Source organism: Lipophrys pholis (assembly GCF_963383615.2).
Source record: "Lipophrys pholis genome assembly, chromosome: 14".
Lineage (NCBI taxonomy): Eukaryota > Metazoa > Chordata > Actinopteri > Blenniiformes > Blenniidae > Lipophrys > Lipophrys pholis.
Genome location: NC_137633.1, coordinates 7,300,707 through 7,413,956, shown reverse-complemented (window position 1 = coordinate 7,413,956; position 113,250 = coordinate 7,300,707). Strand labels below are relative to the sequence as shown.

Below are 113,250 nucleotides of genomic sequence, written 5' to 3'. Positions count from 1 at the left end.
AAGACAAAAAACTACAACAAAGACGACTCCGGATTCCAGCAGCAAACAAGAAGGAGACAATATTTCTCTCCTAAAACTACAACTGGTCTCCGTGCTAAAATCAAAAGTGCCATGAAATTCAAATTGAGCTCATATTTATCATGAAATAGTAAAATGTTTCAATCTTAACATCTGAAATGTTGTCCATGGCCACTTGTGAATAAAAGCCAGGTTCATGAGATTCCCTCATCGTTCTTATTTACACATTAACCCAACCTATTAGGAACTATGGTCGCAGCACTGGCGGCGGGGGGGGGGGGTTAACAAAAAGTCAATGGAAGGAGGGAAGGAAAGTAGTCAGGAAATAAGGTAAGATGATATGAAAGAAGGCAATATGGTTATCGTCAGACGAGTGGTGAAATTCAAACAAAAGATGAGAGGAAGTGTGACGTTTTCTCTTAAAGATCACATAGATACATATTTAAGAAGGCTTTCAATCAAATCTTACACACATGATGAGGTGGAAACGTTAAAAGTATGTGTAAAAGTGGGCCGATGTGATAAAAGAAAACATGGGCACCGTGGAGACCCTCGAATAAAAAGGGGCAACACTGAGAAAACAAAAACAAGTCTTCTTTATCGTTCTAACACAACTCCATGTTTGTAAAACCCTTGTGCGTCTTTTGAGAGCAGCAGACAGTCGCTGAGGTCACTTAGTAAAACGCCTCTCAGAGTCCGGCCGTCGAGTTCCCCCGTTAGTCCTGCCTGTGTGCGTTCAGCCTGAACTCTCCGTGAACTGCTTGGCTTCTGAGAACGAGTGTCCCGCCACGCCGTGAGGCAGCGTCACGGCAAGCCGTCGCCCTCAGCGCGGCCTGCCGACTGATGCTTCTGCTGGACCTCTCTGACCACCAGGATGCGCGTGAGCATGCTCTGGAGGGTGCTGTCGTCCAGCGGCTGACAAGTGTACCAGTAGGAGCTGTGGAGGGGAGGGAAGAGAAATTCAAAAGATAAAATCTAATATGCCAAGGGACTGGTGGAGACGAAGACTCAGCAGAGCCGAGGACGCCTGCACGCGGGTGTGGGTGTAATGATGCACACATAAAGACGCTGACCTTTGAGTGTGGACATTCCGTTCAGGCTGGAGGTAAAACATGTCGCTTCTTTTCTTCACAGACTCTGGGCTGTTTGGAGAGAACGAGAACAGAGGTCATATGTCTCCACTGGAGGACTGAAGAAGTCGACACTAAATGAGCTCCATTATGCGGCGACCCAAAACAGGCAAAATTAAAAATTTCTGGGGTTTTTCTTTTCCAGCCTCACCTGTGTGTGTGTGTGTGTGTGTGTGTGTGTGTGTGTGTGTGTGTGTGTGTGTGTGTGTGTGTGTGTGCGTGCGTCTCACCATCTGGAGAGGTAGAACTCGTAAAGTCGGAGAGGACAGTGCAGAGGGTTGGTGACGTTTTCCACCATCTCCAGGCCTCCATCGTTCTCCCCGGGCTTTTTTCTCGGTCGCTCTAAAAACAGGAGCAACACACTTCCGCAAAACAGCCGGAGCAAAAAGGAAAAGGTGTGGATGCTGGCGAGTCTTGTAACACAAACCGGTCTCTCCGGAGCCGGCAGGGGCCTCGTTGCTCCTCTGGTAGCGGAGGTAGTGGATTTTGCCTCGTCGGCTGCAAGGCTTGGAGCAGCGAGCCAGGTCGGAGAAGAAGAGGCGCTGGTGCTCCGCCAGGGTGGTCAGGTTGAAGCTTTTGGCGCAGAAGAAGAGCACCGTGTTGAGCAACACTATGGGCGAGTAGGCGCCGAGCTGCTTGCACTCCCACAGGTAGGACTCCTCGATACGAGAGGGAACGGCACAGCCTGCATACGGGGAGACGGAACCATCAGGGGGATAGACGGAGGTAAAGAGACGCAAAGTGAACAACCTGCTGTCAGACACAGGATGAGCCCGGTACGATGAACCGACCCTGCTTCATGCAGTCATAAAGAGTGTGTCCTCACAAAAATAACACTGAAGAAATACAACATGAAGTCGGTAACTTTACCGCCAGGTAGCAGCTTCGGTTTCCAAAGTCGGAGCATCCCAGTGATTTCGGAAGCAAACTGACTGTACAGCTCGTCAGTGAAGATGTTCTCTATGCGGCCCTCCGTGAAAAGATACTGCCAAAGAAGTGAGAGAGGATGAGTCACTACGACGGGAAAACACAAAAAGAGGCAAGATAGAAACCAGTGTGTGTGTGTGTGCGTGTGTGCGTGTGTGTGTGTACCTGCTGTATCCCCAGACAGAGGTAGAAGATGCTGTCGGGGCTGTAGGCCTCGCCATTAGGCCGCCGGACTTCTCTGATGAAGTGAGACAGGGCAAAGCTCAGCTCAGCAGAGCTGCACTGAAAGACATCCTCGCTGATGTCCACTGGACAGGCTGTGAGGGACGAACGGCGCAAAACGAAAGTGGGTTTATCATCGAGCCGATTTTAGTGGGTGACCGAGAGCAGGGACAACGGCGCACAACGGCGGCAAAGTCTTACAATCGTGTGGCTGCTTGTTGCGTAGCTGGGCCCAGCTCTTCCAGGCTTTGACCCCGTACATGTGGTCCAGTTTGGAGACGGGCGGCGTCGCCACTGTGCTGCGATCCGAAGAAGCGGTCCGCCTCCGACCCTGCAAAGGAGGTTAATGAATGAGAGGCAGAAGTGGCGGAGACGCTCTTTTTCAGACTGGAATGCTGTGTGGGACGAGCCGGTTCATATAAACTAGAGCTGCGAAGGCTAAACATCTATACATGAACTGTGTATATAATTGTGTTTACATGTAGATGATGTAAAAGTTTATGATGGAGATACGCGGCGACTTGGCCGGTTTCACACAGAATTAAAGAATTACAGAGTAATCAGGGAAGTCGCACCCGTTTCCTGCCAGAGGAGCCCTCTCGGGGTCTCTTCACTCCTCGCTTTGGAGGACAAACCTTCTGGACAAACGACTCTGTAAAGACACACATACAAACAATTACAATCGCATTAATGATTTCTTCATTGATCTGGCTTCAGCTGATATCACCTGCTGGGAAGTCCGTCTCTAAGTCCATCATGGGGGAGGAGGGGGGCTGATCAGGGGAGGAGGCGGCGGCAGCGGGGGCGCTTGTTGCTTGACTCGTGTCTGGATCGGCTGGCTCGGAGCTCTTCAATGAACTTCCAGGGACGGGCAGGTCAGCCTGTACTGCTTTTTGAGTTTCCTCGTCTGCACTGACTGTCGGAGCGGCATCCTGGGACTGCAGGCCTGCTGTGTCAGTACCGCTCTGGGCTGCAGTGGCTAGAGAACAACGGGCAGAGAGATGAAGCTCGCTGATCTATAAAGGAGGAGGAAAGACAATGCAGAAACTCGGCCCGACGCTCCTCACCTGGACATGGAACAGCCTCGTCTTTCTGCTCGTCTCTGATCACGTCAACTGTCTCCGATTGGACAGCCGCATCCTTCATTTCTTTCTGTGGTGTCATTACAACTGGCACTGGAATCTTAACAACAACAAAAAAAATGGTATAATTTTTTTTGCAGCACTTCAAATTTGAGGTTGTGATGCAGTGGGACGTACAGGCACGGGCACCGGCATGGCAACAGGAGCGTTTTGGGAGTACATGTTCATAGGCACTGGAATGTAGACGGGCACCGGCACTGGCACTGGAACCATCACCAATTTCACCTTCTGCTCTTCTGTGGAGAATGAGGGAGACGAGAAGTGTTTTTCAAAAAGAGGAAATGCTGAAGGTCGAATTAATCGGAGGTATTTTTGTTTACCGTCTTGTATTTCACCACAATCAATCATTGGCAACTCATAGTAATAGAGGAACGTCAGTGACAAGAATAAAAACATTACAGTATAATACTGTGGTGATTACAGGTTAACTTTAAAATCGAGGTCCCTGAGCTTTTCTGTGTGGAGTTTGCATGTTCTCCCTGTGCGACTTTTTCTTTCTCTCTCTGTTACCCTGGTTTCCTCACACAGTCCAAGTATATATATTTGCTGCCTCCTGATGTCTCTAAATTGCCCCCTGGGCCCTAAGTTGGATAAATCGCTATAGCAGATGGAAACCGGTTTTCACAGTGTCGCTTGAATTCAACAATGAAAGACATCTGTTGGGGTTTGGGAGTCTAATCTGGAATTTATATACACAGAAAGAGGAGTGATTGATTCAGTTTACAGAACGCCATCAAAAACACGAATATCAAACAAAGAGGGAGAGCTTCATGTTGGAAATGGAGGGGTGGGGGGCACTTTGATGCACATGTTGTGAGACTCATTCCTTTTTTGTTTAAGGATATCCCTCAGTTCTTAAGAGATATTTGCCCCTCAAAGACTGGATCCAAACAGCATTTACGTTGGGACAGAAATTAATTTTATGAGTGGAAAAACTCTGGTCGCCTCCTGGTTCATTCAACCTGGCGGCACCGGAAAAGCTCATGAATAAAATAAACCTTTTCACATCTAAATGAAACATATTTGAAACCCACAATATGGCCGTGGGAGGAAACTGAATTATGGATAAATCATATAGTCGTATATTTCTTGATTAAAGTGCTTACCGTTATTTTATCGTATTTTCTTTACAGTTTATTCTTTTGCATTTGTCAGTTTTTTTGTTTGTAGAAATCGTTATGTTGCTAAAAGGAAGTTACTTTGTATGGCTGGAATATTGAATTATATTATACTTTTCTATTGTACTGACAACTCCAAAAGTTAAAAAACAGACCTAAATTCTGACGGTGAATATAATACATTTCTCACTTGATAGAACTTAAAGCGTATCAGAGGAAAATGATAGTATTTACTGATTGGGCTTGTTTCTACATTTATACTCCCAATAATAAAACATTGAGTGTGTTTTGAATCGTCTGACTGGTGAGGAAACACTCAAAGTGCAGTAACAGTGATTTGACCAGCAGATGGAGCCAGTTTACCTTCACAAGGCGCTTCAAGAAACAAATTATTGCTGTGGAGGATTTAAAGGTGCCATTTTATGCAAAATTCACTTTGTAATTGTAATATGTGTTCTTGTAGCCTGTGCATGAGGCCCCACAAGTGAAGAAAGTCTGCCACCCCCCCTCACTTTCTCTACTTTTTAGCAAATGTGTGCTCATATGGGCGGTTTTCCTTTCATGACTTCATGTGTGGAAATAACCACTCCCACAGGGAGATAAAAACTTAAAGATTACTGATATACTGAATAACTTAATTAACATATTCAGAGACAGAACTTCTTCAGGAGCTCTTCCCTCTGGGTCAGATTCTGGTTTGAACTGGTTGAATGACAAGCACTTCTACGAGCCATAGCGATAAATCCACCGTGAACATTAGTGAACGGTACTGGAAAAGCTGCGCTCTCCAGGGTTGCCAGGTCTGACTCACTATTTCGAGCTCAAACACAACGTAAAAACCCATCGACCCAATCTGGCAACACTAATTTTCTCCCCAAGACTGGCGTGGACAGACACAGCTCATTCACTCACTTGTTGAAAAGGTAAATATGACAAATTACTGCAATTTTTTTCCTCAAGTATATTTTATTGAATATTTAATTTTTTAAGTAAACAATATTTCTCATACATATCTGAAACCAAAGGGGGGGGGGGGGGGGAGACGACAAGAAGAAATGAACATGTGCATCAATCAGCCTTATCCATACAATGGGGGGGTGTCAGAAAAGTAAACTTCACAGACATGGGACAGCGGCAGCTTCAAGTCCAAGTCGACTCGCTCTGGCAGCAGATTGTTACCTTCAACTCCACCTTCACGACTACACCCACAGTGAGGCGAGCACAGCATTGGAATAATTATTTCACTGGAATAATGCCACGCACTCGTATTAAAACACTAAGCATTAGAGTAACAAATTAACTTCAACATCCAAATGAATGGCGTTCCGAATCAAAACAGAAGATATGCAAATGCCAGGTTAATGGTGGACTGGGAACTTTGCAAGTTCATCAACCCTACAATGTCCAAGAAACCTGTGTCTCCCCTAAATATTACTTTGGTGAACATTAAAAACAGTATCTTTTGAGTTATTTTGTTAAAAACATGAAAAACCATAAAGAACACTTTTTTTTTAACTTAATCAGGTGGTGGTGGTGGGGGAGGGTAATTTAATTGAACATATAAATAAAAATAAAATAACTTCAACTTGACTCAACCAAATGAGTAGAGAACATTCGAGGGTTACAAACGGTGCATTCGCTCAGCAGGACAACGCGTGAATGAGCATCACCTCCAAGCAAAAATTAATTAAAAATAGTCTTGCCCTTTCAAAAGGAAAGCAGATCATTCAAGTAACAAGATAGCTCAAGTGTCCGTTCAAGTCTGCATATTTGAGTGAGCAGCTTTAACTCCACGTGGCCTCGGATTTACCCACAATGAGTTGATAGTCACTTGAAATGAGAAAAGAGGACGCAATGCGGCCATGAACACATTCAGTGAGCACTGATAACAGAATCTGCATGTAGCGTTCAACACATTTCAACCTGGATCAAATTGTCCGATCGATAACTGTTGAAAAAATTACTTGGTCAACGAGTTCCATTTTTTTTTTTCCAATACATTTACGACTCCAATGAAAACAAGAATGAAAACAAAACATGGAAGTAAAGTCATTCAAATCAAGTCAATAAATCAAGAAACTCAACATCAAATCTATCAAGTTTGAAGACAGTTGATGCACCAAGAAGGGGATCAGCTTTCGTGACATGTTGATGCAGTTTCACACACTTTCTGTGACGAGGTAAAAAGGTGTTTGCGTTAACAGTACTGTCCGAAGGTGAGTGAAGCACTTAAGTATTTCAAGTTCGTCTGATAAAACCCACGCGTGACAAACTTGTTATTCTCAATGGACAGAAGATGGAGAGCCGTTGCTGACCTGTCGCCACAGATCGTAAATACCTCCAACCTTTTGTTTTATTAGAAAAATACAGAAAAAGACGCTCAACATAAACCATTTCTTTGCACAGTTGGTTTGTAAATATAAATTTGGGAGAATATAAAAAGCAGTTGGATGTTCTGCCTTGGCTCACGGTGCGGGTTAATGTTTACATCAAAAGAGATGACTGCGACAAGACCGATACAAAAGATGGGAGTGTAGGAGTGAACACAGCGGGTAAACCCTGCAGTAGTGTTTATCTGTGTCCAGTCAGGGCAGAGAGGGTAACTTCTGTCAGCGGATCAGGAGGCTGTGGAGAGAAAAACTTGGGTGACACACTCGACCCTCAGCTGGAACATGTAACACAGTTTCTTAAGTCATGCTGGCACAGTGTTATTTTGAGTGGGGCTAAAATAAAGGCACTCTCTATTTTAATATGTTTGGTGGTTAAAGCTTGTGTTACTGCCGGTGCTCACCTTGGGCTTCCAGTTCCAGAACGCCTTTGTAGATGAGCTGGGTGTGGTAGAGTTCGAAGCAGGGCACAGGACAGAGGCTGGGCTCTCCCGAACACGTCTTGCAGTAATACGCAGTCGGCTTCCCCTTGTGCCCGCAGTTTTTCTCTTCAGTGTACTCCTTGTTCTTTTTCTCCTCCTCACCGGAGGGCGCTTCTTCCTCCCCCTCTATTTTTATTTTGACCTCCGTTTTGACTGTTTTCTCCGGCTCCTCTTCCTTCTTTGGCTTCTTCCGATGCTCCTCTTCCTCCTCGGCCCTCTTCCTCTTGTGGTGCGAGCACACCTTGCAGTCGGAGTCGGCCTCCCTCTTCCCCAAGAAGTGGCGTCCGGTCAGGCGCGCCGGCACGCCGTTGCACGGTGGAGGATCTCCCTGAGGTTTCGGCGACTGTGCTGGTGATGCGGGTGGTTGAGTTGGCGGTGGGTCGGACTGTGTGGCGCTATCTACCAGAGCTGGTGCAATCATTGAAAGAGCTATTGTAGCATCAGAAGTTTAAACCATCCCCCACCGACCCAAAAATCTAGAATTTACATATTTATGAATGGACATGATTGGCTAGGCAAAACTGAAGCCAGAGTATCTTGGATGCCCACTAGTGGCCAAGAGCAGATAGCAGATCTCATGTCCAAGATATTCTCGCTTCACATTCATACATGTTTATCCATCATCTTTATATATATATATAAAGTTAAGGTAGCTGCAAAGACAAGCAGCACCACAACAACATAAAAATCTGCCTGCAGGAGCATGACTACTGTATTGTAGTGAAAAACACTCAATTCATATCAGTTTATATGGACAGACTAAACATTGTTTCACACTTCTCACCAATATTACAACTTAATTAAAAAAGGAATATTACTGTATAAACAGTAAAAGAGGATACAAGCCTATTAAAATTAAAATAAGATGGAAAAACTTGAAATGTTTGTCATTAGGAAGTGAAAAATGTATGTTTCCAACAAATACCTCTTTGTATTTTTTTTTTTACAGTTATCTATCAATAATAATAATAATAATAATGACTTACAGCTTTAAAAAACGAAAGAAGCATCAAACTATCAGCGTATTTTATGTAAAGTTTAAATATATCAGGATTACTGCAGTATTAATCGGCGGATCAGGTTCAGTCTGAAATACCGGAAGGAGGGGAAGCCATGAATGGTGAGTGGAGAAAGAGCTGCTGATCAGAATGCTGAATCACAGCCGATTTGTGAAAACTTGAATGGGCGTATGACAGACAGAAAAGTGCACAAGCAGCAAGGAAGACCTGCAGACTGGAGAACATTTGTCATTTAACAAGCTTCACGAAAAGTGGACTGAGGCTGAAGCCCACTAAAGTTTGAGCTGCCATCTTGTAAATGTTTCAGTTTCTTTGGAATTAATCTCAAATCTTCATTCAGCGACTGTTTGATTTATCTTCTGGAACAAGATCAAATATTACTTTTTAACACTCCTACCTGAAAGATTAGATTTAATTTGATGAAACTTCACCTTTGTTACTGTTATTCATTTGTTACTTTAAAGATTTAAAACTACTCAAACTCAGACATTAACCTCCACTAAAACTTGTTGATTAGTACGATTACCGTAAAACCCAGACTATTGAGCGCATCTAAATATAAGCAGCACCCACCAAATAGCTATATAAAAAAAGGTCAGAGTTACGTGATGCACCTGAACGCATGAAGCTCGTCATCTCTCATTGTTTAAGCCATGGTTCATTGCGTGTGAAAAAAGTAGCGGCTTATAGTCCATAATTTACGGTAACTGACATTAACGGAAATATCCTGATTTGTGAGTACTGTGTATGAGCTGCTGGATGAGGTGCAGAAGCTCCTGAACCCTGCCGTGTGTGAAGACTGAATCTAGCCAGACTTGGCGAGTCGAATCCTGCAATTACCTCCTGATTCGGTGGAAAGTGTGGGGAGCTGGCACATGCTTTCTTGGTCCATGGTGAACGGTCGGCAAAGGACCGACTTGTTCTTCATCTGACGACGTCGGGGGAGGGGCACACGCATGGCGTCCGTCTGAGTGCTGGCCTGCACATTAAATACAAATCAAAGTGTTATTCCTTGACTTAACGTTAACGAGGCATCAGTTGTCATTTAAAGGACTTTTGCTTTGTGATGAAATGCTAAACACAGAAGTGATACAATTAACAATTTAAAGGGGGCGGAAAGGCGACCATATGTACAACAAACAAGCAAGTGAAGTCGGTGTTCAAACAAAGTCTGATGGTTCAGCTGGAATTTGATTGGGGCATTTGGAGCCACGATTCTGTGGTGCATTCTGACTTCAAATACAGAAGGTGAAGGGCTTCAGGACGGACGTGTCCTCATGGTTTCTTATTGACAAGCTGCCTTCTGATTTGATAATAACAAAACGACTTTCTGTTGCTCTTACACTCTGTACTTGCTTGTTTGTGAGTTTTTTGTTTTTGTTGGTGAACGTCCCACAATAGTCCAACATGCATGGTTGGACTTTATGTGGGAGAATGTATCAAAAGAGCAGCTGTGCCTGCATCTTGTTTACAGAATCGAGTCTCACGTTAAAAACGTCTATTTGAGATCAAACTCAAACTAACTTGAAATCTGCCTGCAACAGTTTTCTTGTGGTTTTGTTAACTTTGGCGATTTCAGTGCAACAAACTTAATGCTGCCTGCACCCCATCTCTCACCTCCTTGAATGCAACTTTCCTCACCTGGAGCACAAGTCAAAAACGCTTTGGACAGTTTTCCCGAGAACCACTGGGGGAAAGTAAATGCTAACAAACAACCTGGCTTTTAAACTCTTGCCTGATGTATTTCTACATGCAGACGTCTGTGCAATAGCCATTTGTTGGTATACTACACTGGTTTGCACGTGAATAGCTTAAAAAAAAGTATCGGTAGTATGGTAGAATGTATCTATAGAAACATGACGCATAGAGTACATACGTGATCAAGGTTCTTGCCATCAACACCGGATGTTGGAAGAGCTCCTGCAAGACAAGATGAAGACTGATCATTTGTTCAAGGTGCACGTTTTCCAGAGCAGCATTCACAATTTTATTATTTACTAAACACATCAAGAGTCACTTGATTGGAGAGTTACTACAGATTCTTCTTCCGGTCTGCGCAATTCACCTCAATCAAAGTTGCGTCCTGCCAACTAAACCACTTCACTCCTGGTTCCACTACATGGCTGGTTTGACTAAGCTGGATAGGACACCTCTGAATGAGCTGAACCAGCGGCTGAGCAGCTTCATGATGAGCAGTCACCACAGTGTGGGGCCCAGTAAAGTTCAATCTAAACCTGCTTCCTGACAAAAGCCTCTGAAAGAAACCGCTCTTGGTCACGCGTATGAACTGACCAGTGAGAGCAGTATCTGCTGACACACAGGGCTGAGTGGCAGAGCCATTGGCCAATGAGACGACATCGGCTATGACAGGATTCATCTTTGAGGAGTGGTGGGGCTGGGTGGGAGCTGGAAGAAGAGGAAAACAAGCCATCATACCCAAGATGGAGAGATTACTTACCAACCCAGAGCTGGAAATAAGATATAAATTCTTCAATACTCAGTGAAAGAGATGTGTATAGAGACAACAAGGCCCAAAGGAAACCTCAAAATAGCCTCAACTACTTTTCTGTTGACTGAGAGAACATTTCAGACATTTATGCTTTGACTAAAACTAAATTTACCGAACGGTGCTTGTGGGGCCGCTCCAGTGCCGTTACTGCTGCCGTTTGCGCTCGTCTCAAAATGAAAGTAGCAGTACTGCATCAGGCAGGACATGTTGCAGAAGTTCCGCACTGAACCCAAACACTGGAGCTTCTCCATCAAATGGCCTTGTTTCCTGCAGCTGTCACATCGACCCATCTGCACCAGAGGGAAGAAGATCGAGGCAAGGAACGACATTAACGAGGAGGCGAGTAAAGAAATTTAAAGGCTTATATAGACTTCTTACCCCATAGAAAAGCACAGTGTACTGGGACATGCAGTGAGGCCTACAGAACTCCTTCATCTTGCCGCCATAGTGACTCTGCAACATTTTCTGGCTGATGCCTCCACAATACTTGCAGGGACGCCATGATTGATCTTTTTGAATAGAAGTGTGCCCGTGTTTGAAGACCATTTTACAGCCTGAGACAAAAGTCATTGGATTAGTCAGTATTACAGATTAAGGTGAAAAGTGAATTTATGAAATACAATGACTTTGTGTAAGTGAGATTCTGGTGAATCCTGACTCACCGTCACTGCAGAACGACTTGTCCTGTTGTTCGTAGCTGATGGTCTCAAAGTGCACCTTCTCCTGCTTGCAGCTCTCGCACACCGCAAGGATATTCTTCTGAGTTTTAAAATGTTCGCAGCACCGCTTACTGCAGAACATCGAAATACGTCCCTGCAGGCAAAACACAACACGATTGGTGGATTCACTGCCAGAGTGACGCTGACCTACGGGCCTGTGATAATAAATGAGCTGTGGCATTTACTTGGTGACTGAACAAAAGCGGCTTGGTGCTAAACTGTTTGCTGCACTGATGGCAGGTCACTCTGGAGGCATCGTCCGGCGCGTCCGTTGCTGGTTTTACGGGCTGGTTGGGGGATGTCTGGGCCTGGGCGTGTCCTGGAGAAAAGGTGGCGGGAGGCACTAGTGGGGGCACTGAGGTATGACTCGGATGATGGTATGGGGCTGAAGATGAGATGTCCTGAGGGACAGAGCTGGCTCCCACAGAGGACCCCACTTTGGAAGAGTCTCTGGCGGAGGGGTCCCTGAGAGAGGAGGTGCCATTGGCCAAGTCTGGCTGAGCGTTGTGACCACATTTCTGCAAGGGGGCACAGACCAGCACACAGTCAGACAAACCTGGAACTGCTAACGCCAGACAAAAAATAAACTGAAAAAATGTTTTTGATGTTTACCCTGTATATAGTCACACAGGCCAAAGAGCAGAAGTTACGTATGGTGCCATCCACCATGGCCAGATGATACTGAGGAACGGCTGAAACTTTACATAGGCAGCATGGGAATGCAGTATCTGCAGGAAAAGGAGTACCAGTAATCAGTAAGTGTGCTTTAAATCATTTCCTTTGGCTTCGGTATAATGGAAAATGGCAATCAATCAGAGAAATGTCAACTCCTATTAGAGGTTTGCTTTGTTAAGGCACCATTATCAGCAGTGCATCCCCTTCAAATATGATAAGATGTATGCAAGTGTATGCATACAGCAGTTTATACTATTGTATTGCAAATAAATGTTACATTACTCTAACATTCCCAATGTTATATTTTAATGAAATTTACAGATAGCAAACAGTGCAAATACATGACGGTCAAAAGTAGCATCTAACTGAGCAGTGGCTGTACTGGCCTTTCAATTTCGAATTTTAATTGACAAAACAAATATAGGAAGTTTTAGATTGGAGGATTCAAGCTTGGAGGGTGGAGAACCATGGGGAGGATAGTAGTTCCCTCCACTTTAGGCTGCATGCAATTATATAAATGTAGTAAAACTCGCCAATCTTCCCACATAGTACATCTCAATGTAGAAGCAGTGAGTGTGTCATACCAGTGAGGACGTGTCGGGGTGGTCGACTTTGTCCCACACAAGCAGACGAACAATAAAGCTGAATTTTCCCCTTGTTGTCACGCTCAATGATGGTGGCGGACACAACTACCATCTTGCGACAGTTGGCACACTCGACCATCTTTTTGCAAGTCTGTAGAAAAACAAGTTTGTCAGCAGTTTGTAAACATGCAAACTACCATCTCAAAATTGTCATCAACATGACTCATCACAGACATGGGCTAAATCGATACAAAACGTGGTTGTTTTCTTTATTCACACACACACACCAGTCTGTAGGTGGAGATGCAGGTGGGGCCACAGAAGTTAAGCTGGGATTTGTCAATTGTGAGCGTCTGACAGGAACCTGAGTTGCTGTTACAGTACAGTCCGCAGCCTTCGCAGCAGTTCATGGCTAACTGACGCATCATGCGCCAGGTTGCGAAACAGGCATTACTGCAGAGTCTGTGCAGGCGGCCCTGATGGGTGACCTCGTGCTCAATCTGTAAGGGAGAAGATCCCAGTTAACGCACCAAAATTAAGAAGTGCTCCCAATGCTTGGTGTGGGTGTTCATTATTCACTCACCCTTTTGGTGGATCTACAGACCGCGCAGAAGGGTTTTTCAGGCGGCCGCTCCACCGGCTTCTCGGGCGGTTTCTCTGGCTTCTTCTCGGGCCGCTTTTCAACCCATTTGTCGGGGGGCTTATCTGGAGTTTTCTTCTTGTGTCTATAGACCTGTAGACAGAACTGGCCGCAAAAGTGCATTGGATTGTTGTCGTCTCCTGGAACTGTGACCATGTCTCTGGGCTGAAGGATCTCCCTGTAAAGAAAGTGCCACAAATACAAGCGAGGGGAAACAAATATGTTTGGGAAATGCAGTATACATGTGCCTCCGTGTTTGAGTGTCAGAGTTATCCTTGCACGAGGGTCAGACCAGAATGACTTGCTGAAACTGAAAGACATTTATCATCACCTATATATATATATATCCCGCATTTAGATCATGTTGTTTCCCCAAACCTTCTGAAAGCCACGAACCAACAAGCGGCACGTAAACAGGCCTCTAAAATGTTTGGTCACGTTGATGTTGAAAGAAACTAAGTAGTACCTGTTGCATTGGATGCAGGTGCGGTTCTTGGGGGGTGGAGGAAGATGACCCGTCAGGCAGACAGTGGAGCAGAAGAGCTGCGTCGAGCCTTTTCTTTGGAATGCTGTTTGGCCTTTCAGTAGAACCTGTCAGAGATTACATGAAACACGAGTGATTCTATTAAACAGGCCTTGAAAACAGATCATTTAAAAATGAATGATCAATTCTGTTTTTATTATTAATAGGGAGAAAAGTCACTAAAGGCTGAAAAGCAAAAAAAGAAAAAGAAAAAAACTATTTCATCAGATGGAAGATAACTTGTCATCCTGACAATCAAGGAAAAGGGAAAAAAAGCTGTTTTTTGCAACGTCAAAGGTCGTCGGGTATTTTCACGGCTGAAACGCACAGCTATGACGTTGGCAGTCTCCCTCATGTAACAAGGGAATTATTACAGCAGGTGTTTGTTATAAAGAATCTTCTCCTGCCTGACCTTGCTGAAGTTATTATTTTATGTTAATAATCTCAATAGTCCCAATAAGGATTGGACAAATTTCTGTGCTGGGATCAGAGAGCTAAGTGTTTAGAAATCTTGGACAGGAGTGAACTGAAGTGAAAAGCAGTATTTCAGTGTTACCTTGGAGCAGCCACTGCAGCGAACACTGCCGGGGACGGGGGGAGGCGGTGGTCGTTGAGGCGCTGGTGTCAGAGTTGGCAGTGACGCGGTGAGTGGAGCGTTCTGTCGGACAGCAAGGGGGGCCATCGCTTGTAAGATGGTTCCTCTACCGGGGATGAAGATAGCTGTTGGACCGACTGGTGTGGGAACTGGAAAAATAGGGGAAGATGGAGATCGACAAATGAAAACCAACAAAACTCAACTCTGAATCACAAATCAGCCGAGCAGGAGCTTGAGCCACATTGCGGCCGTCACGCCACTGAGACTTTGTCTCAACCGAATTCACAATTTTTTTACTGAATCCTGGATGTCCTCATCTTTATATGAGAAAGCGTAACCTTTCCTGTGCTGACTAGAAGTGACACAGGGTGTACACTAAACTTATTTTAGAAATTAATTCCTCAGTTAAAATAAATGTTTGACTTTTTGTTTTGATGAAACAGTAGTTTTATTTATGATTCCATCACAACAGATGTGTCAAATTGTATAACTATTTCTAAGAGATGGAAAATTTTACTTTCCTGAAAGAAAGAGACACAGCTCAACTCAGACTGGTCCTCCAGTCATTGAAGAAAAGTGATGAGGTGAAGTTTGTGTGGTCTGTTATTCCCCCCCTCCCCATCTATACATGGCTAAGTTGTTTTCAGGAGGACCGGACGTTGTGAAAGACCCTCACGGGTCAGGCCTGTAATGTGTGTGCCATGAATTTAGAGCATTATCAGTGGAAAAACAGTTGTGACATCTTCAATAAAACTGCTCTTGCACTCACTCGTCCTCTGCATCAGTAAGAAGTTGTGCCATATTTCATTCAACAGAACTTCATATGTACTGGCAACCTGAGCAGACCCGAAGGTACAAGTCATTTAACAGTTTTCTTTGTTTTGTTAATTAATGGACACTTTAAAGATTTTACCATGACTGTGGCAGGAATTACTACTTTGTTACAGTATTACCTATAGACAGCATGTTATTCTGTTCTTGTGAATAACTTAAACGTTTTTATTTTCCCAGGGACTGCAAAGAGAAAAGATCAATGGCTCAATCTGGTACGAAGCATCTTTTCTTTGAGATTGTTTTTTTTGTACATGGTCACTGAAAAATAAACTAAACCATTTATATTCAGAGCGAGTCAGGGCAGAAATAGCTTTCCTGGATACATTGTTTCTAATTTAAAAATTGTTCTGATTGACTGGAAAGGTAAAACATTATTTTTCAGAGGAATGGACACAATTCGGAGTTGGGAATTCCAAGTTCCGAGACAACTGGAATGTATCAATAGTAGTTTTGTGAATTCAAAAAACTCCAAAAGCATTGCAAATACTCGTGCCTGTATCAAAATGAGAAGAAAACACTAAATAAACTCACTTGTTGGGGGTCCAAATGTGCTCCCTCCACCCACAGAATAGACCGAGCTGATCTTCAGCTCCTCCTGAAATAAATGTTGAAATGGTTCAGGAATGTAATTTGGGCTTCTCACTTTTGAGACAAATCCAAAGAAAATATCTATTATTCCCTTGTTAGGCAACACATCTACAACAACAATAACTTTCAGAGTCAAACTTCCGATAATATGAAGATCACTTCCTGCTCACCTCCTGCTCCAGCTCCTCCTTGATTTGTTTAGTGGAGGTCTGAGGCAGCAAAGCAGCGTCGTAACCCTCGTCTATGGGTTCCTCTTTAATGTTGGCAATGGGAGACGCTGGAGGGTTACTGTCTTCCATTGGAGCTGCCTCAGATGTCTGAAACAATAAATATATTCATAATTATCCAGAGTTGGCGGGTAACAGCAGTAAACTGAAGCAGCAATCTTTTCAAATCTCCACCTCTCCTTGTTGACTATCTTCTGTCTCCTCGGTCTGGTTCAAGGGACCACCATCTGATTTAAAAGAAGAAAGGAAATGTTTTTGAATTACAAACACACATGTTTTTTCAAGCAGCCTGGGATCATTCTGTCACGGTGGCCCACATTTTGTGTTGGAAAATGACAAACAATACGGCAGCTTTTCATGCAGATTCAAGGCAAAATTCCACAACATATCTAGATATTAATGGAACACCAAGTTGATGGTGGGGTACTTTAAACAGCTGAATTTATACAAAGCCAGTGTAAAACACATTTGAGAATAAATTGGCACTAGCCGAAGATTATGGCACAATTCCATTAGTATAGAATCTATATGTACGTGTACTGACGGTGAGAGAGGGATAAAAGGTGTAACAGTTTTGTGATCCTGGTTGTTGTGGCAATTCAAGAAAATATATAGTCTCCTTTAACTCTCCTTAGAGTCACAGAAGACCCCGATCAGACCTTTGTATGGCTTAATTTGTGCCCCATTGAAAAATATAGAGCCTCAGTAAAAGTAGCTTCTTGATCCTTAAGTGAAATCCAGGTCTCCGGTCCTTAAAATGTTATTATCCCCTAAATTGTTATTTGTTTCTCAATTTGTCTTAATCTGTGCCAAGTGTCAAAAAAACTAATGGTGAGATGATTTTACTGAAGGTTACAAGATGCAATGCAGTGGAGTGATAGCTGCACTGTGGGACTTTTGATGAATCTTTTTAGACCACCTCTTAACATATTCTGCAGCTTCACCTTGGCTGTTATCAGGTGTATGGTCCCGTGATGAATGGGAGGTATTGGCTGAGCCGCTGCTTTCTTCCTTGTCTTGCTCCTCCCCCTCTTCCTCGGTCCCCTTTGCCTCAAGAACACAAGATTTACCCGGTGTGCTGCTCATCTGCGGTTCAGTTGCACCTTTTTTCTGGTTTGCCTTGCTCATGTCAACATCTTCCAGCGAGCCCAACGGCAAGGCAAAGTGCCAGTCTTCCTCCTCTTCTTCTTGCCCGAATCGTGGAAGTCCATCCTGAGCATCGTCAAAAGCGGCTGACCCACTTCCTCCCCCTCCTCCCTCTGTGCTCGCCACATTAAAAGAGGAACGCTTGGAGGAGGGAGGAGAGGCACTGCGAGGGAAGTTCGACTGTTCCGTCGTCTCATCTTGCTTTTCTTCCTGCTTACTGCCACTACTGTCATCCTCTTCCGCCAGCTGCTTCTCTCCCTCTTCTGAAGTTTTGTCCGCTCCCTTCGCTTCGTCTTGACCGCCACTCTTACAGGAGGTGGCAGAGCCTCTGGACGAGTCGGCAAAGTCTCCGAGGCCCATCACTTCATCAAACACTCTGGACATGCGTTCCTCATGCTGTTTGAGAGAAAAGTCATTTAAGGTCAGGACATTTCAGGTAGAAATATTGATGTAGTCTGTCTTGATACACACTTTTCTGTGGACTTACGGGTCACATTGTGAGCCACTCCTTCCTGATTGTATCAATAGACTAAATATGAATAATGCAGGCATGACAATCTTATCTGAAAAGTTCGTACCTTTGCAGAATTTCCTCCTTGTGTTTCATTTTTCAACGGGCTCTGTAAGGTTTTTGCACACCATCAATTTCACAGGTTTTAATATGAAAAAATGACGACAGCTTCTTCAAAGATGTTGTATTAATGACCAAATTACTGCACACACTTCCTCCGATACCACAACTTCATTAAATAGTGAATTAAAGCCACAGACTATAACACCCCATATATAAAACTTTCACCAATAGTTACATTCACTTTTCACAATAGATAAACCAAAGAACCAGATGCTAAATATACAGACAGATATGTACAAAACTTTGTCAGGAACCAGTACATGTGTATTTTGGTACGTATACAGGGAGCATGCCGACACATAGCAAAGCAAGTAATATCACTGATCACCTGTGGGGGCAGTGTTGCTCAGCGGAAACAACGAACCTCTTCGAAGAAAGACAAATGCAAATGTGCGTGCGGATACAAGCAATTCTACATTACATTACCTAGCCCGGGCATCGGGACTGTTGGAACCCGGCTTTAGGCCCGCTGGTTCCTCCCGGTCCTTTGATCCTGAACTTGGTTGTCTAAAAAAGTCTCAAGACAGCAACATACGTTCAACCATTTATTTAAGTAAAGATAGCCAAATGCGATGAAAAGCGCTGGACAGCAGGTGGACTCATGCAGGAGCACACCCAAAAGTGTATTGAACTTTCCGAGATCACAGTTTTACTTCCTGGGTGTAGGCCTGCCTCATCAATGGGTTGGTCTTAACGCAATTGGTCAATTTGAAAAATGATGCCTTTTTGCCAACTAGAAAAGACGTCCCATCATGTTCATGTGTGAAAATATTATGTGAAGAATTGTTGTTTGTCCAGAGTTATCTTGTGGCCTTGACTGCATCATATTGACCGTCCCTACGCTATTCGTTTTTTAGGCCTTGAATTGCATAGAAGTTTAATAGTATAAGATTATGCTAATTAGCTAAGTAATATATTCTTCAGGACAAAGCTACATGAGCTATACATTTTTTTTTGGGTAGGACCGTTAAACAACCACACCAAGCCTAACGGACGCATGGGAGTATAAAGTATGTGAGGCACGACGCATATAAAAAACAAAAGACGCCCTGGCACAGCCTGAAAAGGTTGCCTGTCCTAAACAGGGCAAATACAGACACAAACAACCAACGCACAGACAGACACGCCTCAGGAATGAATAACAGAAATGGCAGGAATTTATGAATAGCAGCTAAGGGACGCCTTGAGGTGTTTAGTAGCCTCACAAACACAGCTGACTGCATCTGTGCCTCCTTTTTAATATGAGCATTAGTGCTGCATCCTGCTGACGCCATGTTCAAATGCAAATGTTAAAGAAAAAAGTCAAAGTCACATGGGTGTAAAACAAAACAAGTCAGACAACAGCAATGTTGGTCTGTCTGCTGGACTTCAACCATGTATTGCTAATTGTTATTGAGTGACTTTGTTTTCCTCCCAACAGAGAATTTGGGAGGGTGTCATCCTGACCAAGTTGCTCAATATTTCCTAAATGTGGGTCTGGGACCACATTGGGTGGTTGTCACAGATCAAATGGGTGCTTTTGTCTGCTTTTAGTTTGTACAATTAGCACCTGTCAAAGAAAGCCACGATAAGAACTACAAGCTTTCTTGAATTTAGCTGGATATTTTTCAATTGCTGTTCTTCAAGGCAGATTTTTTATTTATTTTTTTGGCAATTTGATGAGTCCACCATGTTTTTGAGGGTCCAAAGTCTTCCTTTGAAGCCATTGTGGAGGTTTGGATGCAAGGTTAAAAAAAAACAAAAAACTGTAGGGAACAAATGGGTGAGATTACAAGAGAGACATTTGGCTGTGACTGTCAATTGAAAACAGATTTCCTGACCGACTCTGGAGAGTTCAAAAATGTACTGAGGGTTATGATGTTGAATTGGTGCTTTGACACCTCAGGCTGAAAGCTGTGTCAGTTCAGCTAAGATTAATTCAATGATGAAGTAGAGGTTACATCCAGTCCATAATGGCAGACATTTTAAAATTATATAAAAGATGTGGGGGGAAAAAAATGCAAGTATAATGAAGCATTTCAAAATAATTAAAATGAGGTGCATAGTTCAACTTCACAGAACATTGTAGGCCCGCTGCAGCTTATTGGGCCTTCATGTTTTGAAATGCATTATTTTTAATGACTCTGGGTAATTGAATGCTCTTTGATGAGACATGTCCATAGGAAATCTCAGTGGACTTGATTTATAAATGACCCCGGGTGCCCTTTCCGCTCTGAAACCACACACACACTTCGCATCCATCTATTACGCCCCCGTAGTAGCTGCTGGTGTGATCAAGTCAAAGCCACATCACGATGGCATCACACAACTGGAGGAAACCCTGTTTGTATTGTTCTCATCAGTGTGGGCACATAAGGACAACCACGACGCGAAACTTTGTCCTTACGTTAATGCAGGCACTGGGTGTTCACATCGAGTCCCGCGACGTGCTATCTTCAACTCAACTGGCTCATTGTTCCACTAACAGGGTGTATAGTGAGGCTCGGCGTAGCGGCGTGCATCCACACTCACAACAAGCTCGGAAGCTAGCGAGCTAACGTTAGCCTCATTACGCTCAAACGAGGCGGAAGCGGACTTAAACTCACTAAACGGTGCAGCTGCGTGAACTGAAATGTTTAAGCCGCGTCTGGCCACTGGCTCCATCCACAGCTATTGTGTGTTTTTTTTTCCTTACCTTTAGTCGTTTGAGTCTAAATTCCTCAGAGTCCGCCATGTTTTAATTATGCTGCAGACGCCGCGCTGCCGAAAGCCCGCCCCTTCTGAGGGTCAAAGGTCACCGCAGCAAAAATCACAAACCACTTCTCTCTCCATCATGAAAATAGAGGTCAAACATATACAAAAACAATTGTCAACTATGAAAGCCATTAAAACTTTTGATTTATGTGCTCGTTTCAGTGTATTTGTATATAATATTCTGAAGCTTTTCCGCTGTATGTTTAACGCCTCCTTGCGGTTGTCATTACACATCACATTCTACTGCTGCATTGTAGCATTGTAGTTCCATACACTGCTGGGATGTTGTTGCTTTAACTATGGGAAAAAAAATGTCCTGGGTTCAAATACTGGCTGGGCCTTTCTGTGTGGAGTTTGCATGTTCCTGGGTATCAGTCTTGCTCCCACAGTCCAAAAATATGCATCTGACGTTAATTGGTGACACTAAATTGTCCCTCGATGTGAATGTGTGTTTGTCTGTCTCTCTATGTGTTTGCCCGGAAAGACATATAAACACAGTCACGTACACTGTCACAGGAAAATAAAACAACCACTGGCACATTTATCTGACTTTAACTATTCTAAGTCAACCAGAATGGAAAGTACATTTTTTAACTCAGGATTCAATTTATTTTCTATCCAACAGGGGGCGCTTTGACTGCTGCATGGCTTTATCGTAAACTATAGTGTGAATGCGCAATACACAATCAATCAGGGTCAAGAGAAGGATACATCATGTACAATAAATACATTATCAAATAAAGAAGCCCTAGTTTTTGGAATAAACGACCTGAATTTAACCTAAATTGATTTTCCAGTTGATGTAACGGTTGATAAAAACTGGCCATGTGCACATATTGAACATTACCACATTTTTGACTTTCGCTCAAGTGGGTCATCATCGTGAGAGAAGTTTCACTTGAAAAAGGGATGGATTTCTCTATATATCTCCCCCCCCCACCCCCCTCTTGTTAATCAGTGCAATGTGATCTGGGTGACAGTGCTCAGACTCGGAAATGGATAATCAGGAGAGGATGGATGTATGGATGGATGGATGAATGTCTGTGATTTGTGTCATTGTGCATGAACAACATATATTGACAAAACATATAGTCGAATCATCCTCAAATTTGTTCATTAGTTTCATTTAGTTCACAAAAATTGTTAATATAATTTGAAAAAAAAACCCAAACTAACATTTATCTACAGCGTTTCATAAAATGTCTGCGCATTTGCTTTTTGTATTACGGTGTGCTTGCCTATAGAACTAGTGGAAATAGAGCGAGATTTGCTCGTCTCTCACACGGTCTCATGTATTATATGTGCTACACCCATAGCTCTATGTGTGAAGGTGGAGCCTTTCGGCGGGGGTCAGACGGGCATCCGGACGGCACCAGGAAGCAGCTCAGGGGCGGAGTGCGACCGTCGTTTGTTGTGATTGTCACCTGCCTCCCACCTTCACTCCTCCAGCCGTCTGATCGTCCCGGTCAGCGGACCAGCAGACTCGTTTCTCCCCGCAGGTTTGAATGGCAGTGACCGCGGCCAGAGCGGCTGCAGCGGCGGGGGCCCCGGCGTCTTTGTCCCGGTTCAGGGGAGCGCTGGTGGCCGCCGTGCTCGGGGACTGCGTCGGCGGGGAGTTTGAAGGAGCGGAGGAGGTTCCCATGGAGAGTGTGCTGCAGCATCTCAACAGCCTGGACGACGAAAACAAAGGGAACGGTGAGAGGAGCCATGTAGTCAAAATCTGCACAGCCTGTACTCAGCTCCCCATCAAGGGCGTTTAAATACTGAGGTTTGATTGTTTTCCTGCAAGTTTATGTAATACTGAAGTATCTGACTGCACCATCTTTCCTGGTTCAGCAGGAAAATATTGCACTAGTGCATTGATTCCACTTGGCAGCGAATAACTGCTGTACTAGAGCATCACTGAACAGTAGAACATGATAAAAAAAAAAAAAACAATGAATATCCACTGTCATTTGATACAGAACAGACAGCTGATTTCTAACTGGTTAAGTTCAATGTAATAAGCTATTCATGCTTGATTAACCCCCTTGAGGAAATTTTAGGCATCTACCCATCCTGATTCTAGGATGTGGTGGGCAGCTCCAGGGAGCTGATGGGGGTCTCAATCAGGGAACCACAGTGGTGACCTGTCCGCTGTGGGATTCAAACTTGCAAACTTTAGCCACTAGGCCACCAATGACACAAATATTTATTAAAAAAAAAGAGAAGAATAAGATAGATTAAGGTATGTTAAAATATTCGACTGTTTGCTGTTCACGGAGTGCAGATTCATGGAAAGTTGCCTGGAAGGACAAAGGGTTTGATTAGAAGGTCTTGCAAGCTGGAGAGGAGTGTCAGGCAAAGTCCACTCTCGCTTAACGAGAGGAGCTTCACAAGGAGTGGACTGACGGCAGAGTCACATCATCATGAGCGCAGCTGCACGCACTTTTGCTCCACTTCCAACCAAGAGTGAAGTGTCAACTGTGAGTGAGGATCTGTGCTGCCATGTCATCTGCAGCTGCTGCTCCACTGTGTTTCATTGAGCTCAAAGTCAGTTCAGCATCCATAAGGAGATGTGTACTTCATTCACAATCCAGAATAGCAGTTTCCGTTACTAAATCAACCTGAGCTTCATTAGACCTCAGCAGGGCCACAGGCTGATTGTCTCCATGTCACACTACACTGATGTGGGAAGTCATGCAGAAGGAAGAAACCCCAAGTACTGAGATAGAAAATGATGTAAAACAGTGTAATTAAACAGTGTTAATGTTACTCTGACAGGTGTTCTTTTACTTTGGGTCCTTCTCTGAGTCTATATGCACAAAGCAAACTTCCTCTGCCAAAGTCTCACAAACACTTGAAGGAAACGTGATACCAGGTGTTTGAACTAAAGCGCACTCTGTGTCTGTTAGCTGTCCTTGATTACAGTGATGATACAGCGATGGCACGATGTGTGGTTCAGTCTCTCCTCACCCGGGCCGGCTTTGATGAGCAGGACATGGCTCGCAGGTAGAACCCAAGTGACACTCGACCTCCTACTTTTTTTTGACCTCCTCTAGTTTTTCAAATGCATCAACGAATGTCCAAACCCACGTGTCTTTCCTGTCCAGGTTTGCCAAAGAGTACAGTGCGTCACCAGGTCGTGGTTATGGCTCTGGAGTGATCCAGGTGTTGAAAAAGCTCTCGTCCCCTCAGCTGAGTGACGTCTTTAAGCCAGCCAGGGACCAGTTTAATGGACGAGGCTCCTTTGGGAATGGAGGGGCCATGAGGGCGTCCCCCTTCTCTCTGGCTTTTCCTGATGCGAGTGACGTCAAAAAGGTGAGTTGTTTGGGTTCGGGCTGAGCATGACGTACATGTTTGATCAACCTTTGTTTGCTGTTTTTGCTTTTATGTCTTTTCAAAATAAAATTTACAGTAATCATATTGCGATCTAAGTTTAAATGTGCCACCTTTATCCTTTCATTACAAAGACTTGTTTCAGCATGCTCATATGTCCTCAAACTAACATACATTGTGATAAATACACAAGATATTGTGGTCTGGTCCATCTGCTGGACCTTCCTTACCTAATATGACAGGTTTGTGGTTTAGGTGAGATCAGCTGAGATGTGGCGTGAAGGAATTTGAAATTCCCCACTCTCGAGATTCGTTTTCGTGCTCTTTGTGTTGTTTATATCCAGGTTACTGTCAGAAATCTCATACGTTCCCACTCTTTTCTTGTCCAGTTTGCCCGTCTGGGAGCCATGCTGACGCACTCCTGCTCTCTGGGATACAACGGGGCAATTTTGCAGGCACTTGCTGTGCACCTCTCTCTGCAAGGGGCGTTGGATCGACCCGAGAAGTTCATCAGCAGACTCATCGCAGAGATGGAGGAGGTGGAGGCCGATGAGGAGTCCCTCAGCGATGCCAGGAGGTGAGCAGTGCATCACTGATGGGTCACTTTTAGCATCCGAGAAAGTAAAAGATAGGATCCGAATTTCTTTTTTTTCTTTCTTTTGCAGCCTAAAAGAAGCAGATAAGCCATTCTGTGAGCGTCTTCACAGAGTCAGGGACCTGATGGACAGGAGCAAAGTCAGCATTGAGGAGGTCATCTCTGAACTGGGTCAGTATTGCTTTTTCTTTTTTTTTTTTGTTTCTTAGAGGTTGATATAAATCTTTCCATCTTCCATTTGACTTATTTTGTCATACAGGGAAAATCCTAACTATACAAATCCCAGAGTTTTGTTTGTACTCTGCAGAAAGAGGAACTAGATTCACTTATACCTCACTTTTCATTCCTGCACATATATTTGTCCTGTCACCATGTCATGTGTGCACCACTGTAACCCTGGAATCTGTTATGCATGTACAAACCATATAAACCCCACTGATGTGAGATGATTTTTTTTTGATAAGTGTTTTAATATGTTCTGATGAAACGGCATTCTGCATTCTCAGTAAAACATATCTCATTGTTTTAGAGTCGAATCGTAAAGTAAAGACATGTTAAGGTAGTTTTGCTGAGCCCTGTGCTGATCTATAATCTAAATGCAATCACTTCTTGATGTGAACGGATTAACGAACTATTGACAAAAAGAAGAAACAGCAACAGAAATGTCGTGCATGTTATGTCGTGTGTCTCATATACACCTTGCCCCATCTCATATTCCAATCTGTCCTACTCACTTTTCTCATCATTCAACACGCCTCGTCTTTTCCTCCAGGTAACGGCATTGCTGCGCTCCACTCTGTCCCCACTGCCATCTTCTGCGTCCTCCACTGCCTGCAGCCGCGGGAATGCCTACCGAAGAACTACGATGGCCTGAAGAGGACAATAGCATACTGTCTGGCTCTGGGAGGAGACACGGACACCATAGCCTGCATGGCCGGGGCCATCGCCGGCGCCCACTATGGCATCGAGGCCGTCCCTCAGTCCTGGATCAGGTGTTGTGAGGGGGCGGAGGATGCATACGTGAACGCAGAGTGGCTCCATAAGCTGTACCAGCCGTCGTTACAGGGGGGCAGGGGCGAGACGGGAGAGCAAAGCTGTGAGGACGGATCAGGAAACCAGTCAAATGCTTCAAATGGCACAGAGAAAAAGACTGGATCAGAGTGACACCCCAACTGGATTTTGACAGAAGGACTCTTCTTTCACTCACTCTCACTCACACACACACACACACACACACACACACACACACACACACACACACACACACACACACACACACACACACACACACACACACACACACACACACACACACACACACACACACTATTTTGGATCCATTTTATATTAAGGCCATTAATCGTACAGTGAATACATTTTCAAATGAAATATAAACAACACGTCGCATTCCTGTTGAGAACAGGAGTCTTATACATGATACAAGCACCTCTGAGCGCCAGTCAAGGAGCAATTTTAACATGAATATGCATAAAACAGTGGGGTTATATATTCTCTCCCTCCTTCCTCCTTGCCCTGTTTTGTCTTCAGCAATCATTTGTCTTGTGAAACTTGCACTATGAAACAGCCATGTCTTCTCATATTCTCATTTGTCCCGGTAGGAGGCATCTTAAAGCAATTGCTATGAAAAGCCCTGTATTGTTTGACCTATTCGTTGGGTAAAAGCTATTTAATAAACTCTTTTTTTTTTTTTTTTTTAAATAAGTCACTCATTTGTTTTGATTAAATAGAAGATCCAACGGAGTGTTTTCATGTGGTTTTATTCCTGATGGATCCCTTGTGTGGTACGGTGCGCTGCTGGCTCACAAAAACTTTTTTTGTGCACTGAAATCTCTATTTGCATTTTGGAACCTCGGGAAGTGTTTCATATGGCCTTTGGGTGAAGTAACAATACCACAAGGATGGGGATTTTGTTCCAACTGGCAGCGGGGACACAGACAAGAGGGAAAATCCTCCCCCAGCAAATGTATCCAAGCACCTTCCCTATTTTTCTTATTCCAGGATTTGGTTTATATTGCTTTTCGAGTTAAACTTGTTAAGAGTAAGCTTAGCCCTAGTTGATGGTACATTTTTCTTTACTGACAAGTGGTGGCTGCCCTATCGGAAATGGTTGATTTTCATGGTGACAAAGAAATAAAATCCAAGCCATGAGGTAGAAAACTACCAAAACAGTACAAACATAAGTTTCTACAGTTTTGAGAACAATTTCAGAAAAATATTCAAAAACACTATTCACTGCACAATCTACACGTGTAAGCTGAAAATGTGCATAGAACAAGCTCATTATGAACACAATCCAAAATTACAGCCATCTTTTATGCACCAACCCCCATTTGAAGGTGTAACAGAAAACTCTTCAAATTGCAAATGGAAAAAATTACCAGAAAGTCATACGTTTTTTTCTGCTGGGGCGACCTCCAATAATAGCTGGAGAAACATTGTCACCTTGTTTAACAGTCCTGGGCAGACCTTGTAATGTATGAAGGGGATGTAGATAATCCCCCCGCTTAAGATGAATAAAGTCACATACAGGTATTCAATCTGAGGACTGTCGATGATAGGCGTCACCACAAGGAAGACTGCAGCAATCAGGACCAAAATGGGGATTAGAATGGGAACCTGTGGAGAGAGGAATAGGTAGAAATGATAATGAGGTGAAGACAGAATTAAAAAAAAGCTTGACACTAATCTTGTAGGGCCTGGGAAGCTCCGGCTTCTTGATTTTGAGGTAGATCAGTCCAGACAAGGTGATGCCATAGAAAAACCAGGCGGTGAAACTGACAACAGAAAAAGAAAAAGTGAGAAAAACACAGACGACTGCACTCCGCAGAGCAGGACCACACCTTCAAGTGTTACCTGAAGTAGTTGATGATGCTCTGAAAGTCTCCGGGGATCAGCACAATCAAAGACACCATGGTGGTGAAAATCAGTGCAGGGGACGGCGTCAGTCTGTGGACGTGAGCCATGGCCAGAATATCTGGCTACAAAACAAACAGGGATGAGAGACAGCACTGCAGCATAATTTCAAATGATGTTCAACATTTTTAGAAAGGTGAAAGACTGTTACCATGTGTCCTTCCCTGGCAGCAACAAAGCACACACGGCTCGCGCTGAAGAACGTTCCATTCAGTGAACCGAACGCTGACAAGGCCACGGCCAGGGACATGATCCAGCCCCAACTGCCTAACACCTTATTCCTATTAAAAAATATAAAATAAAAAAATGTCTTCAGAGGCAGAAATGTTTTTTTTATTGATTAAAAACGTTGTTTCATATGGGTGGAAAGGTGGAGAAAAGTTGGAGTAAAGCATTTAATTTCTACCATGCTGGGGGTGTTGTGTTAACTGTGACATTATTTTTTATTTTAGAACAAGGAAGGGTTTTGATGATTTTATCTATGAGGGGGACCTCTTAGTGTTGTAGTTCTTTTACTGTTATTTTTTTTCTGTTTCCAGTCATGGTATATTATTGTTGTGGGCCAAGTGATGGAAATACTGCGTAATAGGGAGAAGAAATAAGGGTAAAATTTTGGGACTTCCAAGTCCTCCGCTTTGCTTATTATTTTGTCAGAGTTGCAAGTTTGATTGTTGGTTGTGACCGTGATGCTGTAGCATTGTCTTATGGAAGCTGCAAGCGGTTCAATAAAAAGTGGAAATGGTAGTGGGGATAGTGGACATCTTTACAGAGGGCCTATTTGTAACTTGAATGATTGTGACGTCTCCATTACTAAGAACCCATACAGTCTTTTCTGTATCCACGGTTGCTAAAGGGTAGGTTTTCTTGATGATGTATTGTTTTTGTAATCATTTATAAAGTTAAACTATCTTCTTGTATTTTCTGAGAAGCATCTCCTCTTAATCCAGTGTCTCTATATGCACAATAATTGCAGATTCAAGTCTGATTGACCAAGTTTTGCTTCTAATTTTGAGATCTGCATTGATTAATGAGCAAGATCCTGTCATTCTCCGCAAGATGGATAGAAAAGCCAATTCATTCATCCGAAAGTGGTTGGAGCTGCCATGGTGTCTCTCCGAAACGGGCCTATGCAGGAGAAGACTAGGCCGTTCATTGAGCTAAGAGAATTAACTGATCAGGCAGTAAGGAATGCCAACATCAAGGTCCCTACAGACCGAAAGTGGAATCCCCTAAATGAAGTCGGATACGACGTTGAAAGACTGCAGCATCAGGAGATTGTTGGCAGAGTCCAGGTAGGAAGTGCAGGAGTAGGTTGGGAAGACTCCCCTGTCCTGGCAACCTCAAGCAGTGGTCCGGGAACAAGGAATGCTCACAATGCAAGCCTGGAGTGGTTCCTGGCTGATGCGACAGGCAGAAATGCCAAGCAGGAAATTACAGCTACCTGTATGTTTACTACAGATTAATGATATGGGTCAATAGAGCAATCATGTGTTTGCTATTAAATGTAACTTTAAGTTCTAATAACTGGGCAGGCCCAAAATATATGTGTATGGTCTGCCATGTCGTTACCACATTCTCTCCAGCAGTTAGATTGTGCATTTGGCAGTCTAGATTTTTGTTTTGGAGTTATGAAAAACCTGATCAAGTTTTTCCATAAGAAATCTCTCCACCATTGTGAAGCTGAGGTTGAGATTTGAGTCCTGATCATATTCGTCCAATCCTCCTGACTGATGGAAATTCCCGATTCCTTCTCCCATTTTTCCCTCACATAATTTGTTGAGTGGCCTCTTAGTTCATTTACATATCCGTACAGTTCTCCAATAATCTTTTTGAACAATTTGGTTTTATAGGCCCTAATGAACATTTGTGTGATACCCGTCATATTTGTAGGTAAAGATCCCTTAATATTTTTGTTAAAATAATGTCTGAGTTGAAGGTACCTATAGAAATCCTGTCGGCTAAGGTCATATTTCTCTGACATAGATTTAAAATCTGGGAATTCCAAATCATTGAGCAGAAGACATAATGTAGTAACTCCCTGTTGCTCCCACTGTTTGAATCCTCCGTCTTGAGTGGCCAGTCTAAATTCTGGGTCGTAAATAGGCCATATTAATACCCGGATTTCGTTCTGCATATTAAGTTGTTTTACTAAGCTGGCCCAGGTGTCAAGTGAAAATCTCGTCCATTGGCTCTGTGTATCATGCTGCTTAGCAACCCATGGGCATCCTAGGAGACTCTGTAACGGTGTATCTAACAGAGACAGTTCCATGGTTTTCCATTTTGCCACATATTCTTGGTTGCACCAAAGCATCAGTGGTTTTATCTGTGCCGCTAGATAGTAGTCTTTAAGGGTTGGTAAGGCCATCCCCCCTTTGTTTTTTGGCAGCTGCAGAGTTTTATATCTCACACGAGGATGTTTTCCATTCCAGATGAATCGGGATATCACCTTATCCCATTCTCTAAATTGTTTATCAGGAATGTGCACGGGGAGAGACTGAAACAGATAGAGCAGTCTGGGCAAGATGTTCATTTTTACTGTCATTATTCTGCTACCAATATCTAGGGGTAGAGGAGTCCACCTGTCAAAATCATCTCTGATTTGTGTAGAGATCAGGTTGTAGTTTTCATTGTACAATTGAGATATGTCTTTTGTTAATTTAATCCCCAAATAATTGATAGATGTTGATTCCCAGTTAAATTTATATTCATTTTTTAGTTCCAATGGTGGTGTGAAATTGAACACTAAGGCCTGTGTTTTGTTAATATTTAGAGTGTAGCCAGACATTGCTCCATACATCTGCAAAAGATCCATTAATTTAGGGATTCCCAACACAGGATTCTTTAGACTAACAAGAACATCGTCTGCGTACAGACATATCTTATATTCTGTGTCTTTTATAACTATTCCTTCTAATATTGGATCCTGTCTTATGGCTTGTGCAAGCGGTTCAATAAACAAGTTAAAGAGTCCAGGGCTAGCTGGACAACCCTGGCGGCAACCTCGATGCAGGCTTATTTTATCGGAAAGGTCCCCATTAACTTTTACCCTGGCTATTGGGTGTGTGTATAATGTTTTAATGTTATTTATGAATTTCTCATGAAAGCCAAATTTTTCCATAACTTTATAAAGAAAATCCCATCCCACAGAGTCAAATGCTTTTTCTGCATCTAAGCTGAGCAGGATAGCCCCAAATTTCCTTTTTTCGATATGTTCAATGATGTGGAGGGTTCTTCTGACATTGTCCTGGGTCTGCCTGCCTTGGATAAAGCCTGTTTGGTCCTCATCTATCAATAAGGGCATCATTTCCTCCATCCTTTTAGTTAAAATAGCAGCATATAATTTATAATCCTGGTTCAGGACACTGATCGGTCTGTATGCCCCACAGTCTTGTAGGTCTTTTCCCTCTTTTGTTATAATTGAAATATTCGCCTCCCTCCATGACGGGGGAAGGATTCCCTCCTTCAAAGTATGGTTGAAGCTCTTATGCAGTATTGGCAATAAATCCTCTTTTAGTGATTTATACCATTCCCCTGGACATCCGTCCGTCCCTGGAGATTTATATGGTTTAAGTGCAGAAATAGCTTTGCTAATTTCTTCAACTGATATTTCTTTAATTAACTTATCATTATGAATTTTACCGAGACAGGGCAGGTCTAACTGATCCAGAAAATTTTCAACTTTGTATACATCAAATAGTGTTGGTTGAGTGTAGAGATTTTCATAAAACTTCTCAAATGCCTTTTTAATTCCTTGTAGTTTATATGTGGTCTTTTTGGATATGGGGTCCCTAATTTTGTAAACTGTACTTTCTGAACGTTGTTTTCGCAGCCTCCAAGCAAGTATCCTTGTGGCTTTAGAGCCTGCCTCGTAGTGTCGTTGTTTTGTAAATCTGAGCTTTTTCTCTATTTCCTCACAATATATCTTGTCAATTTCTTGTTTTATAGGTCTAATTTGTAACAGTAGTTGTGGGTCCTTGTTTTTACTATGTAGTTGTTCAAGATCCAAAAGGTTTTTTTGCAGGTCCACGAGTTTTCTGGCTTTTACTTTTTTAAGAAAAGTGGATTCTGATATAATTTTACCCCTTAAGACAGCTTTTGCTGCATCCCACAATATCACTGGATTCACATTTCCATTATCGTTATCTGCTAAGTATGTTTTTATCTCGCTCTTCATTTTTTCCTTGAATTCAGGGTTGTTTAGCATACTTAAGTTCAGTCTCCAAGTTGTTGTTTTAAGCCTGCTGTCAAGATGTAATTTTAAGTAAACAGAGGAGTGATCTGATAGATCCCTTTGACTAATATTACATTCCTTTATTCTGTGTCTCTCAGAGGCATGCATAAATAAATAATCAATCCTTGAATAAGCATTATGTCTGCTTGAATAGTATGTGTATTCTCTATCTTGATTATGAAAGTCTCTCCAGACATCCATGAGACCTATATTCTGGACTCTTTTTTTAATCCATCTTTCAGTACAGGTGATTCTCCTTTTCGTACTAGACGTATCAAGTTTTTGATTTAAAATTACATTAAAGTCTCCTGCACAGATCATGACTCCTGCGGTTTGAAATTCAATAAAATCCAGTATTTTTTTATAGAATGACCTTTTACTGTCTGGGGGGGCATATACATTTAACAAGGTCACCTCCTTGTCTTCTAATCTTCCTTTCACTATAACAAATCTGCCTTCTCTGTCTTTAGTTTCTGACAAAAGCTCAAATTGAACAGAGTTGGGCAATAGAATAGCCACACCCCTTTTTCGTCCAGTTTTAAATGATGAATAATAGGTATGTCTAAAACCCATATTCTTTATTTTTTCATGTTCATGATTAGTTAGATGAGTTTCTTGCAGAAATATAATTTGTGCCTTTTCCTTTTTAACTTTGGATATAATTTTACTTCTCTTAATAGGACTCGTCAGGCCGTTCACATTAAGGGTGACAACTTTAAACTCTTTGTTATGCATTTATGAATGGAAGTTCTCTTACGCATGCATTCATGATCCCCAGAAACGAGGGAAAATAACTATGTACAACAAACAAAGCACAGAAAGAACAAAATAAACCATGATAGAACATTGTTTGGTCTTCCAACATTGAGGTGCTCCCTGCACCTCTTGTGTGGGGGATTAATCCCGCCGCTGTGTGGCGGGGCCCCCTAGGGTAACTTGGCTGCGTGACTGTCACTTAGGCTGTGCACTGACCTCCACGTCTTCATATTATTAAATTAAATCGTATTGGGCCAAATAAAATAAAACTAGGCTTTATACACTGTACCACTGCAGTGAGTGGCTTAGCACAGCTTTATTTTCGGGACATTTAAGTGGTTAGAAAAAAAAATAAAGTAATATAAAAAAACAACAACAACAACCGGTACTTATTACTAAAATAGAAGTCCGCTTCAATGAGTTCAGCTTACCGTTGGCGTCCCGGCATACATAGCGCTACACTCAGGGGTATGTCACCCCGAAATATCTACTTTAATAGAAGTGGAATGAGGTTATTTAGACGCCAGTTGGGTCCGTTTCAGCGGGGCAGGTAAATCCACGGAGTCACTCCTTGGTCCGGTGTCGGTCCTCTCCTCCGTCTCTGCGCCGCCCGTCCTTCACCTTCTCCCACCGGGGGTTCGGCCTCGTCGTTCCTCTCGGGTTGCCCTCATTTCCCGGCGGTATCGTGAAGCCTTTGGATTTTAAATCCTGAGCGGCCTGGTCTGCGCTCTCGTAAGTGACCGTCCCCGACTCCAGGAATACACGCATCCGGGTCATCGGTGTGTGAAATCTGATGCCCGCCGCCTTCAAAGCCTTCTTGATCGGCAGGTATGCTTTACGTTTATCCATCACTCCGGTCGCATAGTCATGGTCAAAGAATATTCGCTTCCCTTCCACCGTAATGGGCTTTTTCCACGCTGCACTGATGATCTTTTCTTTTGTTAAATATTTCAGAAATCTTACAATAGTGGATCTGGGAGGGGCTGTGTCTGCAGGTTTAGGTCCAAGCGCACGGTGTGCACGCTCAATACCCAGGTCATTTATTACGGCGCTCTCATTCAGTTCCGTTTTTATAAGGTTTTCAATGAAATGGGCCATAGAGGTCCCCTCGGCGCCTTCTTTAATACCGTAAATTCGGATGTTGTTGCGGCGGGAGTGTCCTTCGAGCTCTGTTATCTTTGATTTCAATTCGAGCTGAGTCAGGCGCAGCTCGTTTAGAGTCTCATCAACCTCCGTGCCGAGTGATTCCACCTCTTCAATGCGCCCCTCGGCCTCGTCCATTCGGCGTGACACGGTCTCTATTTTCCCCGCGGCCTCCTCCATCCTCCGGTTAATGTCTGCTCTCATCTCACCAAGCTGGTTCTTTACATCCAGTTGAAACTTAAACTGGAACTCCGATAGCTGTTTCGAGATCTTGTTTTCCAGTTCTGTCATTGCTTTGGTCATCGTCTCGCTTATGGTGTCCCGAACAAGAGCTAGCGGGGCCGTTTCTGCTAGCGTAGCCGCGCCAGCGCTAGCTACATCCTCCACATCTGTGTCTCTCCTCTTGCTCCTCAACGCCATGTTGCGGCCCTTTTCGTCTCCCCCTGACATTGGAACGTGCCGAGGGACACTTAAACACAAAATCTCCTGATTTAAAGAGGGATAAGTGGAAGTCCAGTCTGGAGCCGAGCTCTCACGCAGCCATCTTCACCCTCACGTGACCGGAAGTCCAACATTTCATATTTTGAGGGAAATACACATGTTACTGGCAAAATGATTCAACTTACAAACTTACTAAATTCAGAAGATTAAACCCCGGCATCGCATTTCTCCGAGAGCTACGAAATTCGGTACACATATGTAACACCTCAAGACGCACAAAAAAGTCTGATGTACACATCCGAAAACCCAACAGGAAGTCGGCTATTTTGAAAAATGCAATGGATTTTGGCCAATCTTTTGCCCAAATTTACAAAGTTTCTGGAACGTACTTGTCCTAGGGGGTAATTCCAATTTACCTCAAATTTGTTTCTTTGGATGGAAAAGGTATTGATGAGCCATAAAGTTTGATGTTTGAGAAGGAAAACTTTGGCTGTTGGTGTGTTGCTAGTAGGTGTTCACTGGTCAATGATTTTCTTTTGTTCCAGGGATCCTTTCCACATTGAATCATCAGCTTCCAGTCAGATAATCCTTCTGCTGGGTAAGCTTGTAAGTAAACTTATAACTGGACATCAGCTGGTTCCAGATATTAGAGCAATGCCGCCAATCAAACTGATTTCCTGCTTCAGGTTCAAGGCTTCAGGTTCCTTTTTATCCATGGTCACAAAACTTAGAGAGACAATGATGAAGGCACAAGAGTTTTATCAAGCCGACTGCAAAGGACCCAAACAAATACTGAGACTATAAGCTATACGAGCTGTGCTTATCAAAGATAAGCAACAATAACGCCCAAACAGATAAAAAGATAGATTAATGTGTTACCTGAATGAAACATCGACTCTACTAAACTGCCTTTACAGAGAGAGACAGGCACATCCCTGTGACGGTGTACCCCCAACAGACACCACCTAGTCACTGACCACTTCTGTCCTGGAAGGCCTGATACAAATCACGAAGGGGGTCCAGACAAATTTGAGTTATTAATTTCTTCAAAACACAAAAATATTATGTAAACTTGTTGCCTTAGAAAAATTAAGTGAAGTCAACTTGTTATATGGGTTGACAGTGCCCAAGCCTGTAGGTGAAGCAACAAAAGGACAGAGATTTTGTTTCCACTGGCTGAGGAATAAAATCCAACCTTGTAGTCAAAAATCAAAAAAGGAAATGTGCAAAAATGTCAACAAAACACAAGGTACTCATTTGCAATTCTCTAAAAAAATGCATTTTATTCAGAATAAATATAAAATATCAGAAGTTGGAATTCAAATTTCAGTGAAGAAAATTGCAATCGACTGTGCGATATACAGCACTCCACCAACCCGAGTTGGATAAAGTGGTACAGAAGATATAAACATTCAACAAAGACTCATAAGCACATGAGAGCAGGGCAAAAGTCACAAGGCAGAGAGTTTTAGGGAAATGAATTATAACTAATTATAAGTTCATGTTTGACAATGTGACAGGAAATCAAACGGTGCAAAACATATTGCAAACAGTGAAAAAAAACTAAAAACTTCTCCCTGCTTTGTGGAACTTATTTCACTGGCTGTTTACGATTAGATGCATGCACATGCGCATTGCAGATGAAAAATTTATTTCACACGAGTTGGAATTCACAAGTTTTTTTCTGCTGGGGCGACCTCCAAAAATAACTGGAGAAACATTGTCACCTTGTTTAACAGTCCTGGGCAGACCTTGTAATGTATGAAGGGGATGTAGATAATCCCCCCGCTTAAGATGAATAAAGTCACATACAGGTATTCAATCTGAGGACTGTCGACAATAGGCGCCAGCACAAGGAAGATTGCAGCTATCAGGACCAAAATGGGGATTAGAATGGGAACCTGTGGAGAGAGGAATAGGTAGAAATGATAATGAGGTAAAGACAAGATAAAATCTGGAGAAAAAAAAAAGCTTGACACTAACCTTGTAGGGCCTGGGAAGCTCCGGCTTCTTGATTTTGAGGTAGATCAGTCCAGACAAGGTGATGCCATAGAAAAACCAGGCGGTGAAACTGACAACAACGGAAAAAGAAAAAGTGAGAAAAACACAGACGACTGCACTCCGCAGAGTAGGACCACACCTTCAAGTGTTACCTGAAGTAGTTGACGATGCTCTGAAAGTCTCCGGGGATCAGCACAATCAAAGACACCATGGTGGTGAAGATCAGTGCAGGGGACGGCGTCAGTCTGTGGACGTGAGCCATGGCCAGAATATCTGGCTACAAAACAAACAGGGATGAGAGACAGCACTGCAACCTAATTGTCAACATTTTTAGAAAGGTGAAAGACTGTTACCATGTGTCCTTCCCTGGCAGCAACAAAGCACACACGGCCCCCGCTGAAGAACGTTCCATTCAGTGAACCGAACGCTGACAAGGCCGCGGCCAGGGACATGATCCAGCCCCAACTGCCTAACACCTTATTCCTATTAAAAAAAAACAAAGTAAACACTGAATGTCTTCAGAGGCAGCAGCAACTTGTTCGTAGCCTAGTGGAATCTAAGCTGATGATTTACAATCAGCAGACTTTTTTTTTTTTTTAAAGGAAGAGATCACTAAACTGTGTGGCAGGTTGGTAACAGGAGGTCAGATGTGAGAGGGTACTGCCAAGAAGTCTGCAGAAAAGCGGCTGAGTCTATAAAAAAAACACACCTGAGTGAGAGCATCTGAAGCCAGCATTTGCTTGGTGTCTTAATCGATAAGTTCACTTCTAAGACATTTCAAAAATGTGTCATCTTAAAGTGAATCTTAAGTATTTACTTTAGCTCAGTTTTAGATTTGCTAAATAATATCTGAAATGTATGGTTTTTTTTAGACTCTTGATTTATATGCCAAGCACCTGCACGTCTCCAACTGGGGAAGGAGACGGTTCTAGTCTGGCAAGGTATATTATCTTTGGTACATTGCTTTATATGCTTTTGGGGAAGTTCTGTTTTGTATATGCAAGTAACTTTTACTATAAGGCAGAGTTACAAAGCAATTACTGGTCCTTCTGTATTCAAACTGTTGAGTTTCAAAGAAATATATTGATTATTTGTAAGACCATAAATGCTACAGGCCTAATTCTGCTATTTCCCCTAAGATGATGGAGGAGCTTGATTAAATGTCTAAGAATAAACATTTGATTGCAGCATCACAAATAGTAACAAATGCACGTGGGCATCAAGGTGAGACATTTTCTTACCCCCAGGTAACTGCTACTGCCGTGGAGGACATGAGCTCTCTGGGTGTCATCACGGTCAAATAGCTCACATTCACCAGCAGATACAGGCCAGTCACCAGAGAAATGGCGATCACAACTGCACGGGGAAGGTTCACCTGTGCCAAGTTAAACAAACAAAAACACATATTGTTTCATGATCTGGGCAAACAATTTGCTGGAGGGATATTTGTACTGTTGATGCTGGTTTAACTTTTAGCCCTGTAAACAAATGAGTATCACTCGGAGGTGGAAAAACATCATCAGGACTAAAAGTGGAGCGCTCCACTGGTTTCAATCTTATTTATCAGACAGGATCCACTTTGTTCATGCTAATGATAACCCTTCAATTTAGACTAAAGTTAAACGTGGAGTTCCACAGGGTTCCTGCTGAGATATACTCTTTACATTGTACATGATTGCTCGATTGAATCCCATTGTTATGCAGATGACAAGAAATCTATATATCAAATTGGATAATACTAATCAAATTAAAGCTTTTCTATTTAATAAAGCTTTAAGTCAGGGCTGGTTCAGGACACCCCGGACCATTTTAGAGTCAAACTGCTAAAGCTTGGGTTAAGACTGTTGAGAGACCTACAGTGTTTCACTATTACATATCACTAACATCCTGTAGTCGGTGCTCTTGCTCTCTTGGTCTCTCTCTCTCTACCTCCCTGCAGGAACTCTGACAGTGGAACTGGAAGCTGGTAGTCTGACCCTCCAGACTCCATCAAGTCTGCAGCGAGTGGATTTATGTGTGTTTGCTTGTTGTTCTCTGTCTCTGTCCTATCTATTTTCTTCCCCTAACCGCAACTGGTACAGCAAAAAGCCGTCACCTGTGAACCTGCTTCTGCAAAGGTAGCTTCCTGTTTAATAGTGAAGTTTTCCTTCACTGGTTTATTCTATAGCAGAGTATTGCATTGAAGAGTTCTTTATATAACCCTGTCTTTTGAAGACTATTATTAAAAAAATTTGTCAAAGCTATCAAACAGATTTTTAGAGTGTACAATATATCCTTGATGTGGAACGTTTTCATTCTTTTTCCAAACTTTGAAATTTATCCACCATGCAGTCACTTGACCTCTGACAGCGATCTGAACATTCAAGACGAGCACATTATTAAGATAGGACCTCAAGCATACTTTACAATTTAAATCGCTATCATTGCAGGGCGTCTGCCTTAAGGGTGAGATGTAAGAGGCATGAACGTGTTCAGCATGCTAATGTAAAATCCACCAGTTTAAAGAATAAGAGTATTAACGTGGAAATAGGTGGCAAACATTGTCCAAACCAGCAGACTGACTTGGGGACTTTCACATGTAACTGGGGAAACACAAATCCCAGGTCCAATGGTACTTTAAAAATTAATTTTTGTACCATTTTATCCAAACTTTATCCAAGACTGTAGGGCGCTCGAGTTAATCCTAGTCAACAATGGGTGAAAATAAAGTCACATCAGTAACCGAATTCTTAGACTTCATGGGCTTCAGGTTAACTACCGTATTTTCACGACTATAAGGCGCACATAAAAGTCTTAGATTTTCTTCAAAATGTGCGGCGCGCCCTATGGTGCAGTGCGCTCTATGTGTGTGTTGTTGTTGTAAAGCGGACGTAGTAGTGAACACCATGAGAACGTTAAAGGGGGAAGTGTGGGCGTGGATTGTATATAAATGAACGGGTATGTGCGTTATGCAGAACATCGTTGTTTTAACAACCCTGAAAATGGCGAAGAGACACGCTTATGAAGCACAGTTTAAACTGAAGGCCATCAGCTACGCGGAGGAACATGGAAATCGTGCAGCCGCTAGAGAATTTAAGATTAATGAATCGATGGTTCGCAAGTGGAGGAAGCTGGAAAACGAGCTCCGACAGGTGAAGAAGACGCAGCTGAGTTTCCGCGGACATAAGGCGAGGTGGCCCGAGTTGGAGGAAAGACTCGAGCAGTGGATCATCGCACAAAGAACGAGTGGGAGAAGCGTTTCGACGGTCACCATTCGACTAAAAGCAGTAACGCTAGCAGAAGAAATGAAAATTGAACATTTCCGCTGGACATCGGTGTGAACCGGCCATTCAAAGTAAGGCTGCGAGCGGCGTGGGAGCGATGGATGACCGATGGAGACCACAGTTTCACTAAGAGTGGAAGGCAGCGCCGGGCGAGTTATGCCACAATTTGCAAATGGATTGTAGATGCTTGGGCTAGCGTGTCTGCTGGCACTGTTGTTCGAGCTTTCGCAAAAGCCGGCATCATTTCCAAGGAGCCGCACGGCACGGAAAGTGACTCTGACAGTGAAGAAAATGAACCTGGTATGTTTGATGGAGATTTAGCGCAGCTGTTCAATTCAGAAACAGAGGACGAGGAGTTCGATGGGTTTGATTGATGACGATTACAGGTAAAAAAAATGTTAGTACTTTGTAATCAATACTTAAATAAAGCACAACCAAACTCAGTTTTGCTCCCGCTCTATTTTTAAATACGCACACTTGTATGCTTGTGTGCGTGTGTTGTTGTAATGCGGACACCATGAGAACGTTAAAGGGGGAAGTGTGGGCATGGAACCCGCGCCCTATGAGCAGGTGCGCCTTATGTGTGTGTTAAATGCAGTAATGGCACACATAACTGAGACTGCGCCTTTTAGTACGGTGCGCCTTTTGGTCGTGAAAATACGAAAAAACAATTTCTTTCACATTTTTGCTCGACCAAATCACCACATCAAAAATGCATTTAATGCAAAACCTTTTCAGTGGAAAACTGGTATATGATCAGTTTGCTGCTGCAGTGCAGCGACCAGGGAACTGTTGGAGGTCAAGCACCTTTCTCAGGGACTAAGAGTGATATGTCAGAAGTGGGTTAACAACCAGCAAAATGCTTCTCTAATCTACCACAGCTTATGGCAGTGAAGATAACACTCAAGGTACTGATCCAAAAGTCTATTTTGAGTTCTTTTTGTTGTGATATATTGAATCAGTTGAACCTTTTTTTTTTTTTTTTTTTAATGGAGCCATGTGACTAACTAAGAGGTAAAAATATACAATACTGGAAGTGTTCGTATCTCTGTGACACCTGAAGACAATCTCGGAACACAATCCACTGCTGATTACCCGGGGTCAATAGGCAAACTTTGGTTGTTGCAGTGTTGCTTTTAAGTGTCCACTGGTCAATGATTTTCTTTTGTTCCAGGGATCCTTTCTACATTGAATCACTTATGAAATATTTGACTTAGTCAGATAATTTGTTTTGCCGGGCACGCTTGTAAGAAGGATTACAACTGGAGATTGGCTGGCTCGAATCCCACCGTAGGTGCTTAACCCCATAACTAATCAGCTTGGGTAAGGAAGGGCATGAACAGAAATAATCTCTTCATAAATGATCTAAAACACTACAAGATCAAATTTGTTTATTTGTTTCTTTGGATGGAAAACATATTGATGAGCCATAAAGTTTGATGTTTCAGAAGGAAAACTTTGGCTGTTGGTGTGTTGCTAGTAGGTGTTCACTGGTCAATGATTTTCTTTTGTTCCAGGGGTCCTTTCCACATTGAATCATCAGCTTCCAGTCAGATAATCCTTCTGCTGGGTAAGCATGTAAGTAAACTTATAACTGAACATCAGCTGGTTCGAATCCCACTGTAGGTGTTTAACCCCATAACTACTCAGCTTGGGTAAGGAAGGGCATGAGCAGAAATAATGTCTTCATAAATGATCTAAGATACTACAAAATCTCAGAAGCCAAGACATTGGAATCCACCAGAACTTAAGTATTGACTAAAGCTTCCAAACAAGTCGAGTGGAAGTATACAGTATTATTCATTAAAATGTGAGCCTGAATACAAGATGATTGGTGTATTTGAAAACTATATTACCTAGAGCTTCTTATCATGTGTAATTCCGATCCTTACCTCAGGTCTTTGTAGTTCCTCAATCACGTTGTTCAAGTTGTACCAGCCACTATAGGACCAGAGTCCTTGAAAGAAAGCCATTCCAAATGTGCTCAAAGAGAATTGAGTGCCAGTAAAAGCATTCTCAACTTTCAAGTTCTCCACTATCATAGCTGTGCTCTGTGTCATCTTCACCAATCCTCCAACGACAATGAGTATCAATGCCAACACTTTGGCCACCAAGAAGATGACCTGAATTCTGATTGCAAGTCGCACATTCAAGACATTAATGATGGAGACAAGCAGGATGGTGAAGGCTGCAGCACATTTAACTACCAGCGGAGGAGGCGAGCATTCGGAGTAAAACGGTGCTGCAACATACTCTGCAATGCTCATGGCCATCCCTGCAGCACCGAGAGGCTTTACAACCAGCACGAACGTGAACGCCGCAAAGAAAGCAGGGCACGGACCGTAGATTCTCAGTATGTAGACGAAGTCCCCACCAGATTCGGGGATGACTGTGCCAAGCTCGGCATAAGAGAGAGCGGCCAACATGGACATGACTCCTGAGAAAGTCCAAATCAGAAGACTGGCTCCAGGACTTCCCACGTAGGACAGAACAAACTGTGGCGACATGAAAATACCAGATCCAATCATTGTTCCAGATATTAGAGCAATGCCGCCAATCAAACTGATTTCCCGCTTCAGGTTCAAGGCTTCAGGTTCCTTTTTATCCATGGTCACAAAACTTAGAGAGACAATGATGAAGGCACAAGAGTTTTATCAAGCCGACTGCAAAGGACCCAAACAAATACTGAGACTATAAGCTGTACGAGCTGTGCTTATCAAAGATAAGCAACAATAACGCCCAAACTGACATAAAGATAGATTAATGTGTTACCTGAATGAAACATCGACTTTACTAAACTGCCTTTATAGGTTCAGAGGAGAGAATCAAAGAATTCAAGAAACCCCTTTTATAGAAAAATAAAATCCTTCCTTGAAAATGAATATAAAAAGTCACACTTGCTTTTACTCAAACCGAGTATTATTTTTTAGATGAGAGCTTAGTAAAAGGGGATCTCCCCTGTTGGCTCGCGTCTCCCCTCCGAGACGCAGCCTCACGGTCCCCCCGGTGTGTGCGTGTAAGTGTGTATTGATACCTAAACGTGATAACAAACTGCTGCTGCAATATTGTGAGATGTTGTGCATTCAATTACTCCTTCAATAGTCTGTTATTTTCTTCACATTAGAAGGTCTTCTTGTTAGCAGCTGTTATCTATAGACAGTTAACAAGCTTATTTTCACACCACCTGATTAAATGTCAAGTAGACTTACAGTATATGGTGCATTTTCACATCTTCAGCAGTGTCAACATGCTCTCAGTGGTATTTCGTAAGTAGTTTGATCATAGACCTCATGACCTTTGATTTGCCTCTATGTGTGGAGATATTCTTAATTTTGAACCTCAACCTGAATAGTGTAAATCACTCCAAAAGCCACCGTTTACACCATCATGATTGGGGATGGGAGTTAAAATAGTTGACTCTCAATCATAAATATCAATCACATTGGTATAATCTATGTATAGTTGCAATGAAAAATCTTACTTCTGGATGCTTCAGCTCTTCAGTTAAAAAATTCAGTGTTCCAGCCATCATAGGACCACAGTCCTTGATAGAAAGCAATTCCAACTGAGCTGACATCAGAATTAGATCCCTCAAATGCGTTTTGAAAGTTTGCTGTGCTGCCCTGAACAAGCATCACGATGCCTCCCAGTATGATCACTCCCATGGTGAGCAGTTTGACTACCATGGTAATGACCTGGATGGCAGTTGCCATGCGAACGCTCAGGGAGTTGACCAAGGCCAGCACTAAGATGCTTCCTGCAGCAATGCATTTCAGTACCAGCGGTGGGACTGCACAGCCGTCATAAAAGGGGGCCACGACATACTCTGCGAAACTCAGAGCGATTCCCGTCGCACTGGCAGGCCTCATGACCATGACGAAGCTGAAGACATACATGAATGCCATCACTGTCTTTGTTGTCCGCAGCATGTAAATGTACTCGGCCCCGGACTCTGGGATAACAGTGCCAAGCTCGACGTAGCAGAGTCCTCCAAGCATGGCCAGCAACCCACAGCTGGCCCATATCAGAAGGCTGGACCCAGGGCTGCCGCTGGCGGATAGGACATACTGAGGAGAAATGAAGATGCCAGATCCCATCATGGTTCCGCCGATGAATGAGATAGCTGCTATGAGGCCCACTTCCCTCTTCAGGTTGACTCTCTGTAACTTTCCATGGCCATAGAGCTGCGGCCGCTGGATTCAACCTGGGCGCTGATCATGCTGAGATCTCAGTGGATATCAAGTGCCAAGTGTTGAGTAACATTGTCAAAAGCCAGGAGGTCAAATGGCTATTTATACAACCACGGAGGGGAGTGGCAAGACCATGTTGTGACCATGAGATGTTAAATGCCATCCTTTTATGGCTGTAGGCCAAATTATCAGTGTCCTTTAAGGGGCCGATGCCAGTAAAGCCGCAGTTGGGCTTCAGTGGCTTGGTGATGCACCTTTCTGGATAATCTGTTAAGCATGCAAGGTGAAGTAGTCATTATGTTTAGCTGACATTTAGCTTTTTAAACAGTGTTTAGAATGACATAATCATAGTGCATTAACTACAAAACAAAAAAACTCCCACTTACCTCTGGGCGCTTCAACTCTTCAGTCACATAATTGAGATTGTTCCAGCCATCATATGACCAAAGTCCCTGGTAAAAAGCAATGCCAATTGCACCGATACCCACGTTTGTGTTTTCGAAAGAGTCTTCGAAGCTTTCAGTGTGGCCTCTGATAAGCATGACCACGCCTCCTGTTATGATGACTATCAGGGCCAGAACCTTGGCCACCATAAAAAACACCTGGACTGACATGGCGAAGCGAACATTCAGACAATTTACGACGGCGAGTGTTAGGATTGCAGCTGCAGCCACACACTTCACCAGCACCACTGGAGGCGGGCAGTCTTGATAGAAGGGAGCTACGACGTACTGGGCAAAGCTAAGAGAAATGCCCACAATTCCAGCAGGTCGAACGAACAGCACAGAACTGAAGATCAGCATGAAGGCAGGGATTGGACCGAAAGTTCTGAAGATGTAGACGTACTCTCCACCCGATTCTCGGATCACCGTGCCCAGCTCGACATAGCAGAAAGACGCAAGGATCACCAGAAGCCCGGCACAGGCCCACACGACCAGGCTGGCTCCGGGGCTGCCAATAGTGCTGAGCACGGTCTGTGGGGACATGAAGATTCCCGAGCCGATCATTGTTCCACCGATGAGGGACACGGCTCCCACCAGCCCCACTTCCCGCTTCAAGTTGAGTTTCTGTGCCATGTCGTCCACCATCACCAGTGCAGTTACAGACCGACTGTCTGACACATAAACCAGAGAAAGGACAGTAATTCTGTGGCTAACGTCACTGTTGCATCAACTGAGAGAGGAGTTAATAATTACATAGGTGTTTCAGTCGTCATGTGCAGAACCAGTTTGCCTTGGTACCTTATCTTTTTTTGAAGGGTAGAAGGCGATCGCCCAATAAAATTTTAGTCTGTAAAATTAACTGCACCAGATAAACAGAGTGCGGGAATATCCTGTGTCCAGCAGGGCTTCTAAACACACTTCATACTCCACACAAGAAATTGTCAGATATTCTGTAGAGACTCATAAAGCATTTTTCAATGAAACTAATGATCATCATGCATATACAGAAGGTCCAAATTAAAGTTGAGATTACTATTCTCACAGTATGAGTCCTAATGGGTTGCCCGCTGTGTAGTGGATGGCTCTCTCGCCTCAGTGAGAAATTTGAGTTTTCTTCTGGGCTATTGGGCCTTTCTCTGTAAGTTTGCATGTTCTTGGTAAGCAGTCTTGGCTTGTTCTGTTTGCATTTGTGACTCTAAAATGAGAGAGAGAGGGAGAGAGAGAGACACGGTGATGGGCAGGACTTGGTCACTCCTGCTGCACTGAGCCAAGGACAAAAATTAGCAGTCTTTGTATTTCTTTTATTCCGACTGTGTCTAATCATTCTTAAGCGTTTTTGTAGATAGGGATAGGATTTTGTAATTGTCTGTATTTGCCCTGTAATGGATTAGTGACCCTGTGCAAGGTTGTATGCTGGTGATCAGGTGGAATCACTTTAAGTTGGATAATGTGGAATAGAGGATGGAATGGATGAAATTCTGTAACTGTAGATTAAAGGTTCTGTTCAGACTACTAAAATCACTACTGTCTGACCGTATCATTATCTTTGTACTCTAAGCTGTATAAACATGAGAGCCTATTGGATTTGAGAATATCAAGTGACGCATATTTGTGTAATGGAAGGGTTTGTCCAAAGGACATTAACACACTAGATAAAGATCTGGATAATTATTAGGCAGATTCTTATCCTCAAATTGACCGAAAGAGATGTGACTAACTCCGAACAGGTCACAAAGTGTAAGAAAACAAAAACCTTCCAGAGACGCAGTATGTTTAAAATTGCAAAGATATTGGGTCTTTTTGATGATCCATTATTCAAATACTGCATTTTTGGCTTGTATGAGCGATAAGCCGGAATTAAAACTGAAATCCTGATGATCCGGTTGTGTAGAATAAGCCTTGAAAATGTATGAAAGGTTTGTGTGTTTTCCAAGATATCAAAATAGTTTGAAATACTTAATAAGCTAAAATAAAGTAAAAAAAACTTTATTACTCTTTCAGCACATCATGAACATGTTTTGTGTTGCAGTATGAGCAAACCTAGCAACGACACATTAGGTTACAGATTTGTTTACAACATCTTATCAGAACTCTTATCTGCAGCCTTCATGATGAGCGTTTGATGGTCTGTTGTATTTTCTGAATGACATGACACAGTAAGTTTATCAGTTTCAAACGGGCAGTTATCCACTCCGCCGTCATCTACTCCAATGTATCCACAGTAAACGCGGTCTCAGTCCAATGGCCTGTCTTGTTTATAGGAGCTCATCAGGAGGTATTGTCCTCCCCTCCTGTAATAAAAAGGTGCACTGCCTTGCTGGAGTGCAGCATCTGCCCGGCTCGCTGCGCTCCGCTGACGGCGGCCAGTTTGTGAGCATCGTAGCGGGAGTAGAGGGCAGTGCAGGTCCAGCTGGCCTCTTCCCCCCGACCGCCCGAGGCCAGCATATTGCACATCTCGCTGTAGAAGTGAGGATAGGAGGGTAATCCGTAAAAGATCAGGTTCTGGATCCCTTTGATAGTGTACCTAAGAGAAACAAAGTCAGCGATCAGGATGAAACAAGGCTAGGAGGTTTGCATTAATGCACACGACAATACAAAAAAAGTGAATCAACGCCTGCATCATATAAAATTGTATATCCTCTGACAAGCTGCAGTTACGTTCAAAATCAGACTCACTTCCAACACATTATGACGCCGCGAGTAACAAGTACAACTTAGATTTCAGGTTTTTCCGTATCAAATATGATCAATATGTTGATTATTTTGTTTAACTTTACCACTCAGACTCCTGTGCTGTTCCTAATCCCAACCCTTTACAAGGACACCTGTACGTCTTTTATCTGTTTATGCTCATCCCCCTATCACAGCTGCTGATTTGTTAACAATTAGACTGGCAATAAAGCTCAAGTGTCTTTAAATCCCACACAATCATTACCACGAAAAGGCTCATCTTCAGCCTTTACTCAAGCGTGACCTTGTGGTTGGTCTTTACACCATCCGATTGCCAAACGTGCAGTAAAAATACTGAACCTCCCTCAGAAGTCAACGCGTCGTAAAGAACTGACCTCTTGTAGAAGTGGAAACGCTCCGTGAAGAGCAGGAAGGGTTTCTCTCCTTTCTGGAAGAAGTGCCTGGCTCGCGACACCTCAGACTTGCTGGAGTACTCGCAGATGCTGGCAAAGTTCATCTCCTCTCTCTTCATGTAGTTGCGTAGGCGCACGTAGTCGAAGTAGGACGGGATGTAGACGAGAGTGTGGGACATGACCGAGTCCCTGTACTGAGGCAACACTTTCTCTACGAAGAACTGAAACCTGCGGGCAGAACGGAGAGGAGCATGACAACTTAAACAAGGACAAAGTGTATGGATTGCTTCAAAATAAATACATAAGTAGTTTTAAAATGATTATAAAAGCAAAACATGGCTACGTCTACACATTGGCCATATGAAGCTACTTTTGTCCTCACATTCTCAAGTAAATCCTTCTCAAGCACATTCTGTATGTTCAGTACTTTCCTCATCTCGTCCAACCCAACTTTCAGCGGAAATGTTGCGAGCTCGTTTATTACTTTACTTACAATTTAGCGGTGGATAAAAAAAACATCAAGAGACGACAGTGTTGAATTTAAAACAATCACAGTGACTGAAGTTTGCACTGTTTTTTTTCTACAGATAAGGGATAAGATAAACCTTTGTTAGTCCCACAAGTGAGAAATTGCAGAGGATCAGAAATGAGGGTTTGGCTGGAGTAACTGTGCGAGCGACGTGACAGTATAGAGAGTGGCCACGGTGAGCACAGACTAAAACGTGCTGCAAGAGATGGAAAATGGCATTAAATGTATTTGAAGTTGCAGTTCCTGGTAAATAAAAGAACCAGTGCCAAATGCCCTTGACACACGCATGGGATTTTTGGCTGTTCCAGACAAAAGGTAACGATCGTGAGAAAATCGTGGCGATATCGTTGCTCTTGTCTCTAAATCGGTGGCCCTACGTCGCACTGTCAGACAGGTTCAAGGACGGCCGTTGTCATGGTCTTGCGACCGTTCATGTCTCGCTAGTTTCTTTTTTGTCGATGCATGGCGCACACTTATGATGATTTATCCGTGCGCAGTCACGTCGACCCGTGCAATCTGCACACACCCAACTTCATGTCGTGGGTTCATGTTGTACAGTCTGCCCAGCTGTGAACTGATATGATGGTTAAAATTGCTGGTTGGATGATAACCTGTAACAACACTTTTAAATGATGATGATTGAAAGGTGTAAAAATCAGGTCTTCCATTTGCAACTTGAATTTTCTCTTTTGATTTTTTCTTGCATATGAAAATACACAGCACACCCTGACATTTAAGTCAAACTCTGTCTATCACAGCGTGTGCGGACAAGGCTGCAGTTATCATTCATTTTTCCCACCAGTTAGCTTTAATGCGAATGCTACATAAGGAGTCGGTGTTGTGGTGTCTGTTTATTTTTACTAAAGCAGTGTGATTCCAGGTAAATAAATTACAAACAGTAAGTTTTATTGACAACTTAAGCTGATGTTTTCATGATGGACTAGACTGGACTTGACTGTTCGGGGGGCCAGTTCTGGCCGCTGGGCTGTAAATCTGTCCTGGGTTTAGCTTCTTGACTACTGAATGAGGAAGATGAAATAGTTGGAACTACACAAGTGCATCAATTGTGTTCTGGGAAGCCACCTACAGATTATGAGAATCTTACCGAGCATCTTGGTCCATGAAGCTGTCGGATGAGATCATCTGGAACACATGAGGCAGCTGAACCAGCACCTGACAGATGGAGCCTGTTTTCGGCACGTTCTTTGTGGTAACCTAATAAAAAAAAGTCAAATCACAGAGAAACACACATGCCTGAATCAATAAATGACAGTGAACTTATGTTTAATGTAGTGAGACACACAGCTGTTGGTTTGCAAAGTGGAGGTGAAGACATTTGATCACACTGAACACTCCCTCCCTCTGGTTCTCCAATTTAAATGTCACGAGATCCAGAGAGATATCAAACAGGTATCACCTAATCATCTCCTAACCTCCTGTGAACTCAAGAGGTCATGAAGCCGTCCTTATCTCACAACACTCAAGTTCCTCTGAATGGTCTTTCCTCAATCACAGCGCCACCTGCTGACGGGATAATACTGTCATTCTGTTATTTTAAAATGTCAATTCTCTATGTTAAGATCTTAGGTGTGTTAAACACACACGTGTTTGATAGTATATACACTGGCATCAAATCCGTGCGGAATAACAATGTAATTAAACAGATATCAAAGCTCACTATTACTTTGTGTGATATAAAATTATTCTTTTTTTTTCTGATCATCAAAGTCAAATTTATCTGTTGATTTCACAATGCATCTTTGCTTTAAGTCCATCAACCTTGCGTAGAATACTTGTTCCTTTATATTTCCATCCACAGTTTTGAAAATGATGTGAAAACAGTACCATTCCACTGTAGATGTGTGATTCAAAATAAACCTGTCATGCACGTTTCCTTTGTATTGATTGAATGTACTGGAATGATGGAACCAGAAGGGATATTAACAGAGACCTCCCAGGCCCACTGCACGACAGCAAAGACAAGCACATGCGTGGTAACTCTCGTTCAGGGATAAGAAGATAATCTGGCCTTTTCTCAGGTTCTTTGCAGTTTTTACTGCTTCCTTTATGTTCGTCTCCTTGTTTTGTTCTTGAGGCTGTTTTTCGTCGTTTTCTTTTTGTCCATTTCACTTGAAAATTATTTTCACTTGAAAACCTTGTTGTGTCAACAGGGAGGCCACATCTCTCTCGAAGCAGAAAGGAAACTATTGCTATTTAGCTCTTAATCCAAACATTGTGCCACGTAAGCTACATGCAGCTGAAGAAGCTGACCTGTCCTCGGTAGTTGGCGCAGTGCTTGGTCAGGATGTTGTTGATCTGGGGGTCCGGGATGGAGCTGAACACCAGCGTCTGCCTGTAGTGTTTGGCCCAGTTGTTCAGGTTCCACATCCGGACCCTGGAGAAGTCCACTCCGTGCGAGTCCAGAGGCTGCAGGTTCATGTGTGCCATCACATGCTGGTGGAGGATGAGATTTATGTATTGATCATTTTATTCAACTATTTAAAAGCTTATTTTCTATACAGTGCTGATGTAGAAAATAACTCACTTTAATTGAAAATATATATATTAAAAAAAAGGTGTATGAGAAGCTCTTCCTCCAAATGACAGATTGGATTAAATTTGTGCTTCCGTGTGTGTGTGTGTGTGTGTGTGTGTGTGTGTGTGTTCTTACCAGGACGTGCTCCCAGTTCTGCATGAGGAAGACGTCGGCCTGATCCACCACCAGCAGCTCGATAGAGGACAGGAAGTCATAGTCTCTGTTGTTCTCTCCTTCTGCTCCCAGCACGGTGCGAAGGCCCAGCGGAGACGCGATGATGATGTCCGAGGAGTAGAAGGGGGCGTAGAGGCGCATGCTGCTCCTCACAATGGAGACACCTGGCGAGGAGAGAGAGAATTATGAAGCACTTCATGTTCCAGCTGATTGTATTCGGGCGTACTTGAGTTTTATTTAGTTCTATTTCAATCATCAGCCCTTTGCTTATCTTTACCATCACCTTGTTCTCGCTTGATTGCTTTGACATGACACTCAACACTCAAAGTTTATATGATGGCGCCCCACTGTACCTATTCTGAAGTGATCGTCCACGTTGCCCGAGAAGATGGCGTGGTAATCGTCGGGTCTCTGCAGGTTGGTGGGCTTGTCGTCCGTCTCCTCTCCAAACTCTTCCTTGAACTTCTTCTTGTTGCCGACCATCATCTTCTTGCCTTTGGTCTCCAGCAGACTGATGAGAGTGTGGACGACATGCAGCGCGGCGCCCCGGAACGGAACGAGGATCAAGACCTGGTGCATCGATCACAATCATTAGAGCGGCTCGGCAGGCTCCTGGAAAAATTCAGCTGAAGCACTTAAGTAGTGACGCATGATGACATCAGATCACATTTAGAATCCTGCGGTGGACGATATAAAGGGATTCCTGCTACCGAGCATCAATCAGTATAACTGAAGATTGAATGAGACTAAATGCAGTTACGGCATCACTCACTGATCCTTTATGTCTTTCAGACAGTCAACTGCTGGACTGCTCAGTTCAAGGGGAATTGTGTTTTATTCAATCTGTCAGTGGTGCAAGAGAAAAGTCCACCTAAGGTTTGGAGGGACGTGCAGACATCTGAACATAAACAGAGAATCTGTGTCGAACAGAGCTGCTCAGTGTCTTCACAAAGTGTCCTATTAAAACTGACAATTTAGCTGACTGAGCATTATTCGGCTGGACGTTGCTCTGCTTTAAATTCAGGTGTTGGAGCCGAACGCTCAATTTGTTAGAAATTAAGGCCACAACCAAAAACAGATTATACAAACTGGGGCCTTTTCCCTTCGTTTCTTTGCTCTATTACAGGGAATTTGTATTTGAAAAATCCGACGTGTTTTATCTCACTTTGAGGACCAGAAAATTATTTCCTAAGTGAAGAGGAATTGCTACATATTACTGTAAAACGAGGTTTATTTTCAGACGAAAAGATGCACGTTGATTAATATTACAGACATGCAATTAGTCATTTTCATTCTATGAGCTTTAATAATTCTTATAAATCAATGTAGATGTGCTCAGTCAGAATTTGGCCCACTAGTGCCGAATAAGATTTATGGTAGGTTTACTGTAGAAACTCTTCTTTTGTGGTTTTCGTTGACCTGTGAAAATGTAATTATGACAACCTCAAAACACAGACTGGGCCAGCCTTGTTATCTCTGGCACCACCTAAATCAGCATAAAGAAAAAAGTGCAACAACAACAATGCACAAAAAAAAAAAAAAAGACATGTTAGGGGGTTACCTTGGGTCTGGTCAGTCCTTGGTCCCTGGGTTCGTCCTGCGGCTCAGCTCCAGCTTTAGCCTGTGTCTTCCGTTGTCTCAGCTGGGCATTGTGAGCCAGGACCTGGGAATTGGCCTTCAGCACATGGTTGAGAACATGAAGGCAGTATGTGCTGCGCACTTGCGGGCCCCGAGTAAGAGGACAAGTGTCAGTACAGTATAAGTCCTTGTATGAACCCATGAGGGCCAGCAGCTCCGTCTGGAGAGGGCTGATGTCTTTGGCTGCCCCGTTGGGACTGGCGGTCTGGTTCAGGTCCTTCCACCTGGTTTCCAGAAGTTTGTGAAAATGTGGGAGCTTTGCATCTTTGTGAGCACCAATGGGGCCAAACTTCTCCAGAGGACTGGTACAGAGAAGACTCCCCACTTTTGGCCACTGAATAAGGAAAAGAAGACAAACATTCATCGAGGATTTTTTTGATCAAACTATTTGGTAGGTAGGTATATGAATTTTTGTAAGTAATACCGAAATCTGGGTTTTGGATTTGCTGCCAGATGTTATCCTCTCCACGTCCTTGTCATCAAGCTCTGTGTTTAAGTGCTGTAAAAACGGGTCTGGGAGCAAAAGAGTGAAACATTCAAACCAACACATTTAGGAAAATCCTTTTAGTCGTTAGAGAAATGCTTTTTATTTTACTAACCTGAACAGTCTTTGTGTTCTGTTGGGTTTTCTGCTTCCTCATTGTCTCCATCACCCATGAAGTTGGTTTCCAGACAGAAGTCAGATTCATGCTCTTTATCAACAAATTCTTCATTTCCTGCTTCAGTCGGGCCCTCCTCCCCCTCCTTCTCTTCGCCTGCTTCCATCACAGCTTCATCTGCAGGTTTTTCATCCCCACCTCCACCGTCATCCTTGTTTTCAGCCTCAGCTCCATCGCTGGATTCGAGGGCTAAGAAAATGGCAAAACTACTCAGTCAAATGCAAAATACAAAATACAGCGACAGGAACACATGGCAGACCTTCATCAAAAAGCTCCTCTTCCTCCTCACTGCTTTCCTCCTCCTCCTCCTCCTCACTGTTGATGTTCTCAGTGGTTTGGCCGAGAGTTGACAGAAGTTTCTCATAGGCCGTTTTTTGCTGTGGTTCTTCCAATTCCTCATCTTCCTCTCCCAGCTCATAGGGAACTTTATCAGATCGTTCAGGGCTTGGTGGCTACAGAGTTTGAAGACACAACACCAACATCAAATGCCAGATGTACATGAACAAGTAGATCAATCCATCGGGGTGAAACTACACCCCTCACCTAAGATTACTACTTTTAGTGCCTTACTCACCAGTTCCACTATTTCAGTTCTTTGACGTTTTTCATTTACTCTGGAGAAACAAAACAAAGAGAAACAGAGTCAGACTGCATTTTTGTGTTGACATGCTTAAAGACACTTTATTAGTTACACCTATTCAACTGTTCATGAAAACAAATAGCGTTTCAACCAATCACAAGGCAGGTCAATGTAATTAGGCATGTAGACATGGTCAAGATGACCTGCTGAGATTAAAACCGAGGATCACAATGGGGAAGAAAGGTAAATTAAGGTCTGAATTTTTCAGAAGCAACTCATCAACAAGGATTTTTTCACACAACCATTTCAAGGGTTTAAAGAGAATAGTCTAAAAGCAGAAATATCCGGTGAGTCGTGGTTCTCTGGGAGATAATATCAAAGGTCAGAGAAGAATAGCCAGACTGGTTCCAGATGATAGAAAGGTTAAATAAAATAAAAATATACTGAAAGGTGACAGCAGCAGGGGACCACAAGAGAATGAAGCTAAAGTTTGCAGTCAATATGCAGAAAACTCTCCGAAGAACATGTCCAGCACTTTGTTGAATCTATGCCACTGCGAATGAAGACAGTTGTAAAAACAACATACCTGCTAATAACCCAATAAAGTGCTCAGTATATTCGCATTGTGCCTTTTTATGCTATTAGTCCATATGCCATTGATCATTATGGAGTTTAAATTACTGTCCATACGCTGACTCTTCAAACACGTTGTAAAATTAGTTCTACGCCACCTCAAAACAATGCACCGAACTCCGTAAGTAGATCATAATAAGCTTAAGCCAACAACACACTTTAAATCAGATGAATGGTCCACGTTTTATTTAGTTTAACGGACTGTCAAGCTAGCTGGCTAACATCAAAGTCGCCTATTTAATCTTTTTTAAAAAGCGCCGAGCTTGATGTAGCACTTACACATCGTGGAATGGATGCTCCTCTCCGAACTCCCTGAGGTGTTTCTTCTGTTTTTTGGATAATTTGGTGAAAAGCTGCTTGTTCTGTCTTCTTTTGCCCATGTTGACACTGTGATGCGGCTACACGTGTGGTAACTGAGCTTCTTCTTCGGTCCGTGCGTGCTGCATTCCGGGCAGCTCAGGCGGCTCAGTGCCCCCACCTGCCGGGGCGGCGGGGAATTGCTAATCAGCGCATATAACACAACGTAGATTAGAGGTCCGCAGCCTTTATATGTGGAGTGACAGCTTGGAACAACGACTAAAACGTCATTAAATCACAGTATGACACACAAGACAAAAATGTTTCCAACACACCTGAAATGTAATTCCAGTTATAAAAGCCTCAGGGCCACAGCAAGAAGCTCTTGGGTTCAAATACAGACCACTCTGAATAGGATATAAGTGGTATAGAACATGGATGGATAAAAGTCTCAACCAAGCACATTCTGAAGATAGTTTTCTCGTTGTTCACAAAAGGAGCTCACACAGTTTGCATGGATCCCATTTAAAAACACTGTTTTCATTCATTCATCCAAATCGTATTGTGAAAAAATAGGCACCTATAAACAGGCATATATTACCACACTACTACCATTACCACAACCAAGTGCAGGCTGAGACTATAACAAACAGAAATGTTTACTGTATTTCCACAATGAATCATTTGACATTTTAGAGAATATGCATGAATTCCATTTCGAAGCATTGCTTTCAGTAACTTCTTGAGAATCAGCACATCCAAAACTCAGTATTACATACAAAACATCCACATTACCATTTGAAAGATATGAGTGAAAAGTGTTAGATAATCTCCGTTCATTCACACCAAGGTTTTAAGGTGAAACCAGATTTTAGAGTGACTGTAAAAAGCTGCTTACGTCAATGAAGGGTAATTGTAATCCTCTGACAATGTGCACAAGAATAGAACAACAACACCAAATCAGCTGTTCCAATTCTAACCAGTTGAGCAACACCAAGGTGGCACTAAAGGTCACCTGAGGTCACCTGGTGGTTTCTGAGTAATTCATCTTTGGTGATGGCCCAGGGAGACCTCGAAGGTTTAGACACCAGGCCTGTATTCTAGCTGCTGTGTTACGACTAACCTTGATCAATTATTGAAGATGGCAATATCAATTTACTGTTTGCCTGTTTTAGCCGTTACCATGGCAATGGCTCATCTATTATTAACCATTTGGGTGTCTGGTTTTTGTACTGTGGGTATTTTCAGCTCATTTTGACACATCAGAGTCAGGATATTAATGATAACTGCACGCCACCATGGCTGAGGCTGAAAGAGTCCGTCTGGCCTGTCCGACTGGGATGTGAAACATGTGAGGCACTCTCGCATTTCCATGGAGGGGCCAAGAGTGAAACAGGAGAGAGAAAGGGTCGGGAAAACAGTCAGGTTCCGAGTAGCATCTGCCAACAGTGGCCGGGTCCTGGCGGAGGTGTTCAAGGATGAGAGGCTGGCTTGGTGCGGATCCGTTGCCGACTCGGTGGACTCTGACCGCACCAGCAGCCCGGAGGAGGAGAAGGGAAGCGGCTCGTTCCCCCCCAGCGAGGCCAACAGGCACCTGAACGGACTGGCCGTGGAGACGGCCGCAGACGGGAGCGGCTGCGAGCCAGATGACCTGCTTCTGTACGCCAGTGCCAAGAGAGAGGTGGTGTTCAGCAACAAGCGCGTCAACATCTGCAGCAAGAACGGGACCATCCGAGGAGTGAGGAACAAAGTGAGCGCGGGCCAAGTGCTTTTCAATAACCTCTCCAACATGTACTCAGTAAGTAAGAGTGTCGCTGATCCTTGTTATCTGCACTGTATCTTACTGTTTAACATAACGCATGTGTTTGAGATAGATTCATCAAAAATAGATTCAATTATGTATCAGCAAGGGCTTATGGGATCATAAAGACTATTAGAATGATTGAAAGAAATACAAACAGTAAATATATGTTAAAGGATTATGCAGAATTTCCCAACAGTATAAAACAGCTTTACTGTAGCATAGACGGTAAATTTAGCAGACGGCAAAAGATTAAAGGAGAAATTAGGCCTTGCAGAGAACAGCTCTACTGTAGTGTCTATAGTAAATAACTATAAATAACTGGATGGTGAGAAATGTTGTGGCTCCGACAGTAGAAAATGGTTTTAGTCATATCATATTTACTTATATAGTTATCATATCCTGTATAGATAACTGGGAATGTTAAATGATAATGGAAAATGTAGGGTAGCTACAGTAGAAAGCAGCTTTATCAAAGTGTACACAATAAACATAGTATACAAGCTAGATCATAGTTGAGTTCATATAAAACAGCTTAACTGGTGTATACAGACATAATTGCATATATCAGAGGGTTTGGGAAAGTTACTAGAGTAGGAAACAACTTTGCAATAGTACATAAAGAAAATAACAGGATAATGGGAAAACAGTGGCTCCGGTAAAAAAAACAAAAAACAGTATTCAGTAAATTACTGACGGGAACATTAAAACACAGGTTTATTGTATAATTTAAAACAAATGGCTGAATAATAAAGAAACAGAACAGTGGAAGCAACCAAACTATCAAATGAACCTACTGTGAGATTATTTAGATTATGTACCTGATGTATAACCTCATACTGCAAAAATAATGAAGCAGAGACTGTAGTGAGATTTCAATGCCGTCATAAAAATGTATCCTGCTCTTCTTTCAGGGATCCCATCGTCATCAGAAGAGGAGACCCTGGGAAAAGGAGTAAACTGTGAAAATTCACACGTTGCGATCAACGGGAAGAAATGAAGAAGACGACCCCGCGGTTTTATCTGCACCCACCGTCCTCACTTAATTTGCACGTTCTACTTATGGAGACAGGTTTATTCGTGGCACTGACACTCCTGTGATTTCACACACGCTGCAATAAAAAGACGGCTCCAGTCTGTTACAGTTTTTCAGACTCCAGCTCCTGATGCAGAAAAAACAACTAAAGCCTGGGCCAGCGATGAAGTGAAACGTGGCGGCAATGTGTCAAGACGGTTTGCAGATGTGCCTCACAGCAAGAAGTTGCTGGTTCGATTCTGGACTAGGACCATTCTGTGCAAGGTCTGCATGTTCTGCCTGTGTTGTTTTTCTTGACGCTTCCTTGGCATAATATGCATCCATAATATAAACATGGTTATTTGCTGACTGTAAGTTTGAATGTGTGTTGAGGTGATCGTGTGGACTGGTGATACGTAAATGGTTTCAGTGTCTCCGAGGACTCACTTCAGGCTTTAATATGGCGAAAGCACAGACAGAAGACTGATAGATGAAATAGCTGGTTAAATTTCATCATAGGCAAGTAGCTCGGGCAGATCAACCAAACCAAAGCATCAAGTAGCTTCTCCGGGTGCTGTCGGACTTTTATTGGGTTTCTCAAACAAGTTTTGTATTTATTTATTTATTTTTTAAATGTTGCAAGTTTAATTGTGTTGCAGAATTTCATATTATTTTGATATTTGACAGAGCCTGTTTCATAGTGGGGAACTATGTACATATGTATGTTTTTGTAAGAACTTTGTAATAATCACCACGCGTAGACTAGCTCTGCCGAGAAGAGGTTTTTCACAAATAACACAACCAATGACGTGAATTCCTTTCAGCTGGGATTAACTTGTCTTAATGTTGTAGAATTGATGTCTTACATCTTGTTGTTGTTTTTTTCACAACTTTTAATAAACTGTTTTGTGTAATAGGGTTGCTATAGTGGTTAATTGGTAGCCCTGAATCGATGAATGAATACGAGTGTTGCAAGGATTTCACTTATAGAGCACTTTTTCCACCCATTTAACAGCCCCCAAAATCGCTTCACAACGTTAGTCGCATTCATCCATACACGCTCACATTCACTCACTGATGAAGGCAGCTGACAGGCAAGGCACTCAGTCCATTCATTGGGAGCTGTTTTGGGGCTCAGCATCTTGGACATATGGACGGATGGGGGATTGAACAGCAACATATCAATCTTACCTGCCTGTAAAGATAAAACCGACACCAGCAATAACAATGAGTACGAGACAAACCTATTACATGGATGCTAAAGTTGTACTCAGTGCGTATCTAATTAGTTTGTGCGTTAATTGTAGCCTCAGTTTACAGGAGCAACACCGACGAGACTCTCCTGCTGCTGTAGCCCATCAGCTTGAAGTGGATATTCGAGTCCCTGTTGGTTTTCTGTTTCCAACCAGTGTGACCACTCACCTCTGACCTCTGACCTCTGACCTCTGATATCAATAAGGCCTGTGATGAAGGTGGGGGAGGATAATGGGAGTAATCAGGGGGTGGAAGTCATGGATGGAATAGAAAATTCAAGATATCGAGCAACTTACATAGAATCACATGGAATAAAATCTAAATCGAGGTTTGAACAGACTTATTAAATTGTACGTATTGTTTTTTTGTTTTTTTTACTATAATAATAATAATAAGAGCAGCAGTTGTTGAAGCTGATTTCATGAAACAAACTGGGTTCAGGTTGGGACTTCCCCTTTAAGTGTCAGGTTCGTGCATCTCTCCGCTCGCCCGCCCGGATCAGCACCACGGACAGCTCCACGCTCTGCGCTCTGCGCGCGCTGACCGACGCCCGGCGGCGCCCTGGGGAGGGTTAGAAGAACCAGCCGCGCTCCGTAAACGATCCACCGGCCAACGCAGCGTGTCATCTTCCGTCATGTCACTGCGGGGTTTTTTCTTCTTTTCTTTTTTTTGCTCCTGTCACACACGTCTCGCCCCTGAACGTCGCACGCTGACAGCAGACGTGATGCGCGCCTGACAGGTAGCTCGTGGCTCGTCGGTGCATCCTCTTCCTCTGCCTCTTCTTCCCCTCCACGCCCTGCCACTGTGTTATTATCGACAACATGTCTCCCCCTGCTTCGGCTGCGACGGCGAGTGAAAGCAGCACCGCCACCACCGCCGCCGCCGCCACCACCACCACCGCCGCCGCCGCCACCACCACCACCACCACCGCCACCACCACCGTCTTCGAGGAGGACACCAGAGAGGAGGTACACATTTTCCTGCCGCCTTGTTTTTCTCTCTCCCCTCTCGGTCTGTTGCTCGGAGCTTGTCGCAGAGCCTCAGCAAAAAATTAAATAACAGAAAATAGATGATAATCCATGTGCAGGTTGTTACACACCTCAGGTGTTCCCTTCAACACCTCTGCGTGTATAATCTTGCGTCCTGTGCGATTCAATCTATTGGAAAATATAAGTGAAGCTCTGATTGATGATCATTAAACTTGCCGTTCACCTCCCATGTGCTGCTGGGAAAAGGCCTGTTTATCTATTCAGCTCGTAAAGAAACACCAACAGAGCTGTAAAATGACCTGGTATTTTAAAAGCTGTTTTGACATCTTTTTTTGTTTTTGTTTTTCCTTGGCAGGCTGGTTTCATTCACAGTGCTTTCTCTAATACACGCCAGGTGTTTTAACGACACTGTCAAACAGAGAGGGGTGTGAGGTTTGATTTCATCTGTCAGATGGTATTTGAACATTAGTTGAGCTCAAAAGCTTGGATTTCTTGAAATATCAAGAAAATAAATCCTTATTACAAGTGTAATTATTAGGCAGGCAAATGTGAAGCTGAGCTTAAGCTTGCTGAGTTGCAATATTTATGCAGGAGGCATTTTGTGACTTTCTTTCACAACGAATCAGTAGGGAAAGATTTGCTTTTACCTTGCCGACCACCTTTCCCTACTAATTTGTCGCATAAAAAAAAAAAAAAGATGATAAAATGACAAAATGAACATATTTCAGCTCTGATGTTACACCTAGGAATCAGGTCTGCATAAGTCTTCCTGGTATCACTTTAAAACCAAAAGCTTCATTGGGTTTACCCAAAAATAATCATTGTAAGTTGGCATAATTTTTCAATTATATATTTTTTAAGGAAGTAAAATAAATTACTTTAAATTGAGCCAACTTATCAATGTTTACATTGATCGTGTCCATTGTCTGCTCATTAGTGTTTGTCTAATTATGCTAAGGAATCTGTTTATTACTGATATTGCACATAAGCAGAATGTAAACAGACAGTTTGATGTTGATGTGATGCTTCTTTGTCTTTTTGTTTGTGCTTGGACTCAACAGCAGAGGCCACTGAAACAATCCCTGAGCAAGTCCTTGTGCCGGGAAAGCTTCTGGAAATGCCTCGTCCTGTCCGTTCTCATGTACGGCTGCATGGGCGCGATGGTTTGGTGTCACGTCACCAAGGTGACCCGCCTCACCTTTGACAGCGCCTTCAAAGGGAAGTCCATGATGTACCACGACAGCCCGTGCTCCGACGGCTACATCTACATCCCCCTGGCTCTGCTGGGCATGCTCTACCTGGTCTACCTGGTGGAGTGCTGGCACTGTCACGTGAAGAACGAGCTGCAGCACAAAGTGGACATGGAGGGGATCTACGAGCGCATCCAGAGGATGCAGCAAGCCAAACCGTGCATCTGGTGGAAGGCCATCAGCTACCACTACGTCCGGCGCACTCGACAGGTGACGCGCTACCGCAACGGAGACGCCTACACCAGCACCCAGGTGTACCACGAACGCGTCAACACCCACGTGGCGGAAGCCGAGTACGACTACGGCCACTGCGGGGTCAAAGATGTTTCCAAGCAGCTGCTGGCCCTGGAGAAATCCGCTCTCACCAAGATGCGCTTTACCAAGTGTTTCAGCTTCGCCAACGTAGAGTCAGAGAATTCTTACCTCACTCAGAGGGCGAGGTTTTTCACCGACAACGAGGGTCTGGACGATTACATGGAAGCCAGGGAGGGCATGCACCTGAAGAACATCGACCTGAAGGAGTACGTCCTGGTCCTCGCCGACCCGGATCGCCACCCTTGGTATCTGTCCCATTACGTCTTCTGGTTTGCGTCATTCCTCACTTTCTCCTGGCCTCTGCGCGTCTTCACGGAGTACCGCACCGCGTACGTCCACTATCGCGTTGAGAAGCTATTCGGGCACGACTACCTTCCCGTGACCCCGTGTGACGACAGGCCGTACTGGCGTCGCATCCCCCGCGTGAACACCATCGACAGCACGGAGCTGGAGTGGCACATTCGCTCCAACCAGCAGCTGGTCCCCAGCTACTCAGAGGCCGGCCTGATGGACCTGGCCCAGTGCCCGTCCAGCTTCGGCGGGATCCGTCAGAACTGCGAGCGCTGCCACAGGGCCATCAGCTGCTCCTCCGTGTTCTCCAGGAGCGCCCTCAGCATCTGCACTGGCGCCAGCTCCCGGATCCCCTTCAGCGGCAGTCGCTTCTCCTTGGCGCGGCGCTACGGCTCCCAGCGCAGCTGCTTCTGGCGCAGCGGCAGCCTGGACGACCAGGAGAGTCCCAGCGAGAACACCCGCTGCCTCTCGGAGCGCCTCACCACAGGCGACGAAGAGCCGCCCGACTACGAGGACGCACTTTGCTACCCGGTGCTCATCGTCCACTGCAGTGAGAACTGCCACAACCACAGGTCGTTCCACAGGAACGGCTCCTGTGTGGAGACGTCTTTATGACTATGCAGTCGCTGACTGAGCTCGGCGGCATATCTGTAGCATAAGCGACCACTTTTAATAAAAACTAAACTAAACAGAGCGTACAAACAAGCCTTAATGGCTCATTCATGCAATCTTTTCCTACGTCGGAATGCATTGCCCCGAATCCTGAATGTGTGACTCACCAAAGCAATAAAAGTGGTCAATGAGTGGAGAACAGAGGTGCAGTGGTTCCAGATCTGATGAAGATACACACTCATGGACAATTTATACTTGCTTGGCTTCCAGTGAAAACCAAGGAGACAAAGACTGTTACCGTGTACACTATTGCCATAGCTTCTGAGATCTCACCCGCAGATCTCTCACTCTCGCACGAAGCTGAAGCTGCAGTTACCTCACAAGACCCCTCCCAGAGGTCGCCCGGTGGACTGGCTTTCGAACACGCCATCCGCGTTCAGCGATATCTCAGTCACGTTTTGGAAAAGTCGCCTTGCATATTCATGCAGACCGGATATCAGTATTTCACTGTCGTCATTAACCACGTGGAGCAACTGCTACAGGTTGACCCTACATTTGATTACAGCAATACCTGTGTAAAGTAATACATTATCTCCCGTGAAAAAACTGAAAAGATGGAACCAGAGGCTTTTATGCAGATCACAATGAGACCCTGGTTGATATGGACGCGTCCGAATCGTAAGAGAAACGAACTCTCTCAGTGTTACACCATGCCGTATTGTCGAGACATTTTCATTACTTACTGTATATCGTGCAGTGATGTGATTTGTGTTCGTTGCCGTCATGCCTCATCTCGTTTTGAATCACTTTGTGACTTTGTACATTTCCCAGAATGCCTTTTAACAACACTACACTGTCGATAGAAAGTGACATAAAGATTGTAAAAAGAATTCCTAATGAGAACAAAAAAAACAAAAAAATAGGGAAATGCTGATCATATATATATATATATATATATACCGGCACGCTTTGATATACTCAAAGTAACATCTGCCACATTGACCAACCCCTGGCTGTGCCGTTGCAATCTGATGTAATGATGTAACGTAGCTGCACTTCAGCTGAATCCAGAGTCAAAACATCACTTGTTACTTTTGCCAGTGAAAAGAATGTCACGAAGCCACAATGACACACGGGGACTGCTTTAATCTGTACTTGTTTTTGTTGTCAAAAAGCAAACAAAGTAAGGGATTTAAAAGTTCACAGCTGTGAGTGTGTTACTCTTAACTCGACTAAAGGTCTGGTGCGGTGAGGAGACTGTGCAGACGCTTATTTCATCGCATGGTGAAGAAATGTAATGTCACTGTACAGTTTCAATGACAGCTGCCGCTGGTGAGTGAATCCTGCAGTTTGCTTTATAGCCTCTAAGTAAGGTAAAGTACAGTATCTCTGAAGCCAGTATTGGGAATTCGGCTGCAGGAAGTAATACACAGGCTGGGCTTCCAGGTGCTTTAGTATTTATTTGCCAAATTCATCTGAAACTGTATATTTTCTGCCACTACCACGCAGGTTCCTCTCTATATACGACCAGAGCCAGTCGCTCACATGAGCTCAGTTACTTTAGTAACACCCACATTTCTGCTATTAATATCTGTAGGAAAACTGTGAACACTAAAATTTCTTAGTTATGGTGTAAAATTGTAATCTCTCCATATTTTTTTTTTTTTTCAATTATTAGGTAGTAAGCAAAGCAACAGGTAACGCTTCCACCGTCAGTTCAGCTGTAATTAAAGCGTCTTACATCATACAAGGGTAAAGTAGGACAATTACAAAATACAGCAAGCAAACCTTTATTTCCAGGGTAACCGAGGACACCCCCCCCCCCCCCCCCCCCCCACACACACACACACACACACTATCTTGACTGTTTCTTCTTTGACTGTTGACTGTTGGTGCTACATGGCAGCTCAAGAGAGAAGCATCCTTTTTGTTTTCGAATGACTAACTCGCACACAAATAAGATGTTTACAGTTGGTGCTTTTGTGAAATCCCGTCCTTTACGCCTCCGTTGTGGATTCTGAAAACATCCTCAATGCAAAGACACAGTGCCACAGTTGGGGCATCGATCGGGACAAAAGAAACAACAGAGTCAGAATCAGCGAAGCTTTAAATCAAGTTGGACTTTGATATGAAAATAATTTTCATTCAGCATAATCACGGACAGGCAACTGGATATTAATACGCATGTACCAATGTTTAATATTCATTTGCCACTTTTGTAGTATTGACGTAACATGACTCGATACAATAGATCAGTCAGAGAGTCTGCCCATCTCAATCCCTCATATTTCTCGTATTTTGCCACGTCCAAATTAAAGGTGTGTCCATATTATCAGAAACACGTCGTTGCCCAATGCAGACAGGTTTCATTTTAAACAAACCAGGTTATCAGAGAATGTGTGGCAGAGCCTTTGTACTGCATCAAATTACGCTGTAGATGTATGACAAATAGAGTAGTTGTTAAATGTAAATCCTCAAACAGTAAACAAAAGGAGATCACTTAGAATTAACAAAAAAAAAGGGTCTGGTCACTTAGGAGGAAATTTAGGACCCAGATATTGAATATTGACAGCGAAAGATGTCGCAGTGATGAAAAAAAGAAGAAGAAATTCATAAATAGATTACTAAAAAAAGACTATAAAAATGTATGGAAATCAACTAAAGTGAGTGACGGCGTTACCACGATACTTGACCAAAGAAAGTTAATTTAACCAATTGGATTTTAAGAGAGATAAGAGTGTTGTTGACCTGGATACTGAAAAACTTTTGTACTACAATCTGCGACTTCAACATACCACGGATAACTCAACCAATCCATTGAGCAACATACTGCCTACTGCCACAGCTGAAGCTGCTGACTGACTGCGGCGGATGCATCGACAGTAATCATGTGGACCAGACGCTTACGGGCTGATTTATAACTTTGGAAAGGGGCAGGGCTGGATCGTCTTACAAAGAGATCAGAAAATGTTTGAATCAATGTCACATGTTGCATGATTTCCTCATTGTGTTGAAAACCATGGAGCATATGAATGTAAACCACCAGCATATATCATTATACGTACTCTAGTGTGTGTCTTTTATGTCTATAGCAAAGGAGCCATGCTCCATTTTTTGAATTTGTAAACCGGAGATCTCACGATCTAGTGTATATTGGACGTTTTGAAGGAAACACACTCCGACATGCTATCATGTTCCTGGAGGAAATGTTGGACGCTGACATTTGAACTATCCCAAGGATCCCTGGCTCTTTTGAGTAGAGTTTACAGGCTGTATATGCAAGGCTGTAGGTGCACCTACTGTTTACACACGGGCATCATCCGCAAACTTTATAACGCCGACTTTTTACAACATCCTACAGGAACATACTCTTGCACACAGCTACTTGTTTTTACCTTGTTTTTAAATAATGTAGTGGCACCTGAGTATTATATGCACTTGATGGGAGTCACGCTGGACATTATGAATTACAGTGGAGCTGAATGTCGATGTAAGTAATAAAGTATTTCAAGCAGATAATATTTACAAATCCATGGAATTTGTCTTGTACAAAGTATAAAAATAAATATTATTGTAATTATAATTGAATGGGCTGTGCACATAACTTGATCACATTTTAAAACATGTATTTGAATTTATCTTATGCTGGAAAAATAAAAGTTGCAATAAATGTCTCAAACTCACTGTGAATGTTGTTGTTGTTTTTTTTTTTTGGGGGGGGGGGGGTATTCACACCTGATTTGGTCTACGTATGTTATACATGTATATTACATACTTGTTACTTGTTACATACCATTCTTTTGTGTTACAGGAATGGACTGTCAGAGCGAGTTGGCATGTGATTGCCTGAAGGTGGAGAAAGTTACGTTTTTGTCTGCGTGTATTTATTTATTGCACTTGTATCAGTGGCGGCTGGCCAATAGAGGGCGCCAGGGAACCGCCCTCCCTGGGAAGTTGAAGATTTCTTTTTTTTTTTTTAATAAAATATATACTTCTGTCAAAATAGGTTCACGCCAACAAACAAACAATTGGCCCTGAATTGTATTTGCTTCATTTTCTATAGGATTTCTTGATTTCTCTCTCCTAGTAGCGTGTGTGAGCAGCTTGGGGCGACGTGAAAACCGTCCCGAGGAGGCGGGGCTTAGTAGCGGTCTCACCAATTACTGATTAACACGATCAGTGACTGACATGAAATTAAACCAATCAGCGTCCGAGACGACTTGGACCTACTTCTAAATTGCCTCTCGCTCTGCGATTGGCTTAAAGTCAGCTCGGGTTTGTTCTGGTGTTTCTTCTCGATGTCGAGAAGAAGACAACAAGCGGTGAGTCTGATTATCAACTCTGTCCCATCTCTGCTAATTTACCCGTTTGAAAGGAGAAATGTGGCTGAAAAGAAGCAGATCAGGTTCAATTTTCTCCAGTATAGTTATTTATAAATGCACACAAAAAGAAATGTGTTCCTCATTTTGCAAATGTGTCCAGGTTTGTTAATGTTTATATATGTTTATATATGCTCATATTTATTAATCACTGAAAATCTAGGGGCTTAAAAAAAGCATTCTAAAAATGTTTTGGAAGATGGATTAATGTGTTGCTTGAAAATATACCTGATATACCTTTTGTTTCCCCCAAACTCACCACTAACTGTCATTTTCAGGGCAACCAGACCCATAACACATTCATTTTCTGAAAGGGCCTAGTCAAGCATCTGCTTATATTTATTTACAAGTATGTTAATAAAAGAGTTGTATTAATAAGTGCTCTCTATTCACTATCTGTTTAAAAGTACAATAGTTTTCAACATTTGGGGCCTCTCTCAATCTAAAAATGGCAAAATTGTTGTAATGTGGTTTAATAACACACTGTATTTAAATGAGGTTGACATTGGCTGAAATGGAATAATAATGACAAGCCTCACCTAAGAAATTTACCACCAGCCACCACTGGTATGTAGGTATGTATGTATAACTTTTCACAAAGACTACTCACCTGAATTGCATGACATTTTCAAGGATGATTTATCATCATCCAAGGACCTGTTGATTAGATTTTGGGACATCAACAGCTAACTGTTTCCGAATAAATCCTAAAAAACGGAGAAAAAAAGCGTCCCATTCAAGTCATCACACTATAGTTCCTTTGAGATTTTCTAGTAATATTAGCACTAATACATCTCCCAGAAAGCCTTGCAGCCTCTCCGTAACCTGGTAGCTGAGCCATTTGTCTGTATTTATTGGTTTGTATGCATGTATTTCACCAACTTTTCGCCAACTCGAAACAAATCCGCAAACAAATGCGGCATTTGCGAAGATATGCACTCGACCGAATGCCCATTTACTGGATTATATTGAATTCATCTTTTTTTATTTACTCTAGCTGTAATTTTTGGCATCATTTTCCCAGCATGTAATTCATTCAAATTTAGTTTTACAGTCTGTGTAATGTTTTCATCATCATCACCACCCTTTTGAAGCCTGATTTGGTCCATGTTGGTTTAGTTTCATTGCATTTCCCCGTCCATCCGCTTGGGGGCAGTACATTTAAAGCGGCGGCCTCACCGTGAGGACAGTCGGAAGTGTGGCTGCAGTACATTAGGAGGCGATGAGAGGTTATTCTGTAGGTGAGTGTCAGCCTCCGCTTTAACTTACAGCCATATTAACGTCATGTTTACCTTTTAGTCCTGACGTCACCCCCGCTCGTGCTGTATTTTCTGCCCGGAGTGCGCGAGGAGGGTTTTCAGTAAAGGATCCAGGAGGGCTCACAGTCAAGGCGTAGCTAGAATGTTTCTCCTTCAAATACTGTCAAACTAAACAATTATAGAACCTGAAACTCAGCGAATGACCGCTCGTTTCTAAAGACGGAGTATAGCAAAACAACAGCGTGACTTTTTATGTCAGTATGTGTTGTTTTAAATGACCCAAACATTCACTTCCGGTGTTTCGGATTAAGTGGTTTCCCTGTTAACTAATCACCGACTTCCCTTAACGTTCTTTTTTTGCTACTGGTAACAACAAATGTTAGACCCCGACTCCAGGGAAGAGATTCACTAAAGGTCCGACACTTAAACAGCGTTGGCAGGACCGCTGTGGGGCTTTAACATCTGCTGTTATTACCAACAGCAAGGGAGGCAGAAGGAATTCGGTCACCAGATAACAGGGAAACAATTTAATCCAAAACATCGGGGCTCAGTTTACGCGTAGTAATGATAGTTATGTTGTGTTTGTTTGGTTTTCTTAAAAAGCAAGTGGATTATCAGCAGCTGAAGTGTTTCATTATGTACAGAAAATCGTGTTTTTGTTGTAGTTTAACAATTGGTGTCAGTTTTGAAACATTTGAAATGCTGGGCTGTGTACATGCCCCTGTGCCAACATTTTGAACACTGGCAAAGTCAAAATTAATGTACAGAAAAATCGTAATCAAATCAGGCCTTTTCTGGTTACTTCCAAAAATGTCTCCCAGATTCCACATGTAATATGCTGTTTTCAATTTTATATTTAGTTAATATTATGGTCTTCTTGTTGTATTGTTATAAAATACTTTATTTCATCTTAATCCCACAACTGGACAGATACTAGTTATTATAGTTGACTGCTGTTAATGCCACATAGACTATGAGAGAGTAAATGACACCAGTGAGGTTTACCATCAAGTCTTTAAGCCTCTCTTTGTTTCTTCTAGTGACTGGGTGGGGAGCCAACATGCAGAGTCTGATGGTTCAGGCTCTCACTCTGAGGCAGCTGGGGAGGCTGAACCCCCGCCACCTGCTGGCGGCAGGGTACGGCCTGAGGCAGGCCGAATGGTGTCCCAGGACAATTCACACGCGTCAGCTGTGGGGCTGCGCGGCGTTCCCCACACTCGGCTGCCAGAGACCCGCTCACAGGGATGCTGTCAGGAGCTGGTCTATTCACCATCTGAGGTTTAAAAGCAGCAAAAACAAAGGTGCTTCGCAAGCGACGCCAGAGGAGGAGGACGAGAACGAAAAAGACCCGGAGGACAGCGATTATGAGGATGAGGACCCCAATCTCCCTAAGGACTATAAAGACATGGATAAACATGTCCAGTCTTTTCGTTATGATGTCGTCATAAAAGCTGGCCTGGACATGGCACGCAAGTGAGTCGGCCCATGTTGACTGCAACTCAATCTATGCAGCTGTAGGAACTTGAAGGTCTGATATGTAAAATGTAATTTAAACAATTTTTTGGTGCATTGGGTGGCAGTGGTGAGTTCAGTCACACTGTGGTTCTCAGAGTTTCATCATGTACGTCTTTGGGAAGTTGTAGAAGCTTAAAAAATATTCTAGAAATGGCTCATTTGGCTGCAGGAACAATTTTTTCTTTCCTTTTGGACTGACATGACACTGAAGTCACTACGCCATCTTTTGGTAGAAAATTATATTGCAAGATTAATCTATGAATAACTTTGCAATGTTGTAACTATTGTTTCCTTAGTTTATGCAATCTGATTATTCTAAACACCAGTGAGAACAATTCAGAAGAAAAAGGATGCTCGGTTGTTTATAAATTAATTTTTGAACAGCATAAATTCCACAGGGATTTGTTTTCATGAGTTGAATCAAATGTCTTTGTTGACAGTAAAATTGAGGATGCCTTCTACAACAACAAACTCAGATTAAATGGACAGAAACTCATCAAGAAGAGTAAAACGGTAAGTGCACCCATCACACAAACGAGGCAGTCTTCCATTTTCTCATGCCTGCGTAGTCTACCTTACCAATCAATAAGTTACCCCATGTTTTGACCCTCATTTAGGTCAAAGTTGGGGACACCTTGGACCTGGTGGTGTCAGAGAATCAAGAGAAGAACACCGTCACATTAATGCGAGTCGTCCTCAGAAGGGTTTTCAGTGAAACCAGCAAAACAGAAAAGCACAAAGTGGCCCTGAGGCGCTGGAAAAATCTGGAGCTTACCAAGGAGGAGGCCTTTAAGCCATGAACTTGAGCGAGCAAAACAGTACTACTGAATACCACCAGCCAGTGAGGTCAGCCTGGCAGAGAAATGAGGGCTCTCAAATGACTGGCATGCAAATGCTCTCTCAACTTGGATCTGGAAAGGATTACAAAAGGTGTAACGTCAAGTCTAACAGTTCTCGGTGGGTTGTAGACATCCAGCTGTCCGTAAGAGTTAATATTTTCATCGTGTACCTTTCTGCTTGATATAGCAAGAGTGTGGAAATAAAAGTGCACTTTAAAATGGTAAACATTTTTAAAAAAAAATAATAAAGGCATGGCAGAGTGCATGAGTTCTACATGTTCACAAGATTTCATCTGAATAAGTACACTTGCTGTGTGTGTAGCTGCTTGTCACGCCTGTGTTCACACTCATTTTTAAAGGCAGGAAATGAATCAGTACACTGAATTCTCCAAAATAAAAGTGGTTTACAAAATCTTGCTGTTAGTTTTAACATGTCTTGGTCATCAATATTCCTGATGGGCGTAAAAAAAACATCTGGTGCAGCACCAGGGTAAAAAAAACTAAACTTGGAAAAACCTTTTTTTGAGTGAAAATGTATTTTAGTAAAAACCCTAATATTGGGTCAAAAATAAAACTGAATTTCGAAAAAATAAATCTTACCAGTGATGGAAAACACTCTACCTGTCGTGTTGGTGCGCTACATATAGAAATATAAATGCACATATTTATAGTTGTGATTTTATTAGAAATAGGTTATCATGATCCATTGTCATGTTAAATTACCTTTTTATAATATAAATTTCTATAAGAAGGCTTAACGTAAGCACATTAAAACAGTGGTGGCACAATGCTACATCAGTAACCGCAATGCAAATACATCACATTCTTGTGATTCGTTTCTATTCATAGAGCAAATGTGTAATCTGCTGTTAGCTACTATCATTGTTATTGTTTTTAAGGCTACAACATTTACCAGTTATGTATGTTAGATAAGCTATGACAAGTTTTGGCTTATAAATAAGAGCGATATTACTTTTCATAATCCGACAGTTTCAAGACGACGTAACCTAAAAGCATCTATTGCCAGAGCCGAAAGGTAAAATATAAGTAAGGAAACTCATAACAGCTTGGCTTCATCCTACATAGGACAGTTTGTAAAAGTTCAACAGTTTCAGCTTATATACTGTGCAATTATTTGTATGACGGAGAGTGTTGACTAACTACATGTTACTGTAACTAGGACACAGTGCTTGACCTCTTGGCCTTTTTAAGAATGTCGCACTTCTTCCGATTGGGGCGCCGGCAGCGTTCGTCAATGCTCGGTACACATTCGTAGTGCCAGACCTCCTCCATCTTATCCACGGGATACACGGCCTCCACGTAGTGGCGGATCAATCTCAGCCGCACCGGGTCGAGCTGCTTCTTGTTGCAGGCTCCCGAGTGGTTGTACTGAAGCCGCAGGTTCTCCTGGGTGAAGAGCTCGGGGAAGAGGCGCACCAACAGGCGGGCCGCAAAGTTCCCAACAGACAGACTCTGCTGGACGATCTCCCGCACCTCTGCGTCCGAGAGCAGGTAGACGGAGGGTACGGGAAAGTCGGGATTAGATACAGTCAGTTCATCCAGGGGGATTTTGCAGAAGTCTTTGCTACTTTTCTCGGGAGGTAAGGAGGGGATCTCCGGATCCTCTCTGGTGTTGTCCGGATTGAGCTGATTCAGCTGGCAAAAGAAGTCCTGCTCAGACTCTTGAACGTACACTTTACGTTGCTGCAGGTAGGACCTCCTCTGCTCCGTGTCGCGTCGCCGGCACCTCTCGTCCAGCTTGCCCACAAATTCCAGCATCCACACCCGGTCGTTGTTGGCCCGGGCGTGGACCAACTGCACGTAGTGACGGATGAGGTTGATGCGAACGGGGTCGAGCTGCTTCTTCCCCAGCGACCCGCTGCAGTTGTATTGCTTCCTGGCGTTCTCGTGGGTGAAGAGCTCGGGGAACATGAGCACCAGCAGCCGAGAGGCAAAATTCCCGATGGACAAGCTACATTCATAGTTGATCTTCAGCTGTTCCCTGGACAAGATGTACTCCTGGGGAACGGTGAAGTCCGGTAGAGGGATCTCAAGATTGTCAAAATCCACAGGCGGAAGCAGAGATTTTTTGGACTTCCGACTGGGTCTCTCACACTCGCCCACGTCTGTAACCTTGACGATGGAAACGTCTTCGGGAAGACTGGCCAGGTCGTAGCCCTCTTCGTTGATGTTGTCGGGTTCGCTCGCGTTGCCGTTACTGTGGGGGCCCTCCAGCGCGTCCTCCATGTGCTGAATGCACACCTGGAGCCAGCTGTCCTCGGGCACATCAGGAAAATTAGCCTCCATATATTTCCTAATTATCTCCATCTTGTCAGAGTCCAGAATCAGCTGCCCCACACTACTAAAGCTCCCGGAGCTTTCCGGAAGCTTTCCCTCCTCGAAAACCTCTGGGAAGAGACGGTGCATAAGAAAAATAACAAAGTCCTCGGGGGAGGAGAACTCGTCTAACTCCTCTGTGGTTTGCGTACTGAATGAGAGCTCTGATGCAGCCAGGGGGCCCTGCTGGTTGTCGAGAGAGATCTGCTCCTCCTGGCCTTGCTCGTTAATGAAACGATAGGTCTGAGGATGCTCTACTTTTATCCCGGCACCTGTGATTGTCTGCTTCTTGAGCAGCCGAGCACTCTCCATGTCCCTCTGCGCCCAGAAGCGATTAAAGAAGTCATTAATCTGAAGGAGACATTCTTCCTGCCAGACGCTGTTGCTTTTCACCGTGGGGTAGCACACCTCGATGTAGTTCCGGATCAGCTGCAGATGCAGGGATTCCAGCGTTCTCTTGCTCGCCATGCAGTCATGGGAGCACTCCCTGGCTTTGAACAGCTCCGGGAACAGATGCACCAGCAGGCGGCAGCCGAGCTCCCCGGCGTTGGCGGTTTGCTCCATCAGCTGATTCAATTCGTCACTTGTTAGCAGATACTCCGGGGGAGGCTGGAACTCCGTCACCATCTCTGCTGGCTTGATCTGCTTCTTTATCCGCATGACTTCCAGGGTTAACAGGTCCACTTTGCTATGCAGTTGTGTCATGCTTGAATTAAGGGTATTAAGAATGAAAAACATTTTCTCAATGAGCGGGTAAAGGCTCGCGTCTGTCGCCAAGGCCTGGCTCGAGGCCTCTGAGGTGGAGAAGACCTCAGCGGGGCCATTTTGCTCCGGACAGGGGAGCGTGGAAGGCAAGATGCTGCTGTGGTTGAGCGGATTCGAGTCGCCTTGAAGGGCCTGCTGCTCCAGGCTCGGCGTGTTCCTCTTCTCCGAGATCTTGTGTGAGATGCTGAAGAGGGGTTTCCTGTAGGAGACTCTGGATTTCTCTTGGACACAGTTGCTCCTCCCCGCAGTAGTGGTGAGGCAAAGAGGCTCCTGTCCGCTGCCGTGATCCAACAAGTGCCGTCTCATCTGGGAAAGAAAAGAAACATCCACGTATACAATGATGAGCGTGGAGAGTTTCTTTCCTAGAGGATATTTAGGAAGATGTCTCTTCAGCGCAGCTTACCTCGGTCGAGACTCTGGCTATCTTGCTGCTGGTGGACTGATCCGCGTCGGGCCCGATCTCCGCGGATGAACGTTTACCAGCCGCAACGGCCTCAGGAGATCCTCCTTCACATCTCTGAGGTGGCTTGCAAATAGCAAAGTCCTCTGCCTCCTCTTTAACATCGAGGACATGCTTGTGATCTGCAAAGAAATGCAAGATTCATGTTTAATGTGCTTCCTCCTGATGGATGGGCACACACACAGCGACACCCAAACACACACACACAGACACACACACACAATCCTGGAGGTGTCTGCAGTCAAAATGTGTGGAACTTGCCTTTCTCAAGCATCGCGTCATTTGAAGCTTTCCCATGCTCACAGGAATTCATAGCCTGGAAAAGAAGTAGCGACTCAGTTACTTTATTAAAAAAAAAAAAATTTATCTTGGTAATCATTTCAAGTAACAACAATATGCAAGACTTAAGTAATGCTACAATTGTTGTAATTTGTGGTTCTTCTCTTGTTGGACTGAGGACGGACCGGACCGATTGGATCCCTGCACCACCGAGTTTAAATGTTATTATGAGACTGGACTTGCCGGCGTTATTCCATTTGCTTGCTACTTTACCAGACATTTCTGCTGCATGATACACAGTAATGTTTTCCTCATGATTTTAAAAGATTTGGGTGGATGAACCTGACGTGGATCTCAGAAGAAAGTTCATGAACAGAGGAAGTCAAATTCTTTAATCTGCTGCTCTGACTGTTAATAGGAACAAAAAACCCACACAAAGCACTTTTAGACGACACGATAACGCTTACATACGAATGCAAATTTCACAAGTTACAACAATTACCTTCAATTTTTTCATCCAGATTTGATAAATACAAGACCTTTTTTTTCTTAAATGTCCACTTTGTAGATTATTTGATTTTGAAAGATTTAATCAACAAACATGGCATATTGTAATTCACACATGGGTGACAGTCCTCAATTTCAATATCAATGCACTCTGAATGATTGTTAAAACTGCTAAAATTTGTTCCTTTTTCATTTTCTATTACACAGTAACAGAATACAAAAACATTTAGTCGTACGCACGCATAAATACAAAAAAGTTAAGACAAGCATGAATGACTTGATAAAATGTTTTACTTTTCAGAACTGCAGATGCACTTTCAAATATAGTGACGGTTTACATTGTCTGTACAGTAAGACCCTATTCTTTAAAGTAAAATGGCAACTTTTATATATATATATATGGACCTCATGCTTGATTCATGTGACTATGCTACTTCACAGGCAAGTTTGTTGACTGTATATATGAGTTTACAATATTTTTCTCAAACGTCAACAAACTTGAGGGACTAAATAAAAAAATACCACCTGGTCTTAGCATGAAGGTATATTTCAGTATGTGTCAGGAACTGTTAGATATCAATATCTAGAGCATTCAGAGGGGCGGTATTGGTGGGCTGGATTGTAGAATGATCACATTCTAATCTCCTGGATGTCTCATGAGAAACAACTACACAAATGAGGTGGTGTCCACGTTTAAGTCGTCACTGCCTCTCTTATACCGTCTCCAAAACAGAGAGTCAGTTATGCACACATGTCATCCACTGATTTAATCTTTTTCCTCTCGAATTTGATTCAACAGCTTGAATCCAAGAGTTCAGTGTGAGACAAGGGGCGTAAACAGAAAGTTTAGACAACATTAGGCTTGTGATCATAATGTGTTGCCTCGTTGGGGGGGAAATACTTAACTCTGGAGTGGATTTAGACACCAAGTTGTTAAGTAGATCATGATATGATGGAAACAGCGGATACAGTAAATAACCATGATCAGTTCACTACAAACAAACAAGTTGAGCTCGAGGGCTGCTTCTGCTTCACGGCAGACCACGTGATCAGTTGCAGGCTTGCAGCAAAAGGCATCATCTGATTTTATCTCCGGCAACAGCTTTCAGCGCCGGTGATCAAACTTGTGCACAAACTCGTATCTCCGTGCGGCTCACGGGAGATTCCCCTGTGGGGGATCGGTGATGAAGGTTCGAGCTCCCCTCCAGCGGCTACAACCAACTCCTCACTTCCTCATTCTTCCGCCCATGAACCCTTGAACCACAACACAAGCCGAAGCGCCGCCGAGCCCCAATCCGTCCTCGCGGAGCCTCCCCCGGTCGCCCGTGGCCCGTCGCGTGGACGTGGAGACACGACGTGCCTTTTGAAGTCGCTTCATTTTGTTTGGGGAATTTTAATGACGCGGCAAATGTTTGCGTGGACGAGTCGTCGTTCACCCCCCCTTCACCCTCCCGTCGTCTCCTCTCTCCCCCCACCACCACCACCCCACCCCCCGGTAAATTAACGGTAAACCGCGGCTGACCGGCGGCCTGAGCTCACCTTTACGAGTCCGAGCCATCGTACGGGGCTGTCGGCGACGTGCGGGACATGTCTGCGGGCCGCCGGCGGACTTTATCCACAGATAGTCTCTTCTTCTGGTTGTTGATGTTTTTTTTTTTTTTTCTCGCTCCGAGCCTGGGATGTCTCGCGTGACGTGACGGGGCGCGCGCTTGCTGTGTCACTTCCGCGCAGCTGTCGCGAGGGGGGCAAAAAAAATAAATAAATAAATAAATTAAAGCAAGGGGCAAAAAAATAAAAAATAAACCGAGGGGCAACTTTACAGTGGAGAAGGTGCAATATATATATTACGAAAGGCAACTTTAATTTGGAGATGGGGCAATTTTTTTTTTATAAAAATAAATAAATAAAGCGATGGGCAACATTACTGTGGAAAGGGGGCAAAAAAATATATAAACTGAGGGGCAACTTCTCTGTGGAGAAGAGGCAAAAAAAACAAAAAACTTTCCTATTGGAGAATGACCAATTCTGAATGGACAAATAAAACAATAATTAAAGTGATGGCAAATTCACAGAGAAGGGACAAACGCTTCTAAACTGAGCCATCCCAATGTATAACTTGCTCACTGCAGTGTGGATTACTTTCCAAATAATCAGTGTAAAAATTCATTTTTAATCTGCTGTCTTCACTTTAGCAGCAGCTGAAACTGGAGCAGATGCGGTCAGGCCCTTAATTGTTTTTAAATTAACACAGTCTTGAAGAATTTCGTTTGGGTCACACAGAGATATCACTCAAGTCAAATTATTGTTTGCTGTAAATTACCATCATGAGGTTCCATGTTTATGTCAACCGGCAGTTTGTTTTGGAATTGCCGCGAAGAAATTGGAGTTTAAATCTGATGTTGATTTAGTTAAAACACATTTTAGAACTGAACGTGACGCAGGTGTGATGAAAATAAATTGTGAAATAAGGTCAAGAAGATAAGACAAGATACTAAAAAGCAGGATACACTCTGTCATGGTTGTAATCAACTGCATATACTGTGTGAATTCACTTATATTGTATGTATTAACAAACATATTTTAATTTAAGTAAAATCAGAAATGGGAATAAGTATTACCTCTTGTGCAATGTTACTGTCAAACCACAGAGGTCACATTATTTGAACAACATTGCCCCCAAGTGGAAAATAACTGTAATACTCGGATCCCTGAATTATCTCCGTCTAGAGTTTCTGAGCTGTGAGTAAATAAAACATATATCAGTGTTGCACATTTATCAGGATAAACGTTTATACCGTTTGAAGGACCATTTGTGTAATCATATATTTAGATTGCATTGTTATCACCTAAAATTATGACCCAACATACTAGAGCTTTGAAATCTTCAAAATGACTTCCACCTTTATGAGACAACATGAAGAGTGTGATCGTTTTTCTAGCAGTTGAGACAAAACGTGTTTTATTTTACACATTTCGTGACTTTTCAGTTTCATCATGGTTTCCTCCAGCTTTTAACTTAAACAAACTGCATTGAATCAGTTGGTTTCAAATGAAACTCACAAGAAAAGGTCTTACCTGCATATTGTGAAGCATGGCGGGGGTACCATCATGCTGTGAGGTTGCTTTTGGGGAGAAATAAACTACATGGACCCAGGTATTTGGGCACGCTTCAAATCCATCATGCCACAGCACACAAAGCAGGGTCTATGGCATGGCATGGTTTGATGAGTTTGCTATGGAAGAGCTTGACTGCACTGCACAGAGCCCCGACGTCAACCCCATGGAGGACCTTTGGGATGAACTGGAACGGGGGTTGCAAAGCAGATGATCTTGTCAAACATCTGTGCTGCGATGCACTGAAGCTCTTTTGGGTCCTAGAAGAGGACAAACAAGTTGAAACTCACAACTATCAACATAAAGGAACAGATGCACTGTCTCCAGGTGGGCATCAATCAGTTCTTAAATAAATCCAACTGCAAACTCAAAAGAGCTTCAGCGCATCGCAGTGGGAGGAGTTTCAGGAACTCTATGGCAGAAAGCTGCAAGACGCTTCCAGATGGATACAAGAGAAGTTCAGAGTGTCTCAATTCTACCAAACAACAAAAGATTTTAGTGATGGGAGATAATAAGCACTAAAAATGGGGATTTTCTGTTTGGATCTGTCTTTTTCACCATCAAAATTAGTTTTTTCTTGGTGTTCTGTAATCCTGGGAATTCTGGAAGTCACCAGAGTCTTATTTGACTCTATTCCCCCCAAAATTGAGGAATTGTTATTAAAGACTTAATCCAGAGACCAACAGAGCTTAAACCAAAATAGGACTTTAATATTAAGGAAACAGGCTTTCACTGAAAAACAGCAGGCATATGATAATCATGATAACATTGGCTTCAAAGCTCTCAGAGTCAGAACTTGTGCAATATCCTTTTTTATTTATTTTTTTCTGTGGAACTAGTGGCAGCTGTAATCACCTCCGGCCGGATGGTTATCAATGCAATCAGAGGGAAAGTCTTGAATCGTAAGAGACAGGAGCCGCTTGACAGAGCTGTTCCGTGGTGCCATACTTGAACCGGTTTCCTCTGATGTCAGTCAAAGATGAACGGCAAGCCGCTGCGTGCCTTAATTTCAGCCTAATCACCAGCTATTTCATGCACACTGCAGCGAGCTCTTGTCCCCAGCCACAAATATGTCGATACGGAGATGATATAACAAGACAACGTGTGGCTGCTAGGGGTTCTCATTACTCTGCTAATGAGCTGTCTCCATGGCAGTCTGATCTGTCAGCCAATGAAGCGAGCAGGCCCTGTGTGAGGAGGTGGAGGTGGCGGTGGTGGGAGCGCAGGGCCCGGGGTCAGCCAGGCGAGGTCTTGCGACGAGGGGCCGGCGCGTGGCACTTTAACGCCAGGAAGAGCTCGTTAAAGTGTCATTTTTTTTTTTTTTTGGGGCCCATGTGCTCCACCGCGTGGAAGAGGCCAATCAGCCATACCGTTCCCATCTCAGGAGGATGACTTTCATCCATCACCGTCAACATTAGGATGATATTAGCAGGTGTTTACTGATAGGCCATTCAGGAGGAGACAAATGGAGACGGCAATATCGCATTCAGTCACTCGTTTTACATACAGGATCGTTCCTAATGGGGTCACGAGCGGAGCTGCAGGGAATCTATTGCAGGATGTGATGAGAGGACGAGCTGGGAGACACCACGACCAAAGCATCACGCTGAGAGGAAAATCACAATCATTCAAGTAGAGACTCGGGAACTCGAAGCCTATACAGGCACATAGTGATGGAAACACCTCCGTAAACCCTAAACCCTTTATTCATTGGTTTATTGGTCAAAATCCCTGAAAATGTAACATTACTATACATATAATACACATCGCCAGGTAAATCCTGCTCTAAATGTGTTTTTAAATATTCTCAATGATCCAGTTTGTGGTATATCCATTTTGCTTCCTCTTTAGAGGCTGCTGAGCTTGACATTTTGAAGACCACTCATCCAAAAGGCTTCATCAGTTCATCAGCGGGAGTCCAATATACATACTGGGTCCTGTTAATTGGATTAATTGGTTGAAACCTGGTTTCTTTGCTTGTACCTCAGATCGCATGGTAGTCGTTCCTATAGCTAGTTCTGTTTTTGATGTTACCCAAAAGATTTCAATCCCACGAGTGGCAACATGCCCAAAAATCCAAGATAAACACACAAATGTCCAATTGCTCTTCATTCATTCCACTTCTATGCCACTTTATATACCTTAGGGTGACTATTAAAGGCAGAGTGCATCCTGACCAGTTCAGCAGCACAAATTTAGATGACCTACACATCCATCCAGGATGGAGTCGTGTTGAGCTGGAGCTGAGCTGAGTTAACTAAGGGTGAAGGAAGGCTACACCCTGAAACGGTTCCCTGTCCATCACAGAGCTGAGAGACACAGACAGACACACAAAAGGATGTACTCACCAACCAGCTCAAGAGCAGTCCGTCAAGAGCGACATCAAGTTAGTATCCGCTATGTAGTGAGGACATCTCAGGAATGTAAAGAAGGGGGTCTAAGTGCCGAGTTTTCAGGGATACTGAAGTTATGAATATTAAAACACAACTATTGTGAAAAGTTCTGCGAATATGGACATGAGAGGCCACTGTGAAAAATTTTCACCTCAGGCACCGCGAGAACCAAACCATTTCATTAATTTAGAGCTGCTTGATTCAAGCCGTGTTCAGAATTCAGTCGAGTTTATCAAGATTCTATTCAGACGAACTTAGTTGGTGCACACCAGGACTTAGATGACAATGTTCACACCATTGCTAATAGACCACACTAACAACAATCACGCCACAGGTCACTTTAAGTGTTTTACAAGTGCCAAGCATTTGCTAAATGGCTCCTCATTGCAAATTTGACTACTGAAACAGATCAAAGAAAGAGAAATACCGTGTCCGTGTCTTGTTTGACGCAGTGTTTGTTTTATGATGATCCAAAGGTTTTCTACTGGACAAAGTTCAAACCCTCTGTCTCCGTTACCTGGATGGGGAGAGCCAGTGTCCAGGTCAGAGAGGCTTTTTAACTGTGTGCCGATTACAAAATGGATGGTTTTTAGTCTGAAAGACACGCGCCAGTAATTTCAAAACACTATTTTAAATTATGATTCACATGTTCTTTACGTGACACAGCTTTAATTTCAGATACAGTCGAACACATTGGGACGAGCTACGTGCTGAAAAGCGTACCTCCAGATGGAGGCGTGTGAGGAACGGTACTCTGTTTAAAAGCTTAGGTAATGGCACAATAAATAAAACATCTGGCATTTAATTGAGTCTTAATTATGATTTTTGTTTCTTTTACAAGTTCCAGGAAGAAATCTGTCCCCGGCGTCCAAAGCAGTGTTTCCACGGCTGTGTAATGGAATCTGTTGTACTGGGCTGACCTCCTCTCTCCACCGGACCTCGCCATAATTACACCGCTCGGCGTCTGGGCCTAGCGACACACACACACACGGATACAGACTTCATGTTTTGGATGTAAACTTATAGTCCTGACAGCTCTTGCTTTCATGATACCAAATACTGTGGAGCCGAGAAACTGTAAGCAAACACAGCATCGGGTTTCTGTTGCGTAGGATAGAAAAACCCACCGAAAGCTCCCTTTCCTTGCTGGTTGCTGCCTTTATTTGGGCTGTGCAGCAGATATCAAAATGATTCATGCTGGCAGTGGCTGTGTGTCAGGAAAAGAGGGGGATGAAAAAAAAAAAAAAAAAAAGCTATGATTTCTGTGTTACATTAAACATTTAGTTTTACCACTGGAAGAACTGTTTTCATCTCCAAGTGGAAAACAACAACATCCTGTCAAGCCCTTTTCTGCAGCGCCAGGCTGATTCCTACTGGGAGCATCAGTGCAACAGTTTCATAGCTCAGGCTAAAGCTCAGTCTGAAAAAAAAAAAAAAAAGTTTGGTAACTATATTTGTCATTCTGGCAGTGCCCCAGCCTCTCCCCTTGTTTGGGCCTTTTAACTTTCCATGTAACTTTCCTCATGTCTCCTCACGGCGAGGATAAATATTTCATGAAGAGCCTGAGGCTTTCCCTGGCACATGCAGAAACCTCGCTGTACCCAGGAAGCCCCGGCAGCGGAAACCAGAAACAGCCCAGGAAGTGGACGTGCCGCCCGGCAACAAACGGCAGCTTGTTTTCTACAGACACTTCACTTCTCATCACCTCACCTCCTCTTCAAACCCCACCTTCCTCTCCCACCGCCTCACCTTATAATCAGTATAATCCACACCACTGCGCATTGGTTTTTCCGGAATCTCAACATTTGAAGAATTAAATGTGTGAAGAAGTCATTAGAACTGCAGACGTACTTGTACAGATTACTTCAGTGTGGATGTGTTCGATGAGAGAATTAAACTTCAGAACTTGCATTGTTTTACATCTACAATTGGCATCACACTTTCACAAACAACGGCGCTGCCAAAGGACACGAGGAGATCAGATCGGTCATTGATACAAGGTTTGGCTGTTTGGTGGAGGAGGAAAACTTGATCGCTCCACTGACTGAAGGCTAAACAGTTTGGGAGGCAGTGATGGACAGAGGGCCATGATCTAAAAATATAATAAACATTTTTCAGAAAAAAAATAAATATGAAGAGGGAAAAAGTACCTTGAATAAACCTATTTTAACATGTAAATTATGCAACTTTCCAAATGTATAATTTCTCTCATATTACTTTAAACATCAGATATTAGGTAGTTTTATTTCACAGAGCATTTCTACTGAGAGGACCTGCCCACAAACCACCACTTCTTTCACTTTTCCTTTGCATTTCCATGAGTGGAAGAAATTCATCATGAAAACAGAAGGCGCGCTCCCCCAGTGTGGACCAAAGCATCAGAGTGACAGTCAGGACTGTTCCCACAACCATGCTGCGAGCGTTCCTCTAGAACCAGCAATTAAGAGCGGAGTAGACGTAGCCTGCGGGTTCCAGTCGCCCAAGGAACTTCCTCTCATAGCCCGATTCTGTCATTTCACGACATTACTGACAAAAGTAGATCAGAAACTCTTTGTTCTTGTAAATAAAATCAGTCTTACGGGCTTCCGTAGCTCTGAGGCGATGTTGGGATGTGGTGCCGGTGCGTTCTGGAATTAAACAAGATCATCTTTGTGAATCGTACTCCCCTGCGTCTCACCCTACTCCCCGGTGCCCTGTCCTTCAGGTGTGGCCTGGATGTGACAGAAGCGTTGGCCTGCTTTCACACCTTGGCTGCCCCCAAAACCCTCCCGCCCCACCAACTCCTCCGCCTCCGCAGACTGCAGCCCGGGAAACCACAGGCCCACCAGGCTGGCGCCAGCCTGTACGGCTTAGAGCAGGGCAGCCGGGCCCAATCAATACCTCTGCATTTCCTGTCCATTTGCTCAGGTCTCTTCATTAATAATTACTGCCTGGCGGAGCGTCAATGCGCTCGCTCGGCTGGGCCAAGGGGAGAGGCCGGGGTGACCTTTTCCCGCCCCCCCCTGGGCGAGCTTGGATCACATACACAGGCACTGGGACAGACATAATAAGACGACATAACCGACATTACTCCTGATTCATGCCAGCATCCCCCCCCACTCCCACCCACACACACACACATCCCCTCCATGTAGAGTGTCACGCCAAATTCATTGAAAAAAAGATTTATTTTTTAATTTATTTGCAGCTGTCCTTATCAGCAGGCGTACAAACCAGGTACAACATGACTTTGAGACTTTTTTCTTCTTCTTTATACCTGGTGTGGCGCTGCTCTTCTACAATCTGGCAAACACCCATTATATCCAGCAGCTATGATTTCAGCATCATCGGTGCAGTGAACCCACTCCCACTGGAAAAAAAAAAAAAAAAGAAAAAAGAAAGAGGAGGAAATGTTCTGAATGAGTCCTCGTTTGGCTGTTCATGGCACATTTTCCAGATGACAATAACAATTCTTCAAAACATCTTAAATGACGTTCTGCCTGGTATGTGCCTCTGCTGATAAGCAAGGTAACAATAAACTGCCAGGTTTTAAAATGCAGCCTGGCGTGACATCGCCCCCCCACCCCCACCCCCCCGCGCAGGAGAGCAAGGGATATCCATCAGAGTTGAAGAAATGCAGGATGTGTTGCTGTGTTTTTATTTAATGGTGATCGTTTATAGATGCTGCATGTCTTTCATCGGCAGCCTGCATCTGGATCAAAACAAGTTCATTTGTCTCGAGTGGGGTCTGTGAACAAAGACACTCCAGGGGTGTGTGTGTGTGTGTGTGTGTGTGTGTGTGTGTGTGTGTGTGTGTGTGTGTGTGTGTGTGTGTGTGTGTGTGTGTGTGTGTGTGTGTGTGTGTGTGTGTGTGTGTCCAGGTCAGAATTTGGTGATGGCGGAGGCGATATTCTCCAGGGCGGCTCGAGCCTCGGAGGAGGGGAAAGCCTGGATGGCCTCCAGAGCCCTGTTGCTATGGTAACAGCACAAGTCCACCGCCGAGCTCACGCCTTTCTCCGACTTCACCACTGCCAAAAGCTGAGGAGGGATGGAAAACAGAGCGAGAGAGAGAGAGTTTGCTGAGTGTTAGTGGCGTGTGGAGAAAGTTATCACGCACTTTTAAACTGGAGCAAGCTTTTTTAAATAAGAGAAAACAATGATGTACAAGTAAGTGTGTGTGTGTGTGTGTGTGTGTGCGCACTGCCTGCGGTGCAACTGAAGGCAGATTATCACATTTAACTATAAAAGAAAATAAATTGTGGGTTGTTCAGATTTATTGCCGAATGCTTTATTTAAATATGCCAGAGAGAGAGAGAGAGAGAGAGAGAGAGAGAGAGAGAGAGAGAGAGAGAGAGAGAGAGAGAGAGAGAGAGAGAGAGAGAGAGAGAGAGAGAGAGAGAGAGAGAGAGATATGCCCTGCACCTGATTGGTCTGCAGGTGTTACTCACACAGCTCTCCTGTCTACTCACTTGACTAATGATGGCAGCAGATCGCAGGACTGGTGCACAGCCAGTCTCTACCACAGTCCAGGTAATGAATTGAAAAGTGCACAGTGTGGAAATAACACCCCCCCCCCTCCACAAACCACATTGGTTGTATTTGGTTCGACTTACCAGAAAAAATTTCTAAAATGGAAGCATTCATTTCATTTAAAATTTGATCTCGTTGAGATATTGTCAAATACAGTTGAAAATTCCATCATGGATCAAATTACTGAAGAAGTTTAGCTGTTGTCCTAACTTTTTAAACTCCTGTTTCTAGAAAGGGGCTCATTAATCCTGATACAAAATGAAAAATCCTCAAGTTAAAAAAAAAAAACAATAACCTTTATCTACACTACCTGTGGTGTGTCACGGCCCAAACATGACAAAGTAGAAAACGTCAGATCAATTTTTAACGTCGATCAATTCATCAACAACTCCCAAGTTTTCAGACCGAGTAAATTTGGGCTTCTCTTTGTGCCTCGCTGCTTCTTTGCTGCTGCGCTGGGACATCTTTTGGCTGGGGGCATTTTACCTCATGAATACTGAAGGTGGAAAGCCCGGAAGGCCTGTCTTCTTAAAGATACAAAAAAGAAAAGAAAAAAAGACTGCGGGTGTCAACTTCCTAAATCGTTTTTCATCCTCACCCAGTTCCCTCAGATTCACCTGCTGCCCCTGTGCTAACCTGCTATATTGAAATGTTTCATCAATGGACATTAACGCTGTTTCCTGTTGCGCACATTCAGCTACTTTCAATTGAAGAACATCCTCAACTGTTCAGTGTTTTTTTTAAAGGAGAGATGCAGAGATAAAATATCTCTTCCAGACTTTTGTTGTATTATTTGTCAAAAAGTCTGAACCTGAAATGGCAGCTTTGCAACTTTCACACTGAAACATGTCTGTTTTTGTTTTTCCCCTCAAAATATCCACTTCTTATATCATCCATTCTTCTCAAACTGGATATATTTGCTTGAGTTTAAGTACAAGCGGTGCTGTGCATGGTGATTACGACTCAGTGAGTTGTTGAAGCTCCCGGCTGACCTCAGGGCGAAACTGATGGATGCTTTTAAAAAACTTTTTGGGAATTGTAACTCATTCAGATAATACCCACATTGCACTCTTTCCCTCTCCCCAAATGGTCAGATTCGACTCCGCAAAGGTAAAATGTTTGTGTTTATAGGGATAATCATGATGATGGTGCCACTTGAGTCTGACAGGTTGATGGATTGAGAGCACACATCACAGAAAGGGGAAACTTCTGGAAGCATTTACCGTCAATTTATCAGAGATATTGGGATGATTGCACACGCTGAATCATGTGGACCCGTGCGCAAACGTACATGTAGCTGTGCTGTAATTATTCTGAATGCCCATCTTTGCTGTGTCAGGCCCATAATCTCCTGTCTCCTCCTCCACGCATCCCCTCAAACTTAAAACTTCTCCTGGTGTCCCTTTTTTCGGCAGGTCTGCTGAAGGAGATTCTCTCACAATGCCACTGTCTCAGAGCCTCGGTGTCTCCTCCGCAAATAGGCCCCGGTAACTAATCCTTCCTGCTCTCATTTCAGACGGGACCAGATAACCCCCACACACACTCACACACACACTCACTCCCGACACCATTAGACCCCTCCTCTCCTCCAGCCTGGCTGTCTTTTTGCACCCCGGTCGCTCCCCTTCTTGCCTCACACGCTGACTTTGGAAAGGTGGCATCTCAACTTTGATCTAAGTTACAGTGAAAAGACATCCCGTTTCTCTCTGAAGGCTCAGGTGGCGGCGGCGACACAGGGTAACGAGGTTGGGGAGGAGAACCTGGTTGCACCACAGTTTTCTGATCATATGAAAGGAATGGCCACTGCTGGAACGTTTTTGTCCCGCCGTGAATTCAGAGCAAGAGTTGATTATGATCTTAAGGCTCAGCGAGGAGGTGATCGATGTGCTTACCTGTGAGTAATCAAGTTGGTTCCTTAGAGTTGTGGCCTTGAAAAGAGGAGGGGCAAAAAGAAACATCTGAATTATTCACTTCATCCACTCACAACCTAGAGTGACGTTTTCTTAAAGTACAATACAGTGAAAACTATCACAAACACCAACATGACAAACTGCATATTCTCACTATATGACAAATAGTCTCATATTAATTTTCATTTGAACAATTACGATATTTTTCTTTTGAAAGAATAAAACATCACGCCTCTGTATTCATGTAATCATAATAACAGTAAGATCTGGGCAACTGATGACCCATACATTACAAACTCTGGGTCTTTAATGGATTTTGTCTTGATTGTTGATACTTAAAAATGGTATTACATCGTTTATATCCATTAAAATCTAGCATTTGTCCAGAATGTCTGAGATAGAGATAAAATCCTTTGACTCCATTCTGTATGGAGCGGGTAAAGAAGATGGTTGGACAATACCAACCGGAGTTTCGTCAATAAACTGCAGGGTATCATGGATTTGTGACACCGCTGGGTTTCGTTCAATATAAATATAGCAGAGGCACAATACAGATTAAATCTTTGCCCTCCATGTTTGAAAGTGTAGTCACAAACCTTCCGTTTCATGCGACTCAGAAATGCACACCGAGCCAAACGATCAAACACATATTTACCACGACACAACAAATCATCTCCAGCTCCCCAGATCGCGACATGTTTGCGCCACTCAAATCCTGCTCAGAGGCAGTTCTAATGTGAAGCCAGAGATCGTGGCAAATATTTACGCGTCTATTTTCTTCACCAGCCTGTCTAATCCTAATTAAGCAGCAAAATCCCCAAAAACGCCCTCTCATAGCAGATGGTTGAAAGATGTTGTGCCGTGCCGAATTAAAACAAGAACAAGTTTAATTTTACCATCACAGACATCCGGGACACCAGTTTGCAGAGAGAGAGGGAGCCGAGTTCAGATCAGTTCTGTTTTACGTGAACTTGGACACACGCATGGCGATAAGATGAATTCCACCGTGGAACAAAGAAACCGTTGTTGTGTGGCAGGAATCAAAAATATCACCTGCTGCTCCATCCTCACAGATCCTGTCCAATCAGGGATTATCAGAAATACAATACAACAAAAACGCCGGCTTAAAACCTGGTTTTAGTGAGTCCTTCATCCAAACACTCACCCATATGTACAACGATTGGCTCAAATACACAAATTGGCTCAGAACTTTGTCACTCTGGAACGAGTGAAGGTAACTACATGGTGGCCAAAGTCATGGGTTCAACCGTTTTTTTATGTTGTATACAGTAACAGATTGAAGATTTTGCACCAGACATCAGTGATTCAGCGATTGCTTTGCTTTCTGGTGGTTTAGAGCTTTCAATCAGACTGAGAGCAAAAGGTTAAGGCAGATTTTTTTATTTAATTATATGAGAAATGTCTTTCCATAAAGCTCTCATTATGTGTTTTTTGTAATATTCAACCTTGTCTTTATGTGACTTTAGTTTTGCATCTTGTGATGATTCCTCTACGGTTGTTCAAGTGTATTTTTCTTGAGGATCCAAGTCCAACAGTAATCCCTCTGTTTTCTATCATTACTCATCATAACAACTGACAACATTTCAAATTTATTTGTTTTTGATCTGAACTGCCAACTCGCAGATGACTCAAACGCGGTGCGAATGCTTTTGGACACGAACACGGCCGCACAGAAATTTTTTTCGAGCAGTTGTTTAAAAATCACCTGTAAAACCTTTCAAGTTTGACTGTGTGTTTAGAACACGGTACCGTCTGAGATAGTTCTCTGTGTAGTAGAATAAACCAACTCAGACTAAAGTTGGTCCAGAATCGGAAGGGTTTGTAATGTGATGAGAAAACAAAAGTCAAAAGGAAATCCTTGGAGCCGCTTCGCTGGTGTCACGCTTTGTCCTCACTGTACCTGCTGCAGCTGCTGCTGCCACCTCTCCGGACCGACGATCTGACGGTGGAAAACCACCGGTGCGGCGCTCAGGCTGAACGACGCCGGCTCCCCCACGCCGCTCTTCACAAACGGCTGCAGGTCGGAATTCAGCTGCAAGAAAGAGGAAGCACGTTTATCAGGGACGGAGTTGGAGACTCAACCCGACGGTCCAAACCTGCAAACATCCAGGCGAGCAATCAAACCAACCCAGGAGTGAAAACGACAGAGGGTTTTGTTCGCCCTGCCTTCGCCGAGTCACCTTGTCAATGAGCAGTGTGAGCAGTTGTGTTTGTTGGAGAGAGAAGCAGCCCCTCGCTGATGAGGACGGCTCTCCTTCAAAGACCTCGTCCGTGTTTCCTCGCATGCTGGGAATCCCTGCAGCCACTGAGGTATGCAGACAGGCGGCTGCAGAGATTCTCAGCAGGAGACGACGCACTAATGCAGCAGCGTGAACGGGATCATTACAAATGACTTCTGCACAGACGCCAATATCAGTCATTGAAACACTCTGAACCTCCAAAATCTCGTCTTACACATATATTATGTAAAACATTCCCATCACTTTGTAATAACTTGGGGGAAAATAAACCCACAACCTTCCTTCTGGTTTTTATGTCTATTTGATGGACTTTAATGTGATACTTCCAGTTTTTTTAACTTCATCTGGTAGTATCGTTATGGTCCCTTGTGCGTTGGGTTTTAATGCAGGCATACAGACATTTCATCAAAAGACAGACGAATGTTTGACGAGTTATTCATCAGATGCTGCTGCCTCATGTAGATCAGAAACCTTCAGCAGCACATTGATTCTACTCTTGATTCAATTTGGTAACTGTGAGGGGAAAAAAAAGACGGTCAGGAGGGAGGAAAATTAACAAAATCGCACTTTGAGCTTTAAAACCTCTGAAATATTAAAATTTAAGCATTATGTTGACCTACATAGTGTGTTTGTTGTCTTCAATAGTTTTTTTTTTTTTTTTTAAATGTAATGGTTTTTTGGGACTTTTTCTATGTTTACTTTCTGTCAGACTCTCAAACATATGTTCAAAAGATTCATGAAAAAAATAAACAAAACAAATTTCATTAAGCCAGGTAAAAACATGACGTACTTGAAACACCGTACTCCATAGTACGGATTATAATCTGATAATAAGAAAAACTATTCATGATCATGCAACTGTGATAAAACTTTAATTCAACAAGACGCTTAATGTAAAAAAAACCTTTAATCTTAAAACAGGTTTGTTTGTTTGTTTTAGTCACTAGTTTATGATTTCCCATTTAAAATGTCAAAACTGAAAAATAATAACTTAGTTAGGATTAGTTACGAATCAAATAGTACAGAATAACCATGAGAAAAAAATCCTATTTTAACTTTATCAGTTCTTTCGAGATCTCATTATTTCAAATTCGACAGGGACCGACTAAATGGGTCAAGATGAGACGGAGACTTATATAGTACTGAATTTTGAAGATATTTAACAACTTCTAATCAACTTGAAGATAAACTCACTAAGATCTGAGTTGCCCCGGCACAAAAACAAAGAAGTCCTTGCAGACAATCGCCCCTTAATATTTTCTACCTGGCAACGCAGACTTTCCACAAATGGATCACCTGTGAATGTCGGCACTTGTAAAAGCTCAGCGTTCTGATTTTGATTTAATTTTCTGATGAGTTGATGAAGTGGAATGATTTATCCAAAGGCCACGCCGATGGAGAGCAGTGGATTAGCAGCCACACGTTGCTCGGCACTGATTACTTTTCAGTGGTGAGTTATGCTAACTTTCATCGGAGAGGACAGGGATTGCCGGTTTATCTACTGTTGCTGCTGAATAAGCCTGAAATATGTGGATTTCTCCTCCTGGCCCAGCCGTTTGAGGCACCACTGTCTGCAGTGAGCCCATGAGTGACTGTAAGTTATTATATGAGCCTATAATATAATTATAGCTGCCAATTAAGATCCTGCACGTCGATGTCTGTTTTCACTGAATCTCCCACCTTTTTTGGGAGACAAAAATGTGCTTAAGACACAATTTTGAGACATAATGTTATATGCTTAAGGATGTGACCAACTCCAATTCATTATTTACACAATGTGCGGGAAGTTACTGATGGACCTCGCTCCATCTGGATGCGACTAACCTTGTGGCCCAGTGACAGGTGCTTTCCGTACTTGTAGGCCAGCCTTTGCGCCTCCTTGTTGTGCTTGACGAGCTCCATGGCGGCCTGGCAGCTCTTGGCCAGCAGCGCCCCGTGGGACAGGAACGTCTGCTCCTCCCACGACGCCACGTTGATGCCGCCGGCGAGTAGGTTCTCCTGCGAGAGCAAACAGGGGCGGACACCTTCAGCCACACTGCTGCCACTGTGCCACTTCAGAGCTCCCTGCAGCTCGTCATCCAAAACAGCCCCTCCTTGTCGTGCGACCATTTATTTTGCACACTGACGAATGACAGCAGATTGAAGACAGCCATTTCCACGTCTTCAGTTAAACTGAAGCGACGGAGGTATAGCTATTTGTTCCTTTATCTGTAAAAGGTGACGAAATTGCATAATGCCACAGAGAAAGAGGAACAAGTGCAGGTAGAATTCCATTGGAACATGATAAATGACATTTTGTTGAAACAAGAACAAATAAAGTGATTCTGAGTGATACTTCACTCTCAATGTTGGTGTCGAGATGTTTAATCAAGAATAAAAAGTTTAATTAAAAGGCGCTTTTGCTCACTGGTATCTGACAGCACTGTGGTCAGTTTGAATAAAGAAAGACTCTTTAATTCATTATTCATCAGGTTGCCTTTTGGGGTTTTTTCACTCTTTCTCATTAACAGTCAGCTGGTAGCGCCTCTTGTCGGAACCAATCACAGAGAGGCATCTACCTTTCATCCGGCTCACAGCTGGAGACAACTCCGTGGTGTGACGGCACGCAAACTTCCCAACTTCCTCCTTCTGTGGCTGGAGATTCAATCCTGGTACAGTATTCTTTTATTGAATCCTCAGAAAAGGATGGTTTGTTTTTTTAAACTTGTTGAGTTTGAAGCTGCTTCTTAGAACTTTCCGATCTTTGATCCCTTTATGGTCCACCTAATTTTCAAACATATCAAACTCACTGTGCTTTGGATATACAATTCTATTCTAACACGAGACACAAACAGCAGCCAGTAATTGAAATACTTTAGTCAGTGAATAAACAATTCCTGTGAGTGTCATCATTAAACTTGGAGGTAAAACAATTACTTACTTCACTGTTGTTATTTTCATAGTAGATTCCTTGAACCAAATCACCAATGGCACTCGAAATCATTTCAACCACCTGTCAACCACACAAAAAAAAAAAAACACCCATGACATTCATATTGATTTATTTCATTGATCGATGATGAGGCGGGAGCAACAACTCAGTTAAAATAAAAGTGGCGATCCACCGTCCAGTAGATCTGAAGTGAGACAGTAAACCTGCGAGGCCTGAAAACATATAAATCCACTGACTTGTCAAGAAGTACAGACATATAGGGAACGTCATAGACTTGTATTCAAAATATCAAATAGTAAGCGTGAAACCCAAAATATATAACCTTCAGGAAGATTGAACATCATGATTCACAAAAGCACCTAAACCCAACAATGAATCTAATATCTGCCTGAGACAGTGAGATTAATTTAAATACAGATGGGTGATTTAAACAGTACCCGGAGAAATGCATTTATCTGGAACTCATTATGGCGACATTCAGACTAAATGATACTTATCTTCCAGGCGGTTATCAGCACAAAGGTTGCAGATTCTCTGCTTTCTCGCTCACCCTTCATATCTCCTAATGACCTCATGGGTTTTGGCATTATTCAACCAGTGAATGCAAATGCCGGTTGCCCTACAACAGATGGTTTTCATTATAAATCACTGTTTAAATTCAACACGTATTGCATTTATATGTTTGGGCCTCCATTGGAAACGATAGAATAAAATCATATTTATATTTATATTTATATTGAGATGAGTAAGTGTAAACAAAATTAACGGTGTGTCATATGGATTCGGCTTCAAGGTTGTTGAGTTTGCCCACCGGTTTTACAGTGACGCATCCGTCTTCACGAGAAGATGGCTCTGTCTTTCTGAATTGAGGCGTTTCAATCCGACACATTACCACAGCTGTAAAAGAATATCAGACATGAACTAAGATACTTCAAACAAGTCTATGCTTTAAACGTCTTCCTAGTTCAACATGATTTTGCCCAGCGCCCAAACTGGGGGGGTGGGGTGGCACTTGCATGTGAGGTTACAGCCCAGTTCAATGAATATCTGAGAGTGAGCACTTCACCTACTGAAGGAGAGTGCAAAAGTCAGTGTGATACTAAAAGAGACCAAAAGGAAAATTGGAATTGCTTGACCCAAGATACTCAAACAGCACGTACGTTTGTTTTTAAGATTTTTGGTTACAGCCACACTGTCTTTAGCCAAGGTGAACTTCCTGCATGGCTGTTTGGATCCCACTGTGAGCCAGTGAGTCAAAACACACACCCCCAGCCTCGGATAGAGCTGTTTGAGCAAGAGGCTGACTGATGGAGAGCTCGTCTCGTGACCGGGCCTCTACATCCACCTGACCTTTACCTAACCGAGATGCTTTGGACTGAGTTGGACAGGAGGCTAAAGGAAAAGCAGCCAACAAGCCTGTGTGGGAAATCCTTCAAGGCTGCCGAAAAGCTCCAGGTGATGACCTCATGAGGCCGGTGGAGAGGATGCCAAGAATGTGGAAAGCTGTCATCAAAGCAAAAAGGAGGCAAAAGGTCACTTCTTAAGCGGAACATAACAGGATTGGCCTACACGGCAGTCAGCATGTCCAACAAGAGCCCTGCATCAGGGATTGCCTCCGGTGCCGATTCAATCCAGAAAATATGCAGATGGAAATGAGGTTGATCAAAACTGACATGCTACTCAGTTCAACTGTGACACTTGTAATTAAAAAAAACACAATTTCCCCTCTGACTGAAGTGCGGGTAAACAGCGGCTGCATCCGAACAGCTGGTTTGGAGAATTAATCGGAGGTGAGACGGGTTAGAGGCCGGGCGAACTGCGACTGGGCTGCTCATTATAAGCCCGTAGGGGGGCCGCTGGCCATTTCATCCAGTGCATCCAGGCTTCATTCATTATACTTTATATTTATAGAGGAAACCGGTCTGAGGGATTCAGATCGGGTGTCCATCCATTCTGAGGGAACCTGAAATGGAGCTAAAAGGCAGATGGTGGGATGAAACGTGAGGGTGTCCAGAGAACAGAGGGGGGTTAACATGATTTTTGGAGTGATGAGCTCAGATTCTTCCAGAGTCCAGTGATTAGTAGTGGAATCGCTTTTGCTTCTGACTTCTGTGAGTGGAACAATAAGACGGTAAGAGCATCTACATGTGCAAAGGGATTATGCTTTTGGTCATGTGAACCAGACTGTACTCTGTACAAACAACTAAAAAAAAAAAAAAAAAAGGTGTCGCACAGTGCTTTGTGCCTGATTTGTTAGACTGCAGTTGCCTATTTTCTCTTACAGGGGGCATGCATGTCCTAGCTTACAGAGACATAGCAGCCCCTTGATCAAGCCTCACATGGGAGACTTCATCTTATAAAATCATTATTCATGTCTGGACCTAATGAATGGCTAAAAACCCGAATTCAAATCCTCCAGACTTCATTCACTGCTGTCAAGCGACGCGGCCGGAGGAGCCCAGGCCACACCTGTTACAGTTCAGATGAATGAGGCTAAATTTAGAGCTCCTTCAAGCTCATCCCCAGACATCCTCGGGGTCATCAGAAAAGTCTGGTGACGCCGGCTGCTCCGACAGCCTCGCGCTGCCCTTTGGGGTAACCGAATCCACCAGGGGAAAATATTGAGGAAACCCGAGCCGCTGCCCACAGACCTGGAAGGACAATGTGCCTACAGTATTACCAGATGTGGTGTCTCTGCCTGTGCCCGCCTTGGGAAGCAGGGGGCCAGAGGGGGTCTTTTTTTGGAAAGTATCAGATAAGCTATCCCCCTGCCTGCCTCTTACTCCATTCCCAAATCTAGCCAGATCGTGTTTTGCCGACAGGGTCTGCGAGAGGTGCGGGTGGTGGTGGTGAGGGGGAAACCAGAGCTCCATGGCGAGATTGTTTTACAGTTTATACAAGTAGCAGCATAGGTTTCTTCTCAAGGCCACGACACATTATCTCCATCGGTCTTAACTGCCTTTACAGACAAAAAAAATAAATAACGGGCAATTAGCGGATCCTGATGGGTGAAAAACACAGTTTAACTTTATTGGCTTAGCCAAGTGTTATTCATCAAAACTATTCAGGTGATTTTTTTTTTTTTTTAAGGGTGAGTGAGCATGTGTGCTCACGCTCTTGTGTAAAAAAAACAACAACAAAAAAAAAAAAACTATTCATGACCCCACAAAGTCCTCTTTGGAAATCTGATTAACTTATCCAGAGAGGCCTCAAGACTCACTATTAATTACCAATATAAACACTTCATTCTGTCCTGAAATACTTAGTCAGCAGACCATTGAATCATAGGAAAAAAAAAAAAAAGTCTTCTGAATTAAAACTGTTTGATGATATATTGTTTGAGATGTTGAGAATAAATGTTAAGACCTGATTATATTTTGTTCTCGCCTTGAAATGGGAGGATATTCATTGGTCAGTAGTGGACAATGTTTTGTTTTTTTTAACCATTACAATTATGTTTTAATCCAGCTGGCATTAGTAATTGGAGCCAATATAGAGATCTATGAGTGGAAACACAGCAGCGATTTAACCGCACCAGTTGATGGTAAAAATGATTGCTTTACCTGGTGTGATATAAAATTGCCGCTCCTTGCAAGAGAGTCATTCTCAGAAAATGTTCCTCAGTGCAAAGTTAAGCCAAAATAAACACAACCTATATATCACATTTTCACTATTTTAGCAGTGTCGAGCGCTCTACTGTGCATGCTGCCTTTACATATTCAGACACGCGGTCAAGAACAAACGCTAACGTCAAAAGAACTGCTTTGCTGTTGGGGTTCAAGGTCTCACAAGCCAATACTAGTATATATAGTATTATTGATTATTAGTATTTTGTGATTGCTGGCTTGCCAAAAAAAACTATACCCAGTTGTTTTTGGTGCTGTAAGTACCAGATGACTTACCAATTCTGTTGTCATTCCATGATAAAGAAAATAAAAAGTACAGACGTTGTACTTGATCGCAATAATTTACAAAAGGGTATTGAATACCACATTCTTAACGATGACACTTACTGAAAGTAGGTGCATAGTGATATCATTTGATTGTAAAAGAAAAATCCATATCAAATCTTAACTACTATTGGGAATTCAATATATCAAAATTTAAGTCGTTCAGTCATACACACAAGAAAAAAGACCTTTCTTTTTAAAGGACATTGCAGAGCTCAGCTTCACCTCTCAAATGGGAGGTTAAAAGGACAGGCTTTTACCAAACAACGATCAAAACAATCCCATTCCTGTAACTTCAGCTAAGTAGGATGGACTCATCTGTGCTGTTAATATTAATCTAATTTCCCTTGTGCTCATGCCAGAGAAACACACATGAGAAAAAAAAAAAAGCTGAAAATATGAGCATCAGCAGAGGCTGTGGTGTGGTTTCCCCCTCGGTTCATCTTGTTTTGCTAACCTTTTCAAACATGAGTAACTGCTGGCTATCGGGTGTCCATCTCTGTATTACCCTTAAAAAGTTCCACTTCGGGGACGCTTCCTGCGGTTGCTTCGGATTACCCTCTTCCTCCTCGCACACAGTTTGCAGGTTTGTTTGGGGGTGTGGGGACGGAGAAAACAAGGTTAATAGTTCGGGGCATTGCCGCGTGGTCACGAGGTACCAGCTGAGAGTATGAATGTGTTTGTTGTCACCTTGAAAACGAACTGCGGTGGAGCAAAAGACGCTCCGAATGGGCCCGTTCAATTGATGCCAACTTGCTCAGCTTGGTCACACACTTAAAGTGATTAAATCATCGTTACCCAGAGTCATCAGCAGGTCCGCCGTCAAATCGCTGGCTGTGTGTTTTTCTTCGTCTTCCAGGGAAACAACTGGATCAATTCCATTACCGTGATTTGTAGCTTGGCCACAGACTGACAATTATCTCTCACAGTTCAGTTACACAAAAGTCAATTGGCACTGTAAAGGAAATGCCACACCTTTAGAATCATCTTTAATTCATAAAGGAAATCACGGTTACTCTGTTTCTCAAGCAACAACCACCGACAGACCCTTTTCCATCATTTTTTTTTGGGGGGGGGGGGTGAAAAAACCCGGACAGTGTGAGGTGCCAATGAAGCGGCAGGGAAGACGATAAGCACCGATTCGGCTGATGGCATGGGGAAAGAGGAGGGGGGGGGGCAATAGTGGTGGTGGTTATTTTGATCCACTCAGACAACCGCATTCTGGGAGAGTGGCGTGGTGACAGCATCTGTCAGCAAGAGGTTACCAGGCTATGCGGCAGATATGATCTGTGGTGCGCTGACATCACCGCACAAACATCAGAAAGTTAAAAACTCAATCAGAAGGACTCGAGGGACGCACTAGTCAATGGCGCCGCAGACTGTAATACACAACAAACAAAGCAGATTGGCGGTCGTAAAGAATCTCTGATGATCCCCTTGTGAGACTTTTCCATAAACTTGCATAATGTTGCTGTAAAGTCCAATGAAAGTTTTGGTGGATTCCCAAATGAGGAATGATGTATTTTAATAAACAAACGCAGTATAGATGAAGTAGCTTTCAAGTGGGAGAATGAACAAGAAAATCTGTCAATCAAGGATTTGAATATACCCAACAGTTTGTGATCAGTGCAAATGCTGCAATATCCATCCATCCATTTCTTAAACCACTTTATCCAGACTATCGTTGCAAGGCGCTCAAACTGGGATAAAGTAACAAGTCATCATGAAGCCAACATGTTCTGGACTTGCAAAACTAATGACCGATTGCTATAATGAAATTCTGTGGTGCAGTTCCAACAACCAACAATCTGTTGTGCTGCTGTCTGTCTACACTGCTCATGAGCTCTTAGTTGCTACGATCTTAATGGTTGCTATTTTCATAACCTCCTGTTTACTGAAGGAGAGCCTCTTTATTCCTGAAGCAACTCAGTTTTCCTGACAGTGACATGAAAGGCGCCATTAGCCTGTAACCACAACAAACATGCATAAGCAGCATTAAAGTAATAATAGGTTCCCTTTTAAAAAATGCTTATTGCTGCGGTCTACACACTGGGAGTTCAACTGAGCAATTTTGTTGCCGTTTCTTCTCATAGCCATTAGAATTCCATTCCTTTAAAAGAGTGCAAATATCAAGGCTGGTGCAACTTTAGCTGAACCAAATTAGTGAATCTGTCATGAGATTGACCCACACTGTGCTGAGAGCTCAGGTTTTGTGTCATAATTCTACAATAATACAACTCTGAGTATATCATGGCGGGAGCATAGAAGGAGACAGTTAAAGTCACTTTAATTGCTTTTCCAATTAACCAGTTACTTTTTTGTCCCTGTAATTAGTCGAGTACCTTCACTAGATTTTAAAGGACAGGTCAGCTTACTAGTTAAAAAACAACCCCCTGTGAACACAACACCAGAATATATCGACATGCTGAAATAAACTTAAGGCTCCAGGGGTCTTTAATCATTTTGTGGTTAATTCTGGGCTTTATGACCTCAGGCTGGGAACCACAGGACTCTTGTGTTGAACAGTAAGGGGATATCTGGGAAGGGCAGAGCAAGATGTGCCCAGTAATTCAGACAAAATAAAAAACACGAGGATACCGCAAATTAACACTTGAATGTTTTACTACAGGGACAAATAATAAGGCTGCACGGCAGGTATTCTGCCCTGAACAAGCCTGAATATACTTTCCAAATATTAATCATACTCCATAAATTCCACTGCCAGTGGGAACCCTGCAATATATTATGATTGCAAACGGGAGCTGCTGGCCGTTGGACGTGGTATGCGTGAGAGAAAAGATGTAGTGATGAAGACCGTTTTGTGAGGCTGCGAATAACGTCTTTAAAACAGCCATGTTACTCATTAATAGCACCGAGAGCACTTTGTTCTTACAATCAAGGTACCTTAGTATTGTTGAGCTCGGCCAGGCCGGTGCAGGCATTGGCCAACAGGAAGTCCCCACTCAAGACGGCCATCTTGTTTCCAAACTGCATGTCTTTAAGCGAGCCGTCGGAAAGCGTCCACTCTTCCAGGTTGACGATCCCGCGATGCACCAGGAACGCGGTGTGGATCAGCTCGGTGATTTCTGCCAGGTTTCTCTGGCTACGAATTCAGAAAAAAGAAAAGGGAGGGGAATAAATGTAAAAATACCAGCTTTGTCGTCAAGAGCTTTTAAAAGAGGTGTTGCTGCGACTTGACAGTTAGAGAGCTTTTTGACAGAAACCTTTTTCATTGTCTTTATGTTAGGTGCGATATGCAGGTGGGAGAAGTTGTATAGGTGTGTGGATCACAAAGGAATCAATCATGCCCTTTCTGCTGTCTGACAAAAGGAAAAACCATCTATTTAGTCAATAAAGCGATCATTCTCAGATGTTGAGATCTGGCTTTTCGGCTGACAGCTGGGATTGTAACAGTTCACTGAAAAAGTGGGAAACATTTTCTGACTGTAGACCTAAAATTACATTGTATTATTTTCCATTTCTAAATACGAATCCTGTAGAACAACAATTTGGATTAAAATCTCACAAAACAGGGCACGAAGCTGCGGATACATGTCAGGCATCCGAGCGCTCAGCACGTCGGGGATTGTGATAAAAGAACAAAAAAATTAAAATGAAAACTTATCATTAGCAAATAACAGCTATTCTTGATTATGAGGAAAAAAGACATAGAAGTGGTCTTTGAATAGCGCCTTTCAGAGCAGCCTTAGGGAGGATATAATCAAATGTTGATTCAGTCATTGGTGGGGGATAATTAGGCCCCTCTCCATATGGAAGGAGCTCGCCACGCTGCGACGGGAGGGATCCATCCAGACAGGGTCGGCTGCGCTGATAGCCACTTACGACCTTCTTTCATCCGCTGTGAGAACCTGATGAGCCGGTCGTCTGCCTCCAGCTCCAGCCGCTTCCTTCACGCACACTGTCACACGCTCACACACTTGTAGCCAGGTAATTGCCGTGTTCGACGTCGGCGTGGAAAAGATGTGATTAAAATTCAATAATGTCATCTATTTTGCCTCTCAATCACACCCATTGTCTGGTTGGTTTCTCTGCTCGGTGACACAGAGCAACAACACGGTCGCTCCCCGAATGAGAGTTAATAAGTTCAGGGTGTAAAATGAGAGGAAATTAGCGGATTGACAGCAGCATGTTCTGTCAAGGTGCCTCATAGTGATGGCTACGCTCGACAGGTTTGGAGAGAAGGCTTTGCTGTAACGAGATATATGCAGCAAAGAGCTGCTGCAGATTTTTTATTTTGGGGGGTAAAAATCACAGTTTCTGATTTATTTGGGGTCTAAAGTCAGTCTTAAGGTGAACACTCACTTGGTTGTTTCAACTGAACCAAATATGAAAACAAAAGCAACACAATTTTGATACAAAACTACATCTGCAAGCTGAATATGTCTGACAACCACGAGTCAAACAGCCGTGACTTTTGTGCGACCAAAATTTTTGCATGCATGTGCAGCATTCAGATACACGAGTATCACAAGTTCAGCTCAGACCTGACTCAGAAGATCGACTGATTTTCTCTGCAAGTTTGTCATTCATACTCAATATACGCATTTTATAAAGTTATTTAGAACTCTGATTCACGGCATGATGACAAAGTGCTGAAGTGATAAAACCTTGAAATTCACAGTAAATGGCCTTTACTTATGTAGTGTGGTGTCAAAGCTTGTGACGGCTGCCACACGAGGTGGGGCTCTGGTGCCTTGCCCGAAGGAATTAAACCCATGGACAAATAGGGCTGGCGATTGAATGGAGATTATGGGATTGGAGAAAAACCCACACAGCCACTTGAGTCAGAGCAACATAATGGCTGGTAACAGTAAAAGGACAAACCGTGTTCAACCACTCTCTATATCGTTTTATTCCATTTGTATTTACCAGGGGCTGGAGCTGATCCGTCTAAGACAAAGACAAGGGGCCCCGAGAAAGATTGCTAGCCCATCACAGGGCAAAAGCAGAGAAACAGTCAGTCACACATACTGGCAAATGTATTTGAAGAACTAATCAACCTCAAATAGTTTGGTTTTTTTAACTAAGAAAAAACAGAGAAATTGAAACTCCCTGTAGAAATCCCCCCCTTGCCCAGGCTCCACTTCACCAGCTGACAAACTCGTTTTTATTTCCTATAAAGAAAAATCAAAAAGAAATATGAAGAACAAATATTGTTCCTTCCTCTTTATTGATTTCAATCGTTTATTCAGATGTTCTTCATGAGATGCACCCTCCGTGCGAGAACGAACGCAGTTTTCTTCTTACTTTTGCATCATTTGAAAGCGCACACACCCTCGCATCACCCAACTCGCTCACTTGATGAATAGAAGACACAGAATGTCATTAGCGTGGCTTGATTTAGCACCTTTTTGACCTTCGTACAGGTACGGAACCAAACGAGGAAACACAAAACCTGCATGTACTTTTTGTTTTTTTTTCTTCTTCTTTTTTTTTTTTAACAAAGCTGTGCCTCCAATCCAGCAGTCCTGATCAGAAGCAGTGGAGCTTAGGGAGGAGACAGAAAAAAAAAAAAAAAAAGAAAGAAAAGAAAAGGGGGACAAGGGGGCCGGTGTATAAATAGCTTTGGTGCCCAGTTGCATAGCAACCGATGCCATCCTGCCGAGGTGTAACGCCCCTCACCACGCCCCTTGTCCTGACTGTTCTGTTCCATTTTCCTCCCTCCGCAGTCTGCCTCGCCATCCAACACATCCTTGCAGATCTGAGTGCGTCCCTGCGTGTGATTTTAAAGAGGTGGCCTGTCCGTCAGGCGCCCGCCGACTTGTGCTCGCTGGCACGGCTTTCATTTGTCTCAAGAAATTAAGAGGTGTGGTGGGTGCAAGCTGCGAGTGTGTCTGTCTGTGTTTCTTCCATTCGATCTATCTATCTATCTATCTATCTATCTATCTATCTATCCATCTATCCATCTATCTATCATGGTGGTGCTTTGGTGAATCATCAGTGTCAGGCAGCAGAGTGGGAAATGTTTTACAAATGCTGCCTGTCAGGAGGGAGGAGACCATCCCCCGGAGGTTTCAATCACCCTCCAAACCCGCCCCACCCCGACTCCCTCCATCCTTCCATCTCGCCATCAGCAGAGGTGCTAATGAGCCTCGGAGAGGTGGGGGCACACAGAAAGAGAAAGAGAGAGAGAGAGAGAGAGAGTGAGCAAAATAGTGCAAATGAGGTGATCAAGTCATGCTGTGTGTGTGTGTGTGTGTGTGTGCGTGTGTGTCCAATCCATCACATGAGTGAGGGAATGCTGCATGTCGGATTCAGCGATCTGGTGTCACAGAGATGTTGTTGCCAGGTCGAGGGACGTGCAAATGTGCTCAGTGTGGCGGCACAACAGCCTGGGAACAGACCTCGGGTGGCGGTTGGGGAGGAGGGGGACGGAGGGGGTCGTTCCCGCTGCACACGTGTGCCCCGTGTCAGCTTGTGAGAAAGGGGCCTTTTAGACGCCCTGTGCGGAGCCACGCCAAACACAGCAGCCACTTCTGGGAAGTCTTCTGGCACACGTTCAACATCCCTACATGCTGCTGGTCAGGGGAAGCCGTGGGAGGAAGCTCAGAGGGCCACCTGAAGCTGTGCATTAACAAGCACATTCAACACTGCATTCAAGTGTGTATTTTCAAAATCAGACAACTTTTATCAACCATTTCCTAATCACTCGTCGTACAGACGGGACGATCTGAAAACATGGCAAGTCAGAGCAAGTGCAGTCTTTAATGTCCATAATTTAGTGAGGACTTGTCGGGAATGCAAAGAAAGGATTAAAAGTGCTGTTTTTTCTGGGATGTTGACACCTATTATATATATATATATATATATACACACATTAAAACATGACCTTTGTGAAAATGAACACTACAGGTCACGGTGAAAGAATTTCCTGTGGGTAGACATTACATCGAAAGAATCAAACCAATTAATTTAATCAGACCTTATTGATTCAAGTCGTGTTCAGAATTTAGTCGAGTTTACCCAGAGTTCAATCAGAAGACAAATTCAGTTGGTGCACACCAGGGTCACACCTCCACTAACAGACCGCACTAACAATTATGAGCCCACAGTTCATTTGAATTGACCCAAAGGTGGGGAGACAGTTCAAGTGCATTTTCAAACCGATGAAATCAAACCAGGGCTTTCTATATTATCCTTGGTTGGACTCGTTTGGCCAGGTGGGAAGATGCTAATTGTCCCAGAAAACAAACGAACAGATCTTTGAGAAGAAGTCCCAAACAAAGTCTGAAGCCTTTTGTAAGTGGTCAGACTTGGCATTTATCTAACAAAACAGGTCAGAGTTGGTCTGATGTTGCTTTGTGACAAACGGCTTCTTGGGTGGTTCTTGTTGCTTCACGTTAAAGACAAGTTCCAATCCAAACCTACTGACCATGGGCTCATTCTGTGCTAAGTTCGACTGCTCTCCATTAAGTCAGACGGGACGACAAAAACATTTTGTGCAGTGCTGGCGTTACATTGATCATTGCATCATTTCCTGCAACATTTCTATTGGTTGCCAAAAAGTCACCAAGATGAGGGCTGATCCATCTTGTAAAGAAATTTACTGTGATAACACATTCGGCATGATGGTGTACCTGTGGATCATGAATCTTTCTGTCATTATTTTAAAATACTTATAAATATATAAATATGTATAATTCCAATTTTAAAGACGTCTTAACACTTTGGGCATTTTAATAAAGAACCAAGTATCTGTTTTTGCAAATTAGCCACAACCAGAATACAATCAAATTCCTCCCACCTTGTAATTGTGGCCGTATTCCCCCCATATTCTGTCTGATTTGCAAGATGATGTAGTGCTTCACTTACAGGAATGGATATGGACGATAAATACAGAGGACAAGATAGAATTACCTGACGCGCAGATTTTATTTCACTATTTATCCTTCAGCAGCCATGTAACAGGGACAGAAGTGGCATCGACTTTCTCTGTCTGCTTGCCACGCACATTTATGGCTCCACAATGCAACACTACAGATGTTCGCTGTCCACTGTTTTCTCCACAGCAGCACATACATGACAATAGGAGCTGGTGTACAAGTGAAGGACTGGCAGCACATACTGTATGTAGTTACACATACAGGTATAAATCACATCTGTAGGTATGAATTACCAGGTTGGATTTAAAGTATTTAGCGTGTTGCTAATGTTGATTAATGCACCAGCTCGAAATGCAAAATAAAAAGAAACGCGATTGGTGTTTTATGCAAAGAGGCTTTTCAAAGAGTTTTCCGCCTATGGCCTGCATCTACAGGTAAACACAATGTGCTTAACCTAATATCACACAACCTATACCAATTTGACATGACTTGTTTAAGCAAAAAGCAAGTGAGGCCTTGACATAATCACTAAAAAGTGTTCTAAAGCTGTAGATCTGAGCCACTCTGACTTGTTCAAACCTTTACCAGCATTGATGAATCCTCTTGAACAAGCAGCAAACGTTAAGACAGTTGGCCAAGTCCAGTTGACCTGATTCAATTTGCATTGAGATCATATTTTCTCCAAACCACAACCGGGAGTCACAGTCTGGGGTCATTTACCTGGGGTAGATGCCGCTGACCATGTCCTGAGGGTGGAGATCAATGGCTGTACTGCTTGGCCCTGCTGTTTTGGATAGGAGCAGGACTACCAGTCCCCTCATTTGAAGGTTGTTCTTGTTGTCATAGACAAACCCTCTGCAGAAGAAACAACAAAAAAACATCAGCACAAGGAAGAAACTGCTTGGCAATAATAAAATATTTCTAAAAAATGGATTTGAGTTCATACACTCGTTCATGGAAGCAATGTTTCATACTGAATTCCTCAAACACAGCAATAATTTATTACACTGCACATTACATTACTTTAAATATGACCAGCAAAAATATCTTAACTGATAAGCTCTATTTTAAACAGTCTGCCTTTTATTTTTATAGAGGTGTTGAAAGCCGATTCTGCTGTTGGTTCACCAAGCTGAATGTGTGTTTCTATTGGGGAAGATACTGGTAAATACCTTATAGTGCACAGGAAGAGAAAGGATGTTGAAAAACCCCAATATTTCTGACATGTATTTTACATTTTAAAGAGTCATTTAAAAAAAAAAAAATGCCTGCATCTCTTCTCTTTCACATTCAGGAGGATTATCAAGAAGTGCAGAGGGAGAGAGAAGAAAACCACAGGATGATTTCACCATGTTCTCCATACTGTCCATTATACAGCAACGGCTCCTGCAAATCAGCTTAATGCCACATGATCTTCTCTATGTGGACCTGAGGTCTTGGCTCGGCTCCCTTCGGGTGCAGTTACAAAACTACATTTTATAAGATTACTGAACTTTAATTAATTGAGAATGGCAGAAAGAATCAGGACTGTAATTGATCAGTTTTTTGCTGCAGAATTGCTTTAGGATGTGAGAGCGGGGTGGGGGTGGGGGGTGGAGTGGGGGGGATTGCTCCAACCCCTATAGCCAACAACGTTTTGACACATTCGCAGAAACACACACACAGCTCAGCAGTAACCGCTTGCGTGGTGGGCAGATTAAATATCTTTTTACTTTCCCCGGGGACCGGTTAGACAGAGCACCTCTAATCCCGTCCCTATGGGAGCCCCTTGTGCCATGAATCACACTCTCGTTAGGGGCTCCGAGGCAGACAAGCGGCCACGCCTCCTCCTCCCCCCCACACTCTGCTCGATGCCCAGACACCGCTATCACAGCCACCCCAACGCCGCCAAGACCCCCCCCCCCCACACACACACACACACATACACCCTCCCTGACCCACCCCTGCACCACAGGGTGAGGAGGTGGAGGGGGAGGGGCGGCAGTGGCGGTGGAACCGGAGACAGAGAGTGGATGTGAGAGACGGAGCATGAAGAGAGGGAGGGGACGGGGAAGAGATGAAGGGAATGCAGGCCAGATAGAGGAAAAATGACTGAAGAAATACACAAGAGAAACGATGGAGGGAGAAAAAAAAAAAAAAAAAACCCTGAAGCTTTGTTCCACTTACCCCCCCCTCCCCAAAAAAGCTCAAAGTTATCACATAAAACACCTCGCAACCAGTTTCCACAAATTTACGACACAGCTGACTTTATGCGGGGCTGTCTTTCATTATGGCTGGTGGCGCTTTTATTTATGGTCACTCTAAATTTTTTACTCAGTTTGAAAAACAATTGCCATGCCGCTGACACGCAGCGGTGCAGCCCTCTGCTCCAATGGCAAAAAAAAAAAAAAAAAAAAAGACGACAAGAAAAACACACACACACACACACACACACACACACACACACACACACACACACACACACACACACACACACACACACACACACACACACACACACACACACACAATTGAGGGGAGAAAATGATGAAGCTGCTCTTCACTTGGGGAGTCCAGGTAGAAGCCAGTGGCCTGAGGGTGGCAGATGATTAATATTTATGTCACTAGGAACACCGGCACACATCAATCAATCACGACCGCCCTCCTGCAGAGGGGTGGGGGCAAAAAGATGATGTGGGTAAAAAAAAAAAGAAAGAGAGATGGTGAGACAGAGCGAGAGAGAGCGAGCAAGAGAGATGAAGTGCCGTCATTTTAAAGGGTTGTGAACAGGTCACCACGCCTTCTGCTCTGCAATTGCAGTGCAGGAATTCAGGAACTTTGGGGAGTATTTTCAGGAGCTGGAATGAATGCATGCAAGTGTATGACCTCTTCCTCTGTGTGGGAGCGATCCTTTCATCTGCTTGTTCGCCCCCTCCACCAAAATGAATGAATGAATGAATGAGGGAAAGTGCCCAGTATGTTGGTACTTGAAGCAATGCATATTCCTCTGCTGGGTACAGGCGATACTGTAACCAATTACAGCCACAATAGCATCAGAATACCCGACAACAGTTCAGTCTGACTTTCAGGACCGCATTCTCACATTTCCAAAAGGTCTGATAAAAATACGTGTCTGGCTTTAAAGATCCAGAGATCAGATTTCTATTACGAGTAAAGACATTCGATACTCAATTTTCTGCTGAAATTTAACCTGTCATAGTTATTCTAAACATTAACCCTTTAATTCTAAAGGATGCCCCGCTTTGTCCATTTCAAGCACATAAGTCACCAAATATCTTCCCAAGTAAAGGTACTTTTATCACTTTTGGGAACAGTTTGTGTCTCTTAGAGCATTTTTATTTGTTGCTTTTACAAATTTAACAATTACTATACTGACCTATGCTGGCCTTTGTATGTGTCTGAAACTGGACATCCTACACATGTTGCCACCAAGTTCACCAATTAAACCGAGTCACATTCAAAACCTATACAAAAACTCCCAACCTGGATTGGATCCTGCGACTGTCCCACTGTGAGAAAAGAGAACTAACCAGTGAACCACATATTGATGTCAAAGATGAGCCAGTTGTGGAGACTTACAGCTATGAATGGGAATCAAGAAACCGATTCTTGTTGAGAACCGGTTCCCAGCGTTTCAGTTCCTTGGAATCATTTGCCAATTTTGCAAACGATTCCCTTATCAATTCCAGTGGCCGCGAATGACGTCAACACACACGTTGGGTAGCATACACAAAGCTATGCAACGTTCAAAAATGCTGTTACATTTCACGAGAAAGCATGAGACCTTGCACTACTTGCAAACGCTATTATTTAAAAAAGGGAGGACATACTACCAATATGCAGAAACATTTGCACACACAGGCTGCGATAACTTTGAATGAATGTCATGTTTTCGATCCGCTCCGTAGTGAATCTCAACCCAGCAGCAGCACGTCCTCCGCTGCTAATATTGTTGGTATAATTTTCCAATCAGAATCAATAAGAGGGCCGATGAAGAACCGAATCATTAAGCAGAATCGAAATAGGAATCCGACTCGCCAAAATCACACCTTAAAAAAAAAAAAAATGCATGTTTTGTTGACAATGACTATTTTTCTTAAATCGCTGGACAATAATGACCAAAATGTGATTTACTGTAAATTTTCTTTGCACAAATAACACTCTTTCAGCTGGAAAAGTGGTGATAGTACTACTTTGTTGTGAAAAGACGTTAAAGGTTTTTAACTATTTGGCTTTCTCTTTCAACCACGGCGTTAATGCTGCAACCTTTGTAATGATCACACTATTGATCAAGACGCTTCAAGATCCTCTGCAGGAGAAAGGTGAGAAAAAGAAACAGAAACCAGCAGAAGGGAATTCAAGTCCAAGTCAAACTCTCAAGGACTGTCCTTAAAGCAAGTAAAGTTTCTCCTCTTGGGCCACAGTCCCCTCGCGGTAACTCCACACTTTGGGGCAAAGTTAGCTGAGCTGCAGTTTTTGAGAATGAAAGGAAAGGAAAAACCGAAACCCAACTCCACGAGGGTCTGCCTGTCTGCTATTGTGGATATTTTTATCTGCCGCGCGTCTAATGCCGAGACACAGTGGGAAATACGAACCAGCCAACCCAAGCTGACAGTGAGGAGTCAGACTGTCAAGAGGTCTGCTACACCCCTCCCCTCCGCTCCCCCCTGCTGCTACAACACCCAAATGGATTGTCATATCAGATTTAGGTGTATAGGTTATTACACCCTTGGGCTCTTGTTTCCAACACACCCGTCCGTATGGCTGGATAGAGTTCGAGGACTCTCTCTTCTCGTTCTCTTTCCTTGGTGCTCCAAGTTGCTGATTTCCTTTGATAAAACATAAGAAAAGCTCAGACCGCTCCCTTGATGTGATGGAATCACATTTGGTCTTTCACGAGTTCTACTACACATCTGTGGTCAGAGCGTAAAGCAATGGACAAACAAACCTGTGACGGTTTTTCATCCTGTGAAAACAAAATTTTCATTAAAAGTGGGATTCGATGTGGAAATGCTCTTGAATATTAGTATTTAACCACGTTCGCATAGTCTCAATCATGACTTCTCCACAGCGCCAGTCACGGTCTGCTTCTCAGGCAACCAGCCGTGCGGGTGCAACCTGTTACAGTTGCCCTGCTCCCTCTACTCATCTTGTCATGCCAACTGGAGTTTCATCAAACTTATGAGAGGCATTCGAAAAACTCTTTGCAGAGATTCAAAAAGCTTATTTTCCACAGGTTCATGATCTGATAGTACTTGGTGCCATGCACCTTTACAGTTTGAAGTGTAGTACATTTTATTCGAGAATAAACACACCAGACCTGCCGGAGTCCCGCTCGTCAAGGAGATGCTTTCTGATCTGGATGGTAGTGCTTCTTGAAAGAAAGGTTTAAAAACTAAAGGAAACAAAAAGAAGCAGCAACAAAACACCTTGAATCAGCTACCATAATGCACACAGGACTCGTAAAAGGAAGCCAACGCATCACAGGTACTCGGAGTAATGTTAATGTCATTATTCAACACCACTGAGGCTCTTTTCCAATAAACCGGAATTTTTGAGAAAACAGCTTCACTAAATGATAATGACAATAGTTAATTTGCAAGCAGCTCTGAGTAATAACCTCTTCTACTTCAGTAATTTTATTCTGCATCACTAATTTCATTATGGGACTCAGTTCGTAACATCTCACTGCCACATGTAGCAGTCACAGTGCTACGGAGCTCCAGACAAAGGTGAGATCCTAGAATCACCATCCTGCTTCAAATTCACAAAGAATGCCTGTTACAACGCATTTATATATATATATATATATATATATAAATGCGTTGTAACATTTATATATATATAAAAATCTAAATATTGACGTGATCATGTAAATCACTATAAGATCACTATAATGTGACATGCTTTATCCAATCATGGCATATGAGAATTTTAGAAATTTAAACATAGAATTCTCACCAATGCGTTTGAGGATCTATAATAACTCTTTATTTGGGCTGAACAACTGAACTGGCTCACTGGTCCAAGAAATCAACCAGAATACAGTCAGCTTCATAAATCCGGTAGATCCAGGTGGGAGTATTTGTGGGTTTTTTTGTCAGGCAAAGTGTTGTGTCAAGAATGCCCATCAGAAGAAATGCAGCAAAACCAATTAATCTAAACTGACAAAACTGAACCAACAAATCAAAACCCTCTTAATATAAATGCTGTCCAGCACCACTACAAGCAATATTTGAAAAAAATTGACATGGAGCCCTCAATGATCGATAGCAGGACACTGACAATTGTGACGAAGGGTTTATGACAGTGAGGTTGAATTGAAAATGTCATATTATACTTAAAATGCGCAAATCCCAAAGTAGCTGCTGAGTGTATATTGTGTGTATAGATCCCTATCACACTGGCTGTTGCTTGCCTGTAGGAAACAATACAAATAACTATTGATTGTGATCAATTGCTGTTTGGTCTGTGGGGGGTAAGAAAGGAGATACGAGGAAAACGTCTGCAGGGTCAAGTTCAATTGTGTTGATGTCTAGATGGACTCAATGCAAATATGCTGTCAAACAATATTGACTCGAGTGTATGTGGAGGTCATCATTGAGCAAATCCTGGACTATACATTGAAGGTAGCCACCAGAGCCATACTATCAATCTATGCTCTGAATCTGTGTCATTCAGACAGGGGTCACAAGGAGCCAGTGTCTATTGAAGTCAACAGAGTGTGAATGCTGGATATCATGTAAACAGATTATCACAGGAGCAATGCAGGAGGACAGAGTTACAAAAAAGCACACTGCATTTTGGAGTCAACAATTGACTGACACTGATGGTGGTTAGAGTACCTAGAAAAAAATAAAATAGACGAAAAAACACGGGCACGGGTAGAACATGAAAAATCCATATGGCAAAGAAATTGAACCACAGTCTTTTCACTGTACCACTGAGGACTATAATGTCTAAAAAGAATATTACACAGGATGAATAATTTAAAACCTGGTGAAACACAATTTAATATTGAAAGCTGATTTCCATCAGGAAAGATGACGTATTTAATAAATAAGCAGCCGTAGAGACGGATTACTTTCATGGAATCTGTAACTTTCAGTGGACTCATTTCTGTTGGAGATAAAAACTGTTAAACAGCTGCCAAGTCAGGCAAGCATTATTATTAGTTGGTCACTAACTGGTCACAACAACAAGCAAGACGTGCCACTGTAAGTACCATTAACACTAGTCTTCTCATTATGATTTGTCTACAAATGTCAAGAACTTATAACTTGCAGAATTTAGAGCATCTTCCTCCAACTCACTGCTGTAACTTCAGCCCAAATTAAACAGCTCACCTCCACAGTGTGAAACAATAACGCTATAAAGAAATGACCATGGTATTTAAGCATCTCGTTACCTTGCCGTGTTGAGTAACGGGTGCTGCGTCCCCACCAGCTTCCTCACGTGCATGGCGACGTTACTGAGCTCGTCGCTGAGCAGGCAGCGCAGGCTCATGAAGGAGGTCGGATACCCGACGATCTTCTCCGCGTCGGACACGACTTTGCTCCAGTTGGACGAGCCGGAGCTGGAGAAGAGACTGAGAGTCCTGCGTCCTCGGCTGGACGAAGCCAAGCGGGACAGCCGCGACCACGTAGCGGGGAACATGTTCTCTCCCAGTCAGTACTTTTTGTTTTTGTTTTTAAAACACTAGTTTACAGTGCCGCCATCGTTTCATTTAAATAACCGCCGACGCCGAGAGGAATTCACTACAGCTGCTGCAGCCGTCCGCGATTTTTGTCTAACTTTATGAGCTGAGTCAAACTGTCATGTTGAGTTTGAATAACCTGTAATGTTTCACAACACACGACCTGATGCCGGGAGTCGCCATCTTTCCCGACGTTACGCGTTGCGTCATCTGACGTTGTGACGTCGGCTGCCGCTACGCCCATTTATGGCGAGCACGTCCGCATCCCCGCTTCCGGTCAAACTCCAGCAGAACAGTGTGATTTTTTTAAATCAGTATTTCACTCATGTACGGTGCAGTATTTTACATTTTTATAACATTTGTTGTACCATTTCAGAAGTAGGTGTATTGGTACATGTTTGGCTAAACTTTTAAGAGGAAGCCAGCTCAAAAAGATACATTTCTCCAATAAACCCGTAACTAATGCTGTCTTTATATAGCTATAATCTGGAATAATTATCAGTTGAGAAGGTCCAATTTCCCATCTTACAGCATTAACATGACAATGATAAACAGGCAATAACTGCCTCCAGTAACCATCCATCTTTTACACCGCTTTATCCAATTCAGGGTTGCATCGGGTGCTGCTGGGCCTGACCTCAGCTGACCACACCCTGTACAGGCTGCCCGACAATCACAGGGTAAACACCGAGACACAGAGATTCATATCAATTTAAAGATAGCAATTAGTACAGTAATGGGACAGTGTGATGAAAATGGAGTAACTGGACAAAATCTACACTCAGGGAGAACATGCAATCTCCATGCAGAGCCCTGGCCTGAACTCACACCTGCATCCTTCATGCGTTGCGGTAAGAGTGGAAAAATGGTGAAATGAAGCCCAGGAGATATCATTTATTTCTACAATGCATTTATTCACATTTGCTGTGGAGCCATGACATAATGTTCTGCTGTTGACATATCTGCAGTCTGTCGTAAAGCTTGTCAGGTACAAACTTAAAGTCGGGAAAGGGAGTGTCGTAATATAGGCCTATGAGTATGAATAAAAATAAAGTGAAAATAAGTTATTTGTGAGCAGAAGGAATTCATTTCTCAACTGCCACCAAAACCACTGCCTTGTTTTGTCACATCAGATCTGCTTCTGTGAACGGTCCAAAGCCTTCATCGTGGGAAACCACCATCATGAACACACACTATTGTTTTTCTGTTTGATTGATTAATATAAACTCTTTTAACTTTGTCACATGAAAAAAGAAAAATGTAAAACCTGACAGTTCACCCCCCCAAAATTTTTACTTTTAAAGGGATTTTTTTTAATGTTTATCTAAAAAAATAAGACAAAAAATGAATCAAACGTGAAATATTTGATATTTAGAAATACATTTGTCTTATGATTCAAACTACATAAAATAGCCTTTGTCACTTTTGACTAAAGCTGTTATGTTATGTGGATAAAAAATCTTGTTGAGAAATATAATATAATAATCCAAAAATGACATAGATCATTTCTTTATGCAAGTGTAGCTAATTAATATGCTTAAATAATGTATTATGTGGAAAAACTAATGATAAAAGATGGAAAAAACAAAAACAAAAGAAGTAGAAAATATTATGAAATCTGAGTCAGTTACTAACATTTATTACCCCCCCCCCCAAAAAAAAAATAGATTGGGAATGAGATTTTATTTATTTAACTTGTCAATTCTTCACCAAATTAAAAGCAAGAAGTAAGTTTTAAGTAGTTTAAATCACTAATTAAAATGGATATTACCTAAAGGTGTGATCCTGTTTCTTCGATTTTTCCTTTTAAAATGAACTGTGGCGTATTTGCATTAATGCCGCCCATTTGTGGAAGTGTGAATGCTGCCGTCTGAGCCCGACAAGCAGTCTGTTTTCCAACGACTTATTGAAGCGTGATCAAAATCAGAATGAACTATATTCACCAAGAAACACAGGAATTGTTTACTTCTGAGGCAGCGTTGCTGTAGGAGTTATGTAGTGGAACATACATCAGTTATACAGCGTACTACACTTTGCAGAAGATTTATATTCATGTAAACAGCTGTAATCTAAACATGTAAACAGTTATTGATTTAAAACTGGGGGGAAAAGTATTTATAAGATGCTGAAACCACTCAGATTGAAAAATCCAAAGTATTTTAATGAGTCCCTGAGAAAGGGATTAGTCAGAGTACCATCAATCATCAACAGACAAGTATTTAGCTTTTCAGCCGATGGCCACAGAAGGTTTATGGAACACCGTCATCCCAAGGCTCTTTTACAGCAATAAACCCCCCCAACATATGTCATCATGTGTTTGTGTTAATACCTCACAATGAAGCCATCCATTTCAGTATCATGCCCCGAAGTGGAGGTCAAACTCTTTTGAAATTCAGATTAAAAAAGAAAAAAAAAATGAAGTTAAAGAAGTCATTAGATTTATAATTTTATGTTTCCATGGGTAGAACACGATCATTG

The 113,250-nt window shown here is 43.1% G+C and overlaps 9 protein-coding genes across 10 annotated transcripts; 3 read left to right on the top strand and 6 right to left on the bottom strand.

The window, feature by feature from the left end:
* Positions 1-414: 414 nt before the first annotated feature.
* On the bottom strand, positions 415-20,849 carry LOC308119685 (zinc finger MYM-type protein 4-like). The gene is made up of 30 exons (XM_080479834.1): positions 20,794-20,849; positions 17,284-17,881; positions 16,514-16,566; positions 16,283-16,429; positions 16,056-16,119; positions 14,652-14,839; positions 14,039-14,163; positions 13,516-13,750; positions 13,220-13,432; positions 12,933-13,083; positions 12,286-12,401; positions 11,859-12,191; positions 11,617-11,767; positions 11,333-11,508; positions 11,067-11,244; positions 10,738-10,851; positions 10,322-10,365; positions 9,286-9,424; positions 7,349-7,834; positions 3,557-3,675; positions 3,365-3,479; positions 3,025-3,276; positions 2,873-2,949; positions 2,499-2,628; positions 2,241-2,392; positions 2,019-2,133; positions 1,576-1,833; positions 1,379-1,490; positions 1,092-1,160; positions 415-955 (listed from the first exon to the last, which is right to left on the bottom strand). The coding sequence occupies exons 1-30, from the start codon at positions 20,830-20,832 to the stop codon at positions 823-825; spliced, it is 5,082 nt and encodes a 1,693-aa protein (XP_080335960.1). The 5' UTR covers positions 20,833-20,849; the 3' UTR covers positions 415-822.
* Positions 20,850-22,187: 1,338 nt separating this feature from the next.
* adprs (ADP-ribosylserine hydrolase) lies at positions 22,188-26,530 on the top strand. Its single transcript, XM_080479592.1, has 6 exons — positions 22,188-22,547; positions 23,747-23,843; positions 23,945-24,152; positions 24,560-24,747; positions 24,836-24,936; positions 25,538-26,530. Exons 1-6 carry the CDS (start codon positions 22,358-22,360, stop codon positions 25,927-25,929), a joined length of 1,176 nt encoding a protein of 391 aa, XP_080335718.1. The 5' UTR covers positions 22,188-22,357; the 3' UTR covers positions 25,930-26,530.
* An 8,999-nt stretch (positions 26,531-35,529) lies between these two features.
* On the bottom strand, positions 35,530-44,881 carry LOC308119534 (b(0,+)-type amino acid transporter 1-like). Its single transcript, XM_080479587.1, has 6 exons — positions 44,111-44,881; positions 37,513-37,646; positions 36,625-36,754; positions 36,424-36,548; positions 36,254-36,341; positions 35,530-36,171 (listed from the first exon to the last, which is right to left on the bottom strand). Exons 1-6 carry the CDS (start codon positions 44,810-44,812, stop codon positions 35,941-35,943), a joined length of 1,410 nt encoding a protein of 469 aa, XP_080335713.1. The 5' UTR covers positions 44,813-44,881; the 3' UTR covers positions 35,530-35,940.
* LOC308119649 (b(0,+)-type amino acid transporter 1-like) lies at positions 41,391-42,143 on the bottom strand (the record flags this gene model as incomplete). Its single annotated transcript, XM_080479797.1, has 1 exon — positions 41,391-42,143. The coding sequence occupies one exon, from the start codon at positions 42,141-42,143 to the stop codon at positions 41,391-41,393; it is 753 nt and encodes a 250-aa protein (XP_080335923.1).
* Positions 44,882-45,449: 568 nt separating the features above from the next.
* Positions 45,450-54,434, bottom strand: utp25 (UTP25 small subunit processor component). 2 transcript variants are annotated; one of them, XM_080479584.1, is made up of 13 exons: positions 54,279-54,434; positions 53,361-53,400; positions 53,046-53,238; positions 52,727-52,975; positions 52,552-52,640; positions 52,051-52,461; positions 50,843-51,059; positions 50,451-50,653; positions 50,051-50,233; positions 48,885-48,994; positions 47,233-47,478; positions 46,620-46,691; positions 46,130-46,577 (listed from the first exon to the last, which is right to left on the bottom strand). In XM_080479584.1, exons 1-13 carry the CDS (start codon positions 54,377-54,379, stop codon positions 46,436-46,438), a joined length of 2,256 nt encoding a protein of 751 aa, XP_080335710.1. In that variant the 5' UTR covers positions 54,380-54,434; the 3' UTR covers positions 46,130-46,435. The 2 variants fall into 2 exon arrangements, with proteins under 2 accessions (XP_080335709.1, XP_080335710.1); XM_080479583.1 differs by having other exon boundaries at positions 45,450-46,691.
* A 4,753-nt stretch (positions 54,435-59,187) lies between these two features.
* On the top strand, positions 59,188-61,826 carry LOC308119533 (transmembrane protein 151B-like; the record flags this gene model as incomplete). The annotated part of the gene is made up of 2 exons (XM_080479586.1): positions 59,188-59,334; positions 60,417-61,826. 2 exons carry the CDS (start codon positions 59,188-59,190, stop codon positions 61,824-61,826), a joined length of 1,557 nt encoding a protein of 518 aa, XP_080335712.1.
* A 5,533-nt stretch (positions 61,827-67,359) lies between these two features.
* On the top strand, positions 67,360-70,424 carry mtres1 (mitochondrial transcription rescue factor 1). Its single transcript, XM_080479599.1, has 4 exons — positions 67,360-67,443; positions 68,502-68,934; positions 69,417-69,489; positions 69,594-70,424. Exons 1-4 carry the CDS (start codon positions 67,425-67,427, stop codon positions 69,774-69,776), a joined length of 708 nt encoding a protein of 235 aa, XP_080335725.1. The 5' UTR covers positions 67,360-67,424; the 3' UTR covers positions 69,777-70,424.
* Positions 70,425-70,482: 58 nt separating this feature from the next.
* Positions 70,483-75,833, bottom strand: bend3 (BEN domain containing 3). Its single transcript, XM_080479582.1, has 4 exons — positions 75,703-75,833; positions 73,639-73,693; positions 73,321-73,499; positions 70,483-73,223 (listed from the first exon to the last, which is right to left on the bottom strand). Exons 2-4 carry the CDS (start codon positions 73,688-73,690, stop codon positions 70,992-70,994), a joined length of 2,463 nt encoding a protein of 820 aa, XP_080335708.1. The 5' UTR covers positions 73,691-73,693; positions 75,703-75,833; the 3' UTR covers positions 70,483-70,991.
* Positions 75,834-82,820: 6,987 nt separating this feature from the next.
* pdss2 (prenyl (decaprenyl) diphosphate synthase, subunit 2) lies at positions 82,821-110,992 on the bottom strand. The gene is made up of 8 exons (XM_080479596.1): positions 110,485-110,992; positions 103,797-103,931; positions 98,137-98,335; positions 91,271-91,342; positions 90,175-90,348; positions 88,011-88,142; positions 86,072-86,107; positions 82,821-83,687 (listed from the first exon to the last, which is right to left on the bottom strand). Exons 1-8 carry the CDS (start codon positions 110,730-110,732, stop codon positions 83,532-83,534), a joined length of 1,152 nt encoding a protein of 383 aa, XP_080335722.1. The 5' UTR covers positions 110,733-110,992; the 3' UTR covers positions 82,821-83,531.
* Positions 110,993-113,250: the final 2,258 nt, after the last annotated feature.

Excerpts from the sequence above, each read along its gene's own strand:
- LOC308119685 (XM_080479834.1), bottom strand. The coding sequence starts at position 20,832 with ATGGCGGACTCTGAGGAATTTAGACTCAAACGACTAAAG. Across the intron at positions 14,164-14,651 it reads GCTGCAGTGGCTGCTCCAAG|GTTCTACTGAAAGGCCAAAC; the intron begins GTAACACTGAAA and ends AATCTCTGACAG. Across the intron at positions 10,852-11,066 it reads GGCCCCACAAGCACCGTTCG|CTCCCACCCAGCCCCACCAC; the intron begins GTAAATTTAGTT and ends CTCTTCTTCCAG.
- adprs (XM_080479592.1), top strand. The coding sequence starts at position 22,358 with ATGGCAGTGACCGCGGCCAGAGCGGCTGCAGCGGCGGGGGCCCCGGCG. Across the intron at positions 24,748-24,835 it reads TCCCTCAGCGATGCCAGGAG|CCTAAAAGAAGCAGATAAGC; the intron begins GTGAGCAGTGCA and ends TTTCTTTTGCAG. Across the intron at positions 24,937-25,537 it reads GGAGGTCATCTCTGAACTGG|GTAACGGCATTGCTGCGCTC; the intron begins GTCAGTATTGCT and ends CTTTTCCTCCAG.
- LOC308119534 (XM_080479587.1), bottom strand. The coding sequence starts at position 44,812 with ATGGTGGACGACATGGCACAGAAACTCAACTTGAAGCGGGAAGTGGGG. Across the intron at positions 37,647-44,110 it reads AAGAGTTGAAGCGCCCAGAG|GTGAACCTTCCCCGTGCAGT; the intron begins GTAAGTGGGAGT and ends AACTTGGCACAG. Across the intron at positions 36,172-36,253 it reads AGCTTCCCAGGCCCTACAAG|GTTCCCATTCTAATCCCCAT; the intron begins GTTAGTGTCAAG and ends CTCTCTCCACAG.
- utp25 (XM_080479583.1), bottom strand. The coding sequence starts at position 54,379 with ATGGGCAAAAGAAGACAGAACAAGCAGCTTTTCACCAAATTATCCAAA. Across the intron at positions 52,976-53,045 it reads AGAGGAGCTTTTTGATGAAG|CCCTCGAATCCAGCGATGGA; the intron begins GTCTGCCATGTG and ends CCATTTTCTTAG. Across the intron at positions 51,060-52,050 it reads AAGGACTGACCAGACCCAAG|GTCTTGATCCTCGTTCCGTT; the intron begins GTAACCCCCTAA and ends TCGATGCACCAG.
- mtres1 (XM_080479599.1), top strand. Across the intron at positions 68,935-69,416 it reads GGCCTGGACATGGCACGCAA|TAAAATTGAGGATGCCTTCT; the intron begins GTGAGTCGGCCC and ends CTTTGTTGACAG. Across the intron at positions 69,490-69,593 it reads TCATCAAGAAGAGTAAAACG|GTCAAAGTTGGGGACACCTT; the intron begins GTAAGTGCACCC and ends ACCCTCATTTAG.
- bend3 (XM_080479582.1), bottom strand. The coding sequence starts at position 73,690 with ATGAATTCCTGTGAGCATGGGAAAGCTTCAAATGACGCGATGCTTGAG. Across the intron at positions 73,500-73,638 it reads TGACGCGATGCTTGAGAAAG|ATCACAAGCATGTCCTCGAT; the intron begins GCAAGTTCCACA and ends ATTTCTTTGCAG. Across the intron at positions 73,224-73,320 it reads TAGCCAGAGTCTCGACCGAG|ATGAGACGGCACTTGTTGGA; the intron begins GTAAGCTGCGCT and ends TTTCTTTCCCAG.
- pdss2 (XM_080479596.1), bottom strand. The coding sequence starts at position 110,732 with ATGTTCCCCGCTACGTGGTCGCGGCTGTCCCGCTTGGCTTCGTCCAGC. Across the intron at positions 103,932-110,484 it reads CCGTTACTCAACACGGCAAG|AGGGTTTGTCTATGACAACA; the intron begins GTAACGAGATGC and ends TTTCTTCTGCAG. Across the intron at positions 90,349-91,270 it reads ATGAAAATAACAACAGTGAA|GAGAACCTACTCGCCGGCGG; the intron begins GTAAGTAATTGT and ends TTGCTCTCGCAG.